This window comes from Asterias rubens, chromosome 4, assembly GCF_902459465.1.
Source record: "Asterias rubens chromosome 4, eAstRub1.3, whole genome shotgun sequence".
In the NCBI taxonomy this organism is placed as follows: Eukaryota; Metazoa; Echinodermata; class Asteroidea; order Forcipulatida; family Asteriidae; genus Asterias; species Asterias rubens.
In genome coordinates, this window is record NC_047065.1 from 18,548,478 (window position 1) to 18,674,091 (window position 125,614).

At 38.4% G+C, this 125,614-nt stretch overlaps 6 protein-coding genes and 1 long non-coding RNA gene across 9 annotated transcripts; 2 read left to right on the forward strand and 5 right to left on the reverse strand.

Annotated features, from left to right (window-relative positions):
* Positions 1–4,414: 4,414 nt before the first annotated feature.
* LOC117289704 (ankyrin repeat and SAM domain-containing protein 6-like) lies at positions 4,415–16,492 on the reverse strand. Its single transcript, XM_033770943.1, has 14 exons — positions 16,388–16,492; positions 14,180–15,304; positions 12,789–12,833; positions 12,056–12,260; positions 10,759–10,862; positions 9,896–10,062; positions 9,471–9,714; positions 9,136–9,185; positions 8,494–8,655; positions 7,778–8,000; positions 7,081–7,192; positions 6,183–6,463; positions 5,219–5,286; positions 4,415–4,821 (listed from the first exon to the last, which is right to left on the reverse strand). The coding sequence occupies exons 2-14, from the start codon at positions 14,907–14,909 to the stop codon at positions 4,645–4,647; spliced, it is 2,568 nt and encodes an 855-aa protein (XP_033626834.1). The 5' UTR covers positions 14,910–15,304; positions 16,388–16,492; the 3' UTR covers positions 4,415–4,644.
* Positions 16,493–19,821: 3,329 nt separating this feature from the next.
* Positions 19,822–21,716, forward strand: LOC117289398. The gene is made up of 2 exons (XR_004518940.1): positions 19,822–19,910; positions 21,443–21,716. It is a non-coding gene; the product is annotated as an uncharacterized LOC117289398 (long non-coding RNA).
* A 1,860-nt stretch (positions 21,717–23,576) lies between these two features.
* LOC117289152 lies at positions 23,577–48,754 on the reverse strand. Its single transcript, XM_033770148.1, has 6 exons — positions 48,578–48,754; positions 39,859–39,940; positions 30,402–30,565; positions 26,091–26,269; positions 25,088–25,266; positions 23,577–23,629 (listed from the first exon to the last, which is right to left on the reverse strand). The coding sequence occupies exons 1-6, from the start codon at positions 48,752–48,754 to the stop codon at positions 23,577–23,579; spliced, it is 834 nt and encodes a 277-aa protein (XP_033626039.1).
* A 1,709-nt stretch (positions 48,755–50,463) lies between these two features.
* On the reverse strand, positions 50,464–71,690 carry LOC117289574. Its single transcript, XM_033770731.1, has 6 exons — positions 70,975–71,690; positions 67,380–67,449; positions 62,103–62,266; positions 59,266–59,438; positions 51,974–52,152; positions 50,464–51,129 (listed from the first exon to the last, which is right to left on the reverse strand). The coding sequence occupies exons 1-6, from the start codon at positions 71,284–71,286 to the stop codon at positions 51,077–51,079; spliced, it is 951 nt and encodes a 316-aa protein (XP_033626622.1). The 5' UTR covers positions 71,287–71,690; the 3' UTR covers positions 50,464–51,076.
* Positions 71,691–77,981: 6,291 nt separating this feature from the next.
* Positions 77,982–104,330, forward strand: LOC117289304 (probable xyloglucan galactosyltransferase GT15). 3 transcript variants are annotated; one of them, XM_033770372.1, is made up of 3 exons: positions 77,982–78,178; positions 100,321–100,628; positions 102,365–104,330. In XM_033770372.1, the coding sequence occupies exons 2-3, from the start codon at positions 100,429–100,431 to the stop codon at positions 103,707–103,709; spliced, it is 1,545 nt and encodes a 514-aa protein (XP_033626263.1). In that variant the 5' UTR covers positions 77,982–78,178; positions 100,321–100,428; the 3' UTR covers positions 103,710–104,330. The 3 variants fall into 3 exon arrangements, with proteins under 3 accessions (XP_033626263.1, XP_033626260.1, XP_033626261.1); XM_033770369.1 differs by lacking the exon at positions 77,982–78,178 and adding an exon at positions 82,331–82,462; XM_033770370.1 differs by lacking the exon at positions 77,982–78,178 and adding an exon at positions 93,700–93,846.
* A 3,930-nt stretch (positions 104,331–108,260) lies between these two features.
* On the reverse strand, positions 108,261–111,592 carry LOC117289680 (dolichyl-diphosphooligosaccharide--protein glycosyltransferase subunit dad1-like). Its single transcript, XM_033770911.1, has 3 exons — positions 111,301–111,592; positions 109,570–109,722; positions 108,261–109,341 (listed from the first exon to the last, which is right to left on the reverse strand). The coding sequence occupies exons 1-2, from the start codon at positions 111,509–111,511 to the stop codon at positions 109,592–109,594; spliced, it is 342 nt and encodes a 113-aa protein (XP_033626802.1). The 5' UTR covers positions 111,512–111,592; the 3' UTR covers positions 108,261–109,341; positions 109,570–109,591.
* Positions 111,593–113,894: 2,302 nt separating this feature from the next.
* On the reverse strand, positions 113,895–118,503 carry LOC117289412. Its single transcript, XM_033770528.1, has 5 exons — positions 118,028–118,503; positions 117,274–117,517; positions 115,576–115,760; positions 114,906–115,005; positions 113,895–114,392 (listed from the first exon to the last, which is right to left on the reverse strand). The coding sequence occupies exons 1-5, from the start codon at positions 118,163–118,165 to the stop codon at positions 114,172–114,174; spliced, it is 888 nt and encodes a 295-aa protein (XP_033626419.1). The 5' UTR covers positions 118,166–118,503; the 3' UTR covers positions 113,895–114,171.
* Between the last annotated feature and the right edge of the window lie 7,111 nt (positions 118,504–125,614).

The following is a 125,614-nucleotide window of genomic DNA, read 5'->3' on the forward strand; positions in this document are numbered from 1 at the left end:
TTATTTTAATTACACCAAACACAAACATTTGTTTTGCTGTTTTTTATCACAAATACCAATAGAAATACAGAACAGTAGATGTAAAAATCTGTAGTTGCATGGCTTTGTAATTTTGTATTTATTTAAAACCTTTTTTTTGGGGGGGGGGGGGGGGGTGGGGAGTGAGGACTACTTGTGTAGAATCTGTCTAAATCGGATTGCCTGGTAGTTAAATTTAATCAATGTTATTTTTAAAGGAGTTTTTTTTTAAGTGTAAGAAGAAAAAAAAGTGATTTCATTAAACTTTATATTTGTCAAACTGTAAACTGAAGTACAACATATCCTTAGTAATACTAAATAAGTTTTTAACGGGTATTTTTCATTAAAAAGATACACAACATTGTTTAATGATCATCAGACTGTTTTGAGTGTTGTTTCCACCACCACCCCCTCCGCCCTCCCCAAACAAACGAAGAACGCAGAAGTATCAAAGGGAACCATGAGTGTTTTCCAAAAAGAAACTCAACTTGAGTGTTCACAAAAGAAACTTGTGAAGGGTTAGGGTTACAAGCGGTAATCGTTAAGGTTAGAAGAGGTACATGTAAGCATGAAGGTTAGGGTTACAAGGGATAAGTGTGGAGGATTAGGGTTACGATTATAAGGGTGAATATGTTTTGGTAACAAGGGGTTAAGCCTGAGGGTTAGGGTCACAATACAAGGGGTTAGGGTTAGTGTTAGAAGAGGTTAGCATGAGGGTTGGGGTTCAGAATCATACAGTGCATAAGGGTTAGGGTCATGAACCACAAGACTAGGGTTTACAGTAGGGTTGGGGTTGAATATAGGGATAAGCATTTTTAGGGGTAACCAAGAATCACAAGCGTTAGGGCTAAGGTTAAGAATCAAGGATTAGATCTATGGCTAAGACAAGGGTTTGAAGTTAAGGGTTACAAATACAAAGGGCAGGGCTTGATGGTGATGGTTATATGGTAAGGGTTGGGGTTAGGGTTAAGAAATATAAGAAGTAAATATTTAGTGTTAGGGTAAGAGTAAGAGGACAATTTTGAGAGGATAAGCCATTGGGTATTTTATTTTTTTCAGTAATGCAAAAGGTTTGTGTTGAATGATTTTAAAGACTAACTGTCTTTGGGGCATTTCCTCAAAAGAAACACAAGAGGTAAACCTTGAATGTTTTTCTCATACAAATTTTATTCAAGAAATAAACCAGTGACTGGTGTTTTTGATGTCTTGGAAATTTGTCTAGTATTGTATGAGATGAAGATTAGAATCTTTCACTATTCAGTATTAAATAAGGCACAGGATTATTGTCTGAATAATAACAATCTACTGATAACTTATGAATAAAAAAGCATTAAAATCTACAGAAAACAATTTACTTTGTGCTATCACAAGAGAATACAATCTCTTCCGAGGTAGAAAAAGACATAAAAAATATATAAATTTCTAATGAAGTACCTACATAACATGTACAGCAGGAATAATTTATAATACAAAACATAAATAAACAATTGATGTACAATATAAAAGATATGAAGAACTTCAGCTGGAAGTGAACATGTCGTGCCAGTACAACATGGTTGTTTTAGGAACAACAGTAAATTAACTAGTAACAAGGTCAAATAATCTAAAAGCAAGGATTCTTTCTTTCATCCGAGATTCTAAAACTTCAAGAAGATACTTGATTAGTCAAAACGCGGAGTGATTTATTTTTAAACGAATCATTCAGTCAAAGAGATTGTGACACATAATAAAATTATACTTTTTAAAATCAATCAAAATCTCTTGAGCTATGTCTTCATACAGTGCTGAACATGGTAATTGAACTTTAGGCTTACACTTTGTCCGTGATTTTGAAATTGTGCGCTTTTTGTGTTGACGTCACTAGATGAGGGTTCCCTTGTGTGTAGGGTGAATAGTGTGGGGGTTGTTCAATGGCCCATTATGTGCGCTAGATCCTTAGGCCTACATGTCTTTGTGTCCACATTGGTTCTTCACAGTATAAAGCCAAGAGGTTGGTTGAGTGATGACTAACTGGTGAAAAGTCTGTGTACATTTTACAAACACTTACAGGTATCAACATTTTGAAAAAAATATTGATACTTGTAATTTGTTGATGATTATTTACACACAAGCTCCAATTTCATAAAGCTGTTAAGCAGAAAATGGTGCTTAACAAATTTAACAGCTAAGCATGCAAGAATAAGCTGAGGACCAGTCACAAGCAATATACAGCCATAAGAAAGTTTGGCTGGTAACCTGGTTCACCTAAGCACGATGTGGTGTGCTTGATGTCTTTGAAGAAAATGTGAGCCCATATTGTAAACTAATCAACCATTTTCAAAATACAGTGAATGAATCAAAACAAAATGGCATTTATACACATTTACATGTACATTTGCATATCTTATGAATAAACATACATCAAACACGAAACTTGATAATAAAGAGAAAACATGAACAAACTGCTCAGCTCTAGACTCAGAGTGTCTGAGTTTTCTATGGCACAGAAAAACAGGCGGAACCAGCTGAAAGTGTTCCAAGCCTAATAAATGAATAAATAAAACATGTTAAACATGGACTAATCGGCAAATACATTTTACGTTCATGTCAGCCTTGGAATGAGTTACATGCCGACACATTTTGTCAGTAAGTAGACCAGCATGCATGTATCTCTCAACCCTGTGAATTGTTGAATCTCATTACTGCTTTGTGTTTCTTTGTTTTGCTGCCCTCTTAACACGCATTCCTGTCGACTGTATACATTCAATCATACATACATGTATGTACATGTATTACATACATTAGATGCAATTTATATATAAATGTTGGTAATGCCTGAAAACATGTATCAAAGTTATTCTTTAGTCATTAATAAAACAATGTGAATACAATTTGCATAAAGTTTAAAGTAGCCCCTAAAGAAAAGTACAACACTGCTGGGGTAACAGGTTCAAATCCCACTCAAGTGGAAGTTTAAACAGGATTCAAAAAGCCCCTGTACAGTGCTTTAGTATAGGGAGGAAATAAACCAATGAAGTTTAAAGACAGTGGACACTATTGGTAATTGTTCAAGACCAGTCTTCTCACTTGGTGTATCTCAACATGCATAAAATAACAAACCTGTGAAAATTTGAGCTGAATCGGTCGTCGAAGTTGCAAGATAATAATGAAAGAAAAATAAACCCTTGTCACACGAAATTGTGTGCGTTTAGATGGTTGATTTCGAGACCTCAAGTTCTAAATCTGAGGTCTCAAAATCAAATTCATGGAAAATTACTTCTTTCTCGAAAACTATGGCACTTCAGAGGGAGCCGTTTCTCACAATGTTTTATACCATCAAACTCTCCCCATTACTTGTTACCAATTAAGGTTTTATGCTAATAATTATTTTGAGTAATTACCAATAGTGTCCACTGCCTTTAAGGCCTTGTAATGGTATAATAATGCCGTCTGATTAGTAATTTATCAGTTAATTGTAAACAGGTAAAAACAATAAATAAAAATACATACATACATGTACATGTAAGTAAGAAATGTTGCAGCATAAGAAAACACTCGTAGCATTAAGTCCTTGCCTTGAAATACTGTATGCTTAATGCATTCATGTAAATGTATGTGTACAAACACTATTGGTTTGCAAACTATAGAGTTGTGAACAAACAGGTTGTATCATAAACTTAGATGTGATTCCTGGCTACACGGCAGGTAAAGCCTGGTTCATACACTTCCTGCAAATGTGATTGCGATCTGAATTAAAGCCATTGGACCCTTTCAGTAAACAGTGTTGTCCAAGGCCCACACTTTGTGTACCACAACTTCTATATCAAATAACAAACCTGTGAAAATTTAGGCTCAATCGGTCATCGGAGTCGGGAGAAAACAACGGAAAAACCCACCCTTGTTTCCGCGCGTTTCACCGTGTCATGACATGTGTTTGAAATAAATCCGTAATTCTCGTTAACGAGAATTTATATTGTTTTGCTGTTTTCTCAAAAAGTAAAGCATTTCATGGAATAATAATTCAAGAGAAGTCTTTCACCATTGCCTTCTGTAAACCCTGTAAGTTATTTGTAAATCTGTGAACTTTTTTTTTATTTTCTGAACCGAAAGGGTCCAATGGCTTTAAGATGTCACAAATTTGCAACAAATAGTTCGCATCAGTTGACATGTGCTCAACTCCTGCGAAACATTAGCTGCGAAAACAGCCATGTAACATCAAAATTCTTTCACATTCGCAAGAAGTATGAAACAGGCCTATCAGTTCATATGGCTTCTGACTAGCCCAACTGTGACTGCTTTTTAACCCACTCATGTATGCCATTCCACGTACTTGGAATGACTGACCTCCACATAAAGGGTGGAAGTGACAAGGCATGCAAGGAGAGACTTAGATTTTGAACATACATTTCTAGAAGGAATATATTTGCCATCTTATAGTTCTGTGATAGTACCTTGGTTTATTTAGCCATGCTATATCCCACCATAGTTGCATCAGGGAGGGAGTATTTCTTGATATATTTGCCATCTTATAGTTCTGTGATAGTACCTTGGTTTATTTAGCCATGCTATATCCCACCATAGTCGCATCAGGGAGGGAGTATTTCTTGATATATTTGCCATCTTATAGTTCTGTGATAGTACCTTGGTTTATTTAGCCATGCTATATCCCACCATAGTCGCATCAGGGAGGGAGTATTTCTTGATATATTTGCCATCCTTTAGCTCTGTGATAGCACCGAGTATCTGCTGAAGTGGCTCAGTGCTTGCTATACCCATCTCCTTTAGATCCGATTCATTCAAACTCAGAAATGCTTCCATATCCACCTATAGTCGGATAAACAAAAATAAAGAAATCAGTGCTGGGTTGACGGGGCTGTTAAGATAAACAACTAGGCAAAAAAAACAACAACAACAACAACAACAACAACAACAACAACAACAAAAACATGGCAAACAGACTTAAACAAAATTAAAACAAATTCGGCATCTTTAGTTGTTGTTACTTCCCTCATTCATAATTCCTACAACCAAGAAATGGAGGAAGGATTCTCTACCGTTTTCTCCCCCTGGAAGAGGACATTGACCATCAACTAAAGGGCCATGACACATACAGAAACTTACCAGTTACCAGTTCCTCAAAGGCAAAACAGTAACATTTCTGTTTTCACATGATTTTCTTAGAGATAATAAGACAAAATTCAGAGTCAATGAAATGTCTTACCTCCTGTTCTTCAAATATTGGAGCATATTTCTCCAAGGACAACTTCCGAAGTAACGCTGAAAGCTCATCTGAAAAGAAAACCAAATTCATAATAAGGCCTTGAATTACTCTATAACAACATACACACTGCAGTCGACTCACATCACAGGAGCCAATACAATAGACCCTACCCATGAAATATGTAAATTGCACATAGCGCGTGCGCACTAACGTTTTGGTTGCCAAAAGGAGGGAACATCGCGCTGTTTTGTACACGGCTAATGGGTGCCTGACGCAGACGCCATTGCGCGTCTGCTTAGTGCACAACTCTATGGCGTTTGCCAACCAACAGGGTCTGTACGCATGCGCGAATGTGATTAGCATGTTTCATGGGAAGGGTCCATTTCCCCAGTGTGAGGGGTCATTCTCACAGTGTAGCCGGGGGAAAAAAGGTTGACAAAAGGTTGTACATGTTAGGAATGCAAGCTCAATAGATCTGGGCCCAAACTTTAAGGCTATCCTTAATACAGATTCTGTGCTTGCAATCACTTTTCTCTGCTAACTTTGCAAACGCCAAAATTCTGCGCTAGCTGCGTAAGCAAAGAATGCCGGGTAATGTGGAGTACTCACACGCACAAACCACTATTCCTGCTAACCCATGAAATATACTTGAGGTAAGCATGGAATTTTTTGTAAGCACTTATTCTTGGCAGGCCGGCACATTGAATAATATTGAATGGTCAAACAGTAGGAGGGTTGACTGTGTTTTCTCCACATTGCAGGCCAACACATTGACTGATATTGAATGGTCAAACAGTAGGAGGGTGGTGTGTATTTACCACATGGCAGCTAGACACATAGATTAATATTGATGGTCAAACAGTTGGAGGGTTGACTGTGTATTCACCACATTGCAGGTTGACACATTGATTGATATTGAATGGTCAGACAGTATGAGGGTTGAACCTGTACAGCTTCAACTTACCATCTTCACTAATGCCGCTACTTGAGCTTGTCTTCTTCTGAAGGGTTGGCGCCGGATGACCTCCTCCTTTCACCTGACTATGATGCGACCCCTCCTTGACAACCACACCCACCACCTTGGGTGTGGGTGATGGGGATGGGGTCAAGGTGGGTGAGGTACTACGAGACATCCCACTGACTGGGCGGGGCTTAGACTGGCTTAAAGAGCCTGATATTGTAGAGGAGGCGGAGCTTGCACTGGCTGGATTCACATTGGGTGGGGTGACAGGGAGCGGAGGCAATCTGTAAATTAAAGAAAAGAAAGAATACGTACAATAAAAATCTGCAAAAATTAATGTGATAGCTCTTTAGGCAGATTGTTCACCAAGCCTTATTGTTGCTGCTAGAAAGTATTTCTGACCAGCATTAAAGGAACGTTACTGGACTGGTAAGAAACAAATTTACTTAAAATTTACACAGTCTTATGATGATGATAGTAGAAAGCATCCTTTGAAATATTGTGATCAGTTTTTCACTATTCTCTCGTGAGCCAGATGGCCGATCGATCTCTCATACAGGTTTGTCAATTTAGTGCTTACACTGCCAGCAACTTTTTGCTAGCAAAACCAATTCTGTAATGGGAAATAACAGCAATTATTGTTAAATGCCTTGCTCAAGGCACAAGTGTCATAACCAGGATTCAAACCCACACTCTGCTGCTGACAACACAAGACCTAAAGGTCTGGTGAACTAGACTGCTTGGCCACAACATGCCAGTTCATCTCAGAACCACCACTACTCAAGAGGTTTTACACATGGTATCACGGCAAACCTCAGCTGGTTATATCCATTGGGCTAATTGTAAATGTCGCATATAGTGAGTGATCACCTCTGGCGAACTTCACCAACTCTGAGCCTACCTTGCTTTTTTGGTTGCAGCTGTTGGTTTATCATTCTCTTGTTGGTGTTTGGATAATGAATTGATTCCTTGATGGTTGGAGACTGGAGTAAACAATGGCTCAGCTACGGAACCTTTGTACAGACATAAAAAGATAACTTTTTAATAAAAGCATAGAAGTATACAGATACTTGGGACTGTACAGGTTACTTAAAAGGAAGGTATCATTTTGTAATTTCTCTTTTAAGCAAAGAAGTATACAGATACTTGGGACTGTACAGGTTACTTGAAAGGAAGGTATCATTTTGTAATTTCTCTTTTACAATTATTGCAAACACCTTATTTGGTTAGAAGTACAGCAGTTTTTTCAATATAATAGAGTATTTTTTAGAAACATTTCACTTCAAAATAATGTGGTTATGGAAAAAAGATATCCGTTTTTATCTCGCCAAATTTAAATCTCAGAAACGTTACTGTCAGAAACGTTTCACAGATTGTGTAGTCCAATGGGAGACTTTTGGGACGCTTGGTGGCAGCAGACTTACCAGGTAAAATCCATTGTTCTCGGTCATGTGCGCACGCTCAGAACTACGTAAACAATGGAAATTTACCTGGCAAGTCTGCTGCCACCTAGCGTTCCAAAGTCTCCTATTACGGATTATTCTTCCGCTTGTCACTCAAAAAGTAAAACCAGACTAATAATCTGACATCAGACTAACTTAGTTTGGATGTTCCAGAAGCCTCCCTCAGCTTCAATGTTGTCCTTCTAGCATTCGCAAAACCTTTACTCATAGCATTAGCATCAGCAGAGGAGTTAGGACTCGCAGTGTTACTGAAATGAGCTGAATTAGAAGGACTGATCCCGCTGCTGCTACCAGAACGATGAGAGAACATCAGCTTAGTCGGTGGCCTGCCTGGGGGTCTCGTTGATGACCCAATGCCCTGTAATGATCGAACCAAGTTAATATTACCAGGAACCAGGGGTAAGAGGTCAAGAGATCAAAGGTTTATAGAAAATTAAAGAAACTCCACAGAATACAAGTATTCTGAAGAAATAAAGACTGGGATTTTTGTACCAGAATAAGGTGACCAGCCAATAAACAAATATACAATGAATGGTATCCTGCTTAGTGGTGCTCAGCAGACACATTTTTAAGCACTATTTTCTGCTTAAGCAGCTCTATGAAATTGGGCCCTGATCACTGATGTGCTAGGGTTAAAACCACACTCTGTACTCAGTTGTCCGATATTCTACAGTTGCCCAGCATTGCCCAACGTTTTACAGGCATCCAATATTATTTTACAGTGTTCCAATATTCTACAGCTGTCCAATATTATTCTACAGCTGTCAAATATTCTACAGCTCTCCAAAACTCTACAGTTGTCCAATACTCTACAGCTATCCAACATTATTGTACTGTTGTCCAATATTCACCTGTCCATTTGCTAGTTGCATCAATGAAGGCTTGGAGGAAGAGTGATGGGATCTCCTTGAACGGTCCGAGGTATGCAGCTCAAAGTTTGGTGGCGGCAAGAAAGGTGGGACGACAGGTAAAAGTTTATCATTGGGTTGCTGGGAAGCTGGAGACATGATCGACTGGAAAAAAAATTGAAAAGTCATTTTTATTTGCAATGGTAAAACAAATTGTCTGTAGGATTTCCTGTGTCGTTTTTTTTGTGTGCATAAGTCTTTACAAATAAAAAAAAGTATTTCTACTGGAGGTCCTAAAAACTCCAGTGTATTATTATGTGTAGATGTCATAAAAACTTTATTGTCTTACACGGAACAGAAGTCATAAAACTTTATTGTCTAATCGATATAGAAGTCAAAAACTCACTTTTCTTTTGTGCAGATGTCATTTAAAATGAATTGTCTTATTTTGAGTAAAAACTCAATTGTCTTATTTTATAAAGATCATGATAAAATACTTTTGTGTTATTTTGTACAAACGTCATAGAAACCTTCCTAAATATTTTATATTTTATTTCATTACATTTTGTTCAACTTAAAGGTCCCTGTGAAGGCTTTAAAGATCTCAAGGAATGAATGGCTAAGGAGAAATATTTCTACACTCACAATAGATTGGGATGACTGCATACTTAAATCTAGTCCACTATCACGGCCAACTGTAGGTAAAAAAACACAAAAAATTTTACTTTTAAGGTTAAGATCAGATATTTATAAGGTAAAGCACAAAACCTCTTATTAGTTGATTGTCACTGATATATCAAGTAGGATACAACAACTAGGACTTAGAGAGTTTTGGAAAAGTCCGAATGGTTGTAGGAACATTAAGTTATCGATCCTGCGGGTGTACACGGACTTAGTGAAAAGATGGTGAATGATTGCATTAAACGCTTATCACTGTTACATGGTGAATGATTGCATTCAAATTGTGAATAATTGCTTACCACTGTTACGTGACCTATTCAACTCTGACCCATGATCTCTACTGCTCTTCCTTCGTATTCTCCCATCATCCTCTTGGGGGGCTACCTTTCCTATTGCATCTTGGGATACCTTGAGCGTTGCTGTGGGTGACGACAGTTGATTCTCATCTTCAAAGGGGGTAAGAGGAGTGGAGGAGAGACCAGCCCTCAGCGTGCGAGAAAGTTTCAAGTTGCGGAAGCGATTGGACATACGAGACCACCATGCCTGTTGAAAACAAAATCATATTATGATTTGTAAGATTTCGGCACTCCCACAATGACGAACAGAAACACCAGAGCTCGAGTCCGTTGCTCCTAAACTCGGCCACGACACTTCCAATATGATGAACAGAAACACCAGAGCTTGAGTCTGGATTAGTCTTAACAGCCAAGATGACCATTCTTACCTTTAAACCATTTCTTGGCGAGTCTTGACTCAGTTGACTCATACTTGTCTTGATTGACCAGGTAGATGATTTAGTCATGTGACCCTGACTGGGTTTATTACCATTGGTTGGCATGGTAACCGCAGCAAGGAGAGAAATCAACTCATTGTTTGCCTTGTCATTGTCATCTGAAAGTACAAAAAAGTTAAGTAAATTTTAAAGCTTCATTCCATGTACCTGCCAGAAAATAATATACACATAATGAATGTTTATGAGTGCAATGGTGCGAATAATGTTCATGAGTTGAAAGATGGAATGTTCTATTCAACGAGGCGGAGCCGAGTTGAATGGAACATTCCAGCTTTCAACGAATGAACATATTCGCACCATTGCACGAATGAAAAACATTCATTATTTGTTTTATATAACATCCAAGTAGATCTTTGTCATTTTGATTGAAAGATACAACTTTCAAAACAAAGCGTAGGCCTAAAATTTTTAATTGTAGAAGCCGAATGCTACAAATTTTACTAATTTTTATGCCTTGCAGTAACACCTGCTGCGTTACCAAAGGCACGCGCACGCAATGGTACTTTTCGGATGGAACGAAAAAGCACGGTGAGTGACTCAGCGTGCAATGGTACTTTTATTTGCTATCACGTGACAGACAATCCTCCAATCAAATGGCAAGGATCTGCTTGGGTGTTATATAATAACAAATGAATAACTAATAAATAAACTTATCAGCATTCACATAGAAAAATCAACAGAAATTTCAAGGATAATTTAGAAGCCCAACATTGCACTTACTCATTACAATAGCTAAAACAAGATCTATTGCACTTACTCATAAAAATAACTAAAGAAATATCTATTGCACTTACTCATTACAATAACTAAAGCAAGATCTAACGCCTTGCAGCCATCGTTAGCCTGGATGTTAACATCTGCTCCTGCATCTACAAGAAACTTGACTAAATCTTTCCTTCTGTAGTGAAAACAAAAATATTTAGGAGATTAATGCAGCGAAAATATATATGTAAGTCCCTTTTTTAAATCACAACTTCAGACTGGGCTCCAGCTTTGGCACTGTCAAACTTTTTTAGGTTTTCTCTGCCAATTTCGGAAAATGAGCAGCCAATTTAACCATCAAGCGACTCAAAAGGGTAATTCAATTTTGTTTTATGATTAGTCAAATGTAATGTTGCGTCATTCGATTTAACAAAACAATCATTCCATTTAACAATGTATCAAAGCAGCATTTAAATTCGCAGTCGCTTCTTGAGGCGTGTGTGTCTCGAAAAAGAATGACGATCTACTAAATTGAACATAGTGCTAAAGGAATTTGACTCGACTCTGATCGAAATTGAATGGCCGAATTCTGAATTTGAAATGCAGTAACAACTGGAGAGGCAAAACAGCTTTAATTCGAACGCATGGAAATGAAATTGGCTGCTCATTTGCCGAATTTGACAGAGAAAACCTTTATAACACCATTTATATAATGCCTTTCCTACAGTTACAAAGTGTTCTATTTTGAAAATGTGTGCTTTTGGTCAGAGCTTTGCACCAGGCAAGTTTGTGCAAGGACTAACTTTTACCGTAGCTCGAACTCAATAGTTGTACTACGCTAGTCGACTATTTGGAGCCAGCTTACCAAGCATGGTTGCATCGGTGGTAATCAATAGCCATTTTCACAGCACAGTGCACAGCCACCAGTCGCATTGGACAACCTATTTTTAATTTGTCATTTACAAAATGCATTGTAAGTGAACACTGTGGACACTAATTTCCAGCAAATTTGAGCACCCTTTTACCAATTCCTGGCTAAAACCTTTCAGAATGTGATAAAAACCATGGTTTGGGTATAGTCGGGTGCTGTTCAAGTTACACTATCCAGACGTTGATTTCCATAGTTGCTGTCGGTCTATAGGTATTATATGTCTGTGGAAGACAACATGTCAGTATTACCATAGTGATTTGTATTGTGACATCACTAAGCAACCACGATTGACTTGCAGTAACGAACAATCATGGCTCTTTATGACATCGGCCCCTGGTCCAGTATTCATTCTGAACCAAGCGGTCTTGTTGATTTTGACCCCAAATTCAAGCCCTATGGAGCCCACTGTACTAGAACACTGCCACTGCACCCAGTCTATAAGATCGTTTATTTAATACCTATGGAATGTAGCCTGCATTAGAGCCGTCCACCCACTCTTAGCATCTTGCATGTTAATATCAGCACCTCGTTGAACCAACAACTCAGCAATGTCACCCCTTCCAATCATAGCCGCTATCATGAGTGGTGTAGCGCCCTCTGGTGACAGCTTATTGCACTGTTTTGGCTTGGAATCTACGATATGTTGAACACGTTTGATGTCACCTTAAAAATTATCAAAAACAAGGTCAAAAGGGTTAAAATTATCAAAGCTAGGAAAATATCAAACTCCCTGCCTACAGTACATGTATACATTTCAAAACCGAAACTGAAAAAAACATATTTCATTAAAACAGAGTTCTTCCGATAAAAACAACTCAAGATAAATGTTAGTCAGGTAAGATGTGGATGTTTTGTGGTGTTGTGGCAGTGATGGTATAAATATGATAAAAATAATTAATACTGGTGTATTTATCAATGGCACAATTGTGAGTCAACTTTATGGACGCATGGGGACTTATAAAAAGGCCACGTTTTTCACCTGCGTCTTACAAAAATTATATTCCGAGATTCATTTATCTTCCGATACACATGAGTAACAAGAGAGATGATAGCCCTTCACGTGTAGTTGGCCATTCAAGCATGTCACCAAATATCATCAAACATCGTGTCCAAAGGAGGGCACAGAGAGAGGTCGAGTTCAGTGTTCATGTGGTTCTCTTTCAATGAGGATACAAACAATAACAACCTTACCTGATTCAGTTGCTTCAATAATCGCTGGTTTACTGTTATCCGTTACTGTCAAAAAAAGAGGAAAAAAATGAATACACTGTTACAGGAACATGTTGCCTTGGATCGGTCGAGTTGGTCTACAAACAGTGTTTTGTAACCGTTTGTTATAAAATGCATAATTATGGTTGGAAAGATGTTTTAAAGTAGAATACGATGATCCAAACAAAACATGCCCCGAAAATGCGTGGTTTTCCTTTTACTGAGCGAACTAACATGGTCGGCCATTTATGGGAGTCAAAAATTTTACTCCCATAAATGGCCGACCGTATTAGTCGATGAAGTAAAATGAAAACCATGCAATTTCGCGTCATGTTTGTGTGGATGATTGGATTCTACTTTTAAAACATCTTGCTAATCATAATGCACTTTATAACAAACGGTTACAAACGCTTTTCAAAGACCAACTCGACTGATCCAAGGCAATGTGTTCCTTTAAAAAAAGTTTCAAAGGCATATTGAAGTTCTAGAATAAATTGTCATATGTTTTTTAAATCTCCTTCCTTTTTAACATTTTAGGGCACAAGTTTTATTTTAATTAAAATTTGTAAAGAGTAGTAAAGACCCAGTTTCGTAAGGCACAAAGACGTTTTTAGAATCTCGCATTATACAATCAGTGACTGGTATCCTGCTTTCTGTTGCTTAGCAGAACATCTTTCAGCACTACTTTCTGCTGAAGTGGCTAGAGTGTGGAATTGACTAGGGCTCAAATTTCTAAAAGCCTGCAAGCACAAAAAGCGGCCAAGTAGAGGAACCTTGCTTTACATTTAGCTGAAACTTAGTACAAGCCAAATTTCCATTGTAAAGTTTACAATGCTGTTCAAGTAATTTTGTTGCTAAGCAAAGATATTCGTTATGCAGTATTTTCTGCCAGTAGCTTTATGAAATTGGATCTGATGATTAGCACACATGTCTGTGTGTTTAATTATCCCAGGAAAATTGCATGACCACGGGGGGCACGTGACATTTTGGTACATAATTACCCCAGGAACTTCCTAGGGGTTTTAAAGCCCTGGGCTCCTACTTCCTGCGAATGCAATGCGAATCGATTTTTGACGTCACACAGCTGTTTTCGCAGCCAAAGTTTCGCAAGAGTTGAGCACAATTCAACTGGTGCAAATTAGTTGTTGCAAATTTATGATGTCAAATTTGTATCGCATTCGCAGGAGGTATGAGCCCGGCTTTATTCAATAGAACTGGCTCAACAGCGTGAAATGGATTTACATCCGTCTTTAATTTCCCTGAGAGCAGCACAAATTCACGCTCATCTCACGTAGCCACTTGGGTCTACGGAGTGAGTGAGCCTAGACTGACCTTATTATTTTATGACAACATAATCTAACTAAGAGACTTACAAAGTTTTGGTCTGTTTGTTGTCTTACGATCAAGATACTCCCGAACTTCTCCATGATTCTGTAGGATTGCGATCTCCAGAGCAGTTCGATGGAGGATATTGGTAACATCAGGATCACATCCTCTCCCTTCTACCAACATCTTTGTCATATGGCAAAACCCTCGTACAGAAGCCATCATTAATGGTGTCCAGCCTGTCGGTTGATGCACTTGGAATTGATCTGCACCCTTCTCAAAAAGTAGATTCGCAATTATTTCTTGTCCGTTCATAGCGGCTGCCATGAGTGGCGTGAATGCCTCTCCGTTGATGTCACCATCGTTTTCGTTCATATCGATAAAACCGAGCGCGAGTAGAAGTCTAGTGATTGAAACGTGTCCATAATGGGCGGCAGCCGTCAAAGCCGTTGCCCCAAACTTATTCCGGATGTTGGGATCGGCTTTGTTCTGCAACAAAAGAGCAACGATATTGGTATGGCCATGACTTGCTGCCTGCATGAGTGCAGTCCAACCATATAGATTCTGGCGGTCCAGAGAAGCGCCACGCATGAGGAGAATTCGTACAATATCCTCATGACCGTTCCCAGCAGCGATCTGAAGAGGCGAGTATCCCTCGCCTCCATCAGCGTCCACACACCCACTCGCATCTTGATCGAGTATTGCCTGCACTGATGGCAGGTCTCCATGTTCACATGCTGCAAATAACTGCCGCTGTAGATCTAATGAATCAACCATTGCCGATATAAAGCACCAGTAGAATCCGAACTCCGTGTACCTGTTGTTTTCATAGAGGTAGGGAAGCGGATATTTTTGTGGTACGTGTAAGTGTCATCTTGCCGACTCACGAATGTGTCTAGACAATTTGCTTGATGTCTACTTGATGTGGGTGGGTTTGTTTTAATGCTGCATGTGTGGACCTGCGAACTTAAGAGGTCCACGTTATGTAGGGACTTGAAACACTATGTGGACTTCCAACTGTCAACAGAGTGTTATTTACAGTGTTGACGAATAGGATGTATAGAATGTCCACACAACGACTGTAACACAGATTGTGTGTCTGCTCTGGATGTGTGCTTGTTGTGTGCTCGATGTATGTTCGTTCACACTGTACAGCAGAAATTCTCCATCATCTGAAAAAAGAAAACAAGTTTCAAAAATAAAATTACTTTGAACCGAAAAAAATTATAGAAAGTTGCAGTTTAATTTCATGCTCATGTACAAAGTTGCATGTGAACATGTATTGGAAGTTCTGTTAGCAACGTACAATACAAAGACAGAGCAAGTTCCGTGTGTATCTAAAACGAGAAAAAAATAAACAAAATCAAACAACAAGTTTTTCTTTAATGTTTTCTCCAAAAAGCATTCAAAATCAGTTTGTAACATAAAAATAATTAGTTGAAGTGTGTGATGTTGCATTTTCGACATATCGACAAGCCAATCATGCCAGTAGGCGATTTTCAGGTTTTTTGTAAGGTCTTTTCGTTATTTCGGGGCTTCCTTTATGGCTGGATTTTCTGGAAATCAAAGTTAACATACCGCGTCGTTATATGGTGCCTCAGTTTCTGGTTCTACTTTTAATTACAATGTACATCTCTTCAACAGACATAAGACCGACCATGACCGACAGACTAGTCCGGTCCCAAGTTTATTGTCCCAATGATAAAAACACTGGCCTAATAAGTAAGGACTGGGGAGTGCGTCCATTCTTAAATGTTTTAACCTGGTCAGGACACTTGACAATACCTCCTCACTATCAACCCCCACTCCTCCCCCCCCCCCCCCCCACATCATCATTCCTCATGTTGATCTGTCAACTACAGTATACTATTAGGCAACTAACTAGTAACTGTAAACTTATTACTGTTGATTTTTTAGTCCAACACAAGTTCACAACAGTCAAGCAGGAGCCAAAATTGACCAAAGCAAAGAACGTGATATTTCGCCGAAACTGTTACGGTAGAAATAAAATAATTATACATCACTTGTCAATACAGATGTCTGAAAAACCAAAAGTGATAAAAACTTCATTGTTGATTGAAAATGGAAATGGAATTCATGAAATACATGTAAATTGACAGCAGCAAAAAGTAAAGAAAACTAGCGAAAACTAAACCAGTCAAGTTTAGTCCGACTGGTTCCAACACCGATAATATCATGTTACAAATATTTAATCAAAATTCAATGTAACAATGTATTATTCAAATAGAACTTACCTTAAACGAAGGAAATTCTACCAAATGATCGCAGGAAGAATGTCTAAAACAACTTTCACTTCAGTTCGCCGTTGTTTTGTAAACTTGCAGTCTCCATGTTGTGTGTTTCTTGACAAAACTTAGTCATAGCCAGGTTCCTGTATCTCCATTGTCCACTGCAGCCTCCACCGTACGTTTACGAACCTGGGTGTCATACTTGCGGCTTCCGCTTGAATGACGTCACAGAATCGCTGAAACTTTGTTCAGGGGGGCTGGCTGGGAGGGGACTGGGTGCTAGTCTTTTGTTGATCAATGATTATTGAAAACGATCGATTCTTGTTTCTAAACACCCACCCAAAAAAGGCCGAGGTGGTAGACGTGGTATGAGAAGGATTACTGGGCAATCGATCACAGTGAACTATAGAACTATTTATAAGTCGCAGGAGGAATTTAACTGTAAAAATGTAAAACCGAAGCGCTAGCCGGCGGTCAAAGGCAAGACCTTTTTGGGCGGAACGCCGTTCGAAGATCCTCAAAGCAGACCAAGACAAGTACAAAAAACATACTAATTTTGTTTATAGGAATTAAGCTAAGGTATTATAGAAGTGACGAAAAATCAATAGGAATTCTAAAGGAATTCTATTTAAATCCTATAGGATTCTGTAGGTTCGCCTTTTTTTGTACATTTCAAAAGGTGGTTGTTATTGCGTGAGGACAAAAATTAAAACACCTCTTTTTCATAAAGATTGACTCTTTTTACGGCTTCAGGGGCCAGATATACATCACTTGTTTGACTGGTAAACCGGAGTTTTTACCCACCTGGCGGACTAGGGGCCGGTGTCAGATGCAAATGTGTCCGCCATGCAATACTGTACGCTCCGGACACTTTTGCATATGCAATCGTGTCCGGCGCTATGCAAAAACCGTCCAGTGGACATGTATATGACTGTGCATGTGTATGCGCGCGTAAGCGAGCGTGCATGCACTGAACATACGTAATGCAGTATGAATATTCACGTATTTTATGATTGCAACCAATAACCCAACGGCCGAACATTTCCCATGTCATTCATGTGTTCCGTCGACCAGTTTATATGTCTTTGAGCAAGTTCGAGTGCGCACATTTTAGTCCACCTGCGGTCGACCACAGACTAGCAACGCACATGCGCAGTGACGTACTCGCCCGAACGACTCGTTGGTAGTCTAGTCAACCTTCCACCTTTTCGCTAAAGTGTCACTGGTTCCCTTCTGCGCTTAACACGTGTTAGAATGGAACATGCTGTTGAGACCAGTGAAAAAACCATGGGCTCGAGGCTGGTTCAAAATGGTCGACCACAGTAGTCAACCAATGGTCGACCAGCCTGGGTTCGAGTCAAAATGGTCAACCTTTAGTTAACCATTGTGCACACTCGAACTTGCTCACATGACACCATTGTTTGAAATAATGTTTGGCTCATTATGCCTTATGGTTACGGTCTCAATTCAAGTTAATTATGATTGTTAGAAATCTGTACAGATACTCAGAGGCAAAACAATCACATTTTTATTTGAATCGAAAAGGAACAATGGCACGCTGATCCACTTTTGAAAGTGCTGCTTGCATATGCACAGTGACATTTTAGCAGTTCAGCTTGACATTTTAATTTCATTTAAGTTTACTTGTATTTCTAAAAAATACCCTGGTGAAACGAAACGTTACAGTGAACACAAATGAAAGAGAACTTCTAATAGTTGATGTTTACGCAAGTCGATACATGTGCACAGTAGCTGTACTATTATTACTTACAATGTACACAACGTCTTAAATTAACGCTTACTTAGCCCCACGTGCATTATTTTAATCCGTAAACTATATGGGTTTTGTGATTGAAATATTTAAACAATGGAACAAAATATGTAACATTTCTAGCAGGCATTTTGTAGACATAACTCCTCCCCCGTATCCTGTTTATTGTTTATTCTATAAAGGACGACTTTGATGCGGTGTTATTTTACAACATCTTTGTCTTTACGAGTTTTATTAATTTGTTTAAAGGGAAGGTACACGTTTGGCATTTACTCAAAACAAATATTAACTTAAAAACTGACTTGGTAACGAGCATTGGAGAGCTGTTGATAGTATAAAACATTGTGAGAAACGGCTTTCTCTGAGGTAATACAGTTTTTGAGAAAGAGGTATTTTTCACTAAAAATATTAATTAAAGACTTCTAGCTAGAAGTCTTGTATTCCTATCTGAAAGCACACAAATTCGTCCAGCAAGGGTGTTTTTTTCTTTCATCATTTTCTCGCAACTTCGATGACCGATTGAGGCCAAATTTTCACAGGCTTGTCATTTTATGCATTATGATGGAATACACCAAGTGAGAAGACTGGTCTTTACAATTACCAAACGTGTACTCTTCCCTTTAAATCAATGTCATGCAAAATGTTTTCAATATTTTTCTCATGACCATACGACAGCTTTGGTTTATGCTGCATGTTCTTGTTTTACCCTTCTTAGCTTAATTAAACTTTCTTGAGTCGAGTTGACTTGACTGATCTCACGACTCATCACTTGACATTACTTTAACTTAGCAACAGCACTTCAGCAGTACAACTTAGTTTTTTGATAATAAACACGAGTACCTTGTTTTTTAACATAGCAGAAACAGTCATGTAATCCAAATTTACAATTGAACACACAGACGGTCGGACGGTATTTTGAAACATATATATATGTGACCCTCTCAAATACTAAGTCGTAAAGGATAGAGAGGCTAACGGCAAGTTGTTATCTTTACAATCGGTGCACCATTTTATTTCCTGTAGTAGTGTAAGCAGACGAAGACAAAATACATATGCTGCAAAATGTTATGTTACATACAAAAATTGTTCCGTTCCAACCCAAGTCAAAACAACTCTTGGTACTTTACTGCTTAGTAGTAGTAGTATTTTGGTAAACAGGTAAATGTTTATTAAAAATGCTACATACATTTGATATACTGATTTTTCCGTCCATTGTTTTGGTCTACTTAGGGTAGTACCCGTTTTGATTGTGTGAAGTAATTTTACTAATTTAATTCCTGACCACAACTCCCCCGAATAACTTTCGTCTGACTCTTGAAATGTTTTCTTCTTGTTGCCCATACCAAGACTAGAGCCCTTTTTGGAGTGAAATTGCACATTATTATTATTTTTTTTTTCTCAGTTTAGTGAGGAAAAACTAGTGTTTTTAAAAAGTTAAAAGGTCCCCGACAGTGGAACAAAAAACAGTGGGCTGTTTTTATAAATTTTATACTGAATATGACTTGGATCCCATGTTTACCGAATCTAGTTCGTTTGCAGATTGTTAGGTAATGGATACTTGTATTTTTCAAATTAATATAAAGCTAAATTTTACATGTTAAATTTATTGTTAACTTTTGTATTTTGAACAGCATAAAATGGCAAATGCTATGGGAGGTTGATGTACACATCCCCTTGTGAAAAGGAGCAGGCCATCAGAGGTTCAGGGAAAACCAACAAGTATTGAGTTGCCAACTAATCAGCATCATATAGAAACAGGTATGATGGTTACATCCAGGGACAATGGCATTGCTTGATGGTTACATCCAGGGACAATGGCATTGCTTGATGTATTCTTGACACACAATTAGTAGAATCATATAGAAACAGGTATGATGGTACATCCAGGGACAATGGCATTGGTTGATGGTTACATCCAGGGACAATGACAATGCTTGATGGTTACATCCAGAGACAATGGCATTGCTTGATGTATTCTTGACACACAATTAGTAGAATCATATAGAAACAGGTATGATGGTACATCCAGGGACAATGGCATTGCTTGATGGTTACATCCAGGGACAATGGCATTGCTTGATGTATTCTTGACACACAATTAGTAGAATATGCATAAAACAATTCCAAATCATACAATAATTGATTGTGTCGGTTTTCAGGGCTCGAAATCAACACTGGACCACAGGCCAAGTCCAGTGGTTATAGTGTTGGGCCAGTAAACTTACGACCGTACAAGTCCAGTGGTTATAGCGTTGGGCCAGTAAACTTACGACCGTACAAGTCCAGTGGTTATAGTGTTGGGCCAGTAAACTTACGACCGTACAGTTCCAGTGGTTATAGCATTGGGCCAGTAAACTTACGACCGTACAAGTCCAGTGGTTGTAGTGTTGGGCCAGTAAACTTACGACCGTACAGTTCCAGTGGTTATAGCATTGGGCCAGTAAACTTACGACCGTACAAGTCCAGTGGTTATAGCGTTGGGCCAGTAAACTTACGACCGTACAAGTCCAGTGGTTATAGTGTTGGGCCAGTAAACTTACGACCGTACAGTTCCAGTGGTTATAGCATTGGGCCAGTAAACTTACGACCGTACAAGTCCAGTGGTTGTAGTGTTGGGCCAGTAAACTTACGACCGTACAGTTCCAGTGGTTATAGCATTGGGCCAGTAAACTTACGACCGTACAAGTCCAGTGGTTATAGCGTTGGGCCAGTAAACTTACGACCGTACAAGTCCAGTGGTTATAGTGTTGGGCCAGTAAACTTACGACCGTACAGTTCCAGTGGTTATAGCATTGGGCCAGTAAACTTACGACCGTACAAGTCCAGTGGTTATAGCGTTGGGCCAGTAAACTTACGACCGTACAAGTCCAGTGGTATTGTGTTTTTTAATTTGAATAGTAACACCTCATTGCATTTTAGTACACATATCTATTGAATGCCAATATATCTTCTTTTAGTGCTTGTTCCAACAGCAGTTTCAATGTAGTGTGTAGAAAGTGTGCTCCTCATATCGATCCCAGTCTTGTCAATCTCTGGTCCAGTAAAAGTCTTGTGAATTTTTTCCCCAAAATCGAGCCCTGATTGTATTAACCATGTAAACAGACTGTTGAAAAACTCTTCATGAAGATAGGGCTATGTAACATAATGAATTTGTTTTTTTGCAAGTTTGCAGGTGAAGTTTGTATTTTGTTAAAGTCCCAATCTTAGGTCAAATTGAAAAAGAGTATTATGTTAACAATTGAAGGATTTTGTTACAATGTTTGTGCTTGTTTTTTGTCTCCCTGTATTAGAACAGTGGGCATACTTTCTACACACAACAAAACCTCCAGTTTGCCAGCCACACTTGCAGCATCTGTGATAAAAACATTTGACACAGACATCTGATACATCAATGATAATAATGTTGAAGGAAAGCTGCGATGAAATCCTTAACTTTAAAACTTTACTTCAACAATGATAGCCCATCAATTTAAATTTCCTTGTGCATTGTATTTACTACAAACATTCTACAGCTACTCAAGTCATTCCTGATGATTTATGCACTTGCTTTTCTAAAAAAAAAAACATTATTTAAAATATAATCGGTAAAAATTGATAAATTTGCCGCTGCATTAATTATGCAAAATTATAGCTTAATGTTCGTTGTCCTCTTCTGTACATACTGATCACTCTCTTGCTCGCTATGTTTAATAAGTAAGTTGTACCTTTAATTTCATTATAAGTTGATTTGAAATAAATAAATGAACAAGTCAAAAAACAGTAGTCTGGTTCTTTTCTCTTGTTGAGTTCACAAAGTTCAAACTTGTTAAATTCTGGACACTTTATTGATTTGTGTGGCTTTTATCTTTTTCATACCAATATTGACACAAAGTGATTCGGAAGCAGTGGTATGGCTATGACTTTTCATGGGGAGGGCTAGGGGTTAGTAGTTTTAACATGTGGGCAGGGGTTGCTTTGTTAGTCGGGAAGGAGTGTGCTGCGCGGAGGGGGGTGCTTATGGCATTTTGTGGCTGCGTGTGCATTTTCCCTTTTTTCAGAGGAGGGGGTATTTTATTTGTTTGGGGTAGCCAATCCCCCCCCCCCTCCCTGCTGACTGCACCGCTGATTCGAAGTGTGGGAATTGTATTTCTAAAACCGAACGATTTAATGCCTGTCATTATGTTTAGTACACTTCAGAACAACAATGGTTGAGAAAAACTAACGGAATTGTTGCTTTACAATATATAACGCTTCCCATCGATGTTCCCTTTTAGAGAAAAGAAACCCAAACATGTTTTTCAAATAATACTATGCTGTTTCCAGAATATTAAGTAAACACTTAATTTCAAAATTCATTGACACAACTTCCAAAACAACTCTTTGTATGCTCGCAGACTTAATAATTTGATATCTGATCTGGTTAAGTGACATTATTGAGATTTTTTTCACAAACTTAACTTAATGAGTATTTTAAAGGACGTGGCTGCACAGGGTTTTTCAGTTTTTTTATTTTATTAAATTGAATGTAAAAACATGGAAAACAAAGTGAAAATGATGTGTTTTTGTTTATTCCCGAGTGAGTCCAGTTTAACCATTTAGCCACTGTACCGCCCAGCCGCATATAGCGATACACTGTATGCTGTACGAGGAAACCTCGCTAGCTTGTGTTTGTAGAAAAAAGGAACATCAAAAGAAAACTCGATAGTCATTAGTAGGTCTACGCATTTGTTAATATATCTAGTTGTTTTAGATCGTTATTAATTCTCCATTCACAGTTGACTTGTCGAGGCTAATGATGATGAAATAATTTAGCTCTTACGAAAAATAAAACGCTCATTAGTAAACAGGAAACTGTTCATCATTTATGATGATATTGTCGAAAATTAACGCCTTCGCATTTAATCAGTATGAGCATTGAGCCAGACAACAGCCTTGAAAAGCTATTGTGTTCATTTTATCCGTGCAAATATTCGCCATAACGATTACCGTAGCCGTTTAACGAGAGGCATTTATTGTTCCCATGAGAACTTGTACTTGTATACAAATATTACCGAAAGGGTAAAAAATTGTGCATACACTTTAAGCCATGGCTATCTTTTAAAATTTGAACTACGATTCCAGTAATTTACTGCAAGAATCTTGAGAAATTGGATTTCAGCAAACTCGGGCGGTGCAGGGACTAAAGGGCTAAAGGAAAATTCATATCAGATGAACTAAAATTCTTCGTTTTTGGTTGTTCATAATGCTGATAACAATTAATTGAGAAAGATGGTTTTCTTTTAAACATAATTAATTGGGTATGTGTATACTGTACAAACTGCATCCCATCGCGCGACGACTATAAACTGTGCAAAAAAGGCCAGCGTCCAGCGATCCTCAGCGTCCGACGATTTCCATCGCGCGACCGTCGCGCGACCGACTATAAACCGGCCTTAGAGTCTCGTCTCACTCCGTATCGATGTGGATGGTCAAGTAATCAGCTATGCCCAAAATTTTATCTGAAAGAAGAAAAAAAATGAAAGGGAATCATGCTATTGAGTAAAAATCACGAAATGTTGATATTCGCATAAAAACAATATTTTTGTTCGAACTTCATATACTCATTTATCTTTCAGCTTTTAATGGAACTAATGTCTGATTTTTAACCAATATTCTGTACCTCAATTAGTTTGTTGAAATATTCGGCAGAACGCTGTTTTGTTATTAACGGCACTGGACACTTTTGGTAATTGTCGAAGACCAGTCTTCAACATATATGCATAACATAACAAACCTATGCACATTTGAGCTCAATTTGTCGTCTTAGTTGCGAGATATGAAAGAAAACGCCCTTGTCAAACAAAGTTTATGTGCTTTAAGATGCTTGATTTCGAGAGCTCAAAATCTAATTTTGAGGTCTCGAAATCAAACTCGTGAAAAATTAATTCTTTCTCGAACTCTACGTTACTTCAGAGGGAGCCAGTTCTCACAATTTTTTATAATATCAACCTCTCCCTATTACTCGTTACCAAGTAAGGTTTTATGCAATAATTGTTTTGGGTAATTACCAATTTAACCAAACACATTCATCTGTTAGAAGGGGTTCGAATGTCATATTATAGGTTTTCTCGGTCAATTTCGGCAAATGAGCAGCCAATTTAACCACCAAGCTATTCTATTTCGCGCGAAATCGAATGCTACTGAAAAGGGTCATTCGATTTCGTTTTATGATTAGTCAAATGTAATGTTGCGTCATTCGATTTAACAAAATATTCATTCAATTTAACAATTCATCAAAGCAGCATTCAAATTCGCAGACGCTTCTTGAGGCGTGTGTGTCACGAAAAACAATGACGATACGCAAAATTGAACAAAGTGCTAAAAGAATTTGGCTTGACTCGAAATTTTGAATTTGAAACGCAGTAACAACTGGAGAGGCAAAACAGCTTTAATTCGAACGCATGAAAATGAAACTGACTGCTCATTTGCCAAATTTGAACAAGAAAACCTATATCATTCAATTGGCTACACAAGATTGTTTTGGGCCTATGGACCTTCATGCAATGACGTCATCACGCTGCCCTTGGTGAAACTATAAGCTCCCAGTCTCACTTCGCCAAACAACATCTCTCAACAACTTCAAGAGGGAACTGAAAACACACTTGTTCACTTAGACTTTCATTGGGTTTCATTATGTTTTGTTTATTCTTCATTTTCTATTGTATAATGTTTTCATTTTGTGTTGGCGCCTTGATCGGTTTTCTGGAAAAGTGCGCATTATAAATCCATATTATTATAAAATAATGGAAAACATTGAACGCGCGGCGCAGATGATGAGCCAATGAGCAACCTTTGAACTCCTGAGCCGGGGCCGCTCTACTCTGTGCAGACATCCTGTCCAAGTTTTATTATGCGATCACTGGTTGAAAAACACTTTATCTAAACACTTATTGTTTAAGCTTTCAGTTAACATTTACCATTTCTTGCGTCATTAAAAGTAGTTGATGTGTAGTTTGTACTGTACATTATAGCAGGATAACTGCTGAATGATTTCTCCCATGAGCAAGGTCCTTCTGAATCTACCACCACCATCCAGCCACGGTCGATATCACATCCACCGTAGTTCATATTGATGAAGAACCGCCGATCTATCAAACTATGCATGAAAGAGTAACAAAAGGGGGTGACACGAGGCAAAAGCATTCAATGTGATCAAATTTATTTCGAAGTTTTCATTTTGATAGGCCTACGAGTTTTTGAATTGTCTAGCGACGGAATCTTGACGAGCGATCATACAAAACAAAATCACAGTTTTACCCCTGAGGCATCAGTGACCAGTCGCTGAAGGTCGCTGATGACGTCACTACATAATTAAACTAAATGAACTTTGACATGGTCACCGACTTCACTCTTCATCCGTAAACCATATCTTGTTAAATCTGCCAATTTTGCCAAGAGGCCGCTTATATTAAACATAATTATTGGAAGATCAAAACCTTTTTTTTTTTTTTTTTTTTTTTTTTTTTGGGGGGGGGCTGAGCGGTGCCCAAAAGTAATTTTATTATGTATTTTTATGTTCGACTAGTGATCTGGTAAAAGAAACAGTAATATTGCAGTCAATGTGTGAGTAATACCTAAGACGAGCGAAACCGGCATTGAGACCTCAACACTGCGTTCTCATCCTTACTTTCAGGGTCAGTTGTTGGCCACTCCTTTCTGTTGTTATTTTGGTATTGGTGTGTTTAGCTGTCTCTTCGCGTCAACCTTGGCGGCTTTTTTGCTTTGTTAAAATTTACCCAAAAGAATAAAAAAGCACGCGACGATGTTAATTTGGATTCTCTCTTGGGCATATTTAATGGGACAACACACAAAGTCAACAACTTTTTTTATATTTTGTTTTACAATAGTTAACAACAATGCATTTTTAATATGGAAGAATAATAGTTAGCGTTGAATAATGAAGTGTGTGCGTATACGTACAGAATAGAGGTCACATCTCCATCGATAGAGAAGTAATTCGTAGTGGCTGTTGTTGTCAGGTCACTCCATAGAGAGGATACAAGGCGCTCCTTGGCGAACCAGCTCAAAATGTCTGAGTCTGTTCCCTTGAATACCAATTTAACTTTGACCCCAGTGTCGTCATACAATGACAGCTTGACCTGGACAAACATTTAGAATAAAATAGTTTAAGGGGTTTCATGGGTGCAGTTTTGTGCGATTTTTTAAGGATCTATTATGCGCGTGTTAACAAAAAATACACCATTTTGAATGCGTTCCGTGAATTCGTCGTGCATTATGGAATATTCATTCCGCACAAAAAGAGACACCGCGCCAATTAGTGGCTGAGACACCGTGCCAATTAGTGGCTGAGACACCGTGCCAATTAGTGGCTGAGACTACACGACTTGGGACTCACACTCTTCTGGGGTCAAAAACGTCTTATTCTAGTGGCAGATTATCGGCATCCCTCAATGACTAAAATCTGACTTTTGCATTTCACTTAAAGTCACCTGGAAATAAAAAAAAATTCTTCAAACCGTGGGGTATATGTTTCTGAACCATAAAATATTTTTTTTTAGTAATTCTTTTTAACGATTTATATTATGTTAAAAACAAATTATAAAGTTGTGTGGGGGTGACTCCGCCTACCACTTTTGTGACGTCAATCGAGGCAGACTTTGCCCCGATCGAACATCGAACACATGTACATTCAAGTCCTAGTCGTGAGTTTGTCATAGATATAGAATAGAATAACTAGATCGGCCGCGCGTACAATACGCTGGTTCAGCCTGTGCGCTGCCATTAATCACGTGCTGACGGCAACGCGCAACATTTGAAATGATGTGACGAGCATGCTTTCGACGACCAAACACACATTTTGACTAAAACGAGGAGCCAAAACGTCTTTAAATTTCCGGATACTGTAGTCTCTTTCCATCCATTTTAGAATAGGCCTAACGTTTACCGAGTATTTCTTATGGTGTAGATGAAATGGTGAATAATTGTGCAGCAGCTACATGTAAAAGCCGAGGGAGGAGAAAAGAACCTGGAGGACAATCTCTCCCTTAACTGAGATACCATAGGTGAGTACAAGTACATGTACATGTACACTCATTATACAAATTTATGCGTGCACTATAGTTGGGATAAATGCTAGGCCTAATTTGTTGAGGGTGGTCGATGATACAGGAGTCCAGAGTCAGAGTTCGTTATTGAGGTTAAACTAACGGTTCTTTTCAGAAAACAAGAACAAAAGAAAGAAAAGAAATTTAGATAGATTACTAACACCAACGGCGAAGCAAACCGTATGCCCTACTAACTGGACAGTCAGTAACCATAGCATAGAAATGCTTGCGTTCTGATTAAATCCAAAGGTGCATTCATCAGCTGAGGCAACTGACATCATTTGAAATTATATTCGAAACAGACATCCAGCGCCAAGTTGCAGAGTTATTTTTCAAGTGTGAAATACAAACAAACAACATTAAAGCTCATATTAACCTATAGACCCTATTGCTTTTTGTTTCCATCTCAGATTTCCCCTCAAGGACAAAAAGAGGATGTGCATTTGGTTGCACAGAGTAAACAGAAAGAGAGTGTTCCGTATGTAAAATGGTACCACCACACCGTCACCTATGGCCAACCTTATGGAGACCATGGAAGGAAGAACAGCCCAAGATATGATTAAGAGTGGTGTGTTTTAGTCACCACAGCACACCCTTGATCCAGCTAATTCTTTCCTCCACGATCCATCACATGGAGAGAGCCTGGTATGTGGTAACCAGCATCGCTCGCCAGTATCTTCGAGTCAGGGCGTATGACTTCGGGGAAAATACTACAGAGAAGCTTCACGGCCAGATATTACGAAGCGTGTGTTCTAAGTTGGTTTTGTTCAAAGGGCAATAAAACTGCAAAGGATATGACTGGTTTCAGACGATTGGTGATAGTTTTTACAAAATATTGTAGTCAACATTTAAAAGACTATTAGGACGCCAGTTGTTTAAATTATGACGGGTCCTCAACTTCTTTTAAGTTTGACCAGAGCGGACCTCATAGAATTGCTTAAAACCCCTTCAGCGAAGCGAAACAGTCATTGTATTATTCCAAGATGTCATTACAAAGAATATACCAAAACATTTGGTAAAATTCTACCGTGGGGCCGTTTTCACATAGACTTTTGTTTTCGTTCGATTGAAGAGAGCATGTTTTATCTCCTCTTCTGGGATTTTTTTAACCCGAATCTTCAAGGATACTTTCAGGAATTGCTTAAGCTTCAATGTTCGACACAATTTCATCTAAATGGGCTTTGGATAAATTCTCTGAATTGTACAGGTTACTTTGGAACTCAGTATAATATAGCAACATCGATCATTTTATTCAATCATTTATTTATTTATTTGTTTATTTTTTTATTTATTTTTTTATTTAATTATGTTTCCATTATTTAATTTTATTTATCTTTATTTTTTTTTTAAGTGTTTTTTTTTTTATCAATATTTTGTTTTTATTTATTGTTAAAAATTCTTTATTGAGAACTTCATAGTACATGGGGCGTCTTTCGATAATGATGAGTTCGTTGAAGCGTCTCTATAAATCTATCTTGTTTCAGCTGTCATGTCTTATGTTCGTCTGTTCTTTTGTTTGCGTGTCTGTCTGTCTTTTTGTGTTTTTTGTGTTTGCCTGTGTGTCTTTTTTTTTTACAAGGTTCTACTTATCAAAACAGTCACATACTCTTATCTTATCATTACATTTATCCTGCTTAGGTCTTCATTGCTTTACTCCATAGCTTCATCTTGTCGACCCTTTCACAGAAGTATGGAAATGAAATGTGTGTCTGAATGGAACTGAATTAACTGAATTTAAAAACTTTACTAGTTAATTGGTTAGTTTGAACTGCATTGTAGCTACCCACAAACATGTTAAGTCAATGTTAAGACGATCGTTTAATATGTACCCTACTTGTTAGTCACACGAAACTGGCATTGTCAATTATTTTTATTCTGCGCGTTGCCGTCAGCACGTGACATTTTACCGCGTCCATGGCGAACCAAAACTGTTTCTACACAGGCAACGGCGCGTATGTACGCGCGGCCGATCTAGTTATTTTAATTCTATATCTATGGAGTTTGTACGTTTCGAAAAAGGTTTTCTCTTGCATTTTTCCGGCAATGTCGACCAGATGTATTGCTGCTGGATGCAGCAAAACAACTAATGATGGGGTCAGTTTGCAAGTCTTTTCCAGTGCTGTGCAGCAAACACTTCGAGCCGTCGTGCTTCGTTCGAGAATCAGGAATACACTTCACATGTTGACATGAAGAGAAAAGTTCTTTTCTAAAACTAACGCCATCCAACAATTTTTCCAGCTAGTGTGGAAGTCGAAGAAGGTACCTGAAAGACGTAACGAACTAAAGGAGCATTTGCCTAACGAGGAAAAAAAAATCAGGTATTGTTACAACTTTGAGGGCATGTTTTAGCTTGCGCCAAGCTTCACTATCTTGTGCTGGCACTGCATGCGATTCATCGCGCCTCGATTGACGTCACGAACAGCGCCCTCTCGGGTCGGGATTATTTTCAAATTTGTAAATAACATGGAAACAAGTTTTTTTTAAACCTTATAGTTAATTGTTTATTCATATTCCACTCATCAAAACACATATTTAAGTGACAAAAGCTTTATTTTGACAAAATACCACTTCCAGGTGACTTTAACTTTTTAAAAAGTCAGTTGGGGTAGTCTTTCCGCATTTTAAAAAATAATAATCCCGCCCCAAATGGTTAATTTTTCGAAAAAATAGTGTCTCTAATTGCACGACAGAGCATTTCTAGGAGCTAAAAGCTTGCCATGCCCTTATGCGGGCCCGGACCCAGAGCCCGGACCCAGAGCCCGGACCCAGAGCCCTTTGCATAGAACTTGCTCTGGCGGGCCCTTGTTCGCACTATCACGGAAACACACATAATGTATTAACAGCTAACTAATCATTAATTTAAGTCAACGGCTAGTATAATAAATAGCAGTTTGGCGGTATTGTGTCAAGGGTTGGTATAGGTGTATTGTCAGTGGGTAAAAATGATTACACCATTCAACATTAGTGAACAATAATTGTGCAGTCAGTGTGAGTTTTATCCCCTTTAGTTATAATTGACAAAGTGATTTGGATGACAACAAAGTCAAAGATTAAAACAATTCCTGACAGTTTGGTACATAAGATAAACGTATCAGTAAAATACACTCGTAAAAGAAAACCGAAATTAGTAATTTACTACAATATTTATTCAAACAAATTTCCTTACCTGCTTGACGTTCAACTTTCTATCGTTCCAAGCATCGTATAAAGCTTTGTTTCGATAGTTCCCATGACACCCCAAATCTTCACCCCACGTGGTGTTAGTCCAGAGATCATACAACTTAATTCCCGTCCCAGCAACCCCTTTGAAGATCAGTTGCCATTCAGACCCTATCGTAGAAGAAAGAAAAGAAAACCGTCATTTTATAATTTTTATTTCTCTCAACGCTTTGCCATCTTAAAAATAAAATGAAAAACAAAATCAGACGTCGCAAAAATAGATAGGAGGAGTGATGATCGGTCACTGTGATACGGTCTGTTTTTGCCAAAACCAATGATAGACACGCAGCAGTGCTATCCATTATGTAGATGTGTATTGTTGTCCCTTCCTCTTATCGCTGCTGTGTTTTGTTGTGGGTGTAGTTTTTTGTTTTCAATAGTCTGGTTTTGCCTGTGTTTTGATGTTTTCTTTTGTGTGATTTTTTAATGTTTCAGTAAGTGCAATCACCTTTTTATATTGTATAATTATATTTGTACCGTTGGCAGGGGTCTGTTTTACACACCTTTTGATGACAGTTTGATACTTTTGTTTTGACCTTGACAGCCCCTGCTACAACTTGTAACTAGTGTGATGTCTAAAGATTTAAAATAAAATAAATAATACATCTATAAGGCTCGCTGATAAATATGCTGCCAGCGTAAATGTTTCCTCACGCATAAGTTAGCATCCATTCTGTGTGCAGCTTCCATAAAGTTTCCATAGCGTTGACATTTCTTATGGTAAAAACTGATAATTCAGACAAGACCCCGAGTCTTTACAAAATGTGCCAATTCCAATAATAAATGACCTTGTCATTAATGGTACATTAGGAGTGGCATTAGATTCTGGTCAGCCTACTTTGCGCTTCGCTGTTTTTGTTTAATTTTTAGGAGCTCATAAAAACTTTATGGTAAAGTTGCACACAATGAGAACTATCGAAACAAATCTTTATACGATGCTTGGAAAAATGAACAGTTAACTATCAAGCAGGTGAGTAAATTTGTTTGAATAAATATTGTAGTAAATTACTAATTTCGGTTTTCTCTTACGAGTGTATTTTACTGATACGTTTATCTTATGTACCAAACTGTCAGGAATTGTTTTAATCTTTGACTTTGTTGTCATCCAAATCACTTTGTCAATTATAACTAAAGGGGATAAAACTCACACTGACTTTACGAGTTTTATTCATTTGTTTAAAGGGAAGGTACACGTTTGGCATTTACTCAAAACAAATATTAACTTAAAAACTGACTTGGTAACGAGCATTGGAGAGCTGTTGATAGTATAAAACATTGTGAGAAACGGCTTTCTCTGAGGTAATATAGTTTTTGAGAAAGAGGTAAATTTTCACTAAAAATATTAATTAAAGACTTCTAGCTAGAAGTCTTGTATTCCTATCTGAAAGCACACAAATTCGTCCAGCAAGGGTGTTTTTTTCTTTCATCATTTTCTCGCAACTTCGATGACCGATTGAGGCCAAATTTTCACAGGCTTGTCATTTTATGCATATGATGGAATACACCAAGTGAGAAGACTGGTCTTTTACAATTACCAAACGTGTACTCTTCCCTTTAAATCAATGTCATGCAAAATGTTTTCAATATTTTTCTCATGACCACGGGCCGATTGATGTTAAACTTCTACAGGTTTTCCAGTTTATGTATGGTGGGTTACATAAAGTGCTTACACTGCCAGCATCTGTTTTGTTAGCAAAAAAACAATTTTGTAATGCTCCGTTAACGGCTAATGGCCTGGTAGCAATTATTTTGATGAGGTTCAAAATTAACACACTATAGTTGTTGAAGCCTTGTACCTGACATCATTTGCTCGTGGTGATTAGTTTCTAAGTCATTAGTTTTGTTAATGTCATTTCATCATAATAACAGAAAATAACACTGTTTAGGATTTCATAATGAGCGTAGTGATGGTCACGAGCTACACAAAATTCATCATCATTAGCGATACATTTTTTACAAGTCAACTGTGAAGGGGAAAATAACAATATTGTATTCCTTAAACGATTGCCATTGACACGACCAAACGCGAACTAATGACTACCTATTTAGGTGTTACTTTTTTTGTCGCAATAATAATAATTTTAAAGATAGGCTTTTGGCGACTGGGCGGTACAGTGCCATGGCAGTGTCTTTAGGAGCGATCTTGTACATTCCGTAGCCTTTCCTGGCAGGCAAGTAATGGTGACATGAAAATTGATTCGTTTTAATTATGTCATAATTTCCACGTTAGCATAACATTGCACAATCTTTTGGTCATGTTTGAGGTTCAGGGGATAACACAATCTACCCCCTCCTTTTTTTCAAGGATTACAAAATGTATCTCCTCCACTTTTCTGATAGGTTTGAGCAGCAACATGGTACAAAAAACCATCCACTTCACTTGGATACCAATCGAACCAGCCACTCTCTGTTTTGGTCAGCTTTCCCAACAAGTAATTATAAATAAAATGTGCGCGTATTTTTCTTTGATAAATTTTCTTTGAAATTCATTTAAAAAAAACATAATTTTAATATTTTAGTAAACACCGTCAAGAAAAGTTGCTATATAAAAGCCTAATACCGTAAAAGTGAAAATGACAATAATTATTGTGTTAATAAGTTCAAGGGGTTATAAGAATAACAACTGAGCAGGTTTTGAGATGTGTTCCCTTTTTTCCAATCAAAAGTTGATACAAACATCAGACAATGCATTGAACTGTGTTCTTCCTAAAGTTGACTCAAGTCCTGATCCCCGCTTCTGTTTTCAGTCCCCATCGCCTAACATCTGAAAACTAAAACCTGTCCCATTCTCGGGACCAGAATAGCTACATAGTATTAGTATTGACGGCGGATGCTCTCACGTATTCGAATCAAGTCTGTTCTTCCGAACTCGAGATAGTTTTTATGGACATGATCTATGTATACAGTTTAAAACACAGTTTTTATTTATTTATTTATTTATTTATTTATTTATTTATTTATTTATTTATTTATTTCCAGGCAAACAGTGCATACAAAGAATAGGCAATAAAAAATAAGACTACACAGAGAACAAGCCTGCGGATAACCAAAAAGCGAAAATAATCACTATCTAAAGGCGATCCAGACAATAAAAATAGCAAAGGCACAAAATGGCACAATGACAAAAACGACATAAAAATTGCACATCAAATACCAAATCAAATACCAAATCAAATATAAATATATAGAAACACTGTAGAAAATACATTAAATTTTGTTGAGGTTCGTCAGAACCAAATAATGTACTATTGTGCCCTTCAATTAAAAAAATAACATCACGTTGATTGGTTTGTATGACCTATGACCTTGACAACATTTTTAACACTTATTATGACAGCAATCTATAACAACTAGTGAGAAATATCATTTCTGATATTATTATATTCTGTGTTTACTTAAAATTGTTACTTAAATGTCCCATTGAGTTTCACTACATAATTTCCCCATGAATTTATAAAATAATTAGAATTAAAAACTCAATCGACTAAAAAAAATTACCTTTTCAAATTTGCGTTTCAAATTATATTATTTAAAACGCGCAGGGTTGTTCACCGTGGTGGGTAAAACTGCAGTGCGACACCAACAGGTCACGCTCGGTGCGGATTCGCTTTAGAGTCTCGTCTCACTCCGTATCGATGTGGATGGTCAAGTAATCCGCTATGCCCAAAGTTTTATCTGAAAGAAGAACAAAAAATGAAAGGGAATCATGCTATTGAGTAGAAATCACGAAATGTTAATATTCGCATAATAACAATATTTTTGTTTGAACTTCTCATACTCATTGATCTTTCAGCTTTTAATGGAACTAGTGGCTGATTTTTAACCAATATTCTGTACCTCAATTAGTTTGTTGAAATATTCGGCGGAACGCTGTTTTGTTATTAACGGCACTGGACACTATTGGTAATTGTCGAAGACCAGTCTTCAACATATATGCATAACATAACAAACCTATGAACTTTTGAGCTCAATTTGTCGTCTTAGTTGCGAGATATGAAAGAAAACGCCCTTGTCAAACAAAGTTTATGTGCTTTAAGATGCTTGATTTCAAGAGCTCAAAATCTAATTTTGAGGTCTCGACATCAACCTCGTGAAAAATTAATTCTTTCTCGAACTCTACGTTACTTCAGAGGGAGCCATGTTCTCACAATTTTATATAATATCAACCTCTCCCCGTTACTCGTTACCAAGTAAGGTTTTATGCAATAATTGTTTTGGGTAATTACCAATTTAACCAAAAACATTCATCTATTAGAAGGGGTTCGATTGTCATATTATAGGTTTTCTCGGTCAATTTCGGCAAATGATCAGCCAATTTAACCACCAAGCTATTCTATTTCGCGCGAAATCGAATGCTACTGAAAAGGGTCATTCGATTTCGTTTTATGATTAGTCAAATGTAATGTTGCGTCATTCGATTTAACAAAATATTCATTCAATTTAACAATTCATCAAAGCAGCATTCAAATTCGCAGACGCTTCTTGAGGCGTGTGTGTCACGAAAAAGAATGACGATACGCAAAATTGAACAAAGTGCTAAAAGAATTTGGCTTGACTCGAAACGAAACTGAATGACCGAATTTTGAATTTGAACGCAGTAACAACTGGAGAGGCAAAACAGCTTTAATTCGAACGCATGAAAATGAAACTGACTGCTCATTTGCCAAATTTGAACAAGAAAACCTATATCATTCAATTGGCTACACAAGATTGTTTTGGGCCTATGGACCTTCATGCAATGACGTCATCACGCTGCCATTGGTGAAACTATAAGCTCCCAGTCTCACTTCGCCAAACAACATCTCTCAACAACTTCAAGAGGGAACTGAAAACACACTTGTTCACTTAGACTTTCATTGGGTTTCATTATGTTTTGTTTATTCTTCATTTTCTATTGTATAATGTTTTCATTTTGTGTACGCGCCTTGATCGGTTTTCTGGAAAAGTGCGCATTATAAATCCATATTATTGTAAAATAATGGAAAACATTGAACGCGCGGCGCAGATGATGAGCCAATGAGCCACCTTTGAACTCCTGAGCCGGGGCCGCTCTACTCTGTGCAGACATCATGTCCAAGTTTTATTATGCGATCACTGGTTGAAAAACACTTTATCTAAATACTTATTGTTTAAGCTTTAAGTTAACATTTACCAGTTCTTGCGTCATTAAAAATAGTTGATGTGTAGTTTGTACTGTACATTATTATAGGATAACTGCTGAATGATTTCTCCCATGAGCAAGGTCCTACTCCTGAATCTACCACCGTCATCCAGCCACGGTCCTTATCACATCCACCGTAGTTCATATTGATGAAGAACCGCCGATCTACCATACTATGTATGAAAGAGTAACAAAAGGGGGTGACACGAGGCAAAAGCATTCAATGTGATCAAATTTATTTCGAAGTTTTCATTTTGATAGGCCTACGTGTTTTTGAATTGTCTAGCGACGGAATCTTGACGAGCGATCATACAAAACAAAATCACAGTTTTACCCCTGAGGCATCAGTGACCAGTCGCTGAAGGTCGCTGATGACGTCACTACATAATTAAACTAAATGAACTTTGACATGGTCACCGACTTCACTCTTCATCCGTAAACCATATCTTGTTAAATCTGCCAATTTTGCCAAGAGGCCGCTTATATTAAACATAATTATTGGAAGATCAAAACCTTTTTTTTTTTTTGGGGGGGGGAGGGGGGGCTGAGCGGTGCCCAAAAGTAATTTTATTATGTATTTTTATGTTCGACTAGTGATCTGGTAAAAGAAACAGTAATATTGCAGTCAATGTGTGAGTAATACCTAAGACGAGCGAAACCGGCATTGAGACCTCAACACTGCGTTCCCATCCTTACTTTCAGGGTCAGTTGTTGGCCACTCCTTTTTGTTGTTATTTTGGTATTGGTGTGTTTAGCTGTCTCTTCGCGTCAACCTTGGCGGCTTTTTAGCTTTGTTGGAATTTAAACATGGGTGTTGTCACACATAAGGTACCCAAAAGAATAAAAAAGCACGCGACGATGTTAATTTGGATTCTCTCTTGGGCATATTTAATGGGACAACACACAAAGTCAACAACTTTTTTATATTTTGTTTTACAATAGTTAACAACAATGCATTTTTAATATGGAAGAATAATAGTTAGCGTTGAATAATGAAGTGTGTGCGTATACGTACAGAATAGAGGTCACATCTCGATCGATAGAGAAGTAATTAGTTGTGGCTGTTGTTGTCAGGTCACTCAATGGAGAGGATACAAGGCGCTCCTTGGCGAACCAGCTCAAAATGTCTGAGTCTGTTCCCTTGAATACCAATTTAACTTTGACCCCAGTGTCGTCATACAATGATAGCTTGACCTGGACAAACATTTAGAATAAAATAGTTTAAGGGGTTTCATGGGTGCAGTTTTGTGCGATTTTTTAAGGATCTATTATGCGCGTGTTAACAAAAAATACACCATTTTGAATGCGTTCCGTGATTTCGTCGTGCATTATGGAATATTCACTCCGCACAAAAAGAGACACCGCGCCAATTAGTGGCTGAGACACCGTGCCAATTAGTGGCTGAGACACCGTGCCAATTAGTGGCTGAGACACTGTGCCAATTAGTGGCTGAGACTACACGACTTGGGACTCATACTCTTCTGGGGTCAAAAACGTCTTATTCTAGTGGCAGATTATCGGCATCCCTCAATAACTAAAATCTGACTTTCGCATTTCACTTAAAGTCATCTGGAAATAATTTTGTTTTTTCTTCAAACCATGGAGTATATGTTTCTGAACCATAAAAAAATTTTTTTTAGTAATTGTTTTTAACGATTTATATTATGTTAAAAACAATTATAAAGTTGTGTGGGGGTGACTCCACCTACCACTTTTGTGACGTCAATCGAGGCAGACTTTGCCCCGATCGAACATCGAACACATGTACATTCAAGTCCTAGTCGTGAGTTTGTACGTTTCGAAAAAGGTTTTCTCTTGCATTTTTTCCGCCAATGTCGACCAGATGTATTGCTGCTGGATGCAGCAAAACAACTAATGATGGGGTCAGTTTGCAAGTCTTTTCCAATGCTGTGCAGCAAACACTTCGAGCCGTTGTGCTTCGTTCGAGAATCAGGAATACACTTCACATTTTGACATAAAGAGAAAAGTTCTTTTCTAAAACATGACGCCATCCAACAATTTTTGCAGCTAGTGTGGAAGTCGAAGAAGGTACCTGAAAGACGTAACGAACTAAAGGAGCATTTGCCTAACGAGGAAAAAAAATCAGGTATTGTTACAACTTTGAGGGCATGTTTTAGCTTGCGCCAAGCTTCACTATCTTGTGTTGGCACTGCATGCGATTCATCGCGCCTCGATTGACGTCACGAACAGCGCCCTATCGGGTCGGGATTATTTTCAAATTTGTAAATAACATGGAAACTAATTTTTTTTTAAACCTTATAGTTAATTGTTTATTCATATTCCACTCATCAAAACACATATTTAAGTGACAAATGCTTCATTTTGACAAAATACCACTTCCAGGTGACTTTAACTTTTTAAAAAGTCAGTTGGGGTAGTCTTTCCGCATTTTAAAAAATAATAATCCCGCCCCAAATGGTTAATTTTTCGAAAAAATAGTGTCTCTAATTGCACGACAGAGCATTTCTAGGAACCAAAAGCTTGCCATGCCCTTATGCGGGCCCGGACCCAGAGCCCGGACCCAGAGCCCGGACTCAGAGCTCGGACCCAGAGCCCAGACCCAGAGCCCGGACCCAGAGCCCGGACTCAGAGCCCGGACCCAGAGCCCGGACTCAGAGCCCGGACCCAGAGCCCGGACCCAGAGCCCGGACCCAGAGCCCGGACTCAGAGCTCGGACCCAGAACCCGGACCCAGAGCCCGGACCCAGAGCCCGGACCCAGAGCCCGGACCCAGAGCCCGGACCCAGAGCCCGGACCCAGAGCCCGGACCCAGAGCCCGGACCCAGAGCCCGGACTCAGAGCTCGGACCCAGAGCCCGGACCCAGAGCCCGGACCCAGAGCCCGGACTCAGAGCCCGGACCCAGAGCCCGGACCCAGAGCCCGGACCCAGAGCCCGGACTCAGAGCTCGGACCCAGAACCCGGACCCAGAGCCCGGACCCAGAGCCCGGACCCAGAGCCCGGACCCAGAGCCCGGACCCAGAGCCCTTTGCATAGAACTTGCTCTTGCGGGCCCTTGTTCGCACTATCACGGAAACACACATAATGTATTAACAGCTAACTAATCATTAATTTAAGTCAACCGCTAGTATAATAAATAGCAGTTTGGCGGTATTGTGTCAAGGGTTGGTATAGGCGTATTGTCAGTGGGTAAAAATGATTACACCATTCAACATTAGTGAACAATAATTGTGCAGTCAGTGTGAGTTTTATCTCCTTTAGTTATAATTGACAAAGTGATTTGGATGACAACAAAGTCAAAGATTAAAACAATTCCTGACAGTTTGGTTCTGGGTCCGGGCCCGCATAAGGGCTAGGAAGCTTTTGGTTCCTAGAAATGCTCTGTCGTGCAATTAGAGACACTATTTTTTCGAAAAATTAACCATTTGGGGCGGGATTATTATTTTGTAAAATGCGGAAAGACTACCCCAACTGACTTTTTAAAAAGGTAAAGTCACCGGGAAGTGGTATTTTGTCAAAATAAAGCTTTTGTCACTAATAAGTGGAATATGAATAAACAATTAACTAATTTTTTTCACGTTAAGAAAATGCTCCTTAAATTGTTAGGGTGGCGTCATGTTTAGAAAAGAACTTTTCTCTTCATGTCAAAATGTGTAGTGTATTCCGGATTCTCGAAGCTCGACGGCTCGAAGTGTTTGCTGCACAGCGCTGGAAAAGACGTCGGACCGGACCAATACACCAAGTCGACATTGCCGAAAAAATGCATGAAAAACACTTTTTCGAAACGTACAAACTCAAGACTAGGACTTGAATGTACTTGCACGTACGTGTGTTCGATGTTCGATCAAGGCAAAGTCTGCCTCGATTGACGTCACAAAAGGGGTAGGCGGAGTCACCCCACACAACTTTAGTTATTTTTTTAAAACATATAAATCGTTAAAAACAATTACTCAAAACATTATTTTGTTCAGAAACATACTCTATCTAATGTTTGAAGAAAAACAATTATATTTCCAGGTGACTTTAATTCTACGGAAACACTTGCAATGGCAGCATCAGCAAGCCTTATTACAATGGATAGCACTGCTGTGTGTCTGTCATTGGTTTTGCGCTTACATGTCGAGCATTGTGAGAAAATCTGAATATTTATTTCATATCGAACTGAAGTTAAAGGGAGGAGCAGATCATTTGAATTGCAAATGTCAGGAACCGATTAATTAATGTTGACACATATTTCTTGGACCTGAAACAGGTTTCGTCGTACCTTCTTGACATGAAGGTGTAAAGTTATCGACGCTACAAACGTCGGTATTTGTTGAGTCAGGGTGGAGGTCACATCCCATCATCTGAAAAGGAAAAACAATTGGTATCATTGAACAGTAAACATCCCCAATACCGTGGCAGTAATTTTTTATTTTTATTATAATACATTAATAACCATTCATCACTTATTCTTTGTATTTTTTGGGGGGGAAAAAAAGATTAATAAACCTTTTGTTTTGCCGTCTCCTTTTTTCCCCATAGCCTTTTAGCCTGAGCCTCATTCACTAATAAATTACTTTTTACCCAACCTCACCACCCTTGATGTTGTCCTTTGTGTTTCCATCTTCTTGCTTATTGTGGTCAAGCAAGTCCCTTCCCTTCACCCCCCCCCCTTTTGTCCCCCATTCATTGTTTACCCCCTGCTTTTTTATGTATGCTTTCTAACCCCATTCATGTATTTCCACTTCACTGCTTTTGCTTCACTTAGTTACCTGTTCATGTTTGTTGTGTTGTCATTTAGCCTTCGAGAAAGACTCTGCTAGGGTCGAAACGTCAGGCCATTAACTATTTTTTTGCATTTATACTCTCGGTCCATTTGGTTGGTAAGTTGTTTGCAACAGCTAATTCTATTTTCTCAAAATAATAATTAGCATAAAATCTTACTTGGTAAAGAGTAATGGGGAGAGGTTGGTAGTATAAAACATTGTGAGAAACGGCTCCCTCTGAAGTGACGTAGTTTTTGAGAAAGAAGTCATTAATTTTTCCCAGAATTTGATTTCGAGACCTCAAGTTTAGAATTTGAGGTCTCGAAATCAAGCATCTGAAAGGGTGGCAAGGGTATTTTTTCTTTCATAGTTATCTCGCAACTCCGACGACCAAAAGTGTCCACTGGCTTTAAGGAGAAATGAATAAAACTAATTTCCCGTTTTTAGTTTATCGCTTAGTGGGCGTTTTGTTTATTTTATTTTTGAATCGACGTCATGCAAAATGTGTGGGTTTTCACTATTTTCTCGTGACCCAGATGGTCGATCGATCTCAAACTTCTACAGGTTTGTCAGTTTATGTACATGTATAATATGGTGAATAAAATAAGGTGCTTACACTACCAGAACTGTTTTGTTGAAGAAAAGAAAGAAAAAAAAAAGAAGAAAAAAAAGTAATGTTCTTTTAAAGTCACCCGCCGTCGATTTCACAAAGAGTTAATAGGACTCGTCTTATCTCGAGTTAGGACGAGTAACTCGTCCTGACTTGGGATTAATCTTAAGGTCTGCATGCTACAGTGTGGGGTTGGGACTCGTCCTAAGTCCTAAGATTAATCCTAAGTTAGGAAGAGTTTTGTGAAATCGACGGCAGGAAATAGATTTTTTTTTTTTTTTAAACATAAGAGTACATGTTAAATAAAACATTTTTTATAAATAATTGTTTGTCACGATTTATATGTTTAAAAATAGTTAAAGTTATTTGGGGTTTGACTCCGCCTACCCCTGTTTGACTTTAATCGAGGCAGACTTTGCCTTGATGCGTAGAGTAAACACACAGGCAAAGTACATGCAAGTCCAAGTCATTGAGTTTGTTCGAAAAAGTTGTTTTCTTGCATTTTTCCGGCAATGCCGACCAAGTGTATTGCTGCTGGATGCAGCAAAACAACCAGAGATTGGGTCAGTCTTCATGGCTGGTCAGACTCACAAGAGCGATAGTGCCTATAGTGGTCCGGCCCGACATCTTTTTCAGCACTGTGCATCATTTTCTCTTCAAATATTATCGCGCCTCGATTGACGTCACGAACAGCGCCCTCTCGGGTCGGGGCCTACTCTTAAATTTGCAAATAAGATAAGAACTAATTTTTTGAACCTTAGTATTTCACGTTCCACTCATATAATACAAAGATATTCGTGACAAAAGCTTTATTTTGACAAAATACCACTTCCATGTGAGGCACAGTTCAAGTCACATTCTTGATCTCTAGGCCGGTAATTTGCAGATCTACATCTGGGTGAATCCTTCAGACAGGCCTGGTAACACAGCTTTTGATTCTTTGTGGCATTTATGGTGGTGTGGTTCCGGCCAACCAAAGCATAGTCAATCACACCACACCAGAGGCATTTGTAACATCGTGTATAGAATCAGCAAGATGGGGAGATATACAGAGATGCTGTATGCCATGACTTAACTAGACGATACTAACTCAAACAATAGTATTGTTTATGTTTGTGAGTTTGCAGAAAAGGTAGGCCTGTATGCAACAAGTTCTCCTCAGAAATAACATAACCCGTACATTGCCGAATAGTGACGAACACCTAACACAAACTACAGTTTCTTCTGTCAAATCTACTTCGTTAATATTGTCTGTGAAGGTGACTGGACTAATGTGATGTCATGGAGATCGTCAAAAAACATCTAATAATATCGGTCACGTGCGCGATGATACGGTATTGTGATTGGTTGTTGGTATTTAGATTAATTGCGCATAATATGAAGCCGTGTTGTATTGGTTCTTTTTTTTACTGGATGTTCACCACAGTCGGGCTATTAAAGACACTGGACACTATTGGTAAATGCCACAGACTAGTCTCCTTACTTGGTGTTTCTCAACATTTTTAAGCATACAATAAACTTGTGAAACCTTGAGCTCAATTGGTCGTCTCACTTAGTGTATCTCAACATTACATAAAATCACAAACCTGTGAAAATTTGAGTTCGATTGGTCGTTGGAGTTGCGAGATAATAATGAAAGAAAAACACCCTTGTCACAAGAAGTTGTGTGCTTTCAGATGCTTGATTTCGAGACCTCAAATTCTAAATCTGAGGTCTCGAAATCAAATTCGTGGAAAATTACTTCTTTCTCTAAAACTACGTCACTCCAGAGGGAGCCGTTTCTATGTTTTATACCATCAACCTCTCCCCATTACTCGTTACCAGGTAAGGTTTTATGCTAAAAATTATTTTGAGTATTTACCAATAGTGTCCACTGCCTTTAGCAAGCTATATAACGACTAGCTGAATTTTGAAGAGCTTTCCACATCATATTATTCTTATAATAATTATGGCGAATAAAAGAAACTATCCCGGAAATTTAGCCCTAAAAATATTAATTAAAGACTTCTAGCTAGAAGTCTTGTATTCCTATATGAAAGCACACAAATTCGTCCAACAATGGTGTTTTTTCTTTCATCATTTTTATAATTGTTCAATGATTTCTTTCAACACAACACCCCTCCAGCTATACAAAAATGGTAAGGTCCTCTGCCGCCCTCGGTTAAACAACTCCTTATGAGGGAATGCTGTGCGCGTCGCGCGTATCGCGTGATGTGGCACAACTGTCCCGGCCGTTGCTCTTGACCAATAGGAATTAAGAAACTGTCTTGAATAAGCACAGGTGCGAGCTCGCGTGTAACGCCCATGTTTCAACACTTTTTACTGGTCATTAAACAAAGGTTTATACTCACCCACGTGACGCGCTCTCCACCAATTCAATTAATTTTTTTTTAAGCCAGCAGCAAGAGCTGGTCAACCATTCAATTTCATTAATTGGCAAACATTTTCCAAATGCATTGTTTGCATTCAAATTCAATGACGCCATCGGGGGTCACGTGACGCGGCATTAAAGGTTCACTTTTTGAAGTCGTATAACTCTCGAAGTAATGATGCGATTATGTTGAAACTTTGTAGATTGTTAGATATTGGCAAGTTCTTGTGAATGGTGAAATGACGTCATGATGACCTCGTCACATGATTTTTTTTAATAATTTTTCATTTTTGCACTTTTAACACATAAATTGATATCTGAACATGGTACAATCCAAATTTTGTTTTTTATTTATGTCACATTGGGCTCATTGCTTTGAAACACAACAAATTTCAAACTCAGTTGAGAAATTGTATTGACGAAACAGCTATGCATTTGTGCACAAATGCAATCATGTCTATAGATGCAATTGTGTCCTCCATGCAATACTGTCCGCTCCGGACACTTTTGCATATGCAATCGTGTCCGGGGCTATGCAAAAACCGTCCGGTGGACATGACATGACTGTACATGTATGTGTGTGCGTAAGCGAGCGTGCATGCACTGAACCTACGTACTAATGCAGCATGAATATTTACGTATTTTATGATTGCAGCGAATACCCAACGGCCGAACATTTCTATAGCCATTCATTACATGCATTTAGCTTGTACAAAATGGCGAACGTGTTCCGTCGACCAAGGGCGTTTAATTTACTGCAATGATGGGTAAGATGCAAGCCTCTCCTTCTACATTATTCTTGCGACTGGTGTCCGTTCACTCTTAATTAACTACTTTGCACAATGTTGACGTTAATCGCACTCGCGCTGCGCCTGTCCTTCCAACATGTCATGCCTTTTGTCCACTACTCTATCAACAACAACAGGTTCTCACTCCCTTTTACTGGGTCATCCATTCAACCACCGGAAGCAGCAAGCGATCTTGAACTGACATTTTTAATATCGTCAAAAGTCTATACGGTAGCGCTGATGAAATTTCCCCAAATAATTGTTGATGTTTTGTTAAATATGGACCCGGCAGTGTAAATAACTCACTGTTCCAGTCGTTTGAGTTGTTATGACAGCACCATTGATACAATATCGATTTTTTAGAGGCTGCCGCAGCTTGTGTATTTGGTTCGAAGGCGGGCTAATAATTGTTTCACTACCAAGACGACACTAAAAGTATTTCCTGGGAAATTCCCGGGAACTTTTGGCCCATCTTTTAACTCCCCGATATTTGCCCGGAAAATAGCGTTTTCCTGGGAAAAAAATAACCCTGCTTAGGGGTAGGAAGTTAACCCCGGGCTAAAACGTTTTCATGAAACGACCGTGCATATTCCCGGGGAGTAGTACTCCCGGGAGTTACCAATACAGTGTATACACATTTGACTGGCAATGAGGTAACCAGTGTACATCTATTCCCCCGATGGACTTGGAGTGACCAGAAGAGGGACCTATTTCCCGAGTCCGAACTCGCGATTTTTTGCATAGTTCCTTTGCAATGACACTTTCAGGGATCGAAGGTTATGGTGCAATAATGATCCTAAGGCAATGATGTCATAATGACGTCACCGGTCTCATGACGTCATCTTAAAGGTGTTTTATGTTAAATGTTTAAAAATTGATATCAAATCATCCAAAAGAGACCGTAGGTTTCTGTTTGCGGGATTGGGTAGGAAAAAATTAGGTTTTAATTTTTTGTTCGTGCGCGTGACCTAATATGACATCTACTTCCGGTCGAAACGGGCCAAAAACGGAAGTGCCCTGTAACTCAAAAGTGGTAAAAGTTATAAAGTTGCTTTCCAATGACGTAAGTGTCTAGCAAGGGTTGGCGGTTCAAACAAAATGTTGATGACGTCACAAATTGCAACAGCGCCCTCTAGCGGCAGGTTAAAATCTCTTCAAAATGGACTTTTTGAAGATGTCTGTGGTGAAATTTGTTGTAATCACTTTAAATTGTACACACATGTTAACTGTGTATATGTGTGAAGTTTCAGATCAAAGACGTCATCGGGGGTCACGTGACGCGGCATTGAAGGTGCACTTTTTGAAGTCGTATAACTCTCGAAGTAACGACGCGATTATGCTGAAACTTCGTAGATTGTTAGATATTGGCAAGTCCTCGTGAATTGTAAAATGACGTAATGATGACGTCATCACATGATTTTTTTAAAGATTTTTTTTTTCCATTTTTGCGCCTGTAACACATCAATTGCTATCTGAACATGGTATAATCCAAATTATTTTTTAAATAGACCGGATTGGTCATAACTGCTGTGAAAAAAAAAAAACATTTCAAATTCAGTTGACAAATTTAAAATGTTATTAAGAAACAGCCATGCATTTGTGCATAAATGCAATTACGTCTAGGTTGTATTTATTTTTAATTAAAAATTGTTTTTCCCTAAGAGAGTATTTTATATAATAGTGTGTGTGTGCCTCCCTAAGTGCCTGGATTAACAGGCTTTCGAGCTCCAGTGTTTAATTAAGGAAATCAATGTGTGGTGAAGAGGTTTTCAACCAGTGGTAAAAACCCAACGAGGCCTGGTTCTTAATAATTTTACCGAGACAAAATTACCAAGGACCAGGCCTCGGCGGGTTTAAACCTCTATTTGAAAACCGATTCAACACACTTTGATTCCCATCCATAAATACCTTTTTGGTAAAAAAACATGAGCACTTATTTGTTCGATGATTTCTTTCAACACAACACCCCTCCAGCTATGAAATGGTAAAGCCCTCTGCCGCCCTCGGTTAAACAACTCCTTATAAGGGAATGCTATGCGCGTATCGCGCGTATAGCGTGATGTGGCACAACTGTCCCGGCCGTTGCTCTTGACCAATATGAATGAAGAAACTGTATTATATAAGCACAGGTGCGAGCTCGCGTGTCACGCCCGTGTTTCAACACTTTTTACTGGTCATTAACAAGGGTTTATACACACCCACGTGACGCGCTCTTCACCAATAGGAATAGCAAAACCGTATGGGGTATTTATGAATACACTTTTCTTGATCATGGCCATCACATTAGGGTTGTTTTATAATTTCCTGTGCCCTTACTGTTTGTCCTGCTTTGCATTCACTTGTGTATTTGTATTATTTATTTATTTTACATACTGTGTGCTTGTGTTTGTAATTGTTTAATGGCCAAATAAGGAATAAGAATAAGAAAAACATTGTGCAGACCCAAACTTTCTAATATAGATTTTTTCGGTCAATTTCAACAAAAATCCATTGACTCATTCATTTTCGTTTTGAAAATGAATGCACTTTAAATCAACATTGAAAAGTCAAAACTAGTTATTCGATTTCAAAAGTTAAGCATTCACTGGTCAAATAAAATCATTAAACTTCATCAGGCTGCAAGACTCATTCAATTTCGTTAAAGCCAGCAGCAAAAGCTGGTCAACCATTCAATTTCATTAATGGGCAAACATTTTCCAAATGCATTGTTTGCATTCAAATTCAAATTCTATGTTATGTGCTTATACTCATTCGTTGCTGCCTATAAACAAATTCGAAACATGTCAAACTAAAAGTTAAAACTTCTAATTTGACATGTTCAGGACATTCAGAAAAAAAGACAACAACACAATCTCAAGGCTAAAGCAAAATATTTAGTTTTCATTTCAAACTCATCGGATACAGGCTTTAACTTTTAGGGAAACAATGCAAAAGGAACAGTTATTTCAATGAAGAAAAAACAAATGATGTAAATTGTAATATTATAATGTACAGTACATGGAAACACCTCTTACAAAGGAGGACTACATGTATGTGCTAGTAAATGAGCTATAATTCCCAGTTAACTTATGAAGCCATAACTCATCTTTAATTTGAATGCAAAGAAGTTGAAATTCGTTGCACATAAATGAACAAGAAAACTCAAACTAGCAGCAAAATCATGTTCGCTTCGGTGAGACTTAATTTGAGTGCATCAATTAAAGCCATTATACACTTTCGGCACAGAAAAAAGAAAAAAAAATCACATATTTACAAATAACTTTCAGGGTTTACAGAAGGTAATGGTGAAAGACTTCTCTTGAAATATTATTCCATGAAATGCTTCACTTTTCGAGAAAACATTAAAACAATTATCAATTCCCGTTGTCGAGAATTAAGTATTTATTTTAAACACATGCCATGACACGGCGTTTAGTAGCTTTTTGTGTTTAAAAGGCTATTAGTTTGGTCCTGTGCCAATGGCTTTTAAAGGAAAGAATCGCAGCGCTTACGTATAATTAGGGAATTGTGCTTACGCTAAGCATATTTAACAGCTTAGCAGGGAATGTGTTCTTGAGCGTCACAACTCGCATAAACAAATTTGTATCAGTTGACTAATTGTGCTCAACTTCTGCGAAACCTTTACTGCGAAAACAGTGACTTAAAAATTTGATTTGCACTCGCAGGATAACCATGCTTTTTACTTGTGCAAAAGTAGGCCGTGGCGACTAGTGTGCTTTATTAGTGTTAAAGTCGCGACTACAAATTATTTAGAGAGGTTTCGCAAGCGTACGGATACAGATACAGATACGGATACGATAACCATATCCGTTCACGTCAGCAGGCGCGTGTTGCATTTTGTTTCGCAAACTATATAGTCCAGGCATTATTTGATATGACCTCGGACAAATTGCAACATCAAGTCTGTAAACTGTTTCATACTCAGAATTTTGTCCTTAAGCAATCCGAAAGGGGGAAAGTGTCAAGGCGGTCATTTTTTAAAAATGGCCGCCAAAACCCGAACTTTTCCCAATAGCTTCGCTTCTAAATGACTAAGGGCTTAAATTGTAAGTGCTAAATATACATTTTCACTGACAAGGAATCAAGTGAAACGCATTTTGTAAAGTTAAACCTGGCCAAAAAATACATGGCGGCCATTTTCCAAAATGGCCGCCAGAAAACAGATATTTCCAATTATCTCCGCTTCTAAATGACATTGGGCTTTAATTTTAAGTGCTAGACAAACATTTTCTGGGGCCAGGAATCAAATCATACCAGTTTTCACGAGCTAAACTTGACCAACAAGCATATTCTGAGGAAGTGTCAATCATTTTAATACACCTCGTCATATGCCTCGCCCTCTCATCAGGCCACCGCTGGTCTTCCCTCATCAGGACCTTTTCGATGGTGAGATATACGGACAGACCTGTCCAAAGGCGATCACTTCTTCTGAAAAGATATAACCCTTCTTCAAATCGTCGGTATACATCTTGACGTTCATCCTTGAGCTTGCTCATCCGATGCACACAGAGGTAGGCTGATTTGGTGTAGGGGTTGTGCCCAGAAGCTGCCAGGTAGCGCAGCATTTCTGACACAGCGTCAATGTGCAACGCCCAGTTGCCAAAGCGCTCTTCTCTGACAAACTTCCGTAGTATATCCACCATATCCACGTACTGTAATTAGTGCGTGGCAGTCCTAAATGACTTCAATAATTTGGTTTGGCCCTATGGAGCTCCTTGATCCTGGATAACACATCAGCTTGGTAGAACTCCTCTGCAGAACCTTCCGTCTAATTCTTGTAGAGGGCAGCAAGTTCATCAACCAGGTGTTGCGTGGATGCCCTCTGGGTCTCTTCTAGGCTTGTCCAGGACCAAGGACCCAGCCCCCCCCCCCCCCCCGGTTGAGACGCCACACACGATCTAACTGGTCAAAAGGTTGAAAAGGCGAGCTCGAGTCGTCGATGGATGTCGGGAGAAGAGTGACCTTCAGAACAGATTTCGCAGTCGATATATCTGAACTTATCTGTGGTCTCGACAGGCTGGCCCTGTACAGTTAATCCCTCGCTAATCCAACTAATCCTCCACGGCCAGGAGTACTGGTAACAATGGTTTGGTTTTGGCTTGGTGTGGTGTGCACGCCCAGGTAGTAGCTTTTTCTTAGCATCATGAATGAACGTATTTTGGGGGCAAAACACGGCTTTGAACATCGTGTTGTGTAATTCAAGTCTAAAAAAATCGGGATTCTTGATTTTGAGAGGTAGACCCGAACGGAAATCATAAAAATATTTATTAAATAAACAAGGCTGTTTCAATTGATAAGTTGGTTAACGGATCGCGGTGAACGATTTTCTACCGCGATCCGCTGGGAAAATTGGGGGAAATGGAAATTTCCCATTTCGTTTGTTTTGACGAACTTTTGGTCACTTATTATCTAGACTATATAATCTTATTCAATTGGATGTTTGTTATCTGATGTGTACCTCGGGTTCATTACATTATTTTTGAGCAGTTCTTGTAGTCACGCCCGCCCTGATTGTCGTAAGTTAAACCAGTTATTTCAATAAATGAACTCAGTCAGTTCTTTAACTTTTCATTCAATTCTTTGTTCTTAATAGTTGCACCTTGCAAATATTTATGGTTTGCAAACCTATGGTTTCAAGTCAACAGTCTCAAAATGTCACTGAATTGGACAGCGCTATCATTTATTTACCAACAAAATGTTCTGATAATAAGATCCGTTAATTTATTCCAATTAAGCATAAAACAAACAAGTACACACACATACATTTGGTATTTTTTTACTGCAGTCTTTTTATTATTACAATGGTATTTCTTCTTCAATGCCAACAGTTTGTTTAAAATTAAAATTCTTCAAAATTAAACCTTCTGACGAGGGCGTACTGATTACAATCCTATTTGCAAATCACACCCAAATTCAACAACCTGGTCATACGTTTATTAAAAACATACACATAAGTTGGGAAACATTCTTAGTTGGTCACAACCAACCCAAAATTGAGTTCGTCTCGAACGCTCAAATGCATGTACATGATGTACCCATGTGAGGTATATTGACGTTGCCAGCGCTAGGCAAAGCCAACCAGCAAAAACATGACAACAAGAGGTAAAGTAGAATGTCAGGTTATACTTCATCGTTTTTCACGATTAAAAAAAGTATGTGTGGTATCTTTTGACGAGTATTTTAGAAATGGAAAAAACACAGCGCAAAAATAAAGCGTTAGGACAAATTAGTTTTTAAATTCATATTCATAGTCCACAACCGAACAGTCAATGTATACAGTTTAAAACACAGTTTTTATTTATTTACTTATTTATTTATTTCCAGGCAAACAGTACATACAAAGAATAGGCAATAAAAAATAAGACTACACAGAGAACAAGCCTGCGGATAACCAAAAAGCGAAAATAATCACTATCTAAAGGCGATCCGGACAATAAAAATAGCAAAGGAACAAAATGGCACAATGACAAAAACGACATAAAAATTGCACATCAAATACCAAATCAAATACCAAATCAAATATAAATATATAGAAACACTGTAGAAAATACATTAAATTTTGTTGAGGTTCGTCAGAACCAAATAATGTACTATTGTGCCCTTCAATTAAAAAAATAACATCACGTTGATTGGTTTGTATGACCTATGACCTTGACAACATTTTTAACACTCATTATGACAGCAATCTATAACAACTAGTGAGAAATATCATATCATATTATTATATTCTTTGTTTACTTAAAATTGTTACTTAAATGTCCCTTTGAGTTTCACTACATAATTTCCCCATGAATTTATAAAATAATTAGAATTAAAAACTCAATCGACTAAAAAAAATTACCTTTTCAAATTTGCGTTTGAAATTATATTATTTAAAACGCGCAGGGTTGTTCACCATGGTGTGTAAAACTGCAGCGCGACACCAACAGGTCACGCTCGGTGCGGATTCGCTTTAGAGTCTCGTCTCACTCCGTATCGATGTGGATGGTCAAGTAATCAGCTATGCCCAAAGTTTTATCTGAAAGAAGAACAAAAAATGAAACAAAACAAAATCATCGATACAAAGGACTTTCCAATGACAGCATGTCCGTATAAGATTCATATTACATGATTATAAGTTGTTTAAAGGCATTGGACACGTTTAGTAATTGACAAAAACCAGATGCATAAAATGTGTAAAATTGTGGCAAAAAAAAGCAAGAAAAACACTCTTAGTGCACAAATCTGTGTGCTATCAGATGCTTGAGGAAAAGCTTCAGGTCTGAAGTTTTTTTAAGATTCAAATATTTTAGTGGGAACATACCTCTCTCGCAAAAAATACGTTTTTCAGAGGAAGTTATTTCTCACAATGTTTTTGTAACAGTTCTCCGTTGATCGTTACCAACAAGTAAGTTTGTAAACCTATTATAATGTTTTGCGTATTAAAGACACTGAACACTATTGGTAATTGTCAAAGAACAGTCTTCTCACCTGGTGTAGCTAAACATTTGAACAAAATAACAAACCTGTGAAAATTTGAGCTCAATTGGTCGTCGAAGTTGCGAGATAATAATAAATGAAAAAAAAAAAAAATCTTGTCACACGAAGTTGTGTGCTTTCAGATGTAAGTTAGTTTCGAGACCTCATCTATTTCTAAGGTCTCGAAATCAAATTCGTGGAAAATTATTTCTTTCTCGAAAACTACATTACTTCAGAAGATGCCTTTTCTCACAATGTTTTATACTATCAACAGCTCTCCATTGCTTGTTATACCAACTAAGGTTTTATGCTAATAAATATTTTGAGTAAATACCAATAGTGTCCACTGCCTTTAACCAAACGTTTCTAGTGCCATTCAATTTAATCATAAAATTAATGTTTACCGAGTCTTTCTTGCTTCCAATTGACTGCTGTGTTGATAGTGCTGTACATTATAGCAGGATAACTGCTGAACCCTTGCTCCCACTCGCAATATCGTTTTGAGTCTACCACCACCATCCAGCCAAGGTCGTAAGGACATCCATTGTGCTCTTTACTGATGTAGAACCGCCGATCTACCAAACTATTTGTGTGAAACAATACAAACGCGGATAACAAAACCACAGTGGCAAAGCATTCACCATCGTGTTAACATTTATTTTCTTGGAAGTTGCTTATTTTCTATTGGAGTTTTTTTTCTGTCGAATTCGGCAAATGAGTAGCCATTTTCATTTTCATGCGTTCGAATTAAAACAAATTAAAATGCAACCCTTTTCAGTTGCATCCGATTTCGCGAAAATAGCTTTGTGGTTAAATTGGCTGCTCATTTGCCGAAATTGACAGAGAAAACCTATAGAAGTGTGTTTTGAATGGTTTATTATTATTATTTTTTAAGTATGAATTTCGAATGTATACAACTTGGAGGGATGGGGTTGCTTTACGAATGTGCTGCAAAAAAAAGGGGGGGTTAAATATTGTTTATATACAATTACAATTAGTTATATTACGGTCTCAGTGTTAAAATAACACTGCCAATTATATTGGAGTGTTTTTGATGCCTATGGTGTAAACTTTTATTCTCTCTCATGGCATCTATGTGACAACAATCATGACGTCAACTTGTTGACACCCATGTCTTTCAGCGTGGTTGTATAGAGCCAATAATAGTTAACAACAATGCACGATGAACATTAAATTAATAAACAAAGTTCTTATAAAGCGGACATATCCTAGACACTATAGATCAAGGCGCTGAACAAAATTAGTGAATAAAAACAAATTTATGTGCTCTGAACAGTTCAGTCTTCAACGGTTTTTTGAATGTCATGATTGAGTCAGACTGGCGGATTTCTGGAGGGAGTTTGTTCCATACACTCAGAAAAAGAATGGTAAAAAAAAGTTATGTTAAATGTGTTAAGTGAAAAAATACTTAACATAAGTAAAAATTAATGAAAAATTTAAACAAAATGTTTGTGTAAATAAAAAACTACTCAAATAGTTAGTAAAACTAATAGTTTACATAACTTAGCAACTTTAAACACATATTATGCAAATTTTACTGAACTGGTTGTAAAAGTTTACATGGTGTTTAGTAAACCACGATATTTTACTCAAGTATTGTGCAAAATACGCAGCGTGTGACTTGTCTGCTGGGGTCGCGCTCTGCAGTACCATCACAGTGTAACCACACACAACGTAACGAAATGGATCTCATGAAAAAAAAACCTTCTTGAGTGGAACTTCCCTCATTTAGTTGAGACGTTTGAAGGTAAGTACTATAACATATTTCTGTATTGATGTTATTATCTGTAGTGATAGACTATACACGACTCGTTAGCACGAGTTAGCACAGATAAAGGGACAGTTGAACGTCATATTTTGACTGACAACACTTTTGAACAGTGACTTGAATATCACAAATACATACGTAGGTCTGATCAATGGTCCCCGTATTGTGCACATAGTACACGTACAGCATGCATCGTTGAAGACCATTGTACACATGTACATCGCCACTGTGTTAAAGCACCACCACTGCATACAGCCACGGTGCATCAGGCCAATGATTGGGCTAACTTTAATCTCTCATTTGTTCAGAAGAACAATCAAATAACTTTTCAACATTTTGTCTTTACAAGATACTGACAAATGATACAACTGACTTAAAATGCAAATTCTGGGAGAGGGGAATCGCACAAACACATCTACCCTTTGTTTATTTTAACCTGTTAAAGGAATTATTCAAGAAATCTCACCCCCCCCCCCCACACAAAAAAAAGGACGAAAGAAAAAGAACAAAAAGAAAAATCAGATAAAGATCAAGAAAAATCAAAGTTTTCAGGTAGCCTACTGTTATGTGGGATTGCATATATAGCACCAAAATTATCTCTCCTCCTGGGATCCTATCACCTTATTCCAGAACTGCAAGTCTCCATCATTGAACCTTTTGTTGATTTGTTTATTTTTTAAGCCCCTATGTATTTGTTTATTTATTTTATTTTATTTCAATTTGTATTTGTACTTTTTTAAATTTATGTGCATGTACATCATGTACAAATTGTATTGCACATACATTGCAGTACTGGAACGTTGTCTCTATTGATCTATAAGTGTTGTAATATGATAATTAAACCACTATTGATATAAAATAATGGTTTAATCTGACATTGTGTGTACCCCATCCTTAAGACAATCAGATTAAATCATTATTTTACAGCAAAATTGGTTTAATTGTAATATTACAATACTTTAAGTTCATTACAGACAATATACACGTGTCATACAATTTGTACTGCACCCCCATTGAAATTTAACCTATTGTGTTTAATATTATTCCCCTTTATGCAGGAAAACACAAGTTTGGACCAGTATTTGAAAGACATCAACAGGGACACCAGATCGCAACCATGCTGATATTAGGTGGGTCTGCACTGGCTCCACAGCAAGTGTTCGTAATTTTTGAGCAAATGCATTTGAACAGTCATCCCTTGTGAAAGCACTGGATGTGTGTTTCAAAACACATTTTGTCTTCGACTTGAGCTACCAGGAGGAGTGTTCTGGCGTTTGGGAGTTCATTGAATTGGTTGTGTTTGAACTCAAAGGCGGTGTGAAGAGCAGCACTATTCGAGAGTTCAGGGCTTACTGTTCATCTCATGATGCATCTGATTAATGTTGACCATTCCATAAGCATTGTAGTTAAAGAAGTTCTTGCACAAAATGTTTGCAAATACGTATCAAAATCATAAGAGATGTGATAGTTGTGATAGTTTGGATTTATGGAACAACCTTACAGTTTAAATAGGAACTCAAAGGTCAAATTCAAATTTGTATTCAACACCCTTCCAGTTTTGTCAAATTTGTCAAAATGTCAAATTCAACGCCGTTTTGATTGCTTAGCGACAATGAGGATAAACCAATAATTCCCCATACAAATTGTTCAAACCCAAAATTGAATTTTTACCTTGGAGTTCTTTTTTAAGCTGTGTTAGCCTGGAAGTATTTATTCTGACCTTGCCAATTAATGTAATTTGACCATTCCAGAAGCATTGTAGTTAACCCTCTAGTCCCTGCACCGCCCGAGTTTCTGAAAACCAATTTTTCAAGATTCTTGCAGTAAATAACTGGAATCGTAGTTCAATTTTTAAAAGATAGCTTAATATTTATGCACAATTTTTTACCCTTCGGTAATGTTTGTATAAAAGTCAAGCTCCCATTGGGAAAAATAATCGGCTCTCGAATATTTTTTTGGAAGGATAAAAGACACAATAGCTTTTCAAGGCTTTAATCTGACTCAATGCTCAAACTAATTAAATGCGAAGGCGTTAGTTTTCGACAATATCAATATTAATGATGAATAAATACAGTTTCCTTTGTGTTTACTAATTGGTATGAGCTAAATTATTTCATCGTCATTAGCTTCGATGAAATAATTTAGCTCATACTAATTAGTAAGCACAAAGGAAACTGTATTTATTCATCATTAATGATTGATGATATTGTCGAAAACTAACGCCTTCGCATTTAATTAGTATGAGCATTGAGCCAGATAAAAGCCTTGAAAAGCTATTGTGTCCATTTTATCCTTACAAAAAAATATTCGAGAGCTGATTATTGTTCCCAATGGGAGCTTGTACTTTTATACAAACATTACCAAAAGGGTAAAAAATTGTGCATAAATATTAAGCTATCTGTTAAAAATTGAACTACGATTCCAGTTGTTTACTGCAAGAATCTTGAAAAATTGGTTTTCAGAAACTCGGGTGGTGCAGTGAAAGTTCTTGCACAAAATGTTTGCAAATACGTATCAAAATCATAAGAGATGTGATAGTTGTGATAGTTTGGATTTATGGAACAACCTTACAGTTTAAATAGGAACTCAAAGGTCAAATTCAAATTTGTATTCAACACCCTTCCAGTTTTGTCAAATTTGTCAAAATGTCAAATTCAACGCCGTTTTGATTGCTTAGCGACAATGAGGATAAACCAATAATACCCCATACAAATTGTTCAAACCCAAAATTGAATTTTTACCTTGGAGTTCTTCTTTAAGCTGTGTTAGCCTGGAAGTATTTATTCTGACCTTGCCAATTAATGTAATTTGACCATTCCAGAAGCATTGTAGTTAACCCTCTAGTCCCTGCACCGCCCGAGTTTCTGAAAACCAATTTTTCAAGATTCTTGCAGTAAATAACTGGAATCGTAGTTCAATTTTTAAAAGATAGCTTAATATTTATGCACAATTTTTTACCCTTTCGGTAATGTTTGTATAAAAGTACAAGCTCCCATTGGGAACAATAATCGGCTCTCGAATATTTTTTTGGAAGGATAAAATGGACACAATAGCTTTTCAAGGCTTTAATCTGACTCAATGCTCAAACTAATTAAATGCGAAGGCGTTAGTTTTTGACAATATCAATATTAATGATGAATAAATACAGTTTCCTTTGTGTTTACTAATTGGTATGAGCTAAATTATTTCATCGTCATTAGCTTCGATGAAATAATTTAGCTCATACTAATTAGTAAGCACAAAGGAAACTGTATTTATTCATCATTAATGATTGATGATATTGTCGAAAACTAACGCCTTCGCATTTAATTAGTATGAGCATTGAGCCAGATAAAAGCCTTGAAAAGCTATTGTGTCCATTTTATCCTTACAAAAAAATATTCGAGAGCTGATTATTGTTCCCAATGGGAGCTTGTACTTTTATACAAACATTACCAAAAGGGTAAAAAATTGTGCATAAATATTAAGCTATCTGTTAAAAATTGAACTACGATTCCAGTTGTTTACTGCAAGAATCTTGAAAAATTGGTTTTCAGAAACTCGGGTGGTGCAGTGAAAGTTCTTGCACAAAATGTTTGCAAATACGTATCAAAATCATAAGAGATGTGATAGTTGTGATAGTTTGGATTTATGGAACAACCTTACAGTTTAAATAGGAACTCAAAGGTCAAATTCAAATTTGTATTCAACACCCTTCCAGTTTTGTCAAATTTGTCAAAATGTCAAATTCAACGCCGTTTTGATTGCTTAGCGACAATGAGGATAAACCAATAATACCCCATACAAATTGTTCAAACCCAAAATTGAATTTTTACCTTGGAGTTCTTCTTTAAGCTGTGTTAGCCTGGAAGTATTTATTCTGACCTTGCCAATTAATATAATTTGACCATTCCAGAAGCATTGTAGTTAACCCTCTAGTCCCTGCACCGCCCGAGTTTCTGAAAACCAATTTTTCAAGATTCTTGCAGTAAATAACTGGAATCGTAGTTCAATTTTTAAAAGATAGCTTAATATTTATGCACAATTTTTTACCCTTTCGGTAATGTTTGTATAAAGTACAAGCTCCCATTGGGAACAATAATCGGCTCTCGAATATTTTTTTGGAAGGATAAAATGGACACAATAGCTTTTCAAGGCTTTAATCTGACTCAATGCTCAAACTAATTAAATGCGAAGGCGTTAGTTTTTGACAATATCAATATTAATGATGAATAAATACAGTTTCCTTTGTGTTTACTAATTGGTATGAGCTAAATTATTTCATCGTCATTAGCTTCGATGAAATAATTTAGCTCATACTAATTAGTAAGCACAAAGGAAACTGTATTTATTCATCATTAATGATTGATGATATTGTCGAAAACTAACGCCTTCGCATTTAATTAGTTTGAGCATTGAGTCAGATAAAAGCCTTGAAAGCTATTGTGTCCATTTTATCCTTACAAAAAAATATTCGAGAGCTGATTATTGTTCCCAATGGGAGCTTGTACTTTTATACAAACATTACCAAAAGGGTAAAAAATTGTGCATAAATATTAAGCTATCTGTTAAAAATTGAACTACGATTCCAGTTGTTTACTGCAAGAATCTTGAAAAATTGGTTTTCAGAAACTCGGGTGGTGCAGTGAAAGTTCTTGCACAAAATGTTTGCAAATACGTATCAAAATCATAAGAGATGTGATAGTTGTGATAGTTTGGATTTATGGAACAACCTTACAGTTTAAATAGGAACTCAAAGGTCAAATTCAAATTTGTATTCAATACCCTTCCAGTTTTTGTCAAATTTGTCAAAATGTCAAATTCAACACCGTTTTGATTGCTTAGAGACAATTAGGATAAACCAATAATTCCCCATACAAATTGTTCAAACCCAAAATTGAATTTGACCTTGGAGTTCTTCTTTAAGCTGTGTTAGCCTGGAAGTATTTATTCTGACCTTGCCAATTAATGTAATTTGACCATTCCAGAAGCATTGTAGTTAAAGAAGTTCTTGCACAAATTGTTTGCAATAAAGTATCAAAATCATAAGAGATGTGATAGTTGTGATAGTTTTGATTTATGGAACAACCTTACAGTTTAAACTGTGTTAGCCTGGAAGTATTTATTCTGACCTTGCCAATTAGGTAGATTTTTTGTAATTTTTTAAATTCACTGAAATTGTTGACTGATTATGAAACATACAGAAAACCCCATTTTGCACATGTGATGTTTTGGATTGTTAATATTATTACCATTAAATTTTTATTAAAAAGTTGTTATCTTGAAATTCATGTTGTAGTCGCCAAGTCTCAGTATTTATGATGTGTCCATTTATTACAGCCCTAAACTCCATGAAATAACACTTTGCTAGTATTCAACACAAGCATTGTGTATATTATTACCAGTTTTAAAGGCACACAGTTTACATTAAAAATCGGTAAAATCTATACTTCAAAATTGAGTAATTATTTTACATGAGTGGATTTATACCCAGCAATTCAGTAAAAAAAAATACCCAATATTGATGTAAAGTTTTACACAACTATTTACATTGTAAAGCGGTAAAGTCTTACGTCACAATTAAGTAATATTTTACATGAGTGGGTTTACCCAACAATTCAGTAAAGAAAACTACCCAATATTTATGTAAACTTTTACACAGCTATTAAGCAAGATATTACCCAACGCCTGTTGGGTAAAGTTTTACCTAATAGTTATGGTGTTCGCCCACTACATCTAAAACTGGTAATATTTTACACAAGTTGTGTAATCTTTCCTCTGTGTGTAGGTTGGGGCCGCTATAACCAACGAAACCCTGACAACCACTTTCTTACAAACGGTGGGAGATGAGTGTGTTTACAATCATAATTATTTGGGTTTAAATAATGAAGTTAGTGCGGCTAACTACCTTTGTTAAACATTACGTACCCGTCGGTCACTTCTCCAAAGACAGAGAAGTAAATTGTTTTGGCGGTTGGTGTCAGGTCACTCCATGGGGAGGATACAAGACGCTCCTTGGCGAACCAGCTCGTAACGTCTGCTGTTCCATTGAATACCAATTCAACTTTGACCCCAGTGTGGTCATACAATGACAGCTTGACCTGGATGTGAAAGAAGATGTTTTAAAGGAACACGTTGCCTTGGATCGGACGAGTTGGTCTTTAAAAAGCGTTTATAACCGTTTGTTTTAAAATGCATGTGATTAGAAAGATGTTTTAACAGTGGAATACAATGATCCACACAAATTTGTCTCAAAGATGCTTGGTTTTCCTTTAACTGTGCGAACTAACACGAACGGCCATTTATGGGAGTAAAAAATTTGACTCACATAAATGGCCGACCGTGAATTGTCGACGAAGTAAAAGGAAAACCGTGCAATTTCGAGGCATGTTTGTGTGGATCACTATATAGGTTTTCTCGGTCAATTTCGGAAAATGAGCAGCCAATTTAACCACCAGCCTATAAGGAATTTCGCACGAAATCGAATGCTACTAAAAAAGGGTCATGCGATTTTATTTTAAGACTAGTCAAATCTACTTTTACGTCATTCGATTTTACAAAATAATCATTCAGATTAACAATTCATCGAAGCTGCATTCAAATTCGCAGGTTTAGTCATTCAATTTCATTTTGAGGCAGTCAATTCTGATATTTGTGCAGTCTTAAAAACGCTTGGTTAACTTGTTGTTTCACTATACGAATGTTAAAGGCATGCGGTTAATTTGTTGGCACTCTTGAACATAATATGCCAAGATGTCTGGCCCGTCAACAGATGGTTGGTGAATATTTACAAAAACCAACAACTGGAAAAACATTTATATAAACAAAAAATAAAATAAAAACATTCAAACACATTCAAGTGTCAGGTCTTGGTCAGTTAACCATTGAAGGTCTCCCGAAGAAATAAAGAAGAAAACAACTCTTATGGGGCCCAAGGTAAAGTCTACTGGAAACATAAAATAAAGAAAATAAGGTTCGCTCGATTTAAAAGTGAAGGTACGAAACGGTTTGCCTTATACAGTTTATCTGCTTATTCGTATTTCTTTAGCCGTACTTATTTGAATTCTCGGTGAGCGAAATTGATTGCCTCTTTACGAAATTGAAAATGATTAAATCAGCAAAATCTCTAGTCGAACCAGCTTTGCTAAATTGAATGATGATTGTGTGTCATGAAAAAGAATGAGTGTGCTAGGAACTTGAATGCCTCAAAACGAAATCGAATGACCGAATTCTGAATTTGAAACGCAGTAAAAACCGGAGAGGCAAAATAGCTTTAATTGAAACGCATGAAAATTAAATTGGCTGCTCATTTGCCGAATGTGACCGAGAAAACCTACATTATACTTTTACAACATCTTTCTACCGATATGCATTTTATAACAAACGGCTACAAATGCTTTTCAAAGACCAACTCGACCGATCCAAGGCAACGTGTTCCTTTAAGAGTTTATACGTTCATCTAAAAGATTTACCTATTTTGTTCCAAGCAAAACGACAAAATCCTTGTTTGGGAAAAAAAACATACTATTGAAGTTGCACTATTTTCCAAAATGCTGTTTCGGTGTCTATTGTTGTTTTATGTTGTTCTGTTTATGACCAAAATAAAGCCGGGCGACTGCTCTGTAAGTGCAGAGCTGCTTTTGGGCTTTCATTCCTGCAACTACTTTTTTATTAGCAATTAATTCATAAACACATAGGCCCTAATTATACGCAATTAGTTTGTGAAAATGAAAGGGAAAAAATACTGCAGTGTGGACACCAAAGCATGTTTAGTCTTTTCGTGAAAATAACACGCTTCCACGGGGTCGATTTCATAAAGAGTCAGGATGACCTGACTGAAAGTCAATCGTATAAGTTGCTTAGTGAAGTGTGACGTCACAATCCAAATCACTATGGTAATGTGAAATCGACCCCTGGTTATTGGTGAAACGCGCTGTGTGGGATACTGTCAATGTTAAAATAAATTCGTTGACCTTCATCCCCCCACCACATTTTTTTATTTTATTGACTTGCTTCATAATAAAGAACAAAGTATAATGCCTATAATGAAGCCTGATTCTAGATCAAAAATGTCCCCAGTATCATTAGTTTTCATTTTAGTTTTCCTGGCTTCAAACAACTTCACAGTTAAATCAGAAATGAACTTGATCATCTTGTCCAGCTTGTTCTTTTCCGTTAATTGTGTAAATATTTATAATTGCTTAAAAAAAAAACTGAATTTCGATTTTAAGTTTTTGTTTTACCCACTCACAATTAAAAAATATATATATATTCGAATTTTTTAAACACTGACTATTTTAAACCATAAACGACCCTAAGGCCCACACTTCATGTATATATATAACACAAAAACTGTGAAAATATAGGCTCAATCGGTCATCGGAGTAGGGAGAAAATAACGGGAAAACCCACCCTTGTTTCCGCACGTTTTCGCCGTGTCATGACATGTGTTTACTAATCCGTAGTTCTCGTTGTCGAGAATTGATAATTGTTTCCATGTTTTCTCAAAAAGTAAAACATTTCATGGCATAATATTTCAAGAGAAGTATTTTACCTTTATCTTCTGTAAACCCTGTAGTTTGTAAATCTGTGAACTTTTATTTTGTTTCTGTTCCGAAAGTGTATAATGGCTTTAAATGCTTGGTTCGTGTATACAAAGGGTGTAGGCCTACGTTACATGTTAATTACAATTTTTAACCCAGCAAAAACCCTGCAAAATGTTAGCAATCCTTCTTAATGCATCCCTCCCAACCCAGTTCACTCACCCGTTTGACGTTCAATCGTTCGTTTTTCCAATAGTTGAACAACGTCTCTTGTCCACAACAGTGTCCACAGCACTCCGAATATACATCTGTGGTGTTAGTCCAGAGATCATAAAGCTTTATTCCTGTCCCAGCAACCCCCTTGAAGATCAGTTTCCATTCAGACCCTAGAGAATATTAAATACATCATACGTTTGGCTATGGAGGACGTAGGTGTCGAACAAGGGGTTTCGAACAATAATTGTATCTAATAATATCATTATTATTTTTACAAAGCGCCTTTTTACACCCGAAGGGCGTCCCAAAGCGCAAATTATTACCCCTGGTCACCGGGCCTTAAATCCTTCCTTAAAGGATTTGGGTACCTTTTCAAAATGTCCATAGATTTACATTAAACTTACAGGGTATGAAGATAATGATAGTGGAAAGCTTCCTTTCAAATATTACTTACTGAGGTGCTGTAGTTTTTGAAAAATTAGTAAAACAATGTCAGGGAACCTTTCTACAATCATTATCTTCAAACTGTGTAAGTTTAGTGTAAATCTGCGAGTATTGTGTTTTTTGTCCTACATAAGGTTACATACACCCTTGAAATCATTTCAGGTCACTGGGGAGTAATACAGCCTGTGCGCAATATATGCGCTACTCCGCTAAACCAGTCTCTGCCCTCACAGGTATCCATTTACCCCTGGGTGGAGAGAAGCAATTATTGGATGCGTTCGATTAGCTCCCCTGGGTCGACCCCGCGGTGCTCACTCGGGTGAGCCCCTGACAAGAGCTATTACATCGAACTATCACACTCGCCCTCTCGTGGTAACGTCATGCACCTCGGGTCACCCCAAGTGACCCACTCCACAAGCAGGGCACTGGGGGCTGACCCGGGTTAACCCCTGGAATGACGTCAAAGCTATTCGAACGCACCGAGGGCAGACCGGGGTCGACCCAGGGAAGCTAAACGAACGCACCCATAGTTAAACATTTAGCCACTGGACCGCCCAGTCACCTAAAGCGATACACTGTATTATGCGGTAGGAGGAAACCTCGTTATAGCCTACGCATTGGTGAATCCATTTAGTTGTTTATAGATCATTATTCATTTTTCTCACCACAGTTGACTTGACGAAGCTAATGATGATGAAATAATTTAGCACTTACCCAACAAAACGCTTATTAGTAAACACAAAGGAAACTGTATTTTTCTTTCTCGAAAACTATGGCACTTCAGAGGGAGCCGTTTCTCACAATGTTTTATACCATCAACCTCTCCCCATTACTCGTCACCAAGAAAGGTTTTATGCTAATAATTATTTTGAGTAACTACCAAGTGTCCACTGCCTTTAAACAATCGTGTTATAAATCGTGTTATACTCTTAAGATTGAAAAAAAAATTATAGTTATTGTTTCTTCATAAAAAAAAAAACTGCACGAACACGGTCTGTGTGCAGACTATTGTCCTTTTGCTAATTAATTAGTGTACTTACAAAACTGTACTCACTGTTGTATTACTTTAAAATCGGGGGAAATTTTGTTACTAAGATAACTATATGATAAAAATGTGTAAAAAGCATCGACTTTCCTAAGTAATTAATGTATATTTTTTAAAGAATTGTGACGAATTTGTTTTGTGATACTATAATAATAAAATTCCTCGTCTTAAGAGGCAATCTGCCAGAATCTTCCAACCTTATGATTTCAAAATTTGCGTAGTGGACAATGAGTTAAACAATAAAGTAGAAATTAATACTTTTCAAGACGGTCCGTAAAGGCCGAATCACACGAAAATTATAACGATAACGACGCAAAAAAACCCGCATTCTATTTATATGCTTTGCATGTATTTTACTTGAATGAAAATGTCAAGTCGTGAACTTTGCTGAATTCCACTTAAAATGTTTTCGATGCATAAGGAAATCGAGTCATATGATTATAAATAGGTTTCAATTGTGTAAAAAAACAATCATTTTGTATACCCTTGTCCAAAGCTTTTCTGCGAGATTTGCGAAAAGCCCCGTTACGTAATCACTCTCAAAACGTCATATAAAGCCGCTTTGTTGCAGCGTGGATGTATAACAAAGCAAACTCCCACAAATGACGTCAGCGGCATTGTCCTTTGACGCCCGCTCTCAACGGCAGAAGTGTGTTTAGTTTTTCAATAAACCTTTAGGTAGGGGCCTGATTTTTTAATCGATAAATACGAAAAGTTCAGAGGTGCACACATATCAAAATTACATTAAATGGTGAACAAGTGCATTATAAACAAGTAAAAATACCATTTCTGTTGAAAACATTCCGCTCAGGTAGCTGTTTAAATTCAATTCGACCTCTGGGTGCCAAGTTTAAATGATTTTGTTTTCAATAAACCAATATTCATAAATACCTCAGACAGTTTCGCTATTTCTATTGGTGGAGAGCGCGTCACGTGGGTGTGTAAAAACCTTTGTTTGTGACCAGTAAAAAGTATTGAAACTCGGGCGTGACACGCGAGCTTGCACCGTCCTGGGCCCAATTTCATAGCGCTGCTAAGCACAACAATTTGCTTAGCATCAAATTTCTTCTTTGATAAAAACAGGATTACCAACCAAATTTCTACGTGATTTTCAGGATAAGCGAACAACAGCTGAATACCAGTGGCAATCAATATTGAAAAGTTGGTTGGTAATCCTGTTTTTATCGAGGAAGAAATTTCATGCTTAGCAAATTTTTGTGCTTAGCAGCTCTATGAAATTTGGCCCTGTTCTTATAATAGTCTGGTTCCCAGACTCAAAAATCTCCGACTAGGCTCTGTCGAATTTAGGGTCCGGTATCACCCAAAATTACGTGACCAAAAAGGAGGAATTCCTCCTCTTTCGAAGTTATCCAAACTGTTCCGAACGTATTGTCGTTAACATTCGGACAGTATCGTTGATGTTCGGTACGGACTCGTAATGTCAGTCCTATCGGCCTTAGATCCAAGAGTTTTTATGCCAGTTATTGCCAATGCAGGCGTTGTGTCTAAATAAAGCGTTTGCAAAGCGATGCGACAAGTTCAAAATATATAAACCTGGGAAATCGCTCCGGGATCTGGTAAGTTTTTGTCCTTTTTCTTCAAAAATATTTTTTCAAAGGTGTTTTGACTTGAGTGTTCATTAGACACTGATTGAGGATTAAGTTTCATGATTTTTAAAAGTTGTAAAAATGGGGCAAAATCTGGTGACTAGCTGTCGAAATTATACGTGTTGAACAAGATTGTCATTAATTGACGATCAAAATAATCTCGTAACCCTCCGGCCTGGCGGCCGTTGGGAGGAGGGTTACGTTATCGCAACTAGTAGTACGTGTAGACATGGTTTCCCTGGAGATGACCCCCGACCCTGACAAGTTGCGTCATGCTCTATTTTTAACCGTGGGTGATACCTGACCTAAGATTTTTAACAAGAGACGTCAAGGAATCTTTGGTCAGGGAACCAGACTATTCTTATAGGACAGTTTCTTCATTCCTATTGGTCGAGAGCAACGGCTGAAACAGTTGTGCCACATCACGCGAAACGCGCGACGCGCACAGCATTCCCTTATAAGGAGTTGTTTACCCGAAGGCAGCGGAGGGCTGTACCATTTCATAGCTGGAGGGGTGTTGTGTTGAAAGAAATCATTGAACAATTGTAATGTTTGCATTTATTTTACTTTTTGACCAAAAAGTGTTGATTTTTGTGACCGAAAAGGTATTTTATGAATGGGAGTCAAAGTGTGTTGAATCGGTTTTCAACATGTGGTTTAAACCCGCCGAGGCCTGGTTCTTGATAGTTTACCTCGACTTCGTCTCGGTAAAATTATCAAGAACCAGGCCTCGTTGGGATTAAACCACTAGTTGAAAACCTCTTCACCACACGTTGATTCCCTCAATAATAATATAGCAGTCGCCGTCCTTCTGACCAAATTAATGGGTTTTTTTTTATCCCTTGTATTCAAATGGCAGGTTTTATGAACTATTATAAGCATGGAGGATTGTATAAGCATGGAGGTAGGCCTGGGTAAAGGTAACTGACACCTCTGATTGTTGTCAAAGACTAGTAGTCTCACTTATTAACACAACAACTCTGTGAACATTTGTACTCAATTGGTCATCGAAATTGCAAGAGAATAATGGGAACAAGTCTAGTTCCAGATGCCTTATAAAAGGCTTCATGCCTGAAGTATTTTATTTATTTATTTATTTATTTATTTATTTATTTTTAATTCTTCGGAAAAAAAAACGAGAAAAAAAAGAAGAAAAGAAAAAAGGACAAAAATCAAACAAGCACAGGCCGTCCAGGGAAGAACAAAACTCCAAAAACTGTCATCAAAAAGGATGTGCTCTCCCAGACCTAGCTCATAAACAATACACATTATATACTATACATTAAACATTCTAAAACTGCAGTAAAAGTTTAAACAAAAGATGGCAAGTAAAAAATCAATAACACAAACGATATACACAAACCGTGCACGCTCAATGTAAATCCGTGAACATTATAGTTTCTGTTAGAAAAAAGTACATTAACCAACTAAAAAGTACATAAACTCTTCTTCAATTGTAAAAAAAAATGAGCAGAAATACCAATACGAGTAAAAATGAGGGGGGGGGGGGGTAATAAAATAATAACAAAGACAATAAAAAGATGAAATAAAAATGTGCACATGTAAAAATTAAACTTAAGGAAAGATAGTGTTCTCCAACATCATTGTTATTATTTATGAAGAATATATTACCCCAAGGATAAGCACGAGCAGCCAAAAACACCAGAAATACCGGGAGCAAAAAAGTGTAACACGTCCCGGACGCCATTTTTTATAAATTTCAATATTTGAGCGATAAATAATTGTTCTCTTAAAGGAAGTGGACACTATTGGTAATTACTAAATGTAACTATTAGCATAAAACCTTTCTTGGTGACAAGTAATAGGGAGAGGTTGATGGTATAAAACATTGTGATAAACGGCACCCTCTGAAGTGCCATAGTTTCCGAGAAAGAAGTAATTTTTCCACGAATTTGATTTCGAGACCTCAGATTTAGAACTTGAGGTCTCGAAATCAACCATCTAAACGCACACACCTTTGTGTGACAAGGGTGTTTTTTCTTTCATTCATATCTCGCAAGTTCGATGACCGATTGAGCTCAAATTTTCACACGTTTTTTATTTTATGTATATGTTGAGATACACCAACTATGAAGGATAGTCTTTGACAATTACCAATAGTGTCCACTGCCTTTAAAAGGCCTTTGAGTAATTACCAATAGTGTACAGTGGTTAGTATAGTTTTACCTTTGTCTCCCCACGAAAATACTGCTGACTTCTCGCAACAAGTCGGGGCAGGAGAATCCAGGCACCCAATCTGAAAATAAATTTAAAAAAACGCTGTAATTTATTTATAATGACTGCTAATACGGAATTTTACTAAAGTGGAGACACAAAAATTACAGTGGATTGTAAAATAACCGTGAGGTGTAATATTCCGACAGACAGATCGTGATGTCCCAACAATGTCCCTGCTCAGAAAAACCCTGATGATTTATACGCGTGAATTAGGGTTAGGGTTGGGATTGATGTTAGGGTTAGAGTTGAGTTAGGGTTAGTTCTGAGTTTAGTTATGTTGGAACAGTTTGTGAGTTATGGTTAGAGTTATGGTTAGGGTTAGGGTTGGGATTGGTGTTAGAGTTAGAGTTGAGTTAGGGTTAGTTTTGAGTTTATAGTTATACCATGTTGGAAAAGTTTGTGAGTTATTGTTATTATGGTTATGGTTAGGGTTGGGATTGGTGTTAAAGTTAGAGTTTAGTTAGGGTTACTTCTGGGTTTAGTTATACCATGTTGGAAAATTGTGAGTTATGGTTAGAGTTAGGGTTAGGGTTGTGTTCATTGGTTTTGGAGGTACGTCGGATGGTCGACCACGTCAGAGCCAATGAACAGCTCTCCCTGGGTAGCTCCAACCACAATAGGGACTTTTCGTTTTCGACGACGGGTGGTTCTGCGACGGTTGTTCAGCTAAACGTTGTCGTTTTCAGCACAACGAAGATTCATCCCAAGTACTGTCATAGAAATTGAGGGACGACCGTCCTCAAAGCCGACGCATGCGCAGATGACGCCAAATGTCATCTTTACCGTCGCAGAACCATCCGTTGTCGAAAACGAAAAGTCCCTAACGTACATACACGACGAACTTTGCACAAGGATCATTTGTGATTCATTAGAGCAGGTTGAATATTCATGCATCGGCCTCTGCGATGACGAAACAGCTTGTAAGCTTATACCTGCACTATTCAAAGGCGAATGAATAGACGGTGTGCTTGTGACATACAGAGTGAAACAAATAGTTAAAAAACAGCCAACGTGAGTGGAGACAGTCCTTCGCTGGGATATAAAGCAAAATATAAAGACTTGCTATGGTGTCATCGGGTCACAAGCACACCGTCTCATTCGCCTTCGAATAGCGCGGGTAAGCTTCTTTCCAAGATAAGGTATCACAGAAAGACATCTTTCCAAGATAAGGTATCACAGAAAGACATCTTTCCAAGATAGGGTATCACAGAAAGACATATTTCCAAGATAAGATATCAGGGAAATACGTCTTTCCAAGATAAGATATCAGGGAAATACGTCTTTCCAAGATAAGGTATCATGGAAAGACGTATTTCCAAGATATGATACCATGGAAAGACGTCTTTCCAAGATAATGTATCAGGGAAGTACGTCTTTCCGAGATAATATATCAGGGAAAGACGTCTTTCCAAGATAAGATATCAGGGAAAGACGTGTTATTATTAGGAAAACATGTCTTTCCGAGATAATTATCTTAGAAACTCGGAAACGCGGATGGTCACTTTAAGATTCCGTAATCTACAGACATGGTAGCCAGCAGGAGGAGAAAATAAGCCAACCAATTGCAATAGTCAAGATCGATCGGCCATCTGGGTCACGAGAGAATAGTGAAAAACCGATTACAAATTTTGCATTGCATCGATGCGAAAACAAAAATAAATACAACGCTCCCCGCCGTCGATTTCACAAAACTCTTCCTAACTTGAGACTTATCTTAGGACTTAGGACGAGTCCCAACCCTGCACTGTAGCATGCGGACCTTAAGATTAATCCTAAGTTAAGACGAGTTACTCGTCCTAACTCGAGATAAGACGAGTCCTAATTCTTTGTGAAATCGACCCCCTGAGCGATTTAACTCCAAACGCAAAATTAGATTACTTATTTCTCAGCAAATATGAAATTTCAGACAGAAATATTTCATGGATGTTTTCTACTATCATCATCATTAGACCGTGTAAGTTTGATGTAAATCTGTGATCTTCAAGATGTTAGTTTCTTACTAATTCTGTAACGTTCCTTTAATGATTAATTGTTTAATTATTTAATTGTTAAAGAAATTTAAGCCGACATGGAGAATTTCTCTCTAAATCAGAATACTTCTTGCAGACAGAAACAAAATATTGACACTATGGAAGCAATCAAAAGAAATTAGTTGAAACATGGTTCTATCGTGGTTCTAGCATGGTTCTGTTATGGTTCTTTCATGGTTCTATCGTGGTTCTATAATGGTTCTATAATGGTTCTATCGGGTTCTGTCATGGTTCTGTCATGGTTCTATAACGGTTCTATCATGGTTCTAGCATGGTTCTATCATGGTTCTATCATGATGGTTCTATCATGGTTGTGTCATGGTTCTGTCGTGGTTCTGTCATGGTTCTATCATGGTTCTATCATGGTTCTATCATGGTTCTATCGTGGTTCTATCATGATTCTATAACGGCTCTATTATGGTTCTGTCATGGTTCTGTCATGGTTCTATAACGGTTCTACCATGGTTCTATCATGGTTCTAGCATGGTTCTATCATGGTTCTATCGTGGTTCTATCATGATTCTATAACGGTTCTATCATGGTTCTGCCATGGTTCTGTCATGGTTCAATCATGGTTCTATCATGGTTCTGTCATGGTTCTATCATGGTTCTATCATGGTTCTATCATGGTTCTATCATGGTTCTATCATGATGGTTCTGTCATGGTTCTGTCATGGTTCTATCATGGTTCTGTCATGGTTCTGTCATGGCTCTATCATGGTTCTATCGTGGTTCTATCATGGTTCTATCATGATGGTTCTATCATGGTTCTGTTATGGTTCTTTCATGGTTCTATCGTGGTTCTATAATGGTTCTATAATGGTTCTATCGGGTTCTGTCATGGTTCTGTCATGGTTCTATAACGGTTCTATCATGGTTCTAGCATGGTTCTATCATGGTTCTATCATGATGGTTCTATCATGGTTGTGTCATGGTTCTGTCGTGGTTCTGTCATGGTTCTATCATGGTTCTATCATGGTTCTATCATGGTTCTATCGTGGTTCTATCATGATTCTATAACGGCTCTATTATGGTTCTGTCATGGTTCTGTCATGGTTCTATAACGGTTCTACCATGGTTCTATCATGGTTCTAGCATGGTTCTATCATGGTTCTATCGTGGTTCTATCATGATTCTATAACGGTTCTATCATGGTTCTGCCATGGTTCTGTCATGGTTCAATCATGGTTCTATCATGGTTCTGTCATGGTTCTATCATGGTTCTATCATGGTTCTATCATGGTTCTATCATGGTTCTATCATGATGGTTCTGTCATGGTTCTGTCATGGTTCTATCATGGTTCTGTCATGGTTCTGTCATGGCTCTATCATGGTTCTATCGTGGTTCTATCATGGTTCTATCATGATGGTTCTATCATGGTTCTGTCATGGTTCAAGCGATAGTATACACAAGGATGAACGGAAGCGTATTGCCGCCAAATGAATGGTCTAGGGTCTAGGTATCGAAAATAATCAAAACATATTATTGGCAAAACAAAAAATGACATCAATACCTCAGATGCCGTAAAGGTGTAGAGAGACCCAGACTGCTCGACCAATCCCCCACCCGCACAAACATCAAAGTGTGAGGCACAGTTCAAGTCACATTCTTGATCTCTAGGCCGGTAATTTGCAGATCTACACCTGGGTGAATCCTTCAGACAGGCCTGGTAACACAGCTTTTGATTCTTGGTAGCATTTATGGTGGTGTAGTTCCGATCAACCAAAGCATAGTCAATCACACCACACCATGGTGTGAGTTTCCCGACAACCGATTGCAAATGTAACAGTGGAATAACTATTGCACATAGATAATATACAGGCATGATGATATTAGCTTTATGTTTTAACAGTATCTCATACGAACAAAGAATATGAAACAGCTTGATCAGAAATCTTCGCGAGTTTTAACATAATTTTAAACGTGAGGTGAGCTCGATTCCGTGCAGTATACTGTCCACAAGAAGTGACCGCGCAGATTAATAGGCGTATACAAATGCCTCAAAATTAGCACTCCTCCATGATGATGATGTCAATCTTTATGAATCTCTCTACCCATATGCATTTTATAACAAACGGTTACAGAACGCTTTTCAACGACAAACTCTATCGATCCAAGGCAACGTGTTCCTTTAACATGGATAATTTGGAAAAACTTTATTTTCAATTGAGGAGACCATGTGAGTGATTCGTCAATAATAACAACTAAACACTTGTAAGAGGAAACATGTTACTGCGCTTACGAACTCTGCGCTCACGATCACAATGATCGACCCTTCCCATGAAATATGCTAATTACATTCACGCATGCGTACAGACCCTGATGGTTGGCAAATGCCATGGAGATGTGCACTAAGCAGATGCGCAATCGCGTCTGCGTCACGCACCCATTAGCCGTGTACAAAACAACGTGATGTTCCCTCATTTTGCCAACCAAAACGTTAGTGCGCACGCGCTATGTGCAATTTACATATTTCATGGAAAGAGTCATTGATCTCCATAGACCTTATTGCAGATAGCAAAAATCCGACGTCCCGCAAAAGATTGTGGGAAATATTTTGCACCTCCAGTTATACGGTCGTCACGTAACGTGTTCTACAAAGTTTTTGTGTAAACAATAAGTTTGTAAACATTGACATTGTTTGTGGTGGACGGTCATGCTTCTGTGGCGGAAGACAGTTTCACCCACGAGTGGGTGTACCTCCATGCTTTATTTAGCCATGTCAGATGTGTATTATTAATATAAAAAACTACGACAATAATGCCATCGGACCAGTGTGCTTTGCGACTCAACGGAAGAAGTACGTACATACGTAGGTAGGCCTAGGTCCATGCATGTTTTTTTGACTTTGAATGAACACAAAAGAGTTTAATAAAATATAAATAAAGCTTGTTGATGATTTAATCATGACCGGGTCATGATTAAATCATCAAGCATGTCAAGCCCAACAAGCTGTGGGCTACAATTTTAGTATTGTATATGCTAGATGTTTATTGTATGTGTGATGGGTGGTAGAAACTAAGAAAGAAACATAGGCCTATTCAATTCTATATTCCTCAACTTTTTTTGGAGATGACAGATATTGATATTATATTCAGAGTATAATATCAATATTCTGATAATGATACTGCTCATTAATTAGTCATATTAGTCATGACTGACTTTCAGGGCAGAGTGTTTGGTAATGATTTCCAAGGCAAAAGATAATAATAATATAATAATATTTATTCGGGCAATCACACTTACAAGCACATGTACATACATTAAAAATATCTAAGAAAACAAAGTAAAACAACAGTGGGGTGCCCAGGAGAGCATAACAGTTTAAAAAATAACTGTCGCCAAAAGGCGTATGTCTCCTAAAACCCTAAAAAATACATTAAGGCAAGAGGGGGCATATAAAAAAGCACAGAAGATAATACAAAACACTAAACAATTTAAAAAGGCAAACAAGCATAGACATACACAGAAAAACACACATAAAAAGATCATTCATAAATACCTCAATCAGTTTCGCTACTGCATTCCTGTTGTGGTGGAGAGCGCTTCACGTGGGGTGGGGGTGTTTAAAGTTAACGAGTGATAAAGACCAGCTGGAGCTGTTTATAACCGGTTGTTTTCGGATATGTTTAGATTCATAATATGCGCTGGTCTTGGTGCTAGATGTTTCACCGTTACGGGCGATGTTGGTGAGTTGGCCGCGCTGGGAAGCAAAACAAGAAACATCTTGCACCAAGACTAACTACGCACACACCACACAATGCATCCGAAAACTGTCTCAGTCATTAAAATGCAACACATGTCAGGTCATCAAATAAGATACGTAAAAGAGGAAATATTCCATCAGTTATTTACTCAGTAGGACTCCTACGTGTCTTAAAACATTCATACAGTTAAAGCAGTCCCAGTAAATTTACTAAGTTTAACTGAAATCATAAAATTTAATATTATTGAGTGATAGGTAGACATCAAATAAGACAGTTTGGTTATTTCTCTTTTTGGAAGATGTTGGGGGCTCTGAAAAGAACCGGTTGGTTTTGACGCGTACACATTCAACGTCTATTTGAAGGTGATGAACATTGTGATAGCCTTGATTCGTGATGCACTTGCTTTATCACTTTGTAGATGTAGGTCCTTTATATTTTTACGTCTTTTCTTGTTGCCATCTGGGTGTGCTCCCTTAGCCTTACCGGCCTTCTTCCGTCCCTCTCCACTTGGCTTTTTGAATTTTCCGTGGGCGATATGATATTTAAACAGAGTATGAAAGATTAAATTAATCCCCGTTATAGTAAAAAGAATACATGTCATTTTTAGTATATGGAGAGACTATTGTAAACATTCCTATACTCTTTTTTCTTTAAATTTTAAGTTAAAAGCGTTACGTTCAATATAGAATTGAATCTTAAGAGTGTCAGACGTCTTGAGCCATTTTACAAACAAACATATATTTTTTTAATACTACGAGAAAAATTGTGCGCTACCATGGCTAACGGAAGTTGTTATCGTTCAGTGTTACCTCCTATGACTAAATCAATACATGTGTTGCGTTGCATGAGTCAGCAAAACCAGGAAAGTTTACCTGCCGCGATTAATACATTTATCTTCCCCAGTAACGGATCATCAATTGAACAAAGAGTAACTTTTAGTGTTTAAAACCACCATGCAATTGCAAGTCGATAATAATATTAAATTTTATGATTTCAGTTAAACTTAGTAAATTTACTGGGACTGCTTTAACTGTATGAATGTTTTAAGACACGTAGGAGTCCTACTGAGTAAATAACTGATGGAATATTTCCTTTTCAAGTTACATCCGAATATTCGATTATAAAGAATCGAATTTACTGTACGCGTTTCATGTAGGTAATCTCAAATTATGGGGTTCGGTTTTTTTTATTCCAATGATAATTTGTTTTATAAAAACTAAATACAGAAATAAGCTCGCATTATATTCGACGTGGAATTGCATAATGGTTTTAAACACTAAAAGTGTAAGTAACATAACATAAAATCAAATATTATTATATTTAATAACTTCAGAATTTACTAAGATTACTTTAACTGCATTAATGTTTTAAGACACATAGGAGTCCTGCTGAAAAAAATAAATAAAACATTAACAACTGATGGAATATTTCCTTTTCAGGTGAGGGTAGAAAATAATAGGTCAATATAGTTGACTAAGCTGTTAGTTGCCTATGATGGGGGATCATTTTAATCCTGTACTATAGTTCTGTTTACGTTTAATTTAGGTATGATGAAACTCCATCTTCCTATTGTGTGTCCTCATTAAATATTTCATTCAACCTTCCGTCTTCCTTTGTGTGTCCCCAAAATTTTAATCCCTTCTCCTTCCGTCTTCCTTTGTGTGTCCTCATTAAATATGTCATATAACCTTTCGTCTTCCTTTGTATGTCCCCAAAATCTGAATCCCTTTCTTTTGTGTGTCCCCAAAATTTTAATCCCTTTCCTTTGTGTGTCCTCATTAAATATTCCATTCATCCTTTCGTCTTCCTTTGTGTTTTTGTCGATTTCCAATACTATTTTCCTTTGTGTGTCCCCTTCAGACGCATCCTTCTACTCGGGTGTTGTGTATTTGACATGAAAGAACTCAGTGCACTCAGAAGCATATTGAAAACTACTACATGTATGCCTACATGATGTTATAATAGGTTCTATGGCCCTTTTCGAAAGACCTTCGGCTTTGGATTTATAGAACGCTCCGGGGATTACCTCGGCACTCTTCTCGTGTGATATTGATTAGAGAACAATATGGTTAGAAAGATGTTGTAAAAGTAGAATACAATGATCCACACAAACATGTCTCGAAATTTCACGGTTTTCCTTTTACCTCGTCGACTAACACGGTCGGCCATTTATGGGAGTCAATTTTTTGAATCCCATAAATGGCCGACCGTGTTAGTTCGCAAAGTAAAAGGAAAACCACGCAATTTCGAGGCAAATTTGTGTGGATCATTGTATTCTACTTTTAAATCATCTTTCGAATCATATGCATTTTATAACAAACGGTTACAAACGCTTTTTATAGACCAACTCGTCCGGTCCAAGGCAACGTGTTCCTTTAACGTTAGTTTTGTTTAAACAACCCACCATCGATTTGCATCAGTCGGAATTCTCCTCCGGGTCCATCATCGTACGGGACAGCTTTTACTTAGTCTTACTAAGCCGTAAACGTGAATACAGTAATTACACACTCAAGCTACTGAAAAAATATTCGCGACTAGTCGCGAATTTATTCGCGACTAGTCGCAGAAATATTCACGACGTCATGAAAATGTTCGCGACTAGTCGTGAAAAAAATCGCGACTAGTCGTGAAAAAATTCGGGACGTCGCAAAAATATTCGCGACTTGTCGTGAATAAATTCACGACGGCGCAAAAATATTCACGACGTTGAAAAAATATTCGCAACTTTTCGTGAATAAATTCACGACGTCTCAAAAATATTCACGATGTCGCAAAAAATATTCACGACTGGCTGTGTCCCTTCAGGGCTACCATACTAGACTGGAACAACAGGCGTGTACAGTGGACAGAAGCTGTAGTAAAGTTGGAGTCAAAACTCGCGGTTTCGAAAATTCCCCCTCAAAAGCCACAATAATTCCAATAAAGGCACTGGCTCCCTGAAAATATTTGTCAAACTTATTAGTTTGTTTGTTATATAGCTAAATGAGGCTTAAACGGTGGTGCTCCAATGGTCCAGTGCCACCGATAAGCTGATTTTAAAGCCACAGGACAGTACACCTTTGGTAAATTGTATACCAACATATGCATAAAATAACAAACCTGTGCAAGTTTGGGCTCAATTGTTTTTCTTGCGAACAATGTTTTTGAGTACATACCAATACAGTGTCAAGTGCCTTTAAGAACTTGAATTTACTAAACTACACAACTCCTCCTCTTTGAATACCCAATGGAGTCCTGGCATTTCTCTTATAAAATGGGGGTAGATAATAGCACAATAAAGAGGTCTACACAACGCACAGTATAAATGTGTAAATTGAGTAGGTGCCAGCAAAAAACAAATATTGCCCTCGGCCCTTAATATTGTGGGTTTTTAAGAAGTTGTTCTCGCATAAGAAAGCTCCCACCAGCCACAAATCTCTGAAGTGCAAAGTAGAACGCGAAAGAAAACTTCGCTTGTTGATTTTGTCACCGCAAAGTAGACCAAATCCCGTCATTGTGTGGAATTAAACAAAGTGCAAACAGGTTTAGTCAACATATTCTATTAAGACATGCACAGCATATTTTGTTTTGTTTAGCCTATTGGATCATGCAGAGCAAAAAACAGGTGTCTTGAAAGATTTTGCCCGCTGGGAAAATTGTGCAACTTTTTTTAACGTAAATTGTTTCCTTTTTTAAGGGATTTCTTTTAGAATTCATTATTTCTTTTTGCTACCAATTTTTTTTTAAATATTGTACTTGTGATTTCCTTTAAATTGCTTCTATAATGAGCACATACAATTGCTTATAGAAGGAAAAGGTTACCAGCCAACATATTATATTCATTTTGCATTGTTGTGACTGGTGCCCCGCTCAATTTTTTGCTTTTGCAAAATTTGGCGAGCGGTATTGATTGGGCCCAGACGATAGGTCCCTGTTCGTTGGTCCATGGGGTCCCACTGGTCTCATCCTTTGGATTGAAGGTTCCACATACGGCTAAGTTTGTGTTGCTGTTCAATAATATTCAATCACCGATAACCGCAGATAACGGGGTGTTTATCCCCAAAACGCGTTAATTCAGTTATGAGCTTTAATTTATTATCGATAAGGTACATTGAATGTATTATCGTGATAGCCACCAGGAATTTTAGGAAGATTGTGTAGTTTGTGTGTAGATGGTTGGAATTCTACCTCCATGGTCCAATGGTCCTGTCTCAGTGTGTTTAGAGCGAGGACCAGATGGTTGTTGAAAGATGAGCCAATAACCTACTCTGTGAATGACTCTATTAAATAAATCGCACATAACGGCAAATTGGTTCATCGACCTTTACGGCTCACTACTTGGAGACATAAAGGAACAGATTGAGCAAGATTGGTACTTGCACTTGTAGTACTTCGTGAATCGTTTCGATTCTCACGGGCAAGTGATTTCAAAACCCGAACACTTCAAAGTCCGTGATGCAACCATTTTGTGGATCAATCCAGACCCTTATACCCAGCCAGACAGTTGGCAATCCCTGTCCCCCTTCCTCCATGCCTTGCCTAACGAAGTGGAAGACCGATTAATTAAATCATTGCTGAGAGTGAAACCCCAGCTTTGTTGCCTCACCATCATCAGTGCTGCCAGTTTGAAAACTTTTCACTTAACTTGTCGCCGTTGCTGCTATTCAATCTCAGCTGCCCATTGACTCTGTTTGCCAGCGAGAGAGCTCACTTTTTATTGGGTAACGAAGCTTTGTTCGGGCTTTATTGACACGTGTGAAAGGGTGATCATTACGTCTAACAACGGCACAGCAGCAGCGTAACCGGACAGTGACCGAACAACATCACAATCCCTTGCTCTCTGCATGCATGAATCTTTCGTGGATATTTTTTAGTTGGGGAACCATCTAAAAAAAATCGCCCATGATTCTCACTGACTTCTTCTTGAACCATAACCAGGAGTGTCAGGGATCTCGGAACAGCTAGCATAGGTGGCCTTCTCATAGAAGCCTTTCTCCCGTTACCATTTTGACAAGAAGCCACAACCACATGGTAAGTTTTTTAAAGTTTTTATGATTGCAAAACATTTTATGACGCTGCAAAGCGGCTTTGACAATGACAACATTCTCATAGTAGGATTGTTTAAAACAAAAATCTCGTCTTTGCTGATAAAATTTTAACTGAAATTTGGAAATTGAATAGTGAATGACGTCGCTTCCAACTTTGTATGATGACAATCAAACAAAAACTGTTATAAGGAAAGCTTTCCGTGTGAGTCCGTCCTCTTGAAATCGGGCCTTGTTGACCGGTGTATTTTTTTTGGTAAAGTTGGAGTTTTACAACAAATCATGGCAACAGTGTCTGATAAAATCACACACAGGAGATAGCGTGATGTTTTCCCAAGGACGTTTCCCATACTTTTAAGCGAGTTTGATAAGATTATACTTTGTATAACTACGGGTCCGTTTTTGGTTCGAAGCGGTCGTTCCCAAAAACGTGCCTACTAAAGAGAACTTGTTGGAGTATAATGTGAATGCAGCTTTTTGTGGTTAGAGTGCATTGTTTAAACAAAGATCTAAATCAAACCCCAATTTTAGATACTAGTTCTATTTTTCTTCCGCTTTTTAGTCAGGCGTAATGTTTTGTGCAGACCAAGCTACCACTATCCCACGCTTACAAAGAAAACCACAGAGCCTGGACTTCCTGCAGGCATGGTTTATACTCGGCCCAGTAATGAGAGTTATATCACAATAGAATTACGTTTAATGGGGATTACACCGCGGGATTTGTGTACTAATTGTTTGTGTTTAAAGGCAGTGGACACTAATGGTAATTACTCAAAATAATTATTAGCATAAAACCTTACTTGGTGACGAGTAATGGGGAGAGGTTGATGGTATAAAACATTGCGAGAAACGGCTCCCTCTGAAGTGACATAGTTTTCGAGAAAGAAGTAAGTTTCCATGAATTTGATTTCGAGACCTCAGATTTAGAATTTGAGGTCTCGAAATCAACCATCCAAATGCACACAACTTCGTGTGACAAGGGTGTTTTTTCTTTCATTATTATCTCGTAACTTCGACGACCAATTGAGCTCAAATTTTCACAGGCTTGTTATTTTATGCAAATGTTGAGATAACTTGGCAGGCAACTTGTACAATAGTAATTGGAAATTCACAAGTTTATGTGCCAATTACGGTACAAAATATTAAACTTATCGTAGTCGTACAGACCAGTGTAGCATAATTCGCGCCAGTAAAAGTCCCTTTATTTTTTTACTGCACATGCACATCATATTATAATGTTTTTGTTTATGCTTATCGAGTTTAAAGATCCTGTACACAAACACGCACGGGAGAGGGGCACTGCATTAGTTTCCGACTATGATTGTGCTTTTTCCTGCATTAACTTGGAAAAAGTTGAACCATTTTCCTAACATTTCTGAGGGTGGTCGCCTTCGTGCTAATCCAGGCAAATGCCTCAAACAAACACTTCTTTTAAATGTGAAAGTTCAAATAACAACTAAATCCGCTTCAGGGATCTACCGAAATTTAAGCCTAGGCCTATAATCCACGAGTCGATGTTTGATCTTAAGCGATAATGGCGCTGGGCGAAGGTTCGTTGGTCCATGGAGAAGAATTTGGTCGAGGGAGACTTAACTTTCCCTTTTTGGACCAACATCATATCAGCTGTTAAAGGCACTTGACACCTTTGATTAATGTCAAAAGACCAATATCTCACTTGGTGTATCCCAACATGCATAAAATAACATGTAAACATTTGGACTCAATATATTGGTCATTAATGTACTTGCAAGAGAACAATGAAAGAAAAACTGTTGCACAAACTTGTGTGCTTTTAGGCCTGAAGTTTTTTAATATTTAGGGAGAAATTACCTCTTTCTCAAAATCTACGTTTTCAGAGGGAGTCGTTTCTCACTGTATGTTTTATACTATGACATGTTGGACCCTGATTTAGCGCACTTAGAAAACTGGGTTGTTGTTAAAATTGCCACCATATGTGTTGATGATACCGAAGAGGAGAGCCAACATTAACATCATAATGTTAAAATACTCAGTACCAAAACATTAATAACAACGGGGCTAGAAATCATGATGTTAATTTTGATTGCCGCCTCGTTATAATGTGACAATTACGCGTTGTAAAATTTAACACCCTAGCTGCGCAGTCTTTCTGGAGAGCTGAATTACTCTGTGGGATTGAAACTTCAGGCCATCCATGAAGGACATTTTCCTCCATGGGCTGTCTAGCTATTTTCCACCCATTTTTTGGTTGGTTAACAGTTTGCAACAGCTAATTCTGTATTCCTAAAGTAATTGTGTTATCAGACAGTGGGTAATGGGCGTAGTTGGTAACCAGTACCCCAGTGATAATCAGTCAATATTGACTGTACTGCAGTAGTAAATATTGACTGCTTAGCATTGTACCGGGGTACCCGTTTTGACTATGGTAAAAATTCCTAACTGAGAGTTAGGACGGGACGAGTAACTCGTCCTAACTCGTTGTGAAACCCCAAAGGTCTTGCTGAACATATTTAGCTGCACCATGGCTGCACCAACGCCTTCTCGTAATTACTGGCGGCCTATGTATACAGTCAAGTAGAAATGTAATGAATCGTGATTCACTATCTAAGAAAATCGCTCCACGGAATGAAAACTGTAAGGAAACTCAGTCTGCAGCACTCTCGTCAGGAGACATCATTGTGTTTTTTTAAAGGGGTTGATGCTCGCTCTGCCCCTCATTGTGATATTTCTTGCCAATTATCCAATGCATCAACGGTTCTTTTTTTCACAAACAGTCAAACAAGCTTCAGATCTATTTTATTGTATCTTTCTCGTTTTTATCACATCAATCACGTCTGAGAACTATATAAACCTTTCAACCTGGCGGAAAAAAAACATGATGTCACCTTTTCTTTTCAAAGGTTGAGTTATTTCTTCCTCCATGGTTACTTGTTGCCATCGATTCAACAAAGATCGTGGTAGGAGTACTGCGTTGGTTTATTCACGATTGTATCTATTCAATTTAAGCAACACTGTTTCAATAGACTACGAGTTCGACCGCTCGATCGAGTGTTTATTGGGCCCATGTCATCTTCTTGAAACTCAGATTCCTAGTTCATCCATGGAGGAAGGTTCATCGAAAACAAAATGTTGATGGTGAGGATGACCAATGCCTGATACTTCACGTAGGCAACGAGTCGATTGCCTCCATGCTCCCTCGCTATTGCCTCGGTGCCCTTCAAGTGGAAATTTACAAGTTTTCTCATAGGGTTCCCTTTACCAAGGATAACAGTCTTTGGTGCCCTTGCCCTCTTAGAAACGAAGCATACAGGCTGTGATACTGGTGCAAAATAACACTTTGGTGCAGGACAATTAGCGTCCATGCCTGAAACGTCCCTGCTGTGTTGATGGCTTGTGAAAAAGACCTCAAACGAGAGACATTGATTTATTTTGCTTTAAAACCTTAATAAACTACAGGGGAGGTCGACTGGGTACCCTTTTAATACATTTTGGAAACTGAGGGTTGAGAACAATTATTTTCAAGCCCCACATGAAATGTATAGCAGCGTTCTTTGGTGATTTGGTTAAAATTGTGCAGTACTTTAAACTAAGGCGGACTGCTACAAGTCTAACATGTCGCTCTATTAAAGGCCTGCAGTTATTTCCGATAAGCTCAAAGCATAATGGAACTTTACATTCCCTACGGGTCAGCATCAAAGTTTACATACTAAGGGACTATTAGTTATTCTGACGCACCCCATAGTGGGAAAATGACTTATAAAATAAACAGCATGCCTACATCTGTATATTATATACGTCGCCACATGGTAACACAATTTGTCTTGTGAATTCGAGGTTAAACATACTAAAGTTCCCCTGCTGAAAGATGGATCGACTCAGAATGCATGGAGTGAACGGATTGGGAGTATAGACTTGATGTCAAGTATGAGATTGCAGTAATTCCTCTGCACTCAGCCACGAAAAACGCTTCCACATAGAGCCATCATGCGCCCCAATTCGCAGGCTTATGAAGGAGGTTAATCTACAAGAGGGCGCTATTTCATGCAATAATATTTGGCTATCGGGTAGACCAGATAGACTAAAAGCCCCGGCCGCAGACTTGTACCAAGTCTAGAGTATTTTGAACGTACTTGCCACATTTCGAAGTTGGAATCGGAGCTAGTCGGACGATAGATAGAAAGGGGTGACAGTCGGACCCGTCTTCGACTCGTGAAAGTTGACGCGCTGTCTTTTTATTTTGTTCGTTGACGATGTGAGCTCAATGGAATTATTTTCCCATGGTAACTGAGTGGTAAGTCAAGCAGTTGTTATGAAATCTTTGTGAGGAAGTTCGTGTGAATGTTCGCAATTTATCAAGGACTCACCAACCGCGTAAAACCGTGGGTTGCCAACCTTCAACGCCGTGAAATCTTGCTCCATTCGAAAGTGATTAGGCCACGCTTAGCTAGAGACTGAGCTAGACTGCAAACCATGTACTCAAAACTTCAGAGGCCGTTTGGCGGCAGCGCACTTTCTTTGAAGGCACTGGACACGTTTGGTAATTGCCACGACCATTATTCTCACGTGGTGTATCCCAACATATGCATAAAATAACAAACCTGTTTTGGGCTCAATATTGGTCATTGAAGTTGCAAGAAAATAATGACAGAAAAAACAAACACCCTAGTTGCATTACATTGTGTGCAATTAGTTGCATAATAAAGGCTTCAACTGAAACATTTTATTTTTGGAGTGAGAAATTACATCTTTCCCAAAAGCTATATACATTACTTCAGAGGGAGCCGTTTCACACCATGTTTAACCATGGTTTAACCAATAGCCCAACAGTAAATTTTGTACAGGCCAATAAGTGTCTCAGTGCATTGGGAAACACTTTGCGCTTAGGGTGACAAACAAATAATTATTGCCGCTGCCAGCCTTAAACTTGTCACCTTTTCGAGTCAAGCATTAGCGACAACATACCAAATTTAACAAAGTATGACATGGTTCATGAAAGGTCTGGTGATCAGCAATACATTGCGTGATAATCCCAAGAGCATTCCTTTTGCGGCGCCAAGCGGAATTCCTGTATTGCTACTATTTCCGAATCCTAGCTCCTCGTGTTTTCTTTTATCACCATCAGCTTTTATCTCAAACAAAACATGAATTTATCATGATCGAATGGAGTTGACCAATATAGGCCAAGGTTTAACCATAGCCCAAGGTTTCCTGCCACCTTTTATGTTCGAGGAATCATTTTTGACCTACACAACTTTATGCAGAAGACTGCTGGCGGCAACTTTGTTGTTTAGTCTTATTGTCTCTTTTGTTAAAATTTATGGGCTGCAAAGTTTTTCAAGCCACCTTTTAATATTCGAGGAATCATTTTTGACCTACACAACTTTACGTATAGAAGCGGACTGCTGGCTGCAACTTGTCGTTAAGTCTGATTGTCTCTTTTGTATTGCTGTGTGCCACTCAAAGAGACAATTTATGGGCTGCAAATATTGTTCAAGCCACCTTTTAATATTAGAGGAATCACTTTTGACCTACATAATTTTACGACTGCTGGCGGCAACATCCATTGTTGTTAGTCGTGTTGTCAAAAATGATTGCTATTATAAACCTCCGACAAAAGCATGGTTTGTGGAATTCAAACTCTGTGTTTGGATCAGCTGTATTGGTAAGAGATCAAATCAGAGGTTCCCATGGTTTGGCAAGAGTGCCAATGGTTTGGTTTTAGAGTTTGAGTACACACAAACATTAACTTCCCTGTAGTTAAAGTTATTTTTGTTGGATCACCAGTTCCACTGCGTAAACTTAATGCATTGATCGAGGGTTACCAAGTTAAGCCCAATTGGGTAACCTAGTTACCCAATTGGGTAACCTAGTTAATACCCCGGTTCAGCCCACTCAGATAACCCAGTATAGGGTGAGCTTGATGCAGAGGGACCCGGCGTATGTCGTCGGCGTGTTGATTTACGTATACTCACTAACTTGAGCCCACCAATAATTATAACCTGCACTAATGTAAAGAAGTAGTATGACTAAATTATGTATATATACGTACACAGGCTATTATCCAAGTTAGTATAGCCATGGAGGAAAAATGAATGATCTAATTTTTCCTCTATTGTATAAAATAGCTTATAATTATGGCGTTGAGTTAATTGGGACAGCCTTTAATGTCTATGCCTTTTACAGTCACAACCTCGAAATCCCAAACTCAACCCCTTTGTATCCACACATGGGCTAAATCATAGACCTTTTCGTAAATACCCATTGCGCAAGCGCTAACTCATGAATGAGGTGCATGCTGGTCTAGATAGCGATCAAACCTGATCGCCAGCATGCACCTACCTCATTCCGCACCTAAAGCGCGGGCATACGAGTATTTGCGAACAAGTCTATGGGAAGGGTGGGTTTCAATTAAAAGGAACACGTTGCCTAGGATCGGACGAGTTGGTCTATAAAAAGCGTTTAAAACCGTTTGTTATTAAATGTATTTGGTTAGAAATTATGTTGTAAAAGTAGAATATAATGATCCACACAAGTATCACTAAAAATTGCACGGTTTTCTTTTTACGTCGCGAACTATCACGGTCGGCCATTTATGGGAGTCAAAATGGCCGACCGTGTTATTGGACGAGATAACAAAAAACCACGCAGTTTCGAGGCATATTTGTGTAGATCATTGTATTCTACTTTGTTATGCATTTTATAACAAACGGTCACAAAACGCTTTTCAAAGACCAACTCGACCGATCCAAGACGACGTGTTCCTTGAAGTCCCCCTTACCGCCCATCGTGTGTCATTCGGGCACCGGGACCACGCCTAAACACAGTCCAGACATGGTGAGAGCTTCAGACTATGAACTTTTGCCTCCGAGTCCGCGCTCAGACCAGACGTAAAGAAGAGGAAGGAAAGGCTTATGCTTTGTGCCAGAGTTTTACATTAATCCAGTATGTCACGACATGGACACGAGATGTATACACAGCATGCACAGTGTATGGTGTGATAGTTCATCACACAGGCTGAGACACAGACAGGATGGACGTGCACCATCGATATGAAAGTATAAACCAGAGTTTATACCTTAAACTGGGCTAAATCGTGGGCTAAAATAGAGACCCCATCCGCCGAAAGTATTTCACTTGGGTACACAACAGCACACAGCAAGCGGTTGTGAAAAACACACTGTGTCAGAGAATACATGTATCGTGGTACACTTTCGTCACCCACACAATGTGAAAGACGATCACAAACAACTACCACTTCGTTTACACAACTGCAATAGAAGACAAATTGCATTAACTCTTTTCAATTTGGACAAACAAACCTATTATTTCAACGAACAAAAAACCTGAAAGCAGTCGTTCACCTTTGGAACCACCTTTGGGAAAAACACGCGGCAACTCTATACCTTCTATTTATAAGCGGTTGGCTGAAATCCAACCCTTTTTCCAAGTTTGTCTGGAGGACTGTATACATAATTAACATTACGGGTTTTGAGGTGTTAAAGATGCTAGGTCCAACTTTTTGTTTTAATACCATGCAGTATAGGACTCTTCCTCTTTGCTGTATACACAGATACAGGGTCCTAAAATTAGGGCCCGTTTCTGGGGCGAACATTGTTCAAAGCTTCATAATTCAAATCTTACCTGCAAGACGCTAGAGGTGACATTTGATTTATGAAGCTTTGACAATTTTCTGCCCCAGAAATGCATGGACCATGATAGCCAGTACGCCACTGTTAGTATAGTACGAAAGTGTATAAGGCCGCCAGGGTTAATACCAGATTAGTTTTTTGTTTAGGGTGGAGCAAACTTCTATACCAAGCTTCCATTCGAGGTTTATATGTAGACTTGATGACAAGTCGTTTGGCGCTGCATATTTGTTTGCAACAGTCACGATTATACATTCATGCAACGGTCGGGTAGGGATCGAGGATGAATGTACGGTCCCCGTAGCTGCACCGCGCTTAACAATATTACCGACTTGATTTCAAGACTAGGTTTATAGGCACTGGACACCTTTGGTAACTTACAAACATCATAATTATTCTCACTTGGTGTAACAAAACTTGTCTGTGGAGGACTGTACATATCAACATACGGGTTCTGCAGGTGTTAAAGTTCCAGTTCTGTCACATTGACCCATAATTCAAATGGGTAATTTTGACACGGATTTCGGTTTAAATTAGTCAGGCCCCAAGGTACGAGACTATGGCCCAATGTCATAAAGCTGTTTAGCAGGAAATCCTACTGCTTGACAAATTTCGTTGCTAAGCAAAAACTGAGTGCACCGATCAGAACAATGTAAATTTAATGTATTTTTGGCTATTTTGAGCCTTTTCCTTCCCCTTTTCGGGATGGTGGTGGCGGGGGGGGGGGGGAGTCGGAGAGGGGGGCACTTTCTCCATCTTGGCCCAGTCAAGCACCCCTTTGATCCATGAATCATCTGTGCAAAGTCTCTGGGGGGTAACACGATATCAATTATACACTTCCCATTCCACTTAACTGTCTTTAGAGTGGTGTGAACCTATTCCTGTTGAGCAGGATAACGGTCAACGATACAAGACGAATGAATAAATGAATAGTGGCAGCATGCAGTTCTTTTTTGTATTTCATATTCAAGCGCCATCTTGGTTATGTTCCCTATATCCAACTGTATATGCCCTAGTAGTGGTAACATTTATCGTACAAAAAGGAACCAGAATAAGCCCTTCCAGTCTCGGTTTGGTTACATTGTTTTGAATGGGAGAAAATCAAGATGGCCGCCCCATGATATATGTCTGTCTATGCCCAAACCTTTTAAATGCGACGTCTCAGACGCGAGTTTTGCCCACAATTGCGTTGGCCTTCACACATAACTTATCATAATGGGCCTACTGCAATTATTGGCTTTCATTAAAACGGCGCGAATTACAAACATGAAAACTAAGGAAACTGATATCTATTTTACATTGATTACCTACCGTGTCTAAGACTGCTTTCCGTGTTTGAATAGCCCTGGTGCAAGACGTTGTTGTTAATTATAATGCAACGTGTGTTGTGTTGAGTATTATGCCCGTTATATACGGATTTACTAACGACGTATTGAGCCAAGACTAATGTTGGTACCAGCTGCATTTGTGTATTTGTTCAAGCTTATCCTGACTCATGTTAAAAATTAACAATTAATGTTCGTCGTCTGTCACTCTGTTATTTACATCATTTTCCCCCAACGTTCCCGACCCCTGTCTGTCCCAAAAGACGCATTGGATCTTTGGTATCTTGAAAAAATATGTGTATAATCGCTTCAGCTGTTATTGAGCACTCGGTCGGTCCATTTAACAGTTAGTATAAATGATATTCCTGTTTGATATGTAGAAGAAAGAAACTCAGATAATTGCTGTTCAAATAGTTTCGATTATGTCATGCTGTGGGTGTCATCACACCCGAATATAGAACCTCGATATGTGTTTCGTATGATCTGAGTTTGAGCCGTATTTTCAGTCAGAGTAAAATTTCGAAAGAAAGGTGAGTTTTGAACATGCAGAGCGACTATGTATTGTTCTGGTCTTTGTTTCCAAGGAAAGCACTAATAAACACACCAGCAATATTGGATATAATTGGCAATATAATTATTGCCGATGTTTGGAAGTTATGGTATTTGTATTATTTGAACTATGAGATTTCGCCTATTTTTATGCCAATTTGTGACTTTAAATAGTGCAAAGCTCAATATTCGGCTGTACGGGCTTGATTGGGTAAAAGTTTGGCACGTCATCGGAAACTAATCTTGAATATGCAAATAGGACGAGTCTATACTCAGCCCCTTGGTGTATACCATGCTCGTTGTGGCAGAGGGTGTTCCAAATGATGTACTCTCTAATACAACCAAACCACACTCTAAACTCCCCTTACGGAATTAATGGGACTCAAATAACACAATGAAGACACGGAGGGGTGGGGGGGGGGGGTACCATGCCACAATTTCAGCACTAAATATATCAGCGGTGTCCGAACAGATTTCAAAATGTGAAAGCTATCAACATTACACGTTCAAGTCCATAGTGTTATTACCCCTGTGGGTAATAGGCAGCTTCAAGCTTCCATTGTCAGTTGGTCCATTAAATACATGATATATACCACCTGCGCTATAAATCTTCCCCAGTAAAAATAAACCGGTCAAATTCCAGTCCACTTAAACAAAACATATAGGAAGACGTGGGCCGTGAACTTCCATCGAAACGTCTTGTTGTGTCTGCCATGTTGTACCGATCAGAACGAGCGTTTATGTCAACATGGACATCGGCTTGCCCAGGCCAACAAACCTGAATGTGAGCTTAGTCAAAAGGGGGTAACCAAAACAAAGAATTAGTATTATCGACAAATAATCAAGGTTTTTACAGAAGCTTTCAATTTGGGTTCTGAAAACTCACCATAGCAGTTCATAAACCTAATGCCAATTTGCCAGGTAAAATTACCGTCAGAATTACTGTCAAAGTTAAGGAAACGGCATATGAAACCTGTTTTTGATACTGTTTTTTTTTTTTTTTTTTTGCAATTCCTGACATAAATATACACGTCCGTTTATAAATTTAAACGTTGCTTTCAAACAAAATGGACCATCCAAGTTTGATGAAATCTAATTAAAACTATGTGAAGCGAAATGAACTAAATACTGAAGAAAAAAACTCGGGTGCTAAAATTAACGCTATTGGTGTTGTTATGTACAAATAAAAGAATACAAATTAATTTACATAATGGTGTTAAAATAACACTGATTTTTTGCGAAACAAACCCACCACAATTACATTGATGTCCTAATGTTAGTATTCATTCTCCCTTTCGTTACCGATTTGTGTTTTAACAAAAGTCACATCTAAGTTTAACATCCCAGTTTTTGCAGGGTGCACAACATAAGTCTTCGAAACTCCAAATGCAAGTCTCCCCTTTAAGAAATTGCCCTTTTCCACAGACAAGAGAAAAAAAACAGGACGTATTTCTATTCTGAGCTATAGGAACTAAGCACGTGTATCCTACTTTAAAATAGGGTGGACATTTTAGAAAATGATAAGCGGTTGGGTTGGCTGTATCCCGTTTCCAGACCATTTATGGAGAACCGGCGCCGCGTACACGCGGTGCTCCAGAGTTCAAATTGTAGAAAAGCCAAGTGTTTTAAATCAAACCACAGCGGGGCTTGTCATTATTAAATGTTGGTGTTAAATTTTATATGGGTTCATAACATTTTTACAAGTGAAAAATGTGACTGCACATATTTCACCAGTTGGTCTTGAATGTAATGGCCCATTAAGGAACATGTGCGGTCTTGAGCGCAAAAGTTGTTGGAAGTAGGGGGCCTAATGTTAAGGGATAAGGTGTTTTTAAAATAGTTTATATATATGGATTTTAAACATTTTTACAAGTGAAAAATGTGACTGCACATATTTCACCAGTTGGTCTTGAATGTAATGGCCCATTAAGGAACATGTGCGGTCTTGAGTGCAAGAGTTGTTGGAAAGTTGTACCCTTGAAAGCTGAATGTTCATGGTGAAGTGTTTCCCCAAATATTTGTTGGTATGTGTTCCAGTTCAGAGCATTTTTCAAGTAAAAAAATGTGACCGAACATTATTATTTTACCAGTTGATCTTGAATTTATTGGGCTATTATGAGGGCAAATGTGCGGTATTTGAGCTCAAAGGTTGTTGGAATAACATACTCGTGAGAGCTATTAAGGTTTGGCGTGATTTACTGAAATTCAAATTGGTTTTTAGAGCTAAAAATTTTCACAAGTTTATTATTTGATGCATATGTTGAGATACACCAAGTGACAAGACGCATGGTCTTTGTCAAATACCAATAGTATCCAGAGCCTTTAAAAAAAAATCTTTAAAATACTTGCGTGGTCTATAGTCATCATTGCCACTCGAATTGTTGTAACAAATTAACGTTGATTCTTTGTAATCGCAGGACCAAGGTCCATATTTCTGTGACCAGGATGTTATAAAAGTCGAAAGAAGGGATACTGAGGAGAATAGCGGCTTTCGTTCACAATAATTTATTCTGTAATACTGAAAATCGGAGAGGAGAGAGTCTGTTAGAAAGGTGTCGTCTCTCGTGAACATATTTTGAAAGTCAGAGTCTCAATTTATTCATTCTCTGACTCGTAATTAATTAATATAAAACATACAATTCTGACATTAATTATTAAAGGAAATCTTACAATGAAAATGAATAGTTGACTGTACAATAAAAGAACTACGAGAACGCACTTTTGAATGTCGGCTTGAACAATTGCGTTCCCGCCAAAATAATGACAATGGCGGCATTGTTGCCGCCACACCTTAAACTAGAAATCCTTACGGAAATGCACATTAACAGCAGCCAACCTTTAATAATTACTGCAACTTCTATTATTTTTAAGATATATAAATAAATGAAACAGTATAATATAAAAACGATGTGAATATATGGAGTTATATTTACCTGAAAATCAGAGAGGAGAGAGTCTGTTAGAAAGGTGTCGTCTCTCGTGAACATATTTTGAAAGTGAGTGAAAGTGTGAACGTGAGCTTATGAGGGCGCAAGTGTAAACAGGTTGATTTGCATAAATAAACGTTTCTAAAACGAACTGAATTGGCGGATGGATTAAAAGTAAGGTAAGTAATACGTTTACATTGAAAGAAAATAGTACATTTAAAGAAAAAATAAGAAAACTCTGTGGGGTGTCTTTATAACCGTCACATTTCTAAAAACACGTTTTTTAACTTCTGTAGAAAACCCCGTCGTGATTAAATTGTGTAACCATGGGCGTATATGTGATTCGCCCAAAATTGCACACACGTAAACATTGGTACAACTTCTAATGCCAAGTAAAAACCTTTTTTTCTGTGTTTCTCAATAACCCTCTCCTTGCTACATGCCCGAGTTTCCCCCATTGTTTTGCACGAATGCAGTCAACCTACCCCTAGTGTCGCATGCAATTATGTCCTCTATGCAATACTATCCGGAGGACATTTTTGCATATGGACATTAATGCATATGCAATAATGTGCGCCGGACGGTTTTGCACATGCAATCGTGTCCGCCCGGACGCTGCTGCATAATGCAATTGGCCCGCCCGGACACATTTGCATATGCAGTTGTTTCCGCCCCGTGCAAAACCGTCATTGCAGTAAATGAAACACCCTTGGTCGACGGAACACGTTCGGAAACGCCATTTTTACAAGCTAAGTGCATGAATGACATGGGAAATGTTCGGCCGTTGGGTATTCGCTGCAATCATAAAATACGTGAATATTCATGCTGCATAAACGTAGGTTAAGTGCATGCACGCTCGCTTACGCACGCACATACACATGTTCAGTCATGTACTTGTCCACCGGACGGTTTTTGCATAGCCCCGGACATGATTGCATATGCAAAAGTGTCCGGAGCGAACAGTTTAGCATAGCGGACACAATTGCATCTGACACCGGCCGTGTTTTTTTTTGTATAACTCGACTAAGGCATACTCTCGTGAAAAATTGACCCAACTCCCCAAAAATCTGTTTTAAACCATCAACAAAATAATTATCTCAAACTCTAAATCGACGAACCTTTTCAGAATTGAAAACATGAGTCTTCGAACCGGTGCTTAAAGGGAAGGTACACGTTTGGTAATTACTCATAACAAATATTAACTTAAAACCTGACTTGGTAACGAGCATTGGAGAGATGTTGATAGTATAAACCATTGTGGGAAAATACTCCCTCTGAAGTAACGTAGTTTTTGAGAAAGAGGTAATTTCTCACTTAAATAATAAAAGACTTCTACTAGCTAACATTGTTTTATTCTTATCTGAAAGCACACAAATTCGTCCAACAAGGGTGTTTTTTCTTTCAGCATTTTCTCGCAACATCGATGACCAATTGAGCCCAAATTTTCACAGGCTTGTTATTTAATGGTTATGATGAGATACTTCAAGTGAGAAGACTGGTCTTTGACAATTACCAAACGTGTACCTTCCCTTTAAAGATAGATTCACGCACTGACATTCAAACATGCCCTGCGTTTGGCGAAAAGCCAGTTTTACATTTACGTGCATGAAAACGACCCATGGGGCATAATTTTTATAGCACATTTACTCAAGTCTGACTTCTGAACCTATAGCTCCCAGATGTAAACACTTTGTAAAAGTAAAGCTGTGATGTTTTCAGATCTACGTAAGCCAACACCCCCAGTTTAGCACAACTCTGTAAAGTTCAACCTAATGATCAAGTCTTTCTTTAAAAAACTGTTTTAAAGCTCACCCCCTGAACACAAAATATTAAACCGTTTTGTATTGTATACCTTTAGGTTTTTGAACCATTCGATTGTTTTAATCCTACATACGGATATACATGAACAGAATAAGACTACATCTCCGTCCGAAAATTTCGTTTCAAAAGGCTTGGCCCAGTTATGTCCATCACACGTGAAGAGTAATCTGTAGTTGGAACACACACTCTCAGAAACGTTCATGCAAAAACATTCCTCATATTGAAATATTTGTTTAAAGACGCTGAACACTATTGGTAATTGTCAAAGACCAGTCTTCCCACTTGGTGTATCTCAACATATGCACAAAATAACAAACCTGTGAAAGTTTGAACTCAATTTGTCATCGAAGTTGCGAGATAATAATTGAAGAAAAAAACACCCTTGTCACACGAAGATGTGTGCTTTCAGATGCTTGATTTCCGGGTACCTCAAAATCTAATTCTGAGGTCTCGAAATTAAAATATTTTAGTGGAAAATATTTTAGTGGAAAAATACTTCTTTCTCGAAAACTACGTTTCTTCAGAGGGAGCCGTTTCTCACAATGTTTTATGCCACCAACCTCCCCCACTACTCGTTGACAAGTAAGTAGATCCATCAACCAATTTCTCCTTGCATATCTGAGCCCCATCGCCGGGTGAAGAGGTCCAAATTAAAGCTCGAGGAGCTCTGAGGCTTGGCTCTATGATTTGAGCATTATGGTGTTTGGGTTAAAAGGTCATGTCTTTGAAGTTCAAAAGTCAAGGCAAGGGCGCCAGAATCACCCCCAGTACACACAGTCAGTGTCAGTAACATTTATACCAAACACGTCCCTCTTTGAAAGGAAAGGGTATAGTGCGTGTTAATTTACCAAGGAAGAAGCTGGGAAGAGTTTCATTTCTTGAGTTGATTAAGTGTTCTGTTGGGACAGGTTGACCTCATTACATGGTTTCGACGGTTCGTGAGGTAATTTCTGCAGGTGAGATTTGTGTAAATCTGTGGGATCTTTGGAACAAGTCCAGTTGTTATCGTCGGTGTTGAAGTGATTATGTAATACTTCACTGCAGGATGGATGGTACGACGACCATGGAGGAAGGACAATTCATGATATAAACAGGGAACGATTTCATCCAGCAAAATATTTTGACTGGAAAATGGTGGTTTTTGAGTAGCAATTGAGACATTTTTGCGGAGCTTTTTACTCTCTATTACAAGGGTTCACTGTATATGACCAGAAAAGACGATACGGCTGGCCTTCTCGATACGGCGTGGGGCTCTGCAGGCCGTCGCCCGGCTGGATTTATTCCCCAGGTAACGGTGACCCAAGACACTCCCGGGAGACACCGATCATCAACCGATTTAGTTGTTATCTCATCTGACATGAGTTTGTGATGGTACACTTCACTTTTCGTTGTTTGCTTCAACAGCATGTAAGTAACGCGCTGCAGCTTTACAAATGTTTGCGTGGTCGATAACTTTAGTAGTGCGAATAAGTAGTTTATGCTTGAGTGTTTTTGACTTCATTGTGTTTCCTGATTTCGTTATTCATGGTTGGGAAGTACAGCTTGTTTTGGGGAGGATTTACACGTCTGGAAGTGAACATTTTCTCTCCCGTAAGAAATTGTGGAAAGAATGGAGGAAATGAATCATGAAAACGTTGTCATCGGTGTTAAGTTTTCTTTCTTCTAGCCGTGGTGTAGAAAGTTCTTAAATTTGTGTCAGTTTTTTGACCGGTCTTAAACTTGTCCTCTGACTATCCAACTGTAGACTTGACTCAAGTCCCAATCCCGTGCCATCCCCAGGAAACTACTGTTTTGTGATGCTCTGCATTCCAAAACCTGATCCGCATTCTCGGGACCACATTTTGACGGCGAGCGCGCACTGGACTGCATGCTACGTTTTGTTTTATAGTTTATAGGGGTCACTTGCTTAGGGACCTCTCACACGAGAGTGGGACTTGAATCAAGTCTAATCCAACTGGGGCAGATGACTGAGCACCGTCTCACGAACTCCCAGATAGCCTTTTCCATGTTTAAGGGGCACAGTGCCTTAAAATCTCCCAAAATTTTGCCGGTTGTTTGCAATTAGTGAGTAGTAACAAAACAAAAAGCATAAATGCCTCTGAAACACAAACAGCAATCAGCGGAACATACGGTCTGTCATTTTGTGGAGCTTAAAATTCAGTTCTGCATTAGTTTCAAGGGTTATTTTGCGAATCATTTTAGTCTACCTAACAACCTTTACAAAATATCTAAACAAACTTATTTCGTAACAGGCGCTTTTCATAGCCCGAAGCGCCCAATCCGAAAGCAACATTTCCTTTGTATTTGTACGCACATGATGTAGTTGACATTATGCCCTTTCGAATCCACGGCTTCGGCTTTGGATTCGGCTTCAGGCTCCGTCCTCTCGTCTGAAGCCATGAGAGCGTACGCAAAGCACGCGCCCAATTTCCAAAACAACCGCGGGGCCAAGCTAGCCTGAGCCGAATGTGCGAAGCCTTGGTTCGAAAAGGGCCAAACAGGCGTTGGGAAACCGTGACACCACAGTACAGTCGGTAGGCCCATATTCTGAGCTCGCTAATGCGGGCTGTCGAGGAACTATGGCGATGGTTTAGAGAGACGCTGCAGTTAATGGTAAGCTCTCACCTTAGCACGAACTTGTGGCTTCAAGCAGGCTACTTTATTGGCCAGTAATATCATGTAATAGGAACATATCGTTTTAGAAGATGAGGTTTTTACTCACGCAGCAGGGGTGTGTGGTTAGAATGTGAAGATTATATAAAGTTCACTGGAAGGTCGAAGGTTCGAGTTTGGGTTTTTCTATGATTTGTGGCAGAATGGTTTCAGAGGTCGGAATTAATTGGATCTGAGTACTAAGGCAAATGCATGTTTCGGCGTTACATTTCACAATAAAGTCACACTGAAAAGAAAATGTAGTGTGTGATGCCCAGCGGGCATCGTTTGGTAAGTTGTAATGTTGTTAATTCGTTTTGATCATCTCTAACCAAATATTCGTATTGTTCATGTTTTGTGTGGTCAAACATGAAATAACAAATCTGTGAAAATTTGGGCTTATTGCGTTCCGTGAGGCAGGAGAAAATTGTGAAACCACCAATGTTCATTGCATGCGTGTAAACACATTGTCAGCTGTTTAAGGTTTATTTTAGATACGAAGTTTCTCGAGTATGACTTCTTTTCAGGACATAATATTTCACGAAAAAAAAAAACATTCGAAGGGGATCATCAGAACTTCTTTCACTTCAGTGAGCTTTCAGGCTCAAATGAAACACATGATGTTTAAATCCTTATCAGTCATGTGTAGTATACCTTTAATGTCCTTGTTATCCATTTACCAAATTAACCAAACTTCCTGAGTAAAAACTTCATTGCAACAACGTGCCGTTCATTTTTGCTGGAATTGTCATCGGAATAAAATTGATGGGCACAACCATCTGCCATAGATTCAACCAAAGCTATCCGTCATCATAAGGGATACATTATCACCGTGCGTGTCAACCCTTCGACCTTGTGCTGTGGGCTGACCTGACAGCACCAGGCCACCGTGGGTTGGGCTCTTCGATCGGCCCAGGCGTCCGGTGACGCGATGGACACCAGACCTCGCACTCTCGGTATTTGGATTATTACGGAATATACGCTTGACGTTTGTGGTTAATGTGATGGGCGCTCTGGGCCCAATATCGTAGAGATAAGAGAAAGTATTGCCTCTGCTTAGCAGAAATGAGCGGGATACTTGTCACAAATGGTACATGTGTGACATATGTTAACCTTAATCTGGTAAGCATATTTGTTTGTATTTTTAAAACTAGGCCCTGACCGGCACTCAGTATATAGGCTTTGGACGTTTTGAGGTTAAAACGCGTTCTGAGCTGAGCTATGCGGAAACAGCCATATCCTTGAAAACTCAGATAAAAGTCGTCAAATAGTTTAACAGACGCTGACATAACAAGGAATTTATTGGGGAATAATATTTTGTTTTAAATGTTAATGAAGTTTTAATGTCGTTTGTCTATACGCAGTATTTTGATAATTACTTTCGAGGCACTGGACACTATGCATACAAAGTTATTTGGTCACGAGCTTGGGGAAACGCCTCCCTTATTTCGCCTGACTCAAATTGTTAAAAACTTCAGCTGAACCCTTTATTGTTCATCTGAAAGCACACACATTTTTGTGCATTAAAGGTACTGTGTTTTCGCTTATTGTTCGCTTGCAACTTTGATGATCAATTGAGTCCTAATTGTCGCCTATTTGTTATTTTATGCATATTGTTGGGATACGCCGAATGAGAAAACTGGTCTTTGACAAACAAAATGGCATTTAAAACAAGAAGAAAGTTAAAGACCTCACATCATTCAAATAATAAGTAATATTTTCGCGGTGACACCGTATAATAAATACATTTCTTTTAAGTGCTGGTTGTAGGCGCTACCGGAAGACTCGATGTTTCAGACAGTTACCCGTCCTCATCAACATTCCAGTATGCAATGATCACACCGTGGGCATGATGGTCAATTATATAGTAGACGACAATAAGGCCTGGCTGTAAGGACATTCAATCAAGCAGGCGATGCTTTCAATTTCAACCATCCATGGAAACTGTGGATTCCGGTCATTGGACCTCAGGCCCCTATTAGTTTTTGTCAAAAGACCATACCCACAATAGCAAAATAGGATGTTTTCACACGCAACCATTTAGATAACAATGTTAATATTGTGAACATTTAAATGTAAAAGTGCCACTCTTGTTAATGTCGTCATACCCTAATTAAAGGCAGTAGACACTATTGGTAATTGTCAAACATCAGTCTTCTTTCTTGGTGTATCTCAACATATGCATAAAATAAAAAACCTGTGAAAATTTGAGCTCAATCGGTCATCAAAGTTGCGAGATAATAATAAAAGAAGAAAACACCCTTGTCACACGAAGTTGTGTGCGTTTAGATGGTTGATTTTGAGACCTCAAGTTCTAAGTCTGAGGTCTCAAAATCAAATTCGTGGAAAATTACTTCTTTCTCGAAAACTATGGCACTTCAGAGGGAGCCGTTTCTCACAATGTTTTATACCATCAACCTCTCCCCATTACTCTTCACCAAGGAAGGTTTTATGCTAACAATTATTTTGAGTAATTACCAATAGTGTCCACTGCCTTTAAGCATCCTTACATAACACAATGACGATGTCTTTGTAGAAAATAGACAAAATGACCGAGGTGCCAGAGATACAATATCCAGGGGCTAAATTCACAACGATTTATGGTTGATCTTTTATTTAGCTGTGTATCACTCTTTAATTTTGGTTTTACCAATATACCGATGTGTGTTAGCACTGTATATTCAGTACTTTCCCGAGGCTTGTGAACAAAATATAACAGGCATATGACTCGGGTGGGATTCGAACCCACGACCCTTGCTATTCTAGAGCAGTGTCTTACCAACTATAGACTACCGAGATGGCCCGGTAGCTAGAGGCAGTTCAAATCCTATGTTTTGGCAGGGGGTACTGCAATATGCATGCTGACAACCCATCTTAAGACGAATCTCGATGCTTGCATATGAAGTTGAGCCCAGAAGTGAAATGGTTACAATCGACTGCACCAGACTATCTGGGTGTGTAAAGTTGTGTACCACTGTGACTTGCCACGACTTCGACCTAGTCCAGCCACACAGTGTGCCGTCGGGTCATCAGTATAGTGACCCGGTGAGGTGAAGCGGAGTGAACGAAGATACCCGCCGTGCTTGGCCGCTCCACTCCCACCTGTGCCCGGCGAGATTAATAAGGTGCTGTCAATCAACAAGTTAATTTATAACAAACCACTGCTAAGTTTTCTAAAGAAAAATTGACATTCCTTTATGTTTAAAAACTGTTTGAGCAGCAAAATTGCTCCATAAGCTTTTTTTTTCGTCAAATAAATGTGGTCAACATTAGCCTTCAACAATAAGCACAGCCTTAAACATGAAGTTGGTTTTGAGTATAAAAAAATACACATAAAGGGATTATTGCATTGACGGATCCAATTCACTTGACGTCTTTGCACGATGTGCGCCGTTTTGGGAGACACCTCGTGTGTCAGCCTCGCTACGAATCATGGTTTCTCTCGTTATTAACCCCTGGAAGGGAAGTGCTAAAATAAAAAATTCCAAGCGCTGCATTCTTGGGAAACTTGGTGCAGAGCGAGAGCGTACACCAGTGCAGTGGGGACGAGGTTGCTAATGTGTTAACTTTGAAGTGCACGTTTAAAACGCGCACAATTATAGTCACATACATTTGACTCCCAAAATTGCACACCCTGGGAAAAGACAAACCCTACGTGTGACGTCAGTGCAAAGGGTCAATGCCTTCAGGGAAAAAGAAGCGGTAAATCAATCAGAACCGATGTACAGTATAGTAGCCTACATGAAATTATAAACGGATATCCCACGTTCCTGGTACTAAGCATAGTTGTGTTCTTACACCTTGTTGTCTAGTTAGGACTCGTGTACATGTATATTGTGCATAGTTACATTCCTAAATATCCATGCGAAGTCTTTACACTGAAATCGCGTTTATCTTCACAAGATTGACCCTTAAAGGAACACGTTGCCTTGGATCGGACGAGTTGGTCTATAAAAAGCGTTTGTAACCGTTTGTTATAAAACAAATAATGCAGTTGGTTGGAAAGATGTTTTAAAAGTAGTATAAAATGATGCAAACAAACTTGCCTTGAAATTGCATGGTTTTCCTTTTCCTTTGCAAACTAACACGGTCGGCCGTTTATGGGAGTCAAAAATTGGACTCCCATATAAATGGCCGACTGTGTTTTTAGTCGACGAGGTAAAAGGAAAACCGTGCAATTTCGAGGATGTTTGTGTGGATCATTGTATTCATCTTTCTACCCCTATGCTTTTTTTAACAAACGCTTTTCAAATACCAACTCGACCGATCCATCCAAGGCAACGTGTTCCTTGAAAGTTGGAGGTTTGTGTAGTTTTACTTCATCATCCCTGAGGATATTGCGATGAGAAAAATAACTACAACGTGCCTTTTTGGTAAAAGAAAAATTTATGACGTGCTCACTTATAAGATGAAAATCCAATGCCGGAGGGGTGGGGGGGGGGGGCGGGTACGGATAATCACGGATGTTATTGAAGAAAAAAGTTTGTCCCAAAACAACTTGTATTTCGTCGTAGCCTGTCGTTGACAGTGAGTGTAAGTGAACGGGCCACGGGCAAAAAGGTCATGCTTTACTATTTCAGTCGCCCTTGGACTGGTTATATAGCGGGCTTACTCACTGGCGCTGGACACCTGTTTATCGGATCGCTGCGTCGGCAGGGTGAGATTACATGCACTCTGATGTTTGGTCAAAGTGGGGATTTTTGTGAACATAAATCTCTGAGGCTTGTATTTGTTATGATTCATAAAGTCTAAGTGTTCCTGGTTTGTATACAGCGATTAGAAATGCAAGTCTTTCAGACACATCGAGGACTCCTTGGTGACCCGGACGCAAAATGTGCAAGTGTTCTTAAGTTGACATTATTTTGAGTCAGGCCTGTCACTTTGGACCACGGAGCCAACACGTTTACCACATGAAGTAAACGTTGTGAGACCTATAGACAGAAGAAGAAAAAACAACTGGTATTTCATGAGCGTGTAATTTAGAATCGCAAGCCTGAATCCCGGCCGGATATAACCATTTTAGAGGACAATTTGTATTGCGTCTGTTTTGTAAGTTTAACTAGTTACACAGACCACCAGCGAGCTCTGTTAACATCAGTCACGAACATGTGATTGGTGTGTTTTACTCATTTTGTTTTCGTCTAGTTTGTCGCACTAGAAACGTAGTCGGCCCAATGTATGTGTGCTCTTAATTCTCACTCCTGGTGTTTTTTGTGTTTCCCTCCGTAGACTCAAGTTAGTGAGCTGCATTGAAGTTGTCAACGAAACGACAACACAAACTTGTCGTTACAGATGACAATCGTCCCTACATGGTGAGGTGACAATATAAAAGCCACCATGTTACGGTGGCTCCGCAGACGATGGCGTCGTTGCTTGCCACTCGTCTTCTTTGCTGCCATCGTGGTGTTGAGTCTCAGGAATGACATGTCACCGTCATCGGGCGACAGTAACGACCCGGACACAGTCGCAGGATCGCCTAAGCAACAGACAGCGGGTCAACTTGTTGTTCCGCACAAAGCTGCGAACAAAGGGTTCAGGTAGGCATGGGCTAAATGGTTTCAAACTAGATACTTCGTAAGGTGGCACTAAACAAAAAAGTAATTTTCCCAGGCATGGGCCTGGCCTAGAGGGATCATCTGACCTGAGCCTGGGCCTAAACTATAGCGATAGGCATTAGGCGCAAATATTGAATGCCAGTACAACAAGATTACGCTAACCAGAATAAGGTTTATACCTGCCCAAATACCATACATGTACAATGTGTGACCCTACTAATTACTGCTTAGCGGTCATTTTTAAAAGTATTTTTTGCTTTAGCAGCTCTGTGAAATTGGGCCCTGCTCGGCCACGCTATTTAATGATGACACCATCCGTAGTCAAAAAGTTTGTCCTTGTTCTAATGTGCCTGGTCGAAAATTGCCTTGATTAGAAGGATGAGAAGTTTGATTTAAACACGTCATTGCAAGAAGGTCTGTTGCTAGCCTTGACTCAAGACGCTTTAATTGAACGGCCTTTGTGGAATTTTAAACGTGCGCTTGATATTGGTACTTAGTGGTGACCAGACACAGACAGTTTATAAACGAAGTCACGTTAAAGTTAGACGTGTTCGCAAAGACAAATAAGCAGTTTGGTTTGTTAATCTCAAACTAGCAGAAACAGTCCCAACTTTAAACTGTCCTTAAAGTTATTTCTGCTACCCAATATTTGTGTCTTTTACAAATATTTAGCAATTTTTGACGCAAAACAGCTTGCAGAGAATTTGACAGACATTAGAGTAATTTATGCAGTAGTAAACACATGTTCTTCTGACTCCGACCTTCACTGGAAACGTGAGGAAAACCCACGCCATGACAGCGTACCTTTCCACCCATTAATCTAAGCTCATATCAGCAGGACATACCGTGATCCTTCAATTAACTTTGCTGGTCAAAATGTCAGTCAACGTCCTTGTGGTATTCCAACTTGTTAATATAAATAATTGCATCTCTGGGTCATATGTTGTAGCTATGTATTTTGGGAGTGGTATTGGCCTTTGCAGGCATGATACTCCACGGAGCCAACAAAGGTGATTGCCTCCATGCCCGCATGCCTTGGTGCCCTTGAAATGTTCCAGTAGAAATTCACAAAGTGCTCATGAGAAATGCCTTGGTGTCCGCGGCCTTTCAGAAACGAAGCATACAGGTCTGGCCTTATTCCGTGTACGATGCGGTCATTTTATTTTCCTCTGTGGTGCTACAACCCAAGCCAAACTTAGTAGCCCAAAACACATATACAAGCATGACTAGGGCTGATAGCGTGACGTCACAACGTTGCAAATCGTGTTAGCGCTTATCCCGATAAGAGCATTTTTTTAAAGCGCCTACAGCTGGACATTTAATTACATTTTGATTAAAAAAAGATATAGATTATAGTCTTACAGTAGGACATACCAGTCGCAGTAGATTTAGTCTTACAACTTAATTACTCATTTGGAGGTTGCAATACAAAAGCTTGCCCTGAACCGTTTGACAAAGCAACTGTAATTAATTAATAGTAATTCATATTTTATTGTCACATGTAAAATTAATACAGTGAGTAGATGCATATTGGTTTTGCTGTCTCCTTAGTATGAGCATAGCAATGTGTGTTCAAATCTAAGCGATAACTTGTGATTGAGCAAGTTATTGTACCAGACTTTGTACTAGCAAATGGCTCACTCATATTTTGTGAACACGCCAAGTCTTTTCGTTCGATAAAGGTCACTTTTTTAAAATAAGTCCCTTTCTCTTTACAGAAAGAGCTTACAGGTGCTTCCAGAAAAGGACACAAAATCCTCACTCGGAGAAGAGTTCCTTCCCAAACAACAACACCCGGAACCAGTGAATTCCCGATCACAAAATGGACGGAACGCGCACCACCAGGAACCAAGGTTCAAAATCTTCGTGTACGACCTCCCTTCGCGCTTCAATACCAACCTGACGTCATGCGTGCACACTCATTCCGACGGCTGTTACAAGTTGGATAACTTTGGCATGGGACCGGAGCTGCGACGTCACGATCACTTATCCTACCGGGACACCCACCGGCTATCCACAGAGGTCATAATTCACGAGAAAATGCTGAAAAGCCGACACAGGACGCTAGACGCGGAAAAGGCAGACGCGTTTTATGTGCCGTTTTACGCTGCGCTGGCGTGTAACTGTCGGAAAAACATTGACGGGAACTTGCCCGGACTTTACGACGAGTTGTGGCGATACCTCGCGAGTGTTACGCCGTACTTTGGCAGATCCGGACCGCCTCGGAGACCGCACTTTATGACACTGGGAAAGATCGAACGGGAGTTTTGGGCGAGTAGTTGCCCACTTCTACGAAACAGTGATCGGACTAGTGGAATTACATTCTTAACCGTTGAGCAGGAAGTGAATGAGGAACTTCGTAAATATTTTAAGCGCATGGACGCGAAAATGATCGTGGTTCCGTACCCAAGTTATGGTCACTTCGATTCGAGTTACACAAACTCTCTTGGAGTTGAGAAACCAGCAAGTTTCCCCAGTGACGTCAAACAAACCACTAGGGACGTGAGGATGTTTATGGCTGTCGGCAGTCGCAAAGGACACGACGTCCGGGTCATACTCAAGCGATACATGACCGGGACATCGCAGCGGTACGCAACGTTTACCGCGTCGTCGAGCAAGCAGCGACGGAACGCCGTATGGTACAGCACCCCGGAGTGTCGCAAAGACATGCAATTACCGATCATCGACTGGATGAGACATGCCGTGTTTTGCCTCCAACCACCGGGTGAATCTCTAACCAGGAAGTCCTTCTACGACTCTGTCATGGCCGGTTGCATCCCGGTGACTTTCAAACCCAAGAAGAGATCGGCGTCCGTGGTTTATCCGTTTCAGGATAGCCTGGACTACTCTCGATTCTCTATGAACATCCCACTGGACGAGGTCCTATCCGGAGCGGTCCGCGTTCCGGATCGACTGAGGATTATCCCGGATTCACGAATCACTTACATGCAGCGGCAATTGGCGGAAGCCGCTCCTAAGTTACAGTACTCCTACCCACCAACGTCGGAGGACGGAGATGCATTTTCGATGATCGTGGAAGAAATGAGGAGAGTGGCTGCGTGATGAACAGGGAATTGTACCCAACTAGAAGCCTATGGTGCCACCACATTGGTCATGCTCCCTGATACGTTAATGGATGATATAATTCATTGTACAAAAAGAAACCAGTCTATTTTTCCTTCCAGCCTCGGTTTGGTTACATTGTTACAAACAGGAGGGTAATCATGATGACCGTACATGATAAAGATTTATTTGCACGTCATTTTGGCGTCCACCCTCTGTGTTTTATGTATTTGATGTGGAATTTTTTGTTTGACTCAAGGCCCTACTCAAAATCGGCCTCAACTCAAATACAAAATTTACATTCTGTAAATTTCGCAACCGCCAGAAATCAAATTGGTTTTGAAACTGCTCTGAAATAAAACTGAAAGGGGAAGTACTTCATAATTATATTTTTTCGGCAAATCTTTCAGTTGGTTACGAGTTACGACGACTTTATCAACCATTTCTGGAATGATAATATCATCTGCCCACTGAAAAACATTGTAAACTTCTGTTTTAAGAAGCATCCGGAGACACCAGCTTTTCGTGTATAAATCGCTCACCAGTAATGCCCCTGCATATATTGATGATCTTCTCAGCTCATACAATCCTCCTCGAAAACTCCGGTCTTATAATTCTAGCCTCCTTATTGAGCCCATTTCCAAACATTCATGGGGAGACTGATCTTTTTCACATGCTGCCCCTCGTCTATGGAACAAACTGCCTGCACTAGTAAAATCATCCGTTTCTTTGACCCAATTTAAAAAACAACTGAAACACATCTCTTCAAACAGGCATTTGATTCAATGGTTTAATTATTGTTATTTTTGTTACCTGTTAGGATGTTTTTTCTTAAATATTGCATTTGTATTATTGTATTCTATACCACATGTTCTAGATTTCTCTCAACTTAGGTTTACATTTTAATTTGTGTTGTTGTTATTGTATATTAATTAATTCTTTTGTTTGTATTTTAGCGCCATGAGCACTTCTGTGGATTTGTGCGCTTTATCAGTTTTCATTATTATTATTATTATTATTATTATTATTATTATTATTTATTATTATGCAGTGCGGACTGTTTGCTGTCGTGATTTGTCACTGTCATGAAGTCACACAACTATAAACTTAGACTTGTGGACAAGTCGTAAAATGTTTGTCGCGGCAAAAGCGATTTTCCCGACTGTGGAAGATCTGATGGCGAGGATGCTGGAGTCTGCTCTCGCGACTATGGTCTCAAGTAAGGCACTGGACATCAATGTAAAACGAGCAATTGAGAGCTATTGATAGTTGTTATAGTCGGTCGCGCGATGGTCGGGCGTCGGAAATCTTGACGCGCGATCATAAAAAGACACGGTTTTTAGACCTCAGTCTTAGGATTGCGCGCAAGATTTCCGTCGCGCGACCATCGCGCGACCGACTACAAACCGGCCTTTACACGGCTCCCTCTGAAATTAAAGGGAAGGTACACGTTTGGTAATTACTCAAAACAAATATTAACTTAAAAACTGACTTTGTAACGAGCATTGGAGAGCTGTTGATGTTATAAAACATTGTGAGAAACGGCTCCCTAACTCTGAAGTAGCATAGATTTTGAGAAAGACGTAATTTCTCACTAAAAATGATAAAAGACTTCTAGCCAGAAGTCTTGTATTCCTATCTCAAAGCACACAAGTTCGTCCAACAAGGGTTTTTTCCTCTCATCATTTTCTCGCAACTTCGATGACCAATTTAGCTCAATTTTCACAGGCTTGTTATTTTATGCTTATGTTGGGATACACCAAATGAGAAGACTGGTTTTGACAGTTACCAAACATGTACCTTCCCTTAAATATTATGTTGTTGTTTTGTTGAAAAAGTGTAGTTTCTCATGAAAATATTAAAAGACTTCAGGCCTAAATCCCTTTCAACAGTTTTGTTATTTTATTCATTAAATTATGTTGAGATACACCAATTGAGAAACCTGGTCTTTGACAAAATTAATACCAAACGTTTCCATTGAATGGAGAGTATCAGTCGGAAACCAGCAGCCTAGCAAGAGCTGGTGTATGTTACGACCACCTCGACTCGTGCACCGCAACAAACATTAATGACTTGTCCATAAGTCTATAGGTTAAGGTTGACTGTACTTTTAGTTTGTACTTTATCAAAATCGCATGTTATCGCTGATCCTTCAACAGTTGTCCTGATTAAGCTCGGTACTGATGATGAGTCAACGTGATGACAATCAAGGTCCCAGTCACATGTCTCCAGGAAACCAACGGATTGTTATGGGTGTAAGAGCATCATTAAAGTAATTTGGTCGCGGTGTGGTCCCGGGACATCAAGTTCACACTATAAATCATAATACTGACCCGGATTCCATGTAGTCATTAGTTTCTCTGTAGTTTGTAAAAGTTTTTACTTTCTTTGTAATGCCGAGAATTGAACTCATTGACTTAATTGAAGTAGTGAACAGTCGCAAAATTATTTCAAATTCATGTGCGTTTGAAGCTGCTTGTATAATTAAACTAGAGTGACTAAGTTTTGCAGAATGAAACCAAAATGAAGGGTTGGGCCTGGTCGAGATGAACCCAGTAAAATATTTATGTGAATGTTATGAAGAATATAATTTAATGTAAATAAATTAGCCTTTTTTTAGTATTTGATGTTTCTTTTGAGTGATTTCTTTTCACCGTTGCTTTCATACAACATTGATGTCGGATTTGGGGACTGAGGTTATGTATTGAACTTGCTGTAAAACGTGTTATCTTACTACTGTAAACGTATAAGCGAGTTTGCGAGGATCTGGAGCACATCAAGTCGAATTTACATTACTTTGGCAAAAACAAATTATTTCATTAAAATTCTCTCATTCAGAATGATGGGTTGGATAACGTATGTCAATCACAAATGAGAGCTCACATGTTATGTCTCTGAAATGGAGTCGGAAATTATTCAATTAGTAAGGCTCCCTTGATTAGTAACATTTTACTGATTCATGTTATTCTTACTATTTGTCCCCTTCTAAATGAACGCACACTTGTTAGCCCCCCCCCCCCCCCCCAACTTCTATACGGAGAGATAGGGGGTTCGGGAATGAGTTTGATTCTGCATTTATTTGAGAAACGTTACTCAGTGTTCACATTAAACTTTAATGTTCAGTATTGGGTGATATAATACCTACCAAATACATGGTGAACATGATAACATATATACCAAGTTCCAAATGAACCTAAGTAGGGTAAAAATCTTGATAGCAGTAACTGCGCATGGGTCTATTTATACCCCCAGTAATCATGGGTTCCTGTTGTTCTTGCTGGGGGTCCCAAAGGGGGAAAGGAGAGGGGGTGGTTGTACGGTATGTCTGGATGGGAACGTAATGCTTTCTCATACAGCCGAGGGCATTTCTGGAGGCAACCAAACTGCACTGTAAGTAATGAGCATCCTTGTAGCAAAAGGTCTACATTTTTACAACCACAAGAAACTTTTTTGGAAATTGAAATGTGAATAACCTGTTGACCTTTCATTAAGGAGATGGCCTCGGGTTTGACCTTAATACTGTTATTGTAAAACATGGTTAGGCCAGCTTAGCGGGAATTTAGCACCTTTTACAATTGGAAAACACAATGCCATGTTTACGAGAAAATGTTTTTTTTTCAGCAGCAAAGAAAGAAGCTGCGGCCTCGATCACCAGACTGCAAGACACTCTCATAGTGAATGCCTTATTCCAAAATCTATTTAAATGATTTTCGAAATTGAAGTATACGCCAAGTTTACTATTACATGTACTATGATACCTTACAGCGTAGTATCGCGGGAAATAACACGTAATTATTACGGTAACCGTTGTCCCTCGGTGCGGTTAGCAGTAATTAACAAGAAGTTTCAAAAGTGATGAATTATGGGCAACACGTCGCGACGGTTTCATGAACCAGCAAACATAATTAGTGACAACTGTGACAAAAGAGGGCGCACTTCGTTTCTCAAATAAATCCATATAAAATCCTGCCGCAGTATTTTAACCATAAAACCGATCCAATCCTAAACATGGTCCTAATAAAATGCTCAATACTGCTTTGTGTTTCCTTGTTTTGCTGTCATCTTATAACAACATTCCTGTAAAATAGGTCCCAGCGACATTGAATGTTGTTACGAGTCGACTGTACTTGCTTTTCAAGAGGACGTTCACATAATAGTTACTACCAAGACAGTAAAACCTTCCTCCGTGGTAATAAAAATACCGGAGTCTACACAGAGTTTCGAGTAGAATAGTTCCCTATATACATGTACAGCTAACGTAGGAAGCTCAACTGGGATACACTTCTTTATCCACCAATTGTCTATGGAGAATTGTAGTGAATGCCAACAGGCTCTTCACACAGAACCAGAGGTTCAAAAAAAGAACCAAACTTTATTTGAACTTTACCTCCTTTCATACACTGTATTGTAGCCCTGTAAATGACTCTTGCTCTGTGCTGTACAGTGATACAGGATGTCACTGTAATATAAACGAAAGTGTAAGGCCGCCAGGGCTACATTCTTAGTAACATTTCAATGAAAAGAAAGAGACACCAGGTTCTGGAGACAAAGTTAAAGGGAATATGTAAATTTATTTTCCAAAATAATGGTAAAACATATTTTAGTACAATGAGGAAACTCAAAGTCTTGATCAAGATGTAGGAGGACGACTCTGCTGGTTTCAGGTACATCTTAAGAGTCAATGAGAAACTTTTGAACACTAGGTGGCAGCAGACATATTCAGCTCAATTCCGAGCATTGATCACATTCCTGAGAGGGCATAGCCAAATTGGCGGCTGCAGCTCAACAGCTACACCGGTTGTTAAGGGTGTTGCTTAGGACATCCTATACTTCCAATGCATGATAACATGGCAATCTAGCCAGAGCCAAATCTAGCCATAGCCCAATCAAGCCATAGCCGTAGCTGCAAAATCAGATAAAGCTCAAGTCTGCTGCCAAACAGTGTTCCCATTGGATTAGGGTTGTTTGTGTCATAATAACAGCATTTTACATGTCACTCAGGCATGCAACTGCAGCTGGCAAAAAATAGAGGAAAGTGCCAGTCAAAGCAAAATTTTGCAATTTCCAAAAGCATAGCTGAGAAACCAAAAAGGAGGAGAGCTGAAAGCTGCATGCCTGGTCACTTCATAAGTATTATCTCTACACAATTGCCATGAAATTCATCCTCAAATGGCAGAATAGAGTAAATTTAGAATGCAAAATATTTGCTGAAAATGTACAGTTGCAACTTGTCACTGCAGAGGAGTTCCAACAACATGGAGGGCAAAGTTTTACAATTGCTTGAAAAAAGGAGTTTTCTAAAATTGACAAAATGTGACCTTCTCCTTCAAAATGAAGTGAAATCCGGCAAAATGCAAACTGCAGCTGTTAGTGTTACGACTTGTCGTATTAGAATCAGCTTATTTTACGGATTATTTGAAATTTCCAAAATATATTTTCAAATCATGTCTTCACTCCCAAAGATTTCTAACTTGATTTTCATTTTGCAGTAAAACGTCACATCTCATCAAAGGCAAGATATAAACGGTGATCTCTTTTCTAAACAGGCGTGCTTCATTTTGTTGTTGTGTTGAAAGTTCTCTGCTAGGCCATATTTATCTCTTTTTGGCGTTGACTGATTTTGGCGTCCCTCCTGTACAAAACAAAGAATAATTCCTTGGTAACTCATAAATTCATGAAACTTGATAATAATGGTAAAAGAAAAGGATAAACAAAACATACCACCTTTAAATTTCTGCAATAGAACAAAATATGTCATTAAGTTGAGAAGGGTGTCTTTTTCAACCAACTGTTCCCCACCAACATGGTACATGTAGTTGGGTAAATTCAGTGCTACAAAAAAAATAAATCTTGTTCTCACCCTAGATTTAAGCAGAAGATGATTATCCGATAAAATTCAAGACGACAAGATGCAAAATAATGCTACCGAAGACAAAATCAGCAAAAGCACGTTCTGGAGAGGTATTCTTAAAGTCCGATCTGTTTGCTGGGTTGACTTGTAGGCGCAGGCAAACTGTTCATTCAAAACATAAACATATTCTCAAGTTAGAATATTCACATGATGTTATATACATGTACATATATATGTACATGTAGTCTATTTGCAATTAGTGGGTTTTTTTCTGGGCCAAGTGGGTGGCCACATAGGAGACCACATTATAATAAAATAAACTTTAGTCAACCAAAAGAATATTTAACACCAGGTCATGTCTCATGAAGAATGGTTCATCAGCAAAAAGATCACTATGACAAATTTCCAATGTGAATGAGTCCACCAAAAAACAAAAAACACACGAGCATTTCTCCACAATGTTCATGTAGGTTTGCTTCATAATCTGGTGGCTAATTATTCGTTTACAAAATTACACCTAAAAAAGGTCATTTAGAAAACAAATTCACCAATGGTATTTTCATTCAATGGTGGTTCTAAAGATGATTGTTTAAAAGGTAAAATCGAAGAGAAACACGGATTGTTGGCGCTGAAAAACAAAAGCTTTGGTAAACTGACAACATGCACAACGATTCATGGATAAAACCGGGAAAAAGGGCAAAATAAAGGATTTAACTATTCAGGTATTGGAAACCTTTTTTACATACAGTGAAAAACTGAAAACAAAGGGTAAACTGTTAATTTAAATTTGACAAATCTGTTATGACAATTACAAAAGGCATGAAATAAGATAAAACTGGCATTATTAAGATGTGGCTTGATTTCATTTGAATCTGATACGACATTAAAAAAGTAGCAAAACCCACAAAAGTGCTCATGTGATAATTACATGTACAGTTAGAATAGTCGGAGAAGTACAAGATAACAAAAATAAATGTCAAATTAATCCAAGGATTCTTCTGAAATTGAAAATATACAAAACAATATAAATAACAATATAATACAATACAAACAACTTACAAGTTAGGAAAAGTTTCCGCATGGCGCCACCACTTTTTCATTCGATATGAAATAATATAGTATCTAATTTACCTCATTGATATATCCCTTTTTGTAAAAATGAGTGAAAAAGTGGTGGCGCCATACGGAAAGTTACCCACAAGGGATAACTTTCCGTATGGTGCCACCACCTTTTCACTCATTTTTTACAAAAAGGGATATCTCATTGAGGTGAATTAGATACTATATTATTTCATATCAAATGAAAAAGTGGTGACGCTATACGGAAACTTTTCCAAGTCTTTTTGTGGTTTCAAAGACCAGAGTCCCCCAGACAAAAATAAATTAGAAATGGGAGTCTCTTTCTAAAAAAGGACGGCGGATCCAGGACAAACTAAAAGTAAAAGAAAAATACTCACTACCCTTTTTAAATACTTACAAGATAAGAGTAAGACTGAGAGTAGTAAGAGTAAAGTTATTTCTTAGAAATTGGCCTGACGCTTGACCCTACGTAGGGCTAGCCCACTAGTGGTAGTAACAGAGTCTTTCTCGAACGAAGGCTAAATGTCAACACAACAGACATAAAAAGGTACATAGGTAACTAAGTGTAACATTAGCAAGGAAGTGGAAATACATAAACAGAGAGAGAGAGAGAGAGAGAGCGTCAGATAGGTTTAGCACGAACAAAAAGAATATATTTACCTCCTAAAACGAACGAACCGACGCACGAGATGAAGCCAGACAGAAACGAGTTGAAAGGGAAGGTACCGACGAGAACGCAGTAGACAAACTGCACAATCCCCGTCAGCATAATGTATGCCAAGTATGCATCGATGATCTTCAGCTTCTGCGAAGTCTTGGAGGTATATTCCTCGTAGAATTTACCGAGAACTGTGAATAATTCGATGGCCATTTTTAGGTTTTTTAAAGCTTGCCACACGCAGAAAATGTACAGAGAGTCACCCTTGTATACGTGTGCAGCGTAGAGAGACCGGATGGTCGGTTTGCATGGTGGGACTGTTGTCAACCCACAGAGATTAATAATTGTTTAAATTGATTTGCAATTAAAGTTTATGTATTGCAATCAAATAAACGTATAAAGGATGAGTACAAAATATTATTTAAAATAAGGAAAGTTTTATAATAACTGTACTTTTACCATTTCAAATAATTAAGCTAATGAATCGTGGAGTAAGAGGCTGTTCGCCGTCGTCTGCTTTTTATTTGTTTTCAGAACAATCGAGAGAGGGCGCTGTTTACAATCGCTCTGATAGGAGCTCGCTCTACCGAATGCCCTTTTCGAAGTCATGGCTTGGGCTTCAGGCTCAGGGTTCGATTTCATAAAGCCAATAAACATAACAAATTAATGGCTAAACACATAAAAATATTGCTCAACAGAAACTTGTTATCAGCCAAAAATCCATAATGTTTACATTATTACAACTGTTGCCCACTCATTTTTTGCTGAGCAGTATACGCTTTATGAAATTGATGGGTATGGGATCTAGATAAACCCACCTTGTTGAGCTGTAGATGGCTCTTTTTTAACATCGGTCTCATCATAGTCTCTGTAATGGCGACTGTGATGAGACTGATGTTAAAAGACAGCCATTTACAGCTCAACAAGGTGGGCTATGATCTAGACAGCTCAACTATTTTCATTACGAACAAAATATGAATAAAATCATTGTTAATTGTGTTCCCTAGACAATAGAGCAAACACAATCCCCTTCCTCTACCCCCTCCCCATTTTTGTCACTCTCCTCTGTGTGGCTACATTTCTATAGTCTTTTCCACTGCTTTTGAGCACCAGTAGGCCCTAGCATGTTTCTGTTTGTTGTGTTGTCATCCAGAAAGACTTTGATTGGATCGAACTTCCGGCCACAAACTTTTTTTTTAATAACCAGAGTTGACACTGATTTTTATATTGCTTGGAATTAATTTAATAACTTACACCCTCACACCTCCATGTCCTTCTTAATATTAAAAATCTAACCCTAGGGTAGAAAAGACAAACATGTACACAAACAAAATTGCTAAACTTAAGTCCCCTGTTCTGAATTTAAAAAAACATGTATAAGTCATCTTCAATCTTCAAGGATGAAATCCTTATTCAGCTATATTGAGCTATACTAGAATGATATTTTAAACAGTGGAATTAATGAGCTCCTATTTTGATATTCTTAGATAAAAGTTAGAATGTTAAAATCACATTACTTTTACCAAACATCATTAATACCAAAGTACAAGTATGACAAATTGTTTTCACTTTAAACTTTAAAAAATAAATAACTTTCACCCTTTCCAAAAGAAAAAGAAACTAATAATAAGATTAAAACTTTACAGTTCTGTCCAAAATATATTTGGAAAAAAATAATAATATGAGTAGTAACGATTTCAATATTATTGGTTAGCGGTAACACCTTGTGTGTACCTACATGTTTTTGCCAGGTAGATTTTGTTCTTAAAACAAATGTCTTGCTTAAGCATGTTATCGTGTCCTCCACTGTGAGTGTAAACTGGTTACGTTATAAAAAAATTAGTAATATTGTAGACTTCAGCAGTTTGACAAGGTCACTCTATATGTAAATTGAGATCAGGGAACACACATTAGAATACTTAATTAGGAAGAGAAATTGCACACACAAACTCCTAACATAATGCAGTCTATAGGATTTGAGGCATTGCATGGTGAGGTATCAATATATATTTGGTTTGAGGTAACACAATGTGTGTATCTACTTGCCAGGTCGAGTTTGTTCTTAGAGAACTGTCTTTCTTTATTCTACTACCGCGGAAAAGATATATCAGATGTTTGGGAGGCTTCTCAGTTCTGAAAAGAACTGTTCTGCTTTTTAACTACTGCCCGGGCAGAAGGTAGAAAATTGGCTGGGACTACTACTTTAGCTTATAGGATCATAATTAACTGCAGTCTTCTGCCGATCTATGCCTTGGCAGATCATTCATTGCCTCCTCGCAACCATGGAAGCGTCAAGAAATAAAGACTGCTGATTGCAGGTCGAGTTGCTACAGCACTAGCAGAACCCAACTTTATAGAGCTGTTTGAGCAGAAGCAATTTAGTAAGCCTGTCACAAAGAGTACTTATTATAAGGTGTTTTTGCTGGGGGGTTTTCGTTACCGAAATTTGCTTGTGCTTGTGTTGGCTTCTTATTGTGCTCAAGCAGCTCTAAAGGCCAAGTCACACAGGCCCCAATAATGAGAACGAAAACGATAAGAATAAAAATGCATGCCCTCGATTGGTTGAAATGCTCCATGCAGAATACGCCCACGCTCATTCAACCAATCGAGGGCGTGCATTTGTATCATTATTGTTTACGTTCTCGTTATCGGGACCTGTGTGACTTGGCCTTAATGCAATTAGGCTCTCTGGTTATAATTTGCAAAAACCAGTTAACAGCCAAAACTGCTACAATAAATATATTGCTTTGTTGACTGGTTTCCTTTGTTCGTTTGCTGAACAAGTTAATATTTGTTTTGCATGACCCAAAGAAATTTGGCCCTACAGATAGTATGCATCAAAATTGATATAGCAAAGGTCTAGTTTCAGTTTCTCAGGAAACAGGTTTGACAAGGAGGGGCAATTCGGGTTCTTCTACCAGTAGTCTGTACGACGATTCGTCCTCCTTCTTCACACACAAAGTGATACCAGACTTGTAAACAGCTGGTATGCAAATGTGACTCTTGAAGAGCCAATCAGCGAGCAGCCCCACCGGTCTCCTGTCTGGTGATTGGCTGTACGGTTCAGGTTCACTTAGCATCTTCTTGACTTGTCCTGTTTGAGGAAAAAATTGTCACTGATGAATTTGAAAGTCACAAAGCTGCTAGGTTTAGCTGGAACATAAATTCCACAACATTAAGCCTGCCAGTTATTTCTGGGAAAAGAAAAATCACAAAATAATACATCATATATACGAACTTAGTAGAATATAGACGATGTAAACTGAGACATCAATGTTTACAAAAGAGCCACTGAGCCTGAACTTACTACAGGCACAAGTTGTACACACCTCAATTGAAGAAAACATTCACTACTATAATTATTTTATGGAGATTGCACTGTCTGATTGTTGTCAACTTTTGATATGAAGAAAGAGGGCACATCTTAAACAAGTTTCAGCTGTTATTTTGTACAACTATTGAGTTTCAATGGAAAACACAACACAAAATGTCAAATTTTTCATTTGACTAATGTAGTATCTTGCCTGCTAGAAAAGACCCAGGAATGCAGGTCACTCTTTTTGTAAATAAATATTATGTACAGTTAATACATTAATTTGGTTTTTACCTTCAACATCCATTTCCTTCCATCTAGGATCAGAATGTTTAGAAAGAACTGACAAGTCTGTGTTCTCCTCCCATCGACTGATCACATCCACTCGTCGGATCTGCCATTGAAAAAGAAAAAGTATAAAAAATAAGTTTGAAAAAGTCTAGTTGGGTTGTGCAAAATAGATGGCTGTGGCTGTTGCTAAGAGTGTCACTATGGACAATGTATGCTTTGATGCATGTCAACCAAGCCAAAGCCGCAGTCCTAGCCGCTAAATTGCACATTGCCACGTTGTGTAAAAGTAACTACTGCAGACCAAAGTTGTCAGCAAGGACAATGGTCTAAAATAAGCCACGAAAAAAATGGCATAAAAGAAGAGTGTTACAAAAGACATGACAAGCCTGTATTTAGTTATAAACTACAAGGGAAACTGACTGAGTAAATTTTAATTCAAGTTTGTGGTGATAAAAGCAATTTTTTTTTCTATAAACAGGATTTGAACCTGCAACCACTAGTTTAACGTGTCGGCTCTGAACCAACCTGTTCACACAGCTACAGACAGAACTGCAGAAAGACTACTAGTGGTTGCCTGTGCAGCAGAATGATGATTACAATTGTTACCAGGAATTGTGAGATTTCTCAAAAAATGCCACATGATGCGACACAATATCACTCCAGAAATACTCACCCTGAGTATTGAGTCACTGCTTATATAATGAAGAAAGTTTGACGGCACCTCCACAGAGAGGGGATTGCACATGAGGATACCCGTCTTGGTCACGCCGTAGACCATCTGATGATGCCAAGCATCAGGGATACTCGTCTCGCCATTGACTACATGCTGAAGGTTGAGCGTTGCTATCGGAACGACTCCTAGAAATCAAAAGGAAGGGGGGAGATTTTTGTTTTATTTACCGTTGTATGGTCATGAATGTTGGTGTAGCTTCTGCAGCCGATTTCACAAACACTCGAGTTAAAATGAGTAACTTAGGATCCATGGGTTCAATTCGTCCTACGCCTAAGGATACGGAACTAGTCCCAAGTCCTAGGATTAATCCTAACTTAGGAAGAGTTTGCGGTGAAATCGATGGCGGGATGAATGTGGAGGTTCACCCTAAAAATCCCCCCTCTGTGAGTCCAGCCTCAAGATTTTTGAATTTTTCTGGGGTTGTCTGCTGTTCAACATTAAAGTCACCTGGAAATTGATTTATTTTTTTTTCAAACATAAGAGTATATGCTTACGAACAATAAAACAATTTTTTTAGTAATTGTTTGTCACGATTTATATGTTTAAAAAATATATAAAGTTGTTTGGGGGGCTGACTCCGCCTACCCCTTTTGTGATGTCAATCGAGGCAGACTTTGCCTGAAATGCGTATAGTAAACACACGTGCAAAGTACATGTACGTCCAAGTCGTGAGTTGGTACATTTCAAAAAGTGTTTTTCTGCATTCAGCAGCAATACACGTGGTCGGCATTGCCGGAAAAAAAACTCATGACTTGGTCCGTACATGTACTTTGCAATTGTGTTTACTCTATGCATTACAGGCAAAGTCTACCTCGATTGACGTCACGAACAGTGCCCTCTCGGGTCGGGGTCTACTCTTAAATTTGTAAATAACATAAGAACTGATTTTTTAAAACCTTAGTTAACTGTTTATTCACATTCCACTCATCAAAACACATATATTAGTGACAAAAGCTTTATTTTGAAAAAATGCCACTTCCAGGTGACTTTAAGTAGCCTTGAGGTACCACTTGCATTTCTCCCACAAAATAAACTTGAGCCTGAACACTGTAACAATATCTGTGTTTATATCCGCCAATAGAGGGTGCTGTTTACGAGGTGTACATGTATGAAACATAGCTTCTCCATAAGTAGTTTCAATCTTGTGTGTCTCAAGGGGTCAACCCCATAGGTCTTGAAGAAGAACCCAATCTTTTAACAAACTCAAGCAAAGATTAAAGCTCCTTCGAGGCACTCAACACGATTGGTAATTGTCAAAGACCAGACTTCTCACTTGGTGTATCTGAACATGCACAAAATATGTAACAAACCTGTGAAAATTGGAACTCAATTGGTGGTCGAAGTTGCGAGATAATAATGGAAGAAAAACACCATTGTCGCACAAGTTTGTGCTTGAATTTGAGACTTCAGCTGATGAGGTCTCAAAACCAATTCAAATATTTTAGTGAGAAATTACTCCTTTCTTAAAAACTATGTTACTTCAGAGGGAGCTGTTTCTCACAATGTTTTAAACTATCAACAGCTCTCCATTGCTTGTTACCAAGTAAGTTTTTATGCCAACAATTATTTTGAGTAATTGCCAATAGTGTACAGTGCCTTTAAGCCTGAATTCAAGCAAAGACCAAAATCTCTTGTTACCGCGGTTGATCCATCCCGTTAGCCATTTCTGCACATCAACCTGCCTCTCTGGATAGAAATGAAAGAACCTGGCAAACACTGAGCCGTCCGATGCTTTGTCCAGTCCCTCAATAATATCAACGTGCGACACTCCGGCCACACTCCGAGAGAAAAGGTACTCTGGCAATGGGGCACTACTTGCTCGTAATCGTGTGTTCACAGTCGACGCAACATGATCCTGATCCCTGTGGACTTCCAATGCTTTCTGTGGAAAAGAAATTTAAGTAAACTAATATTAAAAACTCACATCCTAGAACCTGTTAATGGAGCACTGTTCTCTTTTTAAAAAAATTGTCATATCGGTCGGGCGCTGTACTTTAACTGTGTCTTTTCACATCCATATTTTTTTATTGTAAAATATTTTTTTCAAATGTTTTTTTTCTCGAAAAGTTATTTTACACAAAACAGGCACTGTACTGTGTGACTATAAAGTCATGGTTAGAAAGAAAACTCTTTTAGTTTTACTCAACATTAAGTCATACACTAAAATGATAGACCCTTTGTAACTGGGGCTATGTATTTTTTTAAGTTTTGACAGTTGCAAGCAAAATGTCAGAATTTTTTTTAATGTAATAAAATAGTACACAGCCCCCAGTAGTGCAGTGCAGTGGGTCTTCTATAACTAGCCCCGCTTGTTGTGTGGCCAAGGATTCAGCTATTCTTGACCACACAAGTGGGGCTATGGGTCTTCTAAATAAATAAAGTATTCATCTACCAATGTATTTATGACTGCCGTTGCACCACAAGCAGAGGCTCCAATTTGTGTGACTTGTTTACTCTCAGCCTCGTCCGGTGTCCAAAGAAAATCACCCCGCTGAGTGACCACAGTTTCAGAAGTCCGCTGATCTCCCATATCTCACCCTGCCTCTACGCCGTCTCCTCTACACACACACCCAAAAAGCCAGGCCAACCACCGCACACTGCAACCCCCAACAAACTCCAAACGAAACGAACTTCCAACCCCCTAAAACCGTGACAAGTCTCTCCCACAACTTGATCATATAAAAAGAGACACCAAGTGGCGCAGTTTCAGAGTTCTTTAACGGAGCAATAAAACATGTTTTCGTCTCATATTAAAAACTGTCTGCGCTTGATACTTCACATGCCATGTTGACGTTTTGAGTGGAAGCTGATGTACACTCGTCTGGTGACCTTTCAAATACTAGTTATATTACGATGTTTGAAGTCAGGGGTTTACGAGTAGAAAAAGTGTAAACATCCTTTATGCTAATTAAAAGAATTAGGATTAGAATTAGAATGATTTATTCAGCCAACGTTAAAAAGTTAAAAACCTAAAACATCGGAAATGGTAGTGTACCTCGAGCTCTCTAGATTAACAATCACAAAATACATTTAAAAACATTGCGAAGAAAATACCAAAATAAAAATAATATACAAATATATAAGCATGTCCTTATCTCTATGATATAAGCTACAAATTGAAAGCAGAAACAAACTAGTTATCATTAAAATCACGAACATCATGAGGATAAAAACTATCTATGAACCGCTTACTACCTTTAAAATGCTAAAGACGACGAGTAGAAGGGAGGAATTGGAAATAATCAGCTGCTGGGTGAAATTCGTCCTGTCACTATAGATTGATTCAAGTGATGGCAGGCTAGCACCGATAATCCTCTCTGCTGCGTACAACAGAATTCAGCTTGCGAAGATCACTGGCAGAAACACGACCAAACCAAACAATGATGGATGAACAAAGGATGCTTTCAATTATAGCCCGGTAAAAATTTACTAAAATACACTTACGAACACCAAATGAGTTCAGTTTACGTAAAAAGAATAAACGTTGACGGGCCTTTTTCAGAATTTCATTGCTATTAGTATTAATGTTCCAAGTAAGGTCATTGGCAATGTACGTACTCTCTTTTCTCTGTACACAGACAATGGGCCTTCCTTAATGCTCTATTACGATTATACGCAACCTTTGGATCCACTAGGTTAAAATGTGTAATTGAAAAGCCATATAAAACTATACGTAATCTGTTGTTTATTCATCAGTTGTAAAAAACCGCAATATTGACTGTGAGCTGCCGCTGAGAGGTGAATTACATAATTACACATCGATGCCCCGGCAATTATTTTGTAATACCAGAGTTATCATCTTCCATTGATGAAGCAGCCGGGATTGCACTATGTAATTGTTTAGGGGCATGGAACATAGCAATTAATAATTACCTGTAAAACAGTGAAAAGTAACCATGTTTTAGTACGCAGGGCATAATTCCTCAGTACATGGTATAAAGGAAACGGTTCTAACAGCATCGTTTGATTTAACGGATCTATTTTTCATAGAAGTTCCATGTTTGAACTCTAGTGACAGCTGTTACACAAGACCAGCTGTTACATTTTGTTAACCTGTCTGGACTCAAATGATAAACAGTTAATTTGTGACTAAAATTAATAGCTCGGGTTGGGAATCACACAAAAAATCGTTGGTATACGGACAATTGGCGTATGAGACAGCTCATGTTGAAACTGGTGAATCAATCTTCCTTTAGTTTTTTTTTTTTTGCGGGGGGGGGTTTGACGGCAAAACAAACAAACAAACAAACAAACAAACAAACAAACAAACAAACAAACAAACAAACAAACAAACAAACAAACAAACAAACAAACAAACAAACAAACAAACAAACAAACAAACAAACAAACAAACAAACAAACAAACAAACAAACAAACAAACAAACAAACAAACAAACAAACAAACAAACAAACAAACAAACAAACAAACAAACAAACAAACAAACAAACAAACAAACAAACAAACAAACAAACAAACAAACAAACAAAACAGCGTAAATAAACACAGAAAAAACCCCGAAACATACGGACACAAACAGAAGCGACTTATGAACCCCCCCCCCCCAAACAATAAATAAGTAAATAAATAAATAAATAAATGAAGAAGAAGAAAAAAAAATTGTAATCAACCAAAAAGATGGTAGCAACGCTACGCCTTATTTTCTTTTTTAAATTACGATTATTTTGTTTAACTCATTAAGCCCTTAATTATCATTGATTATAAAAATGTTATCTTTTCAGAATGCTAAAAAACCTTGACTATCCAGCAGTTTATCTTGCAGACTTCGGTAATTGTTATCTTTTCAGAACGCTAAAAAACCTCGACTATCCAGCAGTTTATCTTGCAGACTTCGGTAATCGTTATCTTTTCCCCAAGGGCATTCTTTTTTGCAGAAATAATTGATATCAACCTAAATTGCTGTAGAAAAGATAGTATGAGCTTTAATTTAAGAAAAGTACTTTTTTCCCAAGAGTTTATTTTTGTATGGCTCACTTTTTATATCGGCATTATAAGAATGTAAAATGCCCATCCATTCTTGACTATCAAGAGTGACTTTGTAATAGCGCTAAAAAAAAATGGAAAAAATAAGAAGAGGAAAATGCATTTTTGTATTACCAAATTGTACGAATGCGGGATGCTCCCGCGGTATGGTCACAAAAATGACATAAAGGGGGTGTCGCCCTTTCACCTGCCATGCCACGCGGAGTTGGGCCGAAGGAATTAAAAAAAAAATGCGAAACGCCTCCCGTGACAGCACCTTTGAGAAAGTGAGTCAAAACAAGTCATTCCATAGACTGACCAGTGTTACATGAACATTCTAACCATTATTGTTTTAATATTAATATTAAATCAAGAACAAATTCAGCACAAGTCTGTCGATAGGTTTGAAGGGGCCCATTGGGCAACTTAATTGTCAACATAAACCGGCCGCTGTAAGTATGCATTTTAACAGCGGACCTGGGATAGAAGAGCACAGGGTAGATGGGTACAGTAGTGCCTGGGGCGATTATCCAGGGTTGCGAATAAGTCGATGGGTTCCCCTACATGATCTTCCAGGCACCAATGACAAGACGAAGAAGACACTCAGAGTTTGGGTAAACAAGCATGAATTAACAGGGAGAGGTAAATGACCCCTTGAGATTATAAATACATGGACGTGTAATGTTTGTGCTATTAAAAAAAAAAAAAAAAAAAATTGTGTCTGCAGAAATCAATTTTGTTCAAAATTGTTTGTGCTTTAATTAGGGGGTGGGGGGGGGGTCTTGCCAAAATGAGCGTGTGTCCTCAGATTACGAAGAAAATTTAGCTCCTATTATAAATAATTCAATGATTTTTCAGGTAACTTGAGGATAATGGCCTAATTTTAAAATTTCGGCAGAGTTATGTTTAATTTTGGTTTATTCAATCAAGGCTTTTTTAGGAGGTATTATACTTCAGCAGATATTTGAATAAAATAAACCAATTTCCACATTTCACCATACAGGTCAAATTATAAAACGACAAGCACCTAAACTCAAACACATGAAGAAAACATCAAAACAATCTTGAGTCTCATGAGATGTCAACATAGATTTATTTTATTTTAAAGAAAGTTTTGCATATCTTGTAAAATCTCAACATTCATACAGTGAAATTGTATTGTTTCAGGAGCAAATCCAGTACAACTTCAACAGGTTGCTGGGTGGGGTAAGGGGGTATGTAACTGATGAAACGTGTTGGGTTAGAAAATGAGATTTTTTTCTAACCATACCAATTAAGAAGTGCTTATGGAGTGCGGAGAAGTAAGTGTTATCATGAAAAATTCATTATTCCCCAAATAAATGTTAACGTCGATACAGGTGCAAATAAAAACTTCATTTCCTCTTTTATCGGGGTTTTCATTGGAACATGCCACATAATAATATCAGAATGCATTACTCCTTGTCCAAAGGCATTTAAATTACTCAATGACCCGATTCCTCATTCATCAATTTTGAGCCTGTATACACATATTAGGGTCAAGTCATAAGGTCAGATTGGTGAATTATGAACAGAACAAACTTCAGCCCCAAAGCTCTCTGCAGTACTGAAATTTGATTGCAAACCACCCTGTACCAAAACCTTGCAACTGCACATGTTCACACTGTATCTCTTATACCCGTGGAATACAGCCCTGTGGAGAACTCAGGAATTAGATTACCCCACCATTACCCCAGCTCATTTCCACAGTCCCCGCCAGTAGGTCCCTACATGTATTCCACCGGGATCCAGTTGCACGTTTCACCCCAGGGTTTCGCCGCTTATCCCCCACTCCTGTTACCCCTGGGTTGATCAGGGGGTAAGCGATCCAAGTGTGAAAGGGCTGGCCGTTATTCACTGAGGTTGCCCCATGGAATAGAGATGTCAAAAAGGCTCTAGTTTGAGAAATCATATCAACAGGAGCATGCAGCACATGTTTTGGAATCTAACATTTTAAAGCAACCCTTGAACAAGGTTTCAAGAAATACTTAAAACAAAGTAACCAAGGCCTGATTCTTCAAGGGGGCAACGGAGGGGATTGCCTCCATGCCCACTGGTCATTGTCTTGGTGCCCTTATTAACTTCAGTAGAAACCCAGATTCTTCAAGGAGGCAACGGAGGGGATTGCCTCCATGCCCCCTGGTCATTGTCTTGGTGCCCTTGAAATCTTCAGTAGAAATAACTATACAATGTCCTCATAGGGTGCCCTTTACCAAGGAGAAAATGCCTTTGTGCCCTTGCCCTTTCAAGAATGAGGCATACAGGCCTGACCTATGGAAATTGACATAGGTGTGAATATTTTTAGAACGGCGTATGAATTTTTGAACCATTTGAAGTTGTTCCTGGTTCTTCATTCACAGAGGACTTGTCACTGCATTTTAGAATGACAAAGCATTGAAATAAAAAACTTGGCCAACCTTGCTTGCATTATGTTGACATGGGTACAAAAGTTTGGCCCTGTTTTTTTTAAGAGACTAATAATTTTTAAATTTTCACAAGTACTTCATGGACCGCCTAAGTAATGTTGTACAAGAGTTAACAGTGCATATCTTGCAAGTAATTTTAATTCCCAAATCTTCAATCCTTCTCTATGATGTGGGGTAATAATCTTAATCTTATCAGTAAAACTTCAATCTTTTTTAAAAACATGTCAAACCAAAATGCAAATATGTATAAATTGCACAAAACACAAGTTGGAATGCAGATTGATTGCACACAGCAATAAATATTAAAACTTCCCCTCAACAGAATTTTTACAAAAGCTTTATGCAACAATCACACCATGTTGACTGGGCTTGAAAATTTAAGTACACTTTATACATCATGTATTGAGCCACTTTCTTGCAAACTGAGGTGCTCCCTAATAAAATAGTCATAAAGGGAGGGTACACCTTTGGTAATTACTCCAAAAAATAATGGCCATTAAAAATTGGTTGGTTGAATCATGGAAAATGGTTTTCACGAGAGCTATTCCAAAACATTTCAATCTAAGAAACGTTTCTGCATGAAAGTTTTCTCATATTGCGAGTTCCAATAGGAGACTTTCCAACGATAGGTGGCAGCAGACTTACCGAGTAAATTTCCATTTTTTACATAGTTCTAACATGCGCATAATTCTGGAAACAATGGATTTAACCGGTAAGTCTGCTGCCCTCTGTCAACCCAGAAAGTCTCCCAATAAGGATTATTCTACCTGCATAAACATATTCCGTGATTTCTCGAGAATGCTACCACCTCTTTAAATTAATTTTTCACAGGAAAGTTGTTATTGTATACGTGTATGTCTACATTTATATGGATTAAAACATTGTAGTGGTCCCCCATAGATATAATTGCCTTTTAACAAACAGTGCAAATAAACAATATGATTAACAAAGCAACTTATTCAATGCGTATACAAAAAAACCTTAGTTATTAATCTTTATAAATTAGTTTACGTATATACCAGAGAACATTCACACAAGACCCTCGAATTAGATTCCACCAAACACTAAACTCTTATTCAGATGGATTGTAAACTTGAGATAATTATTTGTATGTAACATGACATCACACTCTGCCTTGCAGCTTTAACCATTCAGATAATTTTCAGAGCAAATTTAGCTCTTTGTGAAATAGGCCCCATCCCATATTATTGTTTTCACATACTATTTTTCAGAGGGAATTGTCTAGTGCGGCACATTAATGGTTTCAATAGTATATCGGGACACGTGAAAAGCACAAGTGAGTCCTTTCCAGTGAGTCCCCCTTATCATTGTAAATTCCCTGATCACTCTATAGACGATGTGACCTATGTTTACATTCAAACCGCCCTCTGTTGAAAAAACACTGTATACGTCATGTTTCGCCGTGCAAAAAGACACGTAGTCATGGTAAGATTGCATACACTTTCTAGCTGGCTGCCCAAACACAAAAGTTTTGCCCAGCGGTATGCGCGCGAATCATGTTATGGTTTTCGTGTGACGTCAGAGTTCACATCGTCTATACACATACCATATTTACCAAAATAAACCCACTCCCGCTGTGAAACATTTTTCTCTGATAGCACAAAATATGTAATTTCAACACCCCATCACGGCCCTGGACCCAGAATAATGCATGAATAAGAAATGCCTGCTGTGTTCAAAACTTGTGAAGAATTCACAGTTGATATTATTTGGCAAATCGGTCATGTGAATCTCCTTATTCAAATGCCACAAAAACTGTTTTCAGTTTTTATTGGAAAGTGTTTTCAGTTTTCTGAAGTGTGACACAATCAAAAGCGTAACACTACGATGCACATTTACTTAAACTCTACCCTCTGTAGCTTTCAAAATTTGTGTCATTGTTTGGAGGGGGGGGGGGGGTTAAATTTTGTCGAAATGCTCAAAGCAACAAGCTATTCACAATGAAATCACTTTGCAGTTGCAAGAAATTTCATTTTGTTGACATAACTTGTTCTGTGTTGAGCATACATTGTAATCCTTGCATAATGAGATTAGGAAAGCTTTACATACAGTAACACGCAATAATTCAAATTAGCTTGCCTTTCAAAGCATCATTAAAAAAAAAATTATAGTCAAACAAAGTTATATAAATTAGAATTTACATCATGTACATGTCATTTTATAAATAAAATTTCTGATGAATTGGATACTATACATGTTGTCTGATTGCAAAGCTAGAAGCTATGAATCACTTTTGAATGAAATTGTCCTTTTGTCATTGCCAAGAAGTTGATAGTATCAGAGAGACAAAAACAAGTTTCTGAAACCTACACAAGTTACAGGTACATGTAGGCCTATACATTTGTAAAAATATCTGTTGCAATAGAAGAGTACATTGTAAGTGATCACACGCATGTTCCTATAAATGTCATCATTTAACTATGAACTGTTGAGGTTTTTTCCCACAAAAATAACAAAGTAAAAAAAAACAAGCAAGCACAACATGACCCAGTTTCATGTAGTGCTTAATTTTGTTTGCTGAGCAGATATTTG

Bases quoted from the DNA above. Each gene is read 5' to 3' on its own strand.
- LOC117289704 (XM_033770943.1), bottom strand. From the start codon at position 14,909: ATGGTTGATTCATTAGATCTACAGCGGCAGTTATTTGCAGCATGTGAA. The intron at 10,063-10,758 runs GTAAGTGCAATA...TTGTACTTTCAG, and splicing joins TGCTTTAGTTATTGTAATGA to ATGACAATGACAAGGCAAAC. The intron at 8,656-9,135 runs GTGAGTGTAGAA...TTTTTTTTCCAG, and splicing joins TGCAGTCATCCCAATCTATT to TCGATCATGTCTCCAGCTTC.
- LOC117289152 (XM_033770148.1), bottom strand. From the start codon at position 48,754: ATGGTGGATATACTACGGAAGTTTGTCAGAGAAGAGCGCTTTGGCAAC. The intron at 39,941-48,577 runs GTATACCGACGA...TTTCCTTTTCAG, and splicing joins TCAAGGATGAACGTCAAGAT to ATGATGGGATGTGACCTCCA. The intron at 23,630-25,087 runs GTAAATGTTAAC...TTCTTCTTTCAG, and splicing joins TTTTAATGACGCAAGAAATG to ATAAAATTTTGGGCATAGCT.
- LOC117289574 (XM_033770731.1), bottom strand. From the start codon at position 71,286: ATGCCTGTATATTATCTATGTGCAATAGTTATTCCACTGTTACATTTG. The intron at 67,450-70,974 runs GTATTGATGTCA...ATTTATTTTCAG, and splicing joins ACACCTTTACGGCATCTGAG to ATTGGGTGCCTGGATTCTCC. The intron at 62,267-67,379 runs GTAAAACTATAC...AATATTCTCTAG, and splicing joins ATTTTCGTGGGGAGACAAAG to GGTCTGAATGGAAACTGATC.
- LOC117289304 (XM_033770372.1), top strand. From the start codon at position 100,429: ATGTTACGGTGGCTCCGCAGACGATGGCGTCGTTGCTTGCCACTCGTC. The intron at 100,629-102,364 runs GTAGGCATGGGC...TTCTCTTTACAG, and splicing joins GCTGCGAACAAAGGGTTCAG to AAAGAGCTTACAGGTGCTTC.
- LOC117289680 (XM_033770911.1), bottom strand. From the start codon at position 111,511: ATGGCCATCGAATTATTCACAGTTCTCGGTAAATTCTACGAGGAATAT. The intron at 109,723-111,300 runs GTAAATATATTC...TTGAATGAACAG, and splicing joins CGGTTCGTTCGTTTTAGGAG to TTTGCCTGCGCCTACAAGTC.
- LOC117289412 (XM_033770528.1), bottom strand. From the start codon at position 118,165: ATGGGAGATCAGCGGACTTCTGAAACTGTGGTCACTCAGCGGGGTGAT. The intron at 115,761-117,273 runs GTAACAAGAGAT...TTTGATTTCTAG, and splicing joins AACGGGATGGATCAACCGCG to GAGTCGTTCCGATAGCAACG. The intron at 115,006-115,575 runs GTGAGTATTTCT...TTTCAATGGCAG, and splicing joins GCAGTGACTCAATACTCAGG to ATCCGACGAGTGGATGTGAT.